The 144,179-nt window shown below is 43.6% G+C and overlaps 7 protein-coding genes and 1 pseudogene across 12 annotated transcripts in view; 4 read left to right on the forward strand and 4 right to left on the reverse strand.

The window, feature by feature from the left end:
- Positions 1-18,257: 18,257 nt before the first annotated feature.
- On the forward strand, positions 18,258-21,422 carry LOC135543043 (claudin-10-like). Its single transcript, XM_064970145.1, has 5 exons — positions 18,258-18,603; positions 19,199-19,360; positions 19,444-19,525; positions 19,657-19,755; positions 20,313-21,422. Exons 1-5 carry the CDS (start codon positions 18,384-18,386, stop codon positions 20,467-20,469), a joined length of 720 nt encoding a protein of 239 aa, XP_064826217.1. The 5' UTR covers positions 18,258-18,383; the 3' UTR covers positions 20,470-21,422.
- A 1,678-nt stretch (positions 21,423-23,100) lies between these two features.
- Positions 23,101-25,602, forward strand: LOC135543044 (claudin-10-like). The gene is made up of 5 exons (XM_064970146.1): positions 23,101-23,786; positions 24,079-24,240; positions 24,346-24,427; positions 24,510-24,620; positions 24,726-25,602. Exons 1-5 carry the CDS (start codon positions 23,555-23,557, stop codon positions 25,114-25,116), a joined length of 978 nt encoding a protein of 325 aa, XP_064826218.1. The 5' UTR covers positions 23,101-23,554; the 3' UTR covers positions 25,117-25,602.
- Positions 25,603-27,968: 2,366 nt separating this feature from the next.
- On the forward strand, positions 27,969-32,038 carry LOC135543459 (claudin-10-like; annotated as a pseudogene).
- An 89-nt stretch (positions 32,039-32,127) lies between these two features.
- Positions 32,128-50,926, reverse strand: LOC135543460 (cilium assembly protein DZIP1-like). Of its 5 annotated transcripts, none has more exons than XM_064970739.1 (19): positions 50,819-50,926; positions 49,698-49,843; positions 48,782-49,384; positions 46,755-46,839; positions 46,287-46,423; positions 46,038-46,184; positions 45,780-45,905; positions 45,631-45,693; positions 45,356-45,484; positions 45,032-45,080; positions 44,777-44,827; positions 44,486-44,545; positions 43,934-44,091; positions 43,506-43,710; positions 35,480-35,633; positions 34,906-35,300; positions 33,067-33,194; positions 32,760-32,922; positions 32,128-32,669 (listed from the first exon to the last, which is right to left on the reverse strand). In XM_064970739.1, exons 2-19 carry the CDS (start codon positions 49,710-49,712, stop codon positions 32,590-32,592), a joined length of 2,748 nt encoding a protein of 915 aa, XP_064826811.1. In that variant the 5' UTR covers positions 49,713-49,843; positions 50,819-50,926; the 3' UTR covers positions 32,128-32,589. The 5 variants fall into 5 exon arrangements, with proteins under 5 accessions (XP_064826811.1, XP_064826812.1, XP_064826810.1 ...); XM_064970740.1 differs by having other exon boundaries at positions 48,782-49,351; positions 50,746-50,926; XM_064970738.1 differs by having other exon boundaries at positions 50,746-50,926.
- A 12,915-nt stretch (positions 50,927-63,841) lies between these two features.
- On the forward strand, positions 63,842-87,016 carry LOC135543461 (heparan-sulfate 6-O-sulfotransferase 3-B-like). Of its 2 annotated transcripts, none has more exons than XM_064970743.1 (3): positions 63,842-64,914; positions 84,886-85,689; positions 86,006-87,016. In XM_064970743.1, the coding sequence occupies exons 1-3, from the start codon at positions 64,346-64,348 to the stop codon at positions 86,010-86,012; spliced, it is 1,380 nt and encodes a 459-aa protein (XP_064826815.1). In that variant the 5' UTR covers positions 63,842-64,345; the 3' UTR covers positions 86,013-87,016. The 2 variants fall into 2 exon arrangements, with proteins under 2 accessions (XP_064826815.1, XP_064826816.1); XM_064970744.1 differs by having other exon boundaries at positions 86,009-87,016.
- Positions 87,017-93,102: 6,086 nt separating this feature from the next.
- Positions 93,103-98,512, reverse strand: LOC135543045 (2-oxoglutarate receptor 1-like). Its single transcript, XM_064970148.1, has 2 exons — positions 98,425-98,512; positions 93,103-94,455 (listed from the first exon to the last, which is right to left on the reverse strand). Exon 2 carries the CDS (start codon positions 94,413-94,415, stop codon positions 93,357-93,359), a length of 1,059 nt encoding a protein of 352 aa, XP_064826220.1. The 5' UTR covers positions 94,416-94,455; positions 98,425-98,512; the 3' UTR covers positions 93,103-93,356.
- A 1,461-nt stretch (positions 98,513-99,973) lies between these two features.
- Positions 99,974-104,196, reverse strand: LOC135543463 (kelch-like protein 41b). Its single transcript, XM_064970747.1, has 6 exons — positions 103,084-104,196; positions 102,668-102,825; positions 102,438-102,545; positions 101,122-101,307; positions 100,793-100,939; positions 99,974-100,440 (listed from the first exon to the last, which is right to left on the reverse strand). The coding sequence occupies exons 1-6, from the start codon at positions 104,191-104,193 to the stop codon at positions 100,329-100,331; spliced, it is 1,821 nt and encodes a 606-aa protein (XP_064826819.1). The 5' UTR covers positions 104,194-104,196; the 3' UTR covers positions 99,974-100,328.
- Positions 104,197-105,331: 1,135 nt separating this feature from the next.
- The window catches only part of LOC135543462 (collagen alpha-1(XXVIII) chain-like), a 42,052-nt gene continuing 3,204 nt past the window's right edge, over positions 105,332-144,179 (reverse strand). The window contains exons 4-36 of the mRNA XM_064970745.1: positions 141,809-141,829; positions 141,619-141,678; positions 138,512-138,565; positions 138,379-138,423; positions 138,167-138,193; positions 138,032-138,076; positions 137,499-137,543; positions 137,242-137,295; positions 120,247-120,315; positions 120,079-120,147; positions 119,865-119,933; positions 116,935-117,003; positions 116,185-116,253; positions 114,597-114,665; positions 114,414-114,482; positions 114,234-114,305; positions 114,051-114,119; positions 113,846-113,917; positions 113,677-113,745; positions 113,518-113,586; positions 113,318-113,386; positions 113,167-113,235; positions 112,970-113,038; positions 112,189-112,257; positions 111,985-112,053; positions 111,818-111,898; positions 111,651-111,686; positions 111,522-111,558; positions 110,829-111,386; positions 110,066-110,328; positions 109,427-109,655; positions 108,934-109,125; positions 105,332-108,833 (exon numbers count right to left, since the gene is read on the reverse strand). Of these exons, the coding sequence (XP_064826817.1) occupies positions 108,829-108,833; positions 108,934-109,125; positions 109,427-109,655; positions 110,066-110,328; positions 110,829-111,386; positions 111,522-111,558; positions 111,651-111,686; positions 111,818-111,898; positions 111,985-112,053; positions 112,189-112,257; positions 112,970-113,038; positions 113,167-113,235; positions 113,318-113,386; positions 113,518-113,586; positions 113,677-113,745; positions 113,846-113,917; positions 114,051-114,119; positions 114,234-114,305; positions 114,414-114,482; positions 114,597-114,665; positions 116,185-116,253; positions 116,935-117,003; positions 119,865-119,933; positions 120,079-120,147; positions 120,247-120,315; positions 137,242-137,295; positions 137,499-137,543; positions 138,032-138,076; positions 138,167-138,193; positions 138,379-138,423; positions 138,512-138,565; positions 141,619-141,678; positions 141,809-141,829 (2,931 nt within the window). The 3' untranslated portion in view covers positions 105,332-108,828. The remainder of the gene's footprint in view (positions 108,834-108,933; positions 109,126-109,426; positions 109,656-110,065; positions 110,329-110,828; positions 111,387-111,521; positions 111,559-111,650; positions 111,687-111,817; positions 111,899-111,984; positions 112,054-112,188; positions 112,258-112,969; positions 113,039-113,166; positions 113,236-113,317; positions 113,387-113,517; positions 113,587-113,676; positions 113,746-113,845; positions 113,918-114,050; positions 114,120-114,233; positions 114,306-114,413; positions 114,483-114,596; positions 114,666-116,184; positions 116,254-116,934; positions 117,004-119,864; positions 119,934-120,078; positions 120,148-120,246; positions 120,316-137,241; positions 137,296-137,498; positions 137,544-138,031; positions 138,077-138,166; positions 138,194-138,378; positions 138,424-138,511; positions 138,566-141,618; positions 141,679-141,808; positions 141,830-144,179) is intronic.

A 144,179-nucleotide genomic window follows, 5' to 3' on the forward strand; every position in this document is an offset into this window, starting at 1 on the left:
AGGCTGCAGGATGGGGCTTAGGCGGGTGTATTAGTGGGGGTTGGGCCTGTTGCTCTGCATACTGCCTTTCTCTTTCTCTCTAACTCTCTCTTTCTCATTATCTTCATTACAGCAAAGAACAGAGATAACACCCTCTGGGTGTGGTGCTTTGGCTGAAACTAAAAACAGCAGAGTCATGCTATCTTGCTGTAGCTTTTTAGCTCCTCTCTGGGGCCAGAGTTCTGGGAGAACAGCCAACAAGGGATTACACTGTTGCCCTGCTCAACCAACTCAGTAAAATTCATCAAGAAAGGATCAAGGCTTTCCCTTATTGAAACCTTGTGATACGATTAATCTTCTACATCAGCGTTTTTCCTTATCCTTTCTTCCGCTCTTCGTTTTCTCTTAAACTACTTGTAAAGGCAAGTGGCCCTAGTCAAAGGACTGGAAAAGGGAAATGTATGTCACCATAAATTGATCTGTGCGAAGTGTGGTGTTCTTGGGATTATGTAAACGGAAAAGACTAGAAAACATGATGCAATACACACCAAAACCAAATGGTTCTATATAGTACCCAATAAGAGTTATTTGGCTTGTAACCATTGTGGATCCCTTTTTGGTTTGAAGGTTCTATAAAGAACCATGCTCATATGGTTCTAAATGGAATCTGAATGGTGCTATAAAGAACCCTTTCCTACAGTTCTATAAAGAACCATTAAAAAAGGTTCTATATAGCACCAAAAAAGGTTATTCTATGGTTACAACCCTTTTTGGGGCTATATAGAACCCTTTTTGTGGTTCTTTGTTTATGTTCCAAAGTTTTCCCCCTTAGAACAGCCTCAATTCGTCAGGGCATGGACTCTACAAGCTGGCCCATGTTGACTCCAATGCTTCCCACAGTTGTCAAGTTGGCTGGATGTCCTTTGGGTGGTGAACCATTTTTGGTACATACAGGAAACTGTTGAGCGTGGAAAACCCAGCAGCGTTACAGTTCTTGACACATACGGGTACGTCTGGCACCTACTACCATCCCTCGTTCAAAGGCACTTAAATCTTTTGTCTTGCCCATTCACCCTCTGAATGGCACATACACAATCCATGCCTCAATTGTCTCAAGGCTTAAAATTCCTTCTTTAACCTGTCTCCTCCTCTTCATCTACACTGGTTGAAGTGGATATCAATAAGGGATCATAGCTTTCACCTGGTCAGTCTATGTCATGGAAAGAATAGGTGTGATTATGTTTTAACAAATGCTCTTATCCAGAGCGACTAGGGTAAAGTTCCTTGCTCAAGAGCACACCAACAGATTTTTCACCTAGTCAGCTCAGGGATTTGAACCAGTGACCAGTGGCCAACGTTCTTAACCGCTAGGCTACCTGCCATCAAATATTATATTGGTTTGCGCTTCTTTTGGTCAATTTGCAGTCAGCAAATTATTTATAATTATGTTCCGGGCCCCTAGCCATCCGCTCATGAAAAAATCAGCCCCCGTGGCTGAATCTAGCTGATGATCCCTGCCATAGGCTTTATTATTGAGTTAATTGACAAGTTGAATCAGGTGTGCTATGTCTGGAAAGGCTGGGGTCCCTGAGGAGAGAATTGAGAACCACTAAGTTGGCCAACAGTTCTCAGTTGACACAAGGCCTTATATGAGTCTTTCACAAGACACAGCATTGGTCATGTATAAAGTGTAATGGCGTAACACAGCAGATTACATACACTGGAATGACACTCTCACTCACGATTGCACAAAAAGAGCTGTGAGCAAACCACGCCCCAATTTTTTTTTTCATGAGCCGTAACCTACATTTTAATGACCACTAAAAAAGCAAATAACCCTTTTGTGAACTGTAAAGAACCATTGAATAGCTCAAAAGGTTCTTTGGGTCATTGTGGTCCCTCATAGAACCATCACCTTTCCCAAAGAACCTTAAAAAATAAAATGTGTTAGTGTGCAGGTAATTCCATTGAATTTTGAATGGGAATAAGCAACCTCTCATATACAAGCTTGTACATGATTGTGTTAAGACATGGTAAAGTAAAATATATATTTATCTGAGGTTGTCACATTTTAACTCTTGGAGTCAAGAATGGACTTCGCTTCACAGCTCAATCACGTTGTCTGCCTAGTTACACATTCAGTCATTCTGTCATTGTTGTTACAGTTTCTTCCTAACAGAAACACATGGATAACCTACCCATGACCCCAGGATTTGGACCCACTATTTAGGGGTCAGAATGTGTGACCTCAATGGAAATTAACTGACCTTTGTAATGTCTAAAACACAGTATACTAATGGTAGGAAAGTGGCATTCTCTCAACTGTAGGATCACACTATTAAAAAACAGATTATGTTCACCTTAGTTTTTATTTGACACTGGCTGGTTTCCCAGCCACAAAAAAAGGGAAATCTCTTTAAGAATGTATTTTTAGTCCTGAACTAAGCTTAATCTAACCCTATATGACCTTTACATGAAAGTCAATCACCAGGCGAAGAACCATGCCTGTGTTCATACGAGAAGGGTGACATATTGTTGTCTTGTCTAAGTCTCTTATGATGCTGTGCCATTGTCATGACAGCACATATTCTGCTTTATCATTGGAGCAGCCCTAGATCAAATCTCTTTGGCAACAGCTGCTCTGGCAACACACCCAGATGACATAAATACTATTGTCAGGGGTTTTTAATGGGTCGCACACCACATCCTCACCTCACCTTGTTTATAGAGGTGCACATGGTCAACGCATAGCCGTCTGTAATAGTGTAGTGTAAATGGTTTTCTTGAGATTTCAGATGTAATTTATTATTCCATTCGACTGGCTCTAGTTACTGACACAAAGAGGGAAATTAGCCCACAATAGTGACTGTTCAGAGGAGCTAGTAACTCTCAAAACAGAAACTGCAGGCTGGCCCAGTCCTCGAAATGACTATTAACCATTGTACTCAAGAGGTTTTATTTATTTCAGGGAGGCATGTAGCCTAGCGATTAGACTAGAGAGGTGAGCCAGCAACTGGAAAGTTGGAAGTTTGAGTCCTGGGTCTGACAGTATAAATCTGGTGGGAAGTGAGCTGGCAACCAGAAGGTTACTTGTATCAATGTCATTGCCTCCTGTTGTGCCCTTGAGCAAGGCACTTAACCCCATACATCAACTGCTCCAGTGTGGCAGCCCCTTGCTCCAATCTCTTCCAGAGGGGTTGGGATAAAATCTTATCTTAATGGTCTTTCTCAAGAATTCTGCCTTATCTGTATATGTTCTTATCCACCCACACACCTCTGTGAAGTAGAGGTGTTGTGTTCACGTTCTGTAGGTCTGGTCATCTGATTGGACGTTCACTTTTAGAGTATGCTATTGGCCAACAACTCAAATAGGTCAGATGGTTATAAAAGGGAATCAGATTCCTTGTATGTTTCTCTTGGTTCCTGCTCTCCTTCGGTGAGGTCAGAGTATGTGAGGGGAGTGGAGCTGGAGCGTACAGAGGTGTCCACCTCTACCACAAAGGGACAAGTAGGATCAGGATTAACAAAAATGTATCCAGAGGTGAAACGTCCCTTGAGAAATGCCTGTCAGACTCAGTAGTCAAGCAAAAACGAATCTGAGACTTGTGGGTTATGACCATGGCAGGCGCTGCAACCACACCAAAGTTGAGTATAAAATGGCTGTAAAAATGGCCAAACCCGAGGAACCAGGTACAACATATCCCTAAGAGTGCCATTGACCAATGCTTGAAAGACTGACGGCGAGTCCGATAATCCGAAGGGCATGACTAAATACTCAGTGACCACTAGGGCTGTTAAAGCCAGTTTTCCACTCATCTCCCTCCCTGATTCTCACCAGATTGTAAGCGTTGCGGAGGTCCAGTTTGGTGAGGAATTGGGCCCCTTGGGCCAGCCCCAAGGCGGCAAACATCAGGGGAAGGGGGTAATGATTACTGATCATAATCCGGTTCAGCCCTCTGTAATTGATGCAAGGACACAGGCCTCCATCCTTCTTACCCACGAAGAAGAAGAAGAAGCCTCCCCTGGCTGGGGATGTAGAGGGGCGAATGAAACCTGCCTCCAGCGACTCCCGGATGTAATTGTCCATGACTGCTGCTTCGGGAGTCGAGATGGAGTACAGACGGCCCCGGGGAGGAGCCGTGGAGGAGTTCTATGGCACAGTTGTATGGACGATGGGGGGGAAAGGTGGTGGCTTGCCTCTTACTGAAAGCCTCCTGGAGGAAGTGGAAGTATTCGAGAGGAGAAGTCTTGGTCTTCAATGGATGCAGGAGGACACGGCAAAGCTCTTGGTGGGGATCTTAGACATTTAGTCTGGCAGTCCCTACCCCAGTCTAGTAGGTGTCCCGTGGACCAGGAGAATGGTGGTTTACATAGCGCTAGCCAGGGGTACCCTAGGATAAGGGCGTTCTCGGGAGCAGTGATCAAAAGAAAACTAAGAGTCTCTGAGTGGTTCACCTCAACTTCCAGTAGAAGGGTCTCTGATATTTGGGAGAGTTTTTCATACTGCCTCCCCAGCAGTGCTCCTTGGTGGGTTACAACATTCTTGATCTAGGTGATCTCTGCTGGGTCCATGTTTGGGCAGAAGCTTGCTGTGATGTGGTGAGGTTGGACCCAGGTGCAGAGAAGAGACCAGACAAGGAATCAGTGGTTCAGGATAAACGTAATACTTTATTGAGAAACGGTTGCCACAGGATAACAGTACACTTGAAAAAAAACAAAAAACAAACTCAACAAAAGTCTCAAACTCACTCAGGAAACGAACGCACATGGTAAACAATTCAAGCTTCTGCAAAGGACAAAAACAACCACATCTCTTTTAACAGGGAAATCATAATGAGTAAATTGGACACACCTGAGTGTTGTTAATGCCTCTAGGATGTCTCTGCCGCTCTCTGGTGACAGGTGGAACCATGACAGAAGGCAAGATAAATCAAAGTGACACATTCATGTAAGAAATGGTCTCATATCAAACTGTTGGTTTAGACCTCTTGGAGACATGGTGCACACACGGTGAATCCAATCCAATTCTCTTCTCAATAACAGATGATCAGTATCCCTCCCTCATGGAGTCTTAACATGCTCGATGCCAATGTGTCTCAAAGAGCTAATGTTGTGACGAGCCTCCATGAAATGCGTAACCACGGGGTTTCTCTGGTCAAGGGTCCTGACATTACTCATGTGTTCTGCTATCCTTGTTTTCAGAGCTCGTTTAGTTTTTCCGACATAGCATAGACCCCCAAAACACTTGATCAGGTATATCCATTTTTTTGTGGAACATGTAATGATGCCCTTAATCTTAATGACCTTGCCCGTAATAGGGTGATTGAACATAGTGCATATTTTCGTAAAGTTACACTGGGTACATCCGCCACGTCTATAGTTACCGTCCGGCACATTGTCTATCTAGAAAAGTACTACATGGCACTGGTGGAATATCACACCTCTCCACCATTTGACTGATGTTGGGGGCGCGTCTGAAAACTACCCGCGGGGGTTCTTTAAACGTCTTGTCCAGTTGTGGAACAGTGCTCAAGATGTACCCGTGTTTCTCATGATGTGGTTGAACTGTTTACCAAGTGGGGAGTATTGAAGGAAGCATTGAACGCGTTGGTCAGGTGCGCGGGGAGGTTTGGGCGTGAGGGTGTCATCAAGGGTCATATTTTTTATAACGTTCCCTTGCGTCATGCAGCCATTCTTCTGCGTAGCTCCGCAGTCTGAAACGCTCATCCAGATAGACGGCTTGTTCACTCGGTGTACTACCAATCCTGCGTATGCAACTGTATTGGCTAATGGGAGGCTCTTTTTTAGGGGTGTGGTGTGGAAGCTGTCTCCGGGTAACAGTGAGTCGGCTTCCTGTATAGATCCGTGCTAAATCCACCCCCTCCCTCTTAAACAAAATGGCAAGAAAACCTGTTTCATGCACATCAAAGGCTAGGGTGCATTTCAAATGTTGACTGCTGGTATTGATGAAGGAGTGGAATCGATGAAGTTCCTCTGCTGTGCCCTGGAATGAAAAGAATATGTCATCAATGAGGCGTTTCCAGAGTCTGATAATGAATTGTTAGGGCTGAAAATCACATTCTTCTCAAACAACCCCACATGCAGATTGGAATGATTCGGTGCCATTTTACGACCCATCGCAGTTCCCTTCTGTTGAATGAACATGCCATTGTCAAACATGAAAAAGTTCTTAGTCAGACAATCTGAGCAAATTGAACCATACGGTTAATGCTAGGGAGTGTGCCAGTGGGTCGTTGACTCAGAGAGTTTGCCATGACTTCTAGGCCTCCCTGACGGAGGATGTTAGTATACAGGGATTCAACATCAAAGCAAGCCATAAGCGTCTCCCCATTGATATTGTGCATTGTCTCGAGGGTGTTAATCATGTCCATAGGATTGCGTACATTTGCAGAGTGACACAACACTGGGTTTTTAGAGAGAAATCTACAAAAGCAGAAATATTTTCAGTCAAGGAACCAATGGAGGCCACAATAGGTCTCCCTGGTGGCTTATCCAATTGTTTGTGGATTTTTTGGTAAGGAATGAATAACGCTCCTGATTAGATAGTCAACTCTCATGAACTCACATTCTCTTTGCATAATGTCTCCACTTTCCACAAGAGACTTCAGCTTGCAGTGAATCTCCTCTTTGAACAGTGGTGTGGGGTCACGTGGCAATTTCTGATAAAGTCATCACGGTTTAACAACACCACAGCTAATTAAGTGTATCATTTTAGCGAAGTATTTGCAAACAAAAAAATCGGATCTCTTAAAAGTTTCCTTAATTTTTCTTCTATTATCTACACAATAGGCCATAGTTGATTTTGGCTTTGTTTTCATTGGGTTATTTTGCCTAAAAACCTTTGCCTACCGATAGAATAGAAACTCTGACAAGAGTGGCCAAAGCGGTGTTTAGCATCCCCAGTGGCTCTGCAAGCATGGTGAGAAGATATTCTCTGCTGCTGGCCTGCTCTCCAGGCACCATCGCATGAGCCTGAAGCCACAGACTCTGGCCAAACTGGTGTATCTGAATATCAATTCAAAGGCACTTTAGACTGAGTCTAATAGTATGTCACACTCACAAATGCTTCACAATGTTTTTCTTTGTAGGCTTTAGCCTTGAAACAGTTGAAATAATATAGCCTAAATAATTCATTTCCGTTCCTTATTAGACTCCCTGTCGGTCTCCTGATGTATTTAGTGTTTATATACTGTTTAATATGACATAAAGTCTATTTGAAATGATGAGCACTTCTTACATTCACCTTTTCATGTTTATTATAATACTTTTCATTCAAATCATATGGATTGGTTTCAATACTTCAAAACCAAAGGGTAGGTCCACATAGTCACAAAAATAATACATTTTTGTTCCTTCTTACTCTTGCCTGGCTCCTGACCTAATTAGAGTGTTTATATGCTGTGTAATATGATATGTAGCCTAAATGGTAGGTCCAGGTTGTCACAAAAATGGATGGCTGCTGGTTAAATTGTGATTTTAATTAATTGAATGAATTTGGATTATATATATATTTTTAGTGATTTTCCGATTGCTCAACTCTGCTCACATACTCTGGGTGAGGTATTCTCATTCACTCACACTCTCTCTCTCTCACACACACACACACACACTCTCTCTCTCTCTCTCTCTCTCTCTCTCTCTCTCTCTCTCTCTCTCTCTCTCTCTCTCTCTCTCTCTCTCTCTCTCTCTCTCTCTCTACCCATAACCTGTTTCTCTGGACCCACTATTTAGGGGTCAGAAAGTGTGACCTCAATGGAAATTCACTGACCTTTGTAATGTCTACAACACAGTATACTAATGGTAGGAAAGTGGAGTGGCATTCTGTCATCCGTAGGATCACACTATTAAAAAACAGATTATGTTCACCTTGTTTAGCCTAAATACTATTATCAGGGGTTCTTAATGAGCCACACACCACATTCTCACCTCACCTTGTTAATAGAGCTCTGCACATGGTCGATGTAATAGTTTATTGTAAATGGTTTTCTTGAGAGACCGATTCACTCTTCCCAGGTTCTACTCACATCTAAATTTCAGCTTTAATTCATTATTCTATTTGACTGGCTCTAGTTACTGACACAAAGAGGGAAATTAGCCCACAATAGTGACTGTTCAGAGGAAAATGCAGTGCCTTGAATTGAATCGACCCCCAACAACATTTATCCTATTTACTGAGTCAACAACAATTGCCGTTCAAGAGTGCAATAGCAGTGGGAGGAGTCATTCAAACAGGTTGCTACTGTAGCTATTCCATCAGGTCCTAGAATAAATAACTTTGTTAGGTGATGTTCATTCTGATGTAAAACTGGATTTATAGCTTCTGGTCAATGTGTAACCAGCCACAGGAAAACACATCCACAATAACAGAACACTTATCTCTCTCTCTCTCTCACTCAATTCAATTTGCTTTATTGGCATGACGTAACAATGTACATATCTTTATCTCTCTGTGATACAGCATTTTTTTTACAGTAGGGCATTTCCATGTAAAAAGCCCCATGAGCACGAACATGTGAAGTTCACAGGAGCACATCAAAGTTGGTAGCAAATTAAATTAAGGCATACACTTTTTCAAACATTTTCCATCCTATAATTTAGGACTAAGCAAAGGCTTTGATTTCTAGCCAAACATATGGAAAAGGGGTCGTAGAAAACTAATTTCAACATTGATATTTAGTTTTGCAGAGATTATTTGCCTTCTGTAAGTGTAATAAATATTGTCTAGTGTCTTGTCACTCTGTTACCAAAAACCCACATATTTTTTCAAATTTCTCTCCCTCATGAGGAGGGAGGAAAATGAAAGTTCACAGTAGTAACAAGGAAAGGTAGACCTTCCAATTAGTTATGTTTTTACTAATAACTTGGTTTAGGATTAATTAAGTAATTAAAAAGCATCATTCTGTTACCAAATTGGTAACGGAATGCCCCCAAAAATCTGTTACAGAATGACTGCAACTGAGTTGTCCACAATGGGAATTCATAGTAGTCACAAACCACAGGTGGGTCACCTGCTACTGTCCTCATTTCCATTGGCATACTGTTATGTTCAGCGCACACCTACCCACAAGGCCCCGCTCTTTCCATTTACTATAACTAGCCCCTTCACCAACTGATCACTGACTGACACCGGACGTCCATGGACGTTGAAAATAGGTTACATTTGGGCAGTCCAAATCTGAAACAATCATATATGTCAGTTTCACAAGTTTGGAAAGTGTAGTACAGTGGATTAAAGTAGAGTTTAATAGAGTACAGTACAGTAGCGCACACTACAGTAGAGTACAGTGTAATCTACTCTACTGTACTTTACTGTAGGCCTACTAAACTCAGCAAAAAAAGAAACGTCCCTTTTTCAGGACCCTGTCTTTCAAAGACGATTAGTAAAAATCCAATGACATCACAGATCTTCATTGTAAAGGGTTTAAACACTGTTTAACATGCTAGTTCAATGAACCATAAACAATTAATGAACATTCACCTGTGGAATGGTTGTTAAGACACTAATAGCTTACAGATGGTAGGCAATTAAGGTCACAGTTATGAAAACGTAGGACACTAAAGAGGACTTTCAACTGACTCTGAAAAACACCAGGGTCCCTGATCATCTGTGTGAACGTGCCTTAGGCATGCTGCAAGGAGGCATGAGGACTGCAGATGTGGCCAGGGCAACAAATTGCAATGTCCGTACTGTGAGATGCCTAAGACAGCGCTACAGGGAGACAGGACGGACAGCTGATTGTCCTCGCAGTGGCAGACCACATGTAACAACACCTGCACAGGACCGGTACATCCGAACATCACACCTGTGGGACAGGTACAGGATGGCAACAACAACTGCCCAAGTTACACCAGGAACACACAATCCCTCCATCAGTGCTCAGACTGTCCGCAATAGGTTGAGAGAGGCTGGACTGAGGACTTGTAGGCCTGTTGTAAGGCAGGTCCTCACCAGACATCACTGGCAACGTCGCCTTTGGGCACAAACCCACCGTCACTGGACCAGACAGGACTGGCAAAAAGTGCTCTTCACTGACGAGTCGCAGTTTTGTCTCAGGGGTGATGGTCGGTTTTGCGTTTATCATTGAAGGAATGAGCTTTACACCAAGGCCTGTACTCTGGAGCGGGATCGATTTGGAGGTGGAGGGTCCGTCATGGTCTGGGGCGTTGTGTCACAGCATCATCAGACTGAGCTTGTCATTGCAGGCAATCTCAACGCTGTGCGTTTACAGGGAAGACATCCTCCTCCCTCATGTGGTACCCTTCCTGCAGGCTCATCCTGACATGACCCTCCAGCATGACAATGCCACCAGCCATAATGCTCGTTCTGTGCGTGATTTCCTGCAAGACAGGAATGTCAGTGTTCTGCCATGGCCAGAGAAGAGTCCGGATCTCAATTCAATTGAGCACGTCTGGGACCTGTTGGATCGGAGTGTGAGAGCTAGGGCCATTCCTACCAACAATGTCTGTGAACTTGCAGGTGCCTTGGTGGAAGAGGGGGGTAACATCTCACAGCAAGAACTGGCAAATCTATTGCAGTCCATGAGGAGGAGATGCACTGCAATACTTATTGCAGCTGGTGGCCACACCAGATACTGACTGTTACTTTTGACCACCCTTTTGTTCAGGGACATATTATTCCATTTCTGTTAGTCACATGTCTGTGGAACTTGTTCAGTTTATGTGTCAGTTGTTGAATCTTGTATTCATACAAATATTTACACAAAATAAAAATAAATGCAGTTGACAGTGAGAGGACGTTTCTTTTTTTGCTGAGTTGATATAGAATTATACTGTACTGAACTCTATTCTACTCCACTGTACTTTACTGTGCTCTACTGTGATGTCAAATGTATGAATCATAGACATCTATGATTGTGTAATGTGTGCTCTGAGAGTCAGGAAGCAAGTTCAGGGAGTGAGTGTTTTAATGAATAAATGTAACACAAACAACACACAGACATGACATTAGAAAAGAAACAATAACGCCTGGGGAAGGAACAATAGGGAGTAACATATATAGGGAAGGTAATCAGGGAGGTGATGGAGTCCAGGTGAGTCTGAAGATGCACAGGTGCACGTAACGAAGGTGGCAGGTGTGCGCCATAACGAGCCGCCTGGTGACCAAGAGGCCGGAGGGGGAGCACACGTGACAGATTGGTACAGATTTGTTCCGGAACAGCCCAACCAAATTTGGTCTTGTTTGGGGGCGGAGCTCATTAGAATAATAGCCAATTTGTAGAATAACACCCAAACATACAAAGGAAGATATGACTTTTTTCTACCTTTGTGTCTGTTCAGGATACATCATCATGAAGAGAATGACAATCATAATTATGGATTTCTGTATAGTACAGATCAGGGACCCATGATGTCATTCTGTTACCATCATTATGTTACCGGGTGTTAATTCACTTCACCTACAGTAATTCAATAACCAAAAGGATTTTTTTCTAAACTTAATGTTTCATGTCAAAGCTGACACCCATTCTGTCTGCAGACATCTTTGAAACTTAAAAGAGTTTTTGGAGAATGTGGCCACATCAAAAACGAAGGGAGATTTTACCATTATTTTGTTACCATACTCTACATCTGCACTGCTCTTTGAGTAAATGTGTTTTTGTCAAATTTGTGGTGGAAATTGTTCTTGTGTATTAAACTGAGTCTCAGAGTCATTCTGTTACCGTGGAATTGCCCCGTATCTATTCTTTCAGGTCCCTAAAATAAATACTTTAGTCTTTGATGGAAAACTGGCCTTACAGTTTCTGGTCAATATGTAACTAGCCATACACATCCATAATAACAGGAAACTAAGGACCATATGTGTGATATCTCTCTCTCGTGATCTCTCCTTGTTTCATTTCTAACAGCCAAACACCCCCTATCCACAGGAATGACCACTTCTGCAGCAAAAATAAACAAACATGACAAGACATGTTGGCCTTTGCTGAAATATCAACTTCCACGTCATTTTCAACATACAGAAACAACTACTTTCCTCCATCTGCTCTGATGTGAAGGAAATAAAGCAGTGAATATGTGCCCTTTCACCAATCCTGTGTTTGTTTGATCTGGATATTGTCAGATGAAACAGAGAGAGGAAACGCCCCTATTGAAGTTTTCGCATCATGGCTCAGGACACCCACACGTGGGTGGATTAATATTGTATATTTTCTCTCCACTGGGTGGGGCTATGAGTCAACAGATAGCCTACTGAATACCGGATAACTGCAACATTTACAGGTTTTTACAATCACTTTGGCACTAATTTCAGAACCTTGGTGTCATTTTTCAAAACTCTAGACACAAAAACTCACAACCGATGATCAAAATGCAAATTTTTCAAAACGAACACGTTTTCCAATTGCTTGGATACAATACACATAAAGGTAAGATCATTTGTTCATTGAACTAAAATCGCCTGTTCAAAATGACACAACTTAACATCAAAGTATTACCATTTCAAAATGCAATTCACACATTTCATCTGAGATGACTGTCTATTCATTTCATTACAATGGTCTAACTATCAATTGATACAACTGCTCAAAATGATAAGTAACTGTTGCAGTCCTCTTAATGCATAGTTTTATGGAAACTGACAAACAATATTCCATGTTTAGATCATGAAAGTTTCAGGATAACGAGATCCATTGACACCAATTTCCGTGGAACATGATCCAATTGGACTACATTATCTATGGATGTAATATTTCATCATCATTCTTTATCAGACACTGTTTCTATGGTCCCATGTACCACTTTACCAGACCATGTTTTCAGATTTCACATTACTGTACACTCACTTTATTAGGTACACCTATCTAGTACTGGGTAGGACCCCCTTTTGCCTCCACAACAGCCTGAATTATTCACGGTGTTGTATGTTACAGTTTTCTACAATCCCTTTGGCACTAATTTCAGAACCTTGTGATCATATTTCAATACACTAGACACAAAACTCAAAACAGTCGTCACTTGCAACACAGGCTGTCCAATGTTCCAAACATTGCGTTGTGCATTCATATCTTTAAAGAAACCTTGCACTTGCAGAATCATTGGTGCAAATATCTAATTTATCATGAAATACCATAGTTTCCCTGTGTAGTTGTTCGTTCAATCATTAAATATTGTAGTACAAAATATGTGACACATGTACTACACCTAAATACATCACTGTAAAATGACTAGTAAAGAGAATACTACAGACACAGTGGAATCATTGAACAAAATCTGAAATGTATTGATGAAATACAATAAAATCGCTACATAGGTTTCTTTGAATCAAAGCTAAAATAATTAGCTACAAAAAAATATACAAAAATACAGCAAAACATCAACTGCAGTGTTCCTCACCTGGCTTACTGTAAAAAGCTAAACACAGGATTGATTACTGTACTTCTATATTTCCATCAACCCTGTCTTGTGGATTTGGCCATAGGTTTTCATCCACGTCACAATGGATGTTTTGATTAGCCAAGCATCTTGGGAAGAATCTTCTGGCATGGCGAATCCAGGCTTGACACTGGTCTGCCGTGATGTCATTGCAGGTGTCATCCATGGCCTGTAGAAGGGTGGCTTGTTCGTGAGGGCGCCTATCATACCTTCCACCTCCATGTGGAGAAAAATTCCTCAATCGGGTTTTAGGAAAGGAGAGTATGGGGGTAAGTACAGGGTGGTAAATTGTGGATGGGCCTGAAACCATGGTTGCACCATTTGAGCTTGGTGGAACCTGACATTATCCCACACAATGACATAGGTCATGCCATCAGCTCTACAGACCTGATTTAGCTCATCAAGGAAGGTTACATTCGAACAGCGAATCATGTGGCTGCCTGCAACTCAATATATAGAGTAGAGGGCTTTAGTTGCTGTTTGACCTAACATTAGAACGGGCTAGATGCGTAATCTAAGCAACTTTGACCGTGGTATGATTGTTGATGCCACACATGGTGATTCCAGCATCTCAGAAACAGCTGCCTTCCTGGGATTTTTACGCACTACAGTCTCTAGAGTTTACAGAGAATGGTGCGATAAACAAAACACATTCAGTGAGCGGCAGATCTGTGGGCAAAAACACCTTGTTAAAACTTCTTAGGGCTGCAATCCCGTTAACGGGATCGATATGACAACAGCCAGTGAAATTGCAGGGCGCCAAATTCAACACAACAGAAATATCATAATTAAAATTCCTCAAACATACATGTATTTTATACCGTTTTAAAGGTAATCTTGTTGTTAAACCCACCACAGTGTCCGATTTCAAATAGGCGTTTACAGCGAAAGCACCACAAACGTTAGGTTAGGTCAGCACCAAGACACCGAAAACACAGCCATTTTTCCAGCTATAGATAGGAGTCACAAAAAAGCATAAATAGAGATCAAATGAATCACTAACTTTTGATGATCTTCATCAGATAACACCCATAGGACTTCATGTTACACAATATATGTATGTTTTGTTTGATAAAGTTCAGATTTATATAAAAAAACTGAGTTTACATTGGCGCGTTATGTTCACTAGTTCCAAAAACATCCAGTGATTTTGCATAGCCACATCAATTTTACAGAAATACTAATCATAAACGTTGATGAAAATACAAGTGTTACACATGGAATTATAAATATACCTCTCCTTAATGCAACCGCTGTGTCAGATTTCAAAAAAACTTTATGGAAAAAGCAAACCATGCAATAATCTGAGAACGGCGCTCAGAATTAGTTTTTAATTATCCGCCATGTTGGGGTCAACAGAAATCAGAAATAACATTATAAATATTCCCTTACCTATGATGATCTCCATCAGAATGTACTCCCAGGAATCCTAGTTACACAATAAATGTTTGATTTGTTCGATAATGTCCATTATTTATGTCCAAGTAGCTACTTTTGTTAGGGCGTTTAGTACACAAATCCAAACGCTCGTGCAGGTCCAGCAGAACGTCGGACGAAAAGTTAAAAAAGTTATATTACAGGTCGTAGAAACATTTCAAACTAAGTATAGAATCAATCTTTAGGATATTTTTATCATAAATCTTCAATAACGTTCCAACCGGAGAACTCCATTGTCTGTAGAAAAGCTATGGAACACAGGTCGCTCTCATGTGAAATGTGCGTGTCCAGGACCTGGCTCTCTTCTGCCAGACCACTGACTCAAAGAGCTCTCATCCGGCCCCACATCACAGTAGAAGCCTTATTCAAGTTTTTAAAGACTGTTGACATCTAGTGGAAGCCCTAGGAAGTGCAAGATAACCAATATCCCACTGTGTATTCGATAGGGCAGAGTTCAAAAACTACAAACCTCAGATTTCCCACTTCCTGGTTGGATTTTTTTCTCAGGTTTTGCCTGCCATATGAGTTCTGTTATACTCACAGACATCATTCAAACAGTTTTAGAAACTTCAGAGTGTTTTATATCCAATACTACTAATAATATGCATAATATGCCTGAGGAGCAGGCCATTTACTCTGGGAACCTCTGGGCACCTTATTCATCCAAGCTACTCAATACTGCCCCTGCAGCCATAAGAAGTTTTAATGAGAAAGGTCAGAGGAGAATGTCCAGACTCATTCAATCTAACAGAAAGGCCACAAATACTCAAATAACAGCTGTTTAAAACAGTGGTGTGCAGAAGTGCATCTCTTAACGTACAACACCATGAATAATTCAGGCTGTTGTGGAGGCAAAAGGGGGTCCTACCCAGTACTAGATAGGTGTACCTAATAAAGTCAGTGTACAGTAATGTCAAATCTGAAAACATGGTCTGGAAAAGTGGTACATGGGACCATAGAAACAGTGTCTGATAAAGAATGATGAAATTTTACATCCATAGATAATGTAGTCCAATTGGTTCATGTTCCATGATAATTGTTGTCAATGGATCTCGTTATCCTGAAACTTTCATGATCTAAACATGGAATATTGTTTGTCAGTTTCCATAAAACTATGCATTAAGAGGACTGCAACAGTTACTTATCATTTTGAGCAGTTGTATCAATTGATAGTTAGACCATTGTAATGAAATGAATAGACAGTCATCTCAGATGTAATGTGTGAATTGCATTTTGAAATGGTAATACTTTGATGTTAAGTTGTGTCATTTTGAACAGGCGATTTTAGTTCAATGAACAAATGATCTTAACTTTATGTGTATTGTATCCAAGCAATTGGAAAACATGTTCCTTTTGAAAAATTTGCATTTTGATCATCGGTTGTGAGTTCTTGTGTCTAGAGTTTTGAAAAATGACACCAAGGTTCTGAAATTAGTGCCAAAGTGATTGTAAAAACCAGTAAATGTTGCAGTCATCTGGTATTCAGTAGGCCTATCTGTTGACTCATAGCCCCACCCAGTGGAGAGAAAATATACAATATTCATGCACCCACGCGAGGGTGTCCTGAGCCATGATGCGAAAACTTCAGTAGGGGCGTTTCCTCTCTCTGTTTCATCTGACAATATCCAGATCAAACAAACACAGGATTGGTGAAAGGGCACATATTCACTGCTTTATGTCCTTCACATCAGTGCAGATGGAAGGAAAGTAGTTGTTTCTGTATGTTGAAAATGACGTGGAAGTTGATATTTCAGCAAAGGCCAACATGTCTTGTCATGTTTGTTTATTTTTGCTGCAGAAGTGGTCATTCCTGTGGATAGGGGGTGTTTGGCTGTTAGAAATGATTCTTCCCAAGATGTTTGGCTGAAAACATACATTGTGATGTGGATGAGAACCTACGGCCAAATCCACAAGACAGGGTTGAGGGAAATATAGAAGTACAGTAATCAAACCTGTGTTTTGCTTTTTACAGTAAGCCAGGTGAGGAGCACTGCAGTGATGTTTTACAGTAAGCCAGGTGAGGAACACTGCAGTGATGTTTTACAGTAAGCCAGGTGAGGAACACTGCAGTGATGTTTTACAGTAATCCAGGTGAGGAACACTGCAGTGATGTTTTACAGTAAGCCAGGTGAGGAACACTGCAGTGATGTTTTACAGTAAGCCAGGTGAGGAACACTGCAGTGATGTTTTACAGTAAGCCAGGTGAGGAACACTGCAGTGATGTTTTACTGTCGTTTTTTTCTTTTTTTGTAGCTAATTATTTTTGCTTTGATTCACAGAAACCTATGTTGCGATTTTATTGTATTTCATCAATAAATTTCAGATTTTGTTCAATGATTCCACTGTGTCTGTAGTATTCTCTCTACTAGTCATTTTACAGTGATGTATTTACATGTAGTACCATAATGAAACATGTATCACATATTTTGTACTACAATATTTAACGATTGAATGAACAACTACACAGTGAAACTATCGGTATCTTGTGTGTGGGTGATTTTAACTGACTGTTCCTATGGTATTTCATTATAAATGAGTTATTTGAACCAATGATTCTGCAAGTGCAAGGTTTCTTTAAAGATATGAATGCAAAATGCAATGTTTTGAACATTGGACAGCCTGTCCTTACAAGTGATGACCGTTTTGAGTTTTGTGTCTAGAGTTTTGAAAAATGACCACACGGTGCTGAAATTAGTGCCAACGTGATTGAAGAAAACTGTAAACACTTGTATGAAACATTTATACCAGGACATTTTATAATCAAATCAATTAATTGTATAATTTCAACTAGTATAATCGTAGGGAAACTATGTGACACTAACCTTTGCAACGAGTGAACAACGGTCTTCCTCTGTCTATCTACATGTTGAACAGTTGCTTATTGTCAATTTTTCTGTCATACACGTCAGTTACTTAGCTCTGTTTCCTGTCCACCAACAAACATTTCAAATCCTTTCAATTAGCCCCATCTCCTACTGATCCACTCACTGACCCCGCTCCTCTCACTCAAATGACTACTGTGGAGTGATGTGTGTGTGTGTATGTGTGTGTGTGTGTGTGTGTGTGTGTGTGTGTGTGTGTGTGTGTGTGTGTGTGTGTGTGTGTGTGTGTGTGTGTGTGTGTGTGTGTGTGTGTGTGTGTGTGTGTGTGTGTGTGTGTGTGTGTGTGTGTGGCTATGTGTGTGAGAGACAGAGAGAGCATGTGTCTGTGTGTGTGTGACTATGTATGTGTGTGTGTGTGTGTCAGTGTTTGTGTGTGTGTGTCTCAGTGTATGTGTGTGTGTGTGTGTCAGTGAGTGATGTGTATCCTTGGGATTGGTCCAGAGGTAGAAGTGCAGAGGCTTGAACACAGAGCCCTCCCTGTTGAGCATAAACCAGGCTACGACATCTTAACCACGGACACACTTCACCTTCTAACCATTCATCCTGGACTGACTCTGCTCTCCATCCACTATCTTCAGCTCCACAGACATACAGTCTCATCTGCCGCAGTTGCTGTTAACCAGCTTACCTGACCCAGCTCTACAACAGACAGGACAGGACTATCCGAGGAGGATGAGCAACATGGCCACGGAGATCGTTGCCTTCATCCTGACCATATCTGGATGGATCCTGGTCTGCTCCACGTTGCCTACTGACTACTGGAAGGTGTCCTCCGTGGATGGGACAGTCATCACCACGGCGACCTTCTGGTCCAACCTGTGGAAGACCTGCGTCACGGATTCTACAGGAGTGTCCAACTGTAAAGATTTCCCCTCCATGCTGGCTCTGGATGGTCAGTCCAAACTTTAGCTGGTTGCTATTTTTGCTGTGATGTTGTATTGTCATTGTAATTGTATGTGATTGTGTGTATTTTTGTGTTTGCGTGTGTGTTTGTGTGTGTGTGCATATGTGTGTCTGTTTGTGACTGTAAAGGAGTGTGTGTGTGTGTGTGTGTGTGTGTGTGTGTGTGTGTGTGTGTGTGTGTGTGTGTGTGTGTGTGTGTGTGTGTGTGTGTGTGTGTGTGTGTGTGTGTTTGTGTGTGTGTGTGATTTCTTTGACCTAATCACAGATGTGTTACATCTTAAGCATCCGTCTCCTGGGATGAATGGCTGGCTTTGAAAAAAGTGGTATTTGGAATTTGATAACCCTATCGGTTTGTTGGCTTAGGCCCAAGAGCCTCTAAAAGATACACTACCAGAGGCCAGAGCAGCATTTGAACCGGGTGTTCAAGCTGCCATTTGAGGATACAATGCTTTTAAAGTGGCAATGAAAGGAAAACTGAGAAAGTCAGAGCACTTTTACAAGTGTGAGATAACTCTGTGTTTGTCTCTTTATCTTTATCTCTCTCTCCCTCACACTCACACACACCCACACCCACACCCACCCAGTGTATATCCAGGTGTGTCGGGGCCTGATGATTGCGTCTGTGTGCCTGGGGTTCTTTGGAGCCACCCTGGCCCTGATGGGAATGAAGTGTACCAGGATCGGTGGCTCAGAGAGCACCAAGGCCAGACTAACAGGCCTCTCAGGCCTTCACTTCATACTCAATGGTGAATATTCATTATATTGTGTGCTTGTTGAACTACTCCTTGCTATTTAGACCAGAGCTGAGTCCTCTCCGTTTTCTCTGCAGGGCTTTGCTCCTTGACTGCATGCTCCCTGTACGCACACAGGATCACATCAGAGTTCTTTGACCCACTCTTTTTTGCTCAAAAGTAAGTGTTCAGCTTAACTGTGCTACTTAATGTCCTACTGCACTGCATGTAGACAAATGAAATGCAGTGAGCACATGTATTTACTAACTGGTCACTGGTTTTGCCGGCTATGCCCGTCCTCTCGTTGCCAGGTTTGAGCTTGGCGCAGCGCTCTTCATCGGCTGGGCTGGCTCGGTGCTCTGCATTTCAGGAGGACTCATATTCTGCCTCTCCTTGTCAGAGGGCTTCAGGCAAGTTTGTACAATTTAATTATACGATGGTCAATTACAGAAAAGTATTACTTTGACAGACGTGTTTCCCCCCCGTCCATTTACTCAGTGTGTTATGTAATCTGTAAGTACGGTACGTATCTCAACATCATGTTGACTGAGACACAGAAATGGAAAGTTATCTATAATAGAGTAGACGGACCGTAAAGCTTGTCATTCAGTAAGTCAATGAAGCAGTTTAATATGAACTGTAATGAAGTTGTTTAAGTACTGGGATATGCAGGGATCACTGTCAACATCTTGTCTCATAGTGATAACAATGTAAGGACATGCACTGTATGTTGATGACTGAATGTTTTCTTTGTGTATAGTGTCAACGTATATATGTGAAAGTCACCTTGGGTGGGGGGCCTAGGGAACGAGTGCATAGGGTGGGATGAGGTAACAGGCTGCTTCAATAACTGTCACTACAATTGGCCTAGATCGTCTTCTGAACTCAGACTTTTTTTGTGTTACCATGGAAATGGAATGAGGACACTGTATATCTCAAAGGAGTAACCCTTAGTGTTTTCCTCTAGTCGAGCAGAGTGCTCCTACAGTGGTGGTACGTCTATGGTAACCAAGCGTCACAAACCCGGCAAGTCTGCCAACAGTTTCTACAAATCGCCAGTTTCCACAGACCCCCGAGACCCAGCAGAACACTCAAGGCAGTTTGGAAAGAACGTCTATGTGTGACAACGGACGGACCACTGACATTGGGCATATGGTCATAATGAGGTGACCGTGGACTGTTTGACCCTTGGGCTAAGCTTGTTGAGGTCATCTTTTCCTTATTGAGACGGATTCCTGTGTGATTACATTACCTAAGGGTGTGATGCATGCTACCTGCTTTTATTTTCCTTGATATCGCACTTCTTTCCAATGCACTGTACATAGAACATTGTTTTTGATGTCTTCTCTGCCAAAGGAGACTCCTTGCTGTCTCTGTGCCTCTGCTGTATAACTGACTTGAACAATGTCACCCCCTGTGGCACAAACAATGCTGGTGGAAATAACCCTTGAAATCAGCAAGAGGAAATAGATTGTTGGCTCCTCTCTAAAACCACATTAGGTAATAGGTCTCTTCTGTCAACGGGCGATAAACAAAAGAAATCAGATAAGCTTGTTTTCTTCACAGGGCAGGAAATTCGGTTTGGCTCGGATCACAGTATGAACTCCCGGGTCACCTTGAAGGGACAAACGAACTGGTGCTCTTCCAAATCCATTGTTGCTCATTAGATATGCCTCAAGAACAAATATCAGGAATATGTGTCCGTTTGAGGTCATCGAAAGACATTACTCGATTGGTTCATTCCTGTACATCTCCCAATATGTTGTAAACAGTGGCAATGTCAATAAATGCTGTTTTTTTTGCATACAAGTAGGAATTCAGTGATCATTTTCTCTGAATGATCTGATGAAAGAGAATTTTATTTTATTTATTTATTTAACTCGGCAAGTCAGTTAAGAACAAATTCTTATTTTCAATGATGGCCTAGGAACAGTGGGTTAACTGCCTGTTCATGACAGATTTGTACCTTGTCAGCTTGGGGATTCGAATTTGCAACCTTTCGGTTACTAGTCCAATGCTCTAACCACTAGGCGACGCTGCTGCCCCAATTAAGTATAAAGAAAAGGGGGATTGAATAAGTGGATATTTTAATTTGGGGGTTTATCACTTTGACATGGACCTCTGTATGAGTGTCTCATGACAACTACCTCCGGAACTCAACTGTGGAGCCAATGCCTGTCTGCCGTATGCTGTCACCCTTTAGCAGACCACAAGTGAAGCCTAGATGAAGGAAGAGTCAATAGAGAGCATTGTGTGCTCTCAAGAACTGTCAAGTTCTTGTATTTTTGCAATATACCTCACACTGAAAGATGGCCTCCTACCAGCCACCACAGACAGAAAGGGGATTCCGTTGTCTCGGCTGATCACAGAGTTACCAATCAACAGCAGTCCTGCCCCAGTTGATCTTTGTTCAGACTCGGATATGGGAATCGGAAGTTTCCCCCCCGCCGCCTGCCATCTATCTCCACCTTCTGATCAATGGAAACCTTAACCCTGTTCCGCGAATCCTCTTGGCCCTCTGAGCCGGGGGACTCTCACCAGCTGGCATGGAGCTACAGCTGGCAGCCGCCCTGTCCTCTCTGCTCCAGTCCTGTGTATCCGTAAACAAGTGTCGGGTGTCCCGCAGCTCTGGTTGGTCAGAGGACCTACTCTGACAACGCTACTATGTTTGGATGATAGCCAGACATCTAGACAAAATCAATAATGGTGAGTGATTTCCCATTTTGATGTCCATATTTTTCAGAATGAATCAAGAGATGAATACACCATACTTTTTTTTTTACAGTTTTATTGTATGCAATAAGTCTAATATTCCTAATTTGTATGGATTGAAGCATCAGAATGGCCACATGATTCACAAGCATCCATAATTCATGTTTATCCTGTCACATCAGATTCTACATTCAACACGAAGAATCCTTGCGCCCCAAAGTTATTTCGGCCAAATTTACAGCAAATAATTTCCGTACACAAGTCGAGTCAGATTCGGACTGTGGTTGAGGCACAGTTTGAGGCACAGTTTGGTTGCCTTTCAACAAGACACCACCAGACCGTATGTCTATACTTTTATTTAGAGGACTGTAGAATCAAACTATTGACAGATAGAAATTCAAACAATGTTCTGTGTATGCATCTTTGGATGTAATCTTACTTATATTTCTTCAATTCTCATTGTATGTAATTCTGCAGCAGGTATTTGTGCTTTATAACCCATAATAACCCTGCCAGTGAACACAACCACTCTTTTGTTCATTCTCTCTTATTAGCCCTTGATTAATGAAAAGCATGAATTACCACCATATAGGTCCATGCATCACAACAGTGGGTCCATTCCAATGTCCCATCTACTTTGCCAATAAGCCGAGGGACTCGGTACAAAGAAGACCCTTCTCATCTTCACTCACCACAAGAAAATCCATTCCCCATGCAACTAATACCATCAGAGAGAGCCGTGGATTTAAGCATAATTATATGAGGTCAAAGACGTTATGTTTTAATTATATAAGTGAAGCAGGCAGCACACCTAGCTAATAACCTACCGCAGCCTGAGGCAATGTCAACGGACAATGGAAGCGCTTCAACGGACTCTGAAGTTGTAATTCCTCAGGTAATGAGTTCTTATTGAACTAGTTAAGGTCAGACCTGCACTGTATTTAAAATAATGATAATCTTGAGATGAGGTCAGGTTTTTCTCATAGCCTTTTGGCCATACTAGGTCTTGTTTATCTATTTCCAATACATTTGATCAGAATTAGTCAAATAAATCAAAAACCCAAGGAATCAGCTTGGGACATAGAGATTGATGTTTTTGAAACGTGAGATAAACGCTTAGGTCAACATCTTTAGCACCCAAACAAGGTTCTGGGAACCTGAGCAGCAACAGACCCATATCCACCCTCATGCAGTATGGGAAAAGTGACAACCAGGTAGAGCGACAAAATGACTGTCTCCTTAGTCGTACTGAGCCCTGCTACCAAGCTGTATGACTGGGATGAGCAGGTTTCTTCTACAGCACAGCAGGAGACTCGGGCTCTACTGGACGGTGGCTCCACCAAGGAGACACACCATCGTATAGACGAGGGGAAAAGGAATTGCCAAGTAAGTCAGATCTCGAAAAAAGAAACGCAACAGAGACGGTCACAATAAGACAACTTGAGGGTTATCTAGATATAGAGCATATAGACTGACTCCACACACCGGAGTATCAGGATGAAAATCCGCGTGATGCAGATCTGGGGCTTCCTGATGACAGTGCTGGGCTGGATCTTTGTGGCATGCACCATGGCCATGGAGGGCTGGAAGGTCACGTCCATCGGGGGCATGGGCGGCTCGGCTGTCATCAAGGTGGCCTGGTACTGGTCTAACCTGTGGAAGGCCTGCTTCACCGACTCCACTTCTGTCACCAACTGCCAAGACTTCCCTGTGCTCTGGTCCGTGGACAGTAAGTACCGTAGAGACATGCATCATATATTGTGTTCTAATTCTATTTCTATGGTGGGCATGAAGTCGTATATCAACAAGAGGGACACATCTGAAGACAACCAGTTAAGTTAATTTACCCAAATGATGTTAATATGTGAGTATTACTGTGCTTTGTCTTTTAAAGCAATGCAGACAAACCTCTGTGAGTTTAGACTGTTTCAGTACAGTGCCATTGGTTATTCCACTGAAGTTATAAAGCCTACTGTAGTGTAAAATGTGACCGTGCGTTCGGTTGTGTTCTAATCAACCAGACCACATCCAGATTGTGAGGGGCCTGCTGATGGGTGCTCTGTCTGTGGGGATGCTGGGGTTCGTACTCAGTCTCATTGGGATGGAGTGCACCTTCCTCGGGGGCAAGGACAAGGCGAAGTACAGGAAGCTCTTCACTGGAGGAGTCTGTCACATCATCAGCGGTAAACATATTCTTTCAGTTGACTTTTCTCTCTGTGAAAGCAACCTGGTAGATGCACACTGTAGCAGATTGAGAGTAGCTGACTGACTTACTTCGTCTTATGCAGGCTTTCTGGCTGCGTCGGGATACGCTGTCTACGCAAAATACGTCTCTGGGGAATACTTCAACCCCTATTTTGACGGATTAAAGTGAGTTGACTTGGATGCAGGTTTTTCCATTCAGTTACAAGATAATATTAATTATCTCTCTCTCTCTCTCACACACACACAGGTTTGACCTGGGGACTCCTCTGTTTCTTGGCTGGGTGGGATCAGCTTTCCATATGACAGGGGGTTGGTTCTACTTGGTCTCTGTGTGCAAACTGCTCTGTGGGGACGAGAGGTGAGTACAAGCATAGCCATGATCATCATGGAACAGTTATTCATTTACTCATAACACACTTGGCATTGATTTGTTCTTTCTCATTTTGTGTATCATCTCTCCCAGCAAAACCATAGTCATCCCTGAACTTCCCGAGGTTGAGAGCGACCAGGCCAAGTCCACCACACCACAGTCCCCAGTATCCCAGATCACTTCAAAGATCAAGGTTTCATCTGCATCTAAGATCTCTTCCAAAGCTGCACACTCAGATGTGTCTGCCATCTCCTCAAAGTCTCGTCAGTCCGGTCGCGCGTCCAACTCAGAGTGGTCTGGGCGGTCCTCAAACTCTGTGCAGTCTGACGGTGGGTCTTTGACGTCTGGTCGTTCATCGAGGTCGAGGTCTCATGGGTCAGTGCACTCCGAGGTGAGCAGCGGCAGCAGTACTACAGTGTCCTCTTTATCCAGTGGGTCAAGGAGGAGCGAGAGAGAATTGTTTATCAAAAACTCTTACATATGACCTGGTTCTGTTCAAGTATGTGTGATTTTGACTGGATTGAACTGAAGTAACAATTGTATATACTGTGTATGATGATTAGGGCTGGCAGAGTTAATCCGTTAACTTCATGGGATTTTAGTGAACTACTGTACTTTAAATCGGGATTCATCTCATTGTCTGAAAGCTTTCAAAATACAGTGAGAATATCCAAAATACATAATTTACACAGCTAAAAAAAACAATTTGATGTCAAAACACGTTAACAATGAGGTTAAATTAAGTGTGCTTTATCAATTTACCTGATTTGCTAACCATTGCTTTGGACAACTCAATTTGAGCAAATTATGAATTTGCGATGAATCACAACAGATCCTTTGATTAACTCGATTAAATGTTTGAATCGTATGACAGCCCAACGATGATCCAATTGTGAATCTGTATGTGGGGGAATGCCTCTGTATCTAATGGCCTTTTATCCTGGGTGTGTTTCACTATCATTAAATAAAACGCTTCATCACATTCATTGTTTAATGTGTTGCTATTGACAATGTCATTCAAGCAGGACTTTTCTGCCTTTCGACCAAGCTCTCTCTGACTCCGTGTTGTTGTTGTTCTCCCTTTTCAAACGATTCAACTGTAGTCCAATCACAATCAAGATATTTTAAGGTCTATAAATAATCACCAACTCTTTTAGATGTTACTTTCCTAATATTGTCAGCACAGTCATACCTGCCAAAGCAGTCAGGGAGGCTGCCTGTAAACAGTCTGTGTTTTTGGTGTTGCCACTCTATTCTGCCCGGACACTGTTCCCTATTTAAACCAAGAGTGATATGCCGCACAGCTGACAGACCGATGCTCCTATCTTGTGCTCTTCTAAATTAATATGGAATACTTTTTAAACAATGCATTTTTGTGAATTCCGTGACTAGATTGAATAAAACCAATAACCTTGAAATAGCTCCATTACGGTAACTTACCCTCGGAGGTCCCTGTGAGCGATCCTCTCCACCTGTCCAGACAGAGGAATGTGGAGAAAGTTGGTTCAGATCCTGGGCCTCGTGGTGTCCATGCTGAACTGGGTGTTTGTGGCCTGCACCCTGGCTATCGACTACTGGAGGGTGGCCCAGGTCAGGGGCCAGGGTGGGTCCTGAATCGTCAGTGTGACCTGGTTCTGGTCCAACCTGTGGAAGGACTGCTCTGAGGACTCTACCGCTGTGGTCAACTGTGTGGACTTTGGGGTTCTGAGGACGGTGAAATGTGGTTTGAGTACTAGAATCTCTCATCTCGTATCTGGTATCTCTGTGTGGAATAATCAGGAGTCTTACGGGTGCCTGTTAATATGAATCTTTCTCTAAACTGAACTTAATTAATTAAAGCATATTGGCAAGCTAACACAGCTATGATACATACTGAACAATACAACGATACATGATATTTGCAATATATTTTATTTGGCTACGCCAGGTTCAATTAATTTTTGCCTCCAAAGCAATGAGATCTGTCTGTGTTACACAGTGTACATCAAGGGAGTGAGAGGGCTTCTGATGACTGGTCTAGCCGTGGAGCTGGTGAGAACGGTTTCCTTTGTTGGAATGGAGTGCCCTTACATTGGATGAAACCAGAGAACCAATGACAAACTGCTATTTACAGCTGCCTCTCCCAGGACACATACCGTACAAATCACCTTAACTTAGAGGGTTTAAACTTCCTCATCCTGACTATATGTTTTTCTTCTTTGTCATTGGTTCCTAATCCCTGACGCATCATCATGCAGGCGTCTCAGACATCAGCAGTTATTGTTTAATAAACACAGTTGCAGCAGCCATTTTTACATGCCAAAGCAGACCCATCAAAACTAAGGCAATGTCGCAAATAGAACAATCTGAGGGAAGATGTTGGAATAACAAACCGTATGGGATTATCAAGCTGTTTTTCTCCTACATTTTCCCCTACTCAGGTATGATATTGGATCTGTTCTTTGGCTTGGCCTAGTGGGATGCTTCCTCATCATATTAGGACCCATACTGCTCTCTGACACTATATTCACAGTAGCCCATTCAAACAGGTTAAATGTACAGGACAGTATAAGTATAAGCATACATGCCTGATTTACATACACCACCACATATGCATGCTTCTCTAAATGAATGGTGTATTTTCAGTCTACAATGCGATTTGCATAAAGCTTGAGTGCATGTTTTCTGAATATATCTTAATACGCTAGCAGGGTGGAATTGGCCCACCCCTCCAGATCTCCCATGGTGCCCCTCACCAGAGAATTTTGAACGAGAGAAAACAGCCAATCAAAACAGTCACAGGAGCCAAAGGGATCCAACAAGTCCCACCTCTACAGTGTGATCGTGTGGCATGTTGCACTGGGATTGATGTTTTTTTTGTTATGTAGCTGTTCCATGTGTATTGGCATGTTCTTTTTCATTTTAAAATGCTATTTTCATTATTGTGGCATAACAAATTGTCCAATAAAGATCTACTTTAGGATACTGCCCTCAGCTCTACTCTATAGGCTATATTACATAGATCATTATCAGTTTGTCCAGAGAATAATTACATGAATCAGTTACATGCACCAGTGTCTTGTGACCTTAGCTGGGAGGGAGCAGTTCATCTACTGTGATTTGAGATAAAGGGCTATGAGAGAAACCTAGTGTCAAACCCCCATACGAGGGGAGGGAGGAAACCAGTTTCATGAATCCCCATCCCTGACGCTATCTCCCCCTGGTTCGTGGGAAAAGAAGACGTTTGCTTACGGAGCAAAACCCTGTGAGATAAGCCAAACGTCCACAATGTTGGTTTGACTGGGAGGCATCAGTGACATAACAATGCAAGTACCTGGCTGCACCTTGACTTCCACACACCGAAGATCTCTGAGCAACATCCATTTCTCTGGTAAATCCTCTTCATAAACATAGCTTTTTTTCCCCTGTAACCACTGCCAAGCTAGAGGAGAGCATCCTCCTTATCGGCCATCATCATGAAGCATAGGACGGTGATGATGTACATGGAGATGGATTCTGGTGAGCTCCACCCTGGCTATAGAGTACTGGACCTGGTCTGAAGTGGGCAGCGTGGTGCTCACCACCGGCAACTACTTCTCTAACCCCTGGAAGGAGTGTGTCTCAGACTCAACGGGGGTGTCCGACTGCAAAGAGTACCCCTCCATGCTGGGACTACCAGGTATGTTCTGGTCAGCTTGTCACAACTTGCATGGATGTGTGATTCTGTCTTAATATGGACACCTGACATCTGATGATACATGATGGGATATTGACTCTTACAACTTGGAGGGTTGTAATCCAGATCTTCAGTGCCGTTTGGTGCAGTTGATTGTCATTCAGCAGATGCTCTTATACTGTACTACATTACAGGCAGATAATGGGGCAGAAGTATGACTATAAATATCATGATCAACATTTTGCAGACGGAAGTAGCGACACCATAGAGTGGAATCCACAAACTCCAATATACACGGAGTACACAACACATTAAAAACACCCGATCTTTCCATGACATAGACTGACCAGGTGAATCCAGGTGAAAGCTATGATCCCTTATTGACGTCACTTGCCACTTCAATCGGTGTAGAGGAAGGGGAGGAGAAAGCTTAAAGGACTGTGGACTGTGTATGTGTGCCATTCAGAATGGGCAAGGCAAAAGCCTTAAGTACCTTTGAATGGGGTATGGTAGTAGCTGCCAGGCACACCGGTTTGTGTCAAGAACTGCAACACTGCTGGCTTTTTTTGACATCCAGCCAACTTCACACAATTGTGGGAAGCATTGGAGCCAACATGGGACAGCATCCCTGTGAAACGCTTTTGACACATTTTTTTTACATTTCAGTCATTTAGCAGACACTCTTATCCAGAGCAACTTACAGTAGTGAGTGCATACATTTTCATACTGGTCCTTCATGGGATTCAAACCCACAAGCCTGGCTTTGCAAGTGCCATGCTCTAACAAGTGAGCCACACAGGACTTGTAGTATATTGTAGAGTCCACACTCTGATGAATTGTAGCTGTTCTGAGGGCAAAAGGGGGTTGGTACAACTCAATGTTAGGAAGTTGTTCCTAATGTTTTGTATACTCAGTGTATAATACATAATTGTAGTCCTGCACTTTGGCTTCCTGTTTAACTGAGTGTTCTACTCTGCATCAGTGTTCCTCCACTCAGTAAGGGCTCTGTCCATCTGTTCTGTCATCCTTGGGTTCTTCGCTGGAGTCCTCACACTGATAGGGGGGGGGGGGGGGTGCACCAAGATTGGAGGATCAGAGCTCACCAATGCACGGGTCACCTTCGCCGGGGGAATCACCTATCTGGCGTCTGGTAAGATATGCTTACGGAGTACCTGATTAGTAACTGAAGTGGCGCGGCGGTCCGGAGTGGCACAACGGTCTAAGGCACTGCATCTCAGTGCTAGAGGCGCGACTACAGACCCTGGTTTGATTCCAGGCGGTATCACAACTGGCTGTGATTGGGAGTACTACAGGGCGGTGCACAATTGGCCCAGTGTCATCGGGGTTAGGGCTTGGCCTGGGTAGGCCATCATTATAAATAAGAATGTGTTCTTAACTGACTTGCCTAGTTACATTTTTGTTTTTTAAATGTGATATGATAATAATAGCTGTTTCCTCCTATGATTTTCTGGCCTGATCCTGTACTCCTGGTGGGGTAACAAAGTAAGATCAGAGTTTGTGGATCCCAATTTCAAGGCACAGAAGTGAGTTTTCAATGAGACTGCTGGAACACACTAGAACAACATTGGTTTCAAGTAGTTAAGTATACAGTATATGCATTCAAATTTTTTCTCTTTGAAATGGGAGCAGCGGTTTTTATTGGCTGGGGAGGCTCGCTCTTGCTCATCACCGGTGGTTTCGTACTCAGTTTCTTCTCTGGAAAGGAGGGTCTACGCTCAACGTAACACTTTCCACAATATTCCTGCTTCACTCGAAAGACAATAGATTGCAACAAAGGAATATTTTTTGTGTCGGATATGTTCATCATCTCACAATTCAAATCTTCCAGTTGAAAGAAAAGGCCCTGCAGACCTAACTCCTATGGCACAGCTCGGACCAGACTGACTCCTATGGCACAGCTCGGACCAGACTGACTCCTATGGCACAGCTCGGACCAGACTGACTCCTATGCCACAGCTCGGACCAGACTGACTCCTATGGCACAGCTCGGACCAGACTGACTCCTATGGCACAGCTCGGACCAGACTGACTCCTATGGCACAGCTCGGACCAGACTGACTCCTATGGCACAGCTCGGACCAGACTGACTCCTATGGCACAGCTCGGACCAGACTGACTCCTATGGCACAGCTCGGACCAGACTGACTCCTATGGCACAGCTCGGACCAGACTGACTCCTATGGCACAGCTCGGACCAGACTGACTCCTATGGCACAGCTCGAACCAGACTGACTCCTATGGCACAGCTCGGACCAGACTGACTCCTATGGCACAGCTCGGACCAGACTGACTCCTATGGCACAGCTTGGACCAGACTGACTCCTATGGCACAGCTCGGACCAGACTGACTCCTATGGCACAGCTCGGACCAGACTGACTCCTATGGCACAGCTCGGACCAGACTGACTCCTATGGCACAGCTCGGACCAGACTGACTCCTATGGCACAGCTCGGACCAGACTGACTCCTATGGCACAGCTCGGACCAGACTGACTCATATGGCACAGCTCGGACCAGACTGACTCCTATGGCACAGCTTGGACCAGACTGACTCCTATGGCACAGCTCGAACCAGACTGACTCCTATGGCACAGCTCGGACCAGACTGACTCCTATGGCACAGCTCGGACCAGACTGACTCCTATGGCACAGCTTGGACCAGACTGACTCCTATGGCACAGCTCGGACCAGACTGACTCCTATGGCACAGCTCGGACCAGACTGACTCCTATGGCACAGCTCGGACCAGACTGACTCCTATGGCACAGCTCGGACCAGACTGACTCCTATGGCACAGCTCGGACCAGACTGACTCCTATGGCACAGCTCGGACCAGACTGACTCATATGGCACAGCTCGGACCAGACTGACTCCTATGGCACAGCTCGGACCAGACTGACTCATATGGCACAGCTCAGACCTGACTGACTCATATGGCACAGCTCGGACCAGACTGACTCCTATGGCACAGCTCGGACCAGACTGACTCATATGCCACAGCTCGGACCAGACTGACTCCTATGGCACAGCTCGGACCAGACTGACTCCTATGGCACAGCTCGGACCAGACTGACTCATATGCCACAGCTCGGACCAGACTGACTCATATGGCACAGCTCGGACCAGACTGACTCATATGGCACGGCTCGGACCAGACTGACTCATATGGCACGGCTCGGACCAGACTGACTCCTATGGCACAGCTCGGACCAGACTGACTCCTATGGCACAGCTCGGACCAGACTGACTCATATGCCACAGCTCGGACCAGACTGACTCATATGGCACAGCTCGGACCAGACTGACTCCTATGGCACAGCTCGGACCAGACTGACTCCTATGGCACAGCTCGGACCAGACTGACTCATATGCCACAGCTCGGACCAGACTGACTCATATGCCACAGCTCGGACCAGACACACATACATGATGCCAAACTCTTCCAGACTGACTCCTATGCCACAGCTCGGACCAGACACACATACATGATGCCAAACTCTTCCAGACTGACTCCAATGCCACAATTGGTCCAAGGGAGCAGAGGTGGCAGAAGGATCAGGACAACAAGGACCACTGGGACGTTTAGCAGGGGCGATTTAGTTTGAGCTGCAGTAGCTCCTGTACTGCAGGAAATACACTGCTTCATATCATTGGTCGTTAGTTACCATGAAAACATTATGGGAACTGACTCAATTTGATTTGGTAACTGTCTCACCACCTACACCTTGTAGATACCTCATGTATGACTGTTTTACTAACATATAACTGTGTTCCTTTAGTGAACTGAATTGACATCAAGGAAAGGGATGAATGTTTTCATTTCATTAAAAAAAACAACGTTTTATTGCTTGTCTAGCGTGTATAAATATTTTATATACAAAAACATTTTTTTTTTTTCATAGGACATTCAAATGTCTTACAAATTTCATGTAAATTGTTTTGACACAAATCATACAAGTACCTCACATGGAGTGCAATATCACATTTCATAAAACCTCTAAGGTGACAATTCCCTGTAGCTAATATATAATCTGTATATAAAATAAAAACACTGAAAACTGCCAGAAGGCAGATGGCTACCACTGTCATAGGTGTATATCTCAAGAGATACACTGTCCTGAACAGAGAGGATCCATTTGTTAAGTCTCTTCTATATGCAACTGTAATTCTAACAGTATCGGTAAATCATGTAGAAATATATTTGCCTTCCAAAGAATTCCTATGGGCGTCATATTGAGTTGTATCATTGTAGAACTGTAAACCTGTATCACCTCCATATGACTATATATCATCGTCACTCCAGTCGCTGACAGAGACCAGGCTGCTCTTCAGAGTGCTGCCGGTTCCTGCTTCATTCAAACCTGGGGAATGGATAAACATCATCAGAGGCTGAAGATGAAGGGTAAAGGGACCTGAATGGAGCTGGGTCTGTGAGAGTGAGTGAGACTGACCTGTTTTCTGCCCCTTCCCGGTGGATGTTCCCCAGACACTGGTAGTGCTGTCTGAGTCCAGGCTCTTCCTCACAGGGGCGGTGGGCTTGCCCACGGGGGCGGGTACCGATAGGTCATCCAACGAGGAGATATCCCAGTCATCCTCATCATCCTCGTTTGTATACTGAAACGCATAACAGTCCAGATTAACACGATTAGGATATGGGAACATTCTGACGTTGACAAATGTTCTGTTTGTTCTCTGTGTCTTATGTTACTCTGGGTTGATGATGACACTGCAGAGAGGAGACTACAGAGGATTTCTCACCTTGAGTTCCCGTACAACATCTTTGTCTTTACTCTCTGGTAAGATGCTCACTCCCCCTAGTGGCTTCTTTGGTCCTCTGTCTGCAAGCTGCTTCTCCAGGCTCTTAGTCAAGTCCCTGACCAAGTTATCTGGAAAGACAAATATGGTCAGCACAACGCATACAAACCTATGGGAAACAGTTTTCAATAAACACACAACTAAAAGAAAAGGTGTGTTGTTATCTGATATTAGCACTTAACTTCTTTGGGACTGGGGGGCAGTATTGAGAAGCTTGGATGAATAAGGTGCCCAGAGTAAACTGCCTGCTACTCAGGCCCAGTTGCTAATATATGCATATTATTAGTAGATTTGGATAGAAAACACTCTGAACACTGAAGTTTTTAAAACTGTTTGAATGATGTCTGTGAATATAACAGAACTCATATGGCAGGCAATTTTTTCTCCAAAAATCCAACCAGGAAGTGGGATATCTGAGGTTTGTAGTTTTTGCCTATCGAATATACAGTGTCTATGGGGTCATATTGCACTTCCTAAGGCTTCCACTAGATGTCAACAGTCTTTAGAACCTTGCTTGATGCTTCTACTGTGAAGGAGGGGGGAATGGGAGCTGAATGAGTCAGAGGTCTGCCAGAGTGCCACGAGCTGATCACACGCACTCACGGGAGAGGTAGCTGCGTCCCATCGCATTTCTACACACAAAGGAATTCTCCAGTTGGAACATTATTGAAGATTTATGTTAAAAACATCCTAAAGATTGATTCTATACTTCATTTGACATGTTTCTAAGAACTGTAATATGACTTTTCATCTGAACTTTCGCCTGGACTTGCCCGCACGCCATGAATTTGAATTGTGTACTAAACGCCCAAACAAAAAGGAAATATTTGGACATAAATGATGGACTTTATCGAACAAATCAAACATTTATTGTGGAACTGGGATTGCTGGGAGTGCATTCTGCTGAAGATTGTCAAAGGTAAGTGGATGTCAGAAGGTGAATTCACCAATTTGTAAGTCGCTCTGGATAAGAGCATCTGCTAAATGACTTAAATGTAAATGTAATATTTATAATGCTATTTCTGACGTTGTTGACTCCACAACATGGCGGATATATGTATGGCTTGTTTTGTTGTCTGAGCGCTGTACTCAGATTATTGCATGGTGTGATTTTTCGGTAAAGCTTTTTTGAAATCTGACACAGCGGTTGCATTAAGGAGAAGTGGATCTAAAATTCCATGCATAACACCTGTATCTTTTAGCAATGTTTATTATTAGTATTTTTATTATGTTTATTATGAGTAAATTGATGTGGCTCTCTGCAAAATCACCAGATGTTTTGGAACTACCGAACGTAACGCGCCAATGTAAACTGAGATTTTTGGATATAAATATGAACTTTATCGAACAAAACATACATGTATTGTGTAACATGAAGTCCTATGAGTGTCATCTGATGAAGATTAGCAATTATTGATTAATTTTATCTATATTTCTGCTTTTTGTGACTCCTCTCTTTGGCTGAAAAAATGGCTGTGTTTTTCTGTGAATAGGCACTCACCTAACATAATCGTTTGGTGTGCTTTCATCGTAAAGCCTTTTTGAAATCGGACACTGTGGCTTTACAACAAGTTTATCTTTAAAATGGTGTGAAATACTTGTATGTTTGAGGAATTTGAATTATGGGATTTCTGTTGTTTTGAATTTGGCGCCCTGCACTTTCACTGGCTGTTGTTGAGGTGGGACGCTACCGTCACGAATATCCCAGAGAGGTTAAAGAAGTAAATCACACAAAGGAGTAAATCAGCCTCGTGGTGTAAAAACAACAAAAGTCCCTCTTACTCTTTGTAGTCTTCTGTACGTTCCCATTCTGATCTTTGTAGTTCTGGAGCTGTTGTGGGTCGACCTCCTCCAACTCACTCCCCTCTGTCCACTCTCCCTCGCTCTCTACCACAGTGACTGCCGTTTTGGTCGTGTTGACCGCAGTGCTTCTGGGCTGCTGGGGTTTATATGGCTGAGCCTGGGTGATAATGGGCTGGACCTGTTTGGGCTGGCTTGATCTGGCCTGGACCGGTTTGGACTGGGTGAGTTTGTGATGGGGGGTTGTCTTGGGTTGTGTTGGTTTGGGCTGGGAGGCTCTGTGATGAGGGACTCTCTGCTCCTGTCTGGGTTTCTGAGGTGGCTCCTCCTCTTCCTCCTCTGATGATGACTCATCGTCTGAGCTGAAGGGAGGGGTCCTACGAGAACCAAGGCAATGTCATAATTTGAAATGAACGTACAATCAATCACTCCCTTATAAGGTAATAATAAACTAATACCACATAAATGAAGCCAGTGGTGAGGTAGTCTCTTTAGACAGGGTGTCTATCTGGCATGCATTGAGACAAACAGCAGGAGATTCTGACTAGGTACGTACTTGGGAGTGGAGGTCTTGGGCAGGGTAGTGGTAAGGGTCCGGGGGGCAGGCTGGGGGGTCGTCTGCAGCTGTTTGGCAGGCGCTGCTGGTGGTCCTGACATCACTTGGGTCACCTTGGAGGAAAGGCTGCTGGACAGCTGTCTGGCCTGGGTCACTGTAGGGAGGGACAGAACAATAACAATCAGCTGATTCGTTCGTTTGAGGACGTCTCGAGGCCTAAGTAGGTTAAAACGGTGACGAACATGACTCCTGTTGCGAGCAGCTTAAGGCTTAAACTGTTACATTGATTAAGGGGGACTTGTTTAATGTCACCAGCAGCAACTATCACAAGAGAATGGAATAGACCCACAAGATGAAACATGAACCCCTCCGCAAAAACCACATGAACATTCTTGAATGCATTAAAAGTTCTAAGTCCTCATACTCCCCACATGCTATAGACCACCAAGTGCTAACAGTCAGTATCTGGATAATATGTGTGAAATATCAACAGAGAAGTATATTTCCTGGGTGATTTAAATATTGACTGGCTCGCATCAAGCTGCTAACTCAAGAACAAACTTCAAACTGTAACCAGTGCCTGCAACCTGTTTCAGGTTGTCAGTCAACCTACCAGGGTAGTTACAAACAACACGGGAATGAAATCATCAACATGTTTTGATCACATCTTTACTAACGCTGCAGAATTGTGCTTTAAAGCAGTATCCAAATCCATTGGATGTAGTGATCTCAATATAATATCCATATCTAGGAAAATCAAAGTTCCAAAGGCTGTGCCTAATATAGTGTATAATAGGTCATACACCAAGTTTTGTAGTGATTCATATGTTGATAATGTAGAGCATATTTGCTGGTCTGTGGTGTGTAATGAGGAGCAACCAGACGCTGCACTTAATAAAATAGCTTATTCCAGTTACTAATAAGCACGCACCCATTAAGAAAATTAATGTAAAAACTGTTAAATCCCCTTGGATTGATGAGGAATTGAATGGTTGAGAGTAGAGGTCGACCGATTATGATTTTTTCAACGCAGAAAAGCTATCAAATTTAATCGTTTACCTTTGATGAGCTTCAGATGTTTTCACTCACGAGATTCCCAGTAAGATAGCAAATGTTCCTTTTTTCCCAAAATATTATTTTTGTAGGCGAAATAGTTCCGTTTGTTCTTCACGTTTGGCTGAGAAATTGACCGGAAATTGTGGTCACGAAAACGCCGAAAAATATTCCAAATTAGCTCCATAATATCGACAGAAATATGGCAAACGTTGTTTATAATCAATCCTCAAGGTGTTTTTCCAAATATCTATTCAATAATATATCAACTGGGACAGTTGGCTTTTCAGTACGACCGAGCGGAAAAATGGCTACCTCTGTATTTTACGCAATAATCACTCTGAGAGCCATCAGGTGACCACTTACGCAATATAGTCGCTTACGCTTATTCTTCAGCATAAATGCGTGAAACTATGCTGTAGACACCTTGGGGAATACGTAGAAAAGGTTGATAGCCCATTCACTGTTCAATAGGGACGCATCGGAACGTAGAGCTTTCAAAACATGAGTCACTTCCGGATTGGATTTTTCTCAGGCTTTCGCCTGCAATATCAGTTCTGTTATACTCACAGACAATATTTTTACAGTTTTGGAAACATTAGAGTGTTTTCTATCCTAAGCTGTCAATGATATGCATATTCTAGCATCTTGTCCTGACAAAATAGCCCGTTTACTCTGGGAACGTTATTTTTTCCAAAAATGAAAATACTGCCCCCTAGTTACAAGAAGTTAATAAAATCCATTAAGCCTCAAGTAAATAATGAAACATGTTCAATTTGGTTTAAATAATGCAAAAACAAAGTGTTGGAGAAGAAAGTAAAAGTGCAACATGTGCTATGTAAGAAAGCTAACGTTTCAGTTCCTTGCTCAGAACATATGAAAGCTGGTGGTTCCTTTTAACATGAGTCTTCAATATTCCCAGGTAAGAAGTTTTAGGTTGTAGTTATTATAGGAATTATAGGACTATTTCCCTCTATACCATTTGTATTTCATTAACCTTTGACTATTGGATGTTCTTATAGGCACTTTAGTATTGCCAGTGTAACAGTATAGCTTCCATCCCTCTCCTCACTCCTCCTTGGGCTCGAACCAGCAACACAACAACATCAGCCACCATCAAAGCAGCGTTACCCATGCTGAGCAAGGGAAACAACCACTTCAAGGCTCAGAGCGAGTGACGTTTGAAACGCTATTAGCGCGCGCTAACTAGCTAGCCATTTCACTTCGGTTACACCAGCCTCATCTCGGGAGTTGATAGGCTTGAAGTCGTAAACAGCGCAATGCTTGACGCACAACGAAGAGCTGCTGGAAAAACGCACGAAAGTCTTCTTTCTTTACTAACGACATGCCACTGGCTTTGAGCAATGGCCAGTGTGTCTACGTATGTGGATGACTCAACACTATACACTTCAGCTTCTACAGCGACTGAAATGACTGCAACACTTTACAAAGAGCAGCAGTTAGTTTTGGAATGGGTAGCAAGGAATAAGTTAGTCCTAAATATTTCCTAAACTAAAAGCATTGTATTTGTGACAAATCATTCACTAAAACCGAAACCTCAACTACATCCCGTAATAAATAATGTGGAAATTGAGCACATTAAGGTAACTAAACTGCTTGGAGTAACGTTGGACTGTAAACTGTCATGGTCAAAACATATTGAAACAACAGTATCTAAGATGGGGAGAAGTTTGTCCATAATAAAGCTCTGCTCTGCCTTCTTAACAACACAATCAATAAGGCAGGTCCTACAGGCACTGGTTTTGTCGCACCTGGACTACTGTTCAGTAGTGTGGTCAGGTGCCACAAAGAGGGACTTGGGAAAATTGCAGTTGCCTCAGAACAGGGCAGCACGGCTGGCCCTTAAAAGTACACGGAGAGCTAACATTAATGACATGCATGTCAATCTCTCATGGCTCAAAGTGGAAGAGAGATTGACTGCAATCATTACTTGTCTTTGTAAGAGGTGTTGACATGCTGAAGGTACCGACACCCATGCGTACCCCACAATACAGGCCACTAGAGTTCTCTTCACAGTCCCCAAGTCCAGAACAGACTATGGGAGGCACACAGTACTACATAGAGCCATGACTACATGGAACTCTATTCCACATCAGGTTAATGATGCAAACAGTAGAATCAGATTTAAAAAGCAGGTAAAAATACACCTTATGGAACAGAGGGGACTGTGAAGTAACAAACCCAGGTTGACACATGCATACACACAAACGATAACATAAGCACTATACACACACGTACATGGATTTTACATTGTAGATATGTGCTTAGGGTTAGTATGTTGTGACTTCCGTAAAGATTGGATTGTAATGTTTTTTAAATTGTATAACGGGGTGTCACGGTCGTCCTCCTCTTCATCTGAAGAGGAGAGGCGAGAAGGATCGGAGGACCAAAGTGCGGCGTGGTAAGTGTTCATGATGAATATTTAATTAAAGAAAGTACTGAACACTGAATACAAAAACAATAAACAAATAACGACCGTGGAGCTATCATAAGGACTGTGCTGACACAAGCAACTAACATAGACAATCACCCACAAACAAACAGTGCACCCAGGCTACCTAAGTATGATTCCGGTTCCGGTTGGAGCGAGCGGTCGCATCTACACTTCGGTCCGCAGGTAGTATAACTTTTCATTACATTTCGTTATAGTACAACGGTTTGATTTGTCTAATCTTAGCAATTTCTTCTTAGCCAGCTACATAGCCGTCTTTGTATCAACGACAATTGCATAATTATCGTATTTCGTCGTCCTAACGTATCTGCCCAGCAGCTAGCTAAGCAGCTAGCTAACATCCACTGTCCACTAGCACTGTAGAAACTATTACACTCTACTGAACGACTCGATTAGCGTAGTGTCAGCTAGCTACATAGTTGTCTTCGTATCCAAGATAATTGTGCAGTTTAGAGTGTGTAGACTTAGAGTGATTATCTTAATTTACCGAGGTTAGCTAGCCAGCTATTTGTCGTCCTTAACGTAGGAAATGCTGCTAGCTAGCTAGCCAACAGCTAGCCAACCTCTACCGAATTGAACTCCAACTACCCGGTCAACATTCCGCGTCGCTCCACAGGTAGTATCACATTTTCATTTCACTTCATTACAGTACAACGGTTTGATTTGTTTGATCGTAGCTACCCAGCTACATAGCCGTCTTTGTATCTAAGACGATTGTGTAGTCTAGAGCGATTTTCTAGGTTAGCTGGCCAGCTATTGTCGTTCTTCTAACGTAGCTAGCCAGCTAGCCCCCGAATAGCAGCACTGTAGTAACTATTACAGTACAACGGTTTGTTTTGTTTGATCGTAGCTAGCTAGCTACATAGCCGTCTTTGTATCTAAGACAATTGTGTAGCCTAGAGCGATTTTCTAGGTTAGCCAGCCAGCTATTGTCGTTCTTTTAAAGTAACGGAACGCAATCAACCTTGCTAGCTAGCCAGCTAGCCCCGAATAGCAGCACTGTAGAAACTATTACACTCGACGGAACGACTTGATTAGTGTAGTGTCAACATCGCAGCCACTACCAGCTAGCCTACTCCAGCAGTACTGTATCATTTCAATCATTTTAGTCAATAAGATTCTTGCTACGTAAGCTTAACTTTCTGAACATTCGAGACGTGTAGTCCACTTGTCATTCCAATCTCCTTTGCATTAGCATAGCCTCTTCTGTACCCTGTTAACTATGTGTCTATCTATCCCTGTTCTCTCCTCTCTGCACAGACCATACAAACGCTCCACACCGCGTGGCCGCGGCCACCCTAATCTGGTGGTCCCAGCGCGCACGACCCACGTGGAGTTCCTGGTCTCCGGTAGCCTCTGGAACTGCCGATCTGCGGCCAACAAGGCAGAGTTCATCTCAGCCTATGCCTCCCTCCAGTCCCTCGACTTCCTGGCACTGACGGAAACATGGATCACCACAGATAACACTGCTACTCCTACTGCTCTCTCTTCGTCCGCCCACGTGTTCTCGCACACCCCGAGAGCTTCTGGTCAGCGGGGTGGTGGCACCGGGATCCTCATCTCTCCCAAGTGGTCATTCTCTCTCTCTCCCCTTACCCATCTATCTATCGCCTCCTTTGAATTCCATGCTGTCACAGTTACAGCCCTTTCAAGCTTAACATTCTTATCATTTATCGCCCTCCAGGTTCCCTCGGAGAGTTCATCAATGAGCTTGATGCCTTGATAAGCTCCTTTCCTGAGGACGGCTCACCTCTCACAGTCCTGGGCGACTTTAACCTCCCCACGTCTACCTTTGACTCATTCCTCTCTGCCTCCTTCTTTCCACTCCTCTCCTCTTTTGACCTCATCCTCTCACCTTCCCCCCCTACTCACAAGGCAGGCAATACGCCCGACCTCATCTTTACTAGATGCTGTTCTTCCACTAACCTCACTGCAACTCCCCTCCAAGTCTCCGACCACTACCTTGTATCCTTTTCCCTCTCGCTCTCATCCAACACTTCCCACACTGCCCCTACTCGGATGGTATCGCGCCGTCCCAACCTTCGCTCTCTCTCCCCGCTACTCTTTCCTCTTCCATCCTATCATCTCTTCCCTCTGCTCATACCTTCTCCAACCTTTCTCCTGACTCTGCCTCCTCAACCCTCCTCTCTTCCCTTTCTGCATCCTTTGACTCTCTATGTCCCCTATCCTCCAGGCCGGCTCGGTCCTCCCCTCCCGCTCCGTGGCTCGATGACTCATTGCGAGCTCACAGAACAGAGCTCCGGGCAGCCGAGCGGAAATGGAGGAAAACTCGCCTCCCTGCGGACCTGGCATCCTTTCACTCCCTCCTCTCTACATTTTCCTCCTCTGTCTCTGCTGCTAAAGCCACTTTCTACCACTCTAAATTCCAAGCATCTGCCTCTAACCCTAGGAAGCTCTTTGCCACCTTCTCCTCCCTCCTGAATCCTCCTCCCCCTCCCCCCCCCCCCTCCTCCCTCTCTGCAGATGACTTCGTCAACCATTTTGAAAAGAAGGTCGACGACATCCGATCCTCATTTGCTAAGTCAAACGACACCGCTGGTTCTGCTCACACTGCCCTACCCTGTGCTCTGACCTCTTTCTCCCCTCTCTCTCCAGATGAAATCTCGCTTCTTGTGACGGCCGGCCGCCCAACAACCTGCCCGCTCGACCCTATCCCCTCCTCTCTCCTCCAGACCATTTCCGGGGACCTTCTCCCTTACCTCACCTCGCTCATCAACTCATCCCTGACCGCTGGCTACGTCCCTTCCGTCTTCAAGAGAGCGAGAGTTGCACCCCTTCTGAAAAAACCTACACTCGATCCCTCCGATGTCAACAACTACAGACCAGTATCCCTTCTTTCTTTTCTCTCCAAAACTCTTGAACGTGCCGTCCTTGGCCAGCTCTCCCGCTATCTCTCTCAGAATGACCTTCTTGATCCAAATCAGTCAGGTTTCAAGACTAGTCATTCAACTGAGACTGCTCTTCTCTGCATCACGGAGGCGCTCCGCACTGCTAAAGCTAACTCTCTCTCCTCTGCTCTCATCCTTCTAGACCTATCGGCTGCCTTCGATACTGTGAACCATCAGATCCTCCTCTCCAACCTCTCCGAGTTGGGCATCTCCGGCGCGGCCCACGCTTGGATTGCGTCCTACCTGACAGGTCGCTCCTACCAGGTGGCGTGGCGAGAATCTGTCTCCTCGCCACGCGCTCTCACCACTGGTGTCCCCCAGGGCTCTGTTCTAGGCCCTCTCCTATTCTCGCTATACACCAAGTCACTTGGCTCTGTCATAACCTCACATGGTCTCTCCTATCATTGCTATGCAGACGACACACAATTAATCTTCTCCTTTCCCCCTTCTGATGACCAGGTGGCGAATCGCATCTCTGCATGTCTGGCAGACATATCAGTGTGGATGACGGATCACCACCTCAAGCTGAACCTCGGCAAGACGGAGCTGCTCTTCCTCCCGGGGAAGGACTGCCCGTTCCATGATCTCGCCATCACGGTTGACAACTCCATTGTGTCCTCCTCCCAGAGCGCTAAGAACCTTGGCGTGATCCTGGACAACACCCTGTCGTTCTCAACCAACATCATGGCGGTGGCCCGTTCCTGTAGGTTCATGCTCTACAACATCCGCAGAGTACGACCCTGCCTCACACAGGAAGCGGCGCAGGTCCTAATCCAGGCACTTGTCATCTCCCGCCTGGATTACTGCAACTCGCTGTTGGCTGGGCTCCCTGCCTGTGCCATTAAACCCCTACAACTCATCCAGAACGCCGCAGCCCGTCTGGTGTTCAACCTTCCCAAGTTCTCTCACGTCACCCCGCTCCTCCGCTCTCTCCACTGGCTTCCAGTTGAAGCTCGCATCCGCTACAAGACCATGGTGCTTGCCTACGGAGCTGTGAGGGGAACGGCACCGCAGTACCTCCAGGCTCTGATCAGGCCCTACACCCAAGCAAGGGCACTGCGTTCATCCACCTCTGGCCTGCTCGCCTCCCTACCATTGAGGAAGTACAGTTCCCGCTCAGCCCAGTCAAAACTGTTCGCTGCTCTGGCCCCCAATGGTGGAACAAACTCCCTCACGACGCCAGGACAGCGGAGTCAATCACCACCTTCCGGAGACACCTGAAACCCCACCTCTTCAAGGAATACCTAGGATAGGATAAGTAATCCTTCTCACCACCCCCCCCCCTTAATGATTTAGATGCACTATTGTAAAGTGGCTGTTCCACTGGATGTCAGAAGGTGAATTCACCAATTTGTAAGTCGCTCTGGATAAGAGCGTCTGCTAAATGACTTAAATGTAATGTAAATGTAATCAGAGACAACTAATGACACCTGCCTCTGAGAACCATACTAGGCCGAAACATACAAATCCCCAAATCATAGAAAAACAAACACCCCAACTCACGCCCTGACCATACTAAATAAATACAAAACAAAGGAAATAAAGGTCAGAACGTGACACGGGGATCCATAATAAATACAAATACATCTACCTTGAGTGGGTTGTTTTGGTTTGACCCGCTGCTCGGGGGCAGAGTCATTCTCCGTCCTCTTGTCCTTCAGTTTCAGACGCAGTGTGAGAGCCACATCCTCACGGTGACGCCAATAGTCCGGAATGTCCTTCGCCGTACTCTCTCTCTCCGAGCGCAACTTAGCCATGAGATCACTGTACTCGCTGCCTCCGAGTCCCCTCAGACCCTACAGAGTTGTGTAGATTAGAAAACGGAAGACGCTTAACTATCATAAGGATTATCTTTAATGGGGAAACAAATGATCCCTCAAGTCTATTAGTGAAGTCAATTTGTTTTATGTTTTTGATGGTGTATCTGTCAGGCTGACTCTTTCACGGCATAGATCTTCCACAGAGTGTGATTTTAAAGATGCCATTGTGTATTTGTACTCATGAAGGTACAGTACATACCGGTTTGACTCCCAGGGACTCAAGCTTCTCTAGGAGTGCCTGCTCCAGGGCGGGACGCAGCTCCCTCTTGATGTTGGGGTTCTTCCTCAGGACACTGGTCACAGAAGACGGCTGCTTCATTACAACAACTGGCTTCTTTTCAGACACACTGGACGAGTCTATGACAAGCACCAGACAAGTACAGTACAGTTACACACATACACTTGATAACACACTCAAAATAACACTGACGCCTTTGTAGTTTCAGAGGACAGGCTGGGCAAGCATGAAAATGATTTGAGAGAGAGAGAGCGGTGCATATGAACTTCCTTTTCTTCTATTTACAAAGGACTTGTGCCATAGATAACTACAGCTAACAGCCACATGATTCTTGAGAGGGACGGGCAGAAGAGAACATCTTGCTGCCTTTTTGGTCCAACGTGGCTTTGACTGACTTGACTTCACAAATGCTCACTGACTACATGGCAGGCATCACAGACCGACTGACACGTCCGTGCAGTATGCATGCATGGAGTAGACAGACAGACGCTGCTGCCGTCTAGACTGTGTTACCTTTGTCCTCCTCAGACAGCTCCTCTATAGGGTCCAGTTTAGGAGCAGAGGGAGGCTGCTCTGATTGGACAACACAGGGGATCAGAGGTCAGACAAGAGAGGGAACTCGGGTAGATGGAACAATAACATTGATCTCTAATGGTGTCTTGTTGGGAGGTCTGATCAACAGGGAGAGATCGCTGACAGAACAGTCTCGTTACATGCTAGCATACCTTTTCTCTGAGCAGAAGGATGCAGATGTCTGGATTGACTGAGCTACATATCGTTGGGAATCTCCTGCTAATAACTTACCCTTCACTACTCTCTTTGGTTTAGGCTCTGGCGCTGTGGCTGTTATGATCACTGAAACATACAAAGTAGGAACAATTGTCAGCAATAACAGGTTCTTTCCAGAACTATAAACACCTAATATCCACGTTCAAGCTAACATTCAGATTAAAGCTAATATGCAAGCTCAAGATATTATCCAGATTCAAGCTAATATCCAAATTTGACAAATATAAACATAGTAATACAAAAAAAAAGTCAAAGAAAAAGTATGCATACCTGGAACTTCAACTAATTTAGTAGGTGGATTTGAGGACATGTGCTTTATCTGTGAAATGAAGAAGTACAATAAGATACATTTCTTAATTATATACATTTTTTTATGTTTTGTAGTCAACCCCTGCTGTTGAACCCCAAGGGCGTAATCTAATTTCATTTCACTTTTTATGAAGTCAGTGGCCCTGACGACTACACTATACGAGTGTGTGGAAACATGACACGTCCATCCGGCGCCATCAATCCAGGATTTCCTGTATGAGGGTCAAGTAGGCGCCCAATTTCCCGGTGGCCGGGTCGCCAGGGGGTGGTGGTGAGTGAACTGACCTGCTCTCGCTGAGAGAGGATGATTAGGTCCCGCTCCTGAAGCCGCTGGTCACTCTCCTCCTTCTGCCTCTGGCTCTGCTGCTGCCACTCCACCACAGACGACTCCAACCTGCTAAACTGATCCTGCCACTGAGAGGAGACATAGGACAGACATAGATGTTAGAGATCCCACTGCGATGGCTGCCTCTTTCAAGGCTCTCCGCTGACCATTAACTATTCAATAGAACTCACAAGTAGTTCTGTTCACCAGTATTCTTCATCAAAACTTAATATACCTGATTCTTTTCACTCTCATGGTTAGCCTTCATTTTTTCAATTTTTGATGTAAACCTTTCTTCCTGTAACAAAATAAATAGTTGATACATTTAAAAAAAAATCACAACTTGAAATATTTAAAGAGAAGAAGTACTGCTTAGCTGCTTACCAGTTTCTTGTGTTTCTGATCCATCTTTTGGACCACAATCTTGTTTTTTTCATCCATGTCTTGGTCAGTCTGCTGGGGAGCAGGACTGGGCCTCCTCTCAGGAGTGGTCATCTTGAGATCCACTTTCTGTACAGGTCACATCAAATCATTCAAACAAAAACCTCCCTGACTTACAGAACCAAATCACCAACGCATCAGTTTGAATTGGACACAGAACTAGGAAAGTCAGTGCTTTGCCAAATGGACTAGTGAACTCACTTGTTGAAGAAGAGCGTTCCTGTTGTGAAGCATCTCTATCTCCCTCCGGAAACCGTCTCTCATCTCCTCTATCTTCCTGTGTTCTTCTTCCTTCCATCTCTCTAGCTTTCTCATCAAATCCTGGTGCATGGACTGCTGGTCTCTTTCCTACAGATAAAAAGAGAATGAAAATGGTCGAAAGCTCTAAACAAATACGCAAGTGCAAACTGATCAATGCCATGGAAACAAGCACGGTTCTTATTGTCCCACCTGAGAGGCTTTGGCCAAGAGGGCTTGCCTCTGTGACTCCAGCTCAGATGTGGTGTAACTCAGCTGCCCTTTCAGCCGACTGATCTCCTCTTCATCTGCAATGCTTTTCACTTTCCTCTGGTTGCCTGTCCTTAACTCTGAGAGAAACATTAACAGAGACAGACTAATGGAGAAAAAGTTAGCCTAAGTAGTGTTTCAGGGCCGGGCTCAAAGATATACACCTCTCTCTTTCTGTGGGAGTGTGTGACATGTCTACTGCTGCTGCAAACTACAGTGGGATGTCATAGGAACTGGTTCTCCAGCATTGTAGACACACTGTGGTGCGCTTGGGGACACCCATACCAGTGGGACTCCCTATAGGAGACAGGGTAGTTGGCTGCAGTGAACCTTCTAACCTGACTGACGGTTACTTTCCCTACCGTTCTCTCTAAACTGATGATCAAACCTTTTAAAGTTCTCTTGACTTACGGCTGTCGTACTCGTCTGCATGGCGACGTTGCATATGATTCTGGAGAAAGGAGGAATTCATGAAGGCTTTATCACAATGTTGACACTAAAGGAAAAGAAAAGGAAACGGAATTATACATTGACAGTACATTCCCATGCAAAGATTGCAACGAATCAATGGTCTGAATACATGTTGTTTGCTACCTTCACTTATAGATCACATGTAAGGCCAATTTTGTAATAGGCAACTTGGGCTGTGTGTAAAAAATTAACACATCTGAACCCAAAGCTCAAGCCGCGACTATACTATCCACCATTAAGCTTTAGAGACTGTTTCCTGGGAGACAGATCGACATAGCGACATTACCATCCACCAATAAGCTTCAGGGCCTGTTTCCTGGGAGACAGATCTACATAGCGTGTGTGACGTGATTCACCCCATATGCCTGGCGTCACCTCGCTCCAGCTCACAGGGGAGGGGGAGTGACAGACGGGGCAGATTAAACGCCAGAGCAACCACATCACACGCCACATTTAACGCCCGACACCAACACAGCACGCATCTGTGCCTTCATTCAAACTGAACCGCACTGCCACCGATACCTTGTTGCCTCGCGTGCTGGTGCTTTACCATGCTGCAGGGGAAGTGGTGGTTTCTACAACAGAGACCCTTGTTGTTGTGTGCTGTAATTGCATTGCTGCTCTGGAATAACTTTGGAAATTGCCAGTGAAATTGAATTAGGTCTGGTCCTTGATCGAATCAAGGCGGTTGTGTGTCTGTTGGCATCCGTTTGCCGTGTCTTGATGTGCGAGACAGTAATAAAAAAGCGGACTAAAACGTTCATTTTCTAGATTGCATTGACAACACACAGGCTGAAATAGGCAGGACGTTTCTTGAATGATACAAGTACTACAATTTATGCAAAATTTCTGCGAATTGCAGACAATTAGGCTAGATACTGTGTATCAGATACACTGTGCATTCTGTATATCTGTTGAAGTTCCTGTATCTGTAAATGTAGCTTGACGTAATACATTTGAGTACCTGTGTGAAACAATCAACACATCTAGGCCTATTTTTGGAAGCACGGTGGCCCATCAATAATTGAGCTGTACAGACGCCTCGGTTATCAACGTGCCTGTTAGCCGGGCAGGGCACTCTCACCTAGCAACAATGCTCAGTCATATGAAACACTAGGTGTTGCCTTGGCAACAGCTGGGCCCTATTCAACAGCAATGCCCTTTAAAAATATAAGGATCCTTCTATTCTACATCTGTACAATAAATGCATACATTTCTGGTGTAACAAATAGAAGAACATCAAAACGACACGTTGACGTGAGACCAATGTCATTATGGAAACATTAATGAGGGTGGGGGAGGTGGTTCAGTCATTTTGGTTCCTTCTCTTACCACCCTTTTGTAAGTGGATTAAAAGAACTAGGTCTAATTATCACCAGCTGACACCATCTGCTCAGAGCACAATCCTATTGTTTAGGTCCCAAAACAAAGCTGATAATGATTACGTCTACCAATCCTTATAAAGTGGCCACATTACAGCTACGGGATGAGGTGAACCTATTTCCAATACTATGTCTCTGATTTAAATGGTATAATTAATTAAACCAAATCAAATTTGATTTGTCACATGCGTTGTAAACAACAGGTAGACTAACAGTGAAATGCTTACTTACGGGCCCTTCCCAACAATGCAGAGAAAGAAAGAAAAAAAATGATGTAAAAATAATAACACAAGGAATAAATTCACATTGAGTAACGATAAATTGGCCATATACACAGGGTACCAGTACTGAGACAATGTGCATGGGTACGAGGTAACTGAGGTAGATATGTACGAAGATGAACCTCCTGTTAGCATTCTCACTCCTCTGACAATGATAATTGAACAAAGCTAAAGCAGCTCTGAATATCACCTGGGGAACAATGGCTAAGAGGGGGACCCAGGAGGAAGGGGGGACTAACTGTTGTACAATACAAATGGAAACCGACACCGAGAAGAAGCAGCAACGTGAGGAGGTGTTCAGTACCTTATGGCAATTGGTCATGTTGATCATAGCCTGCTGGTTGAGGGCAATGATTTTCTTCCTCTGCTTCAGCTCTGTTTTCAGTACCATGGCCTGGTCCGCCTGCTTCTGCTGCTGGGCAAGGAGCTGCTGGTGCTCGTGGGCCTGGGTTTGCAGTCTATCCTCGGCTGCCCCCAGGCTCAGGGTCAAGTACTCCTGGGAGTGCAGCAGGTACTCCACTGTCAGCTGGGCCAGGCGGAAGAGCTTGAGCAGCGCTGGGTCCACGGGGTTCTGGCAGCGGACACAACGCTCCCCCTCCACGTTGCAGAAGGTCACCCCTGTGATGTGCTCCTGCAGGGTCTGGAAGTCCAGCTCGCTGGCCACCAGGTCCACGTCCACCGCGCTGATCCGGCGCCAGTCAACGCTCTCGCGCCGAGGCCGGAATTTGAAAGGCGGGATGGTGGTGGATGTGGAGGCAGACATGGCTGGTGGTGGTGGTGCTGGAGGACACCGGCCGCTGGAGGAGGGCTGGCTCAGGGGGGAGTTTAGGAGGGAGGGGATCCCAGCTGATGAGTGGGTCCCTTGGGTCTCTGGCTGGTATGGGTAATAGACGTTATTGTAAAATGGCTGAAAAAAACAAGACATTTATACTAGGTTATTGTTTTTTGTTTTATTTGTGACAGACAACAACAAATAGATTATTGTGTGCTACAGATTAGAAATGCAGCATCTCAATCAAGGTCAGGGAGAAACAAACCTTCTGCAGGTATCACAGAAATACAACAGCAGTATAGAATATGGAAGAAAAAAGCAAAGATTCTACCTCTCAGCACATGAATGAACCATATGAGATGAAACAAAAATGGCTAAGCATTACAGTCGTATTCGAAGGTAATCTACCCAATTCTTCCGATGTCAAGTTGAGCCGTGTTGTCCTTACCATCGTGGATTTCATGAGCCTTTATGAGATCGAACACAGAGAACGAGTAGTCGTTTCCTATTGGTGCACGCCCCCTTCAGCTGTCTGTAGCGACACCGAGACAGGGCGTCCTCTCGATCACCATGGAGACAGAACAGTGCGTCTCCCTGGGGAGACATATGTTATCAAAATATTGCACCTAATCAATCCTAAATGATTCCACAATGCACGCGACTGCAGCATCAACAGTATCCTCGCAAGCTGAATGTATTCAATGTTTTTTGTGAAGCCACTCATGCCACTGACACTGCAGTAATAACATATGACCATTTTTAATTAATATTCTGTTATTCTACCCACGTGATATCTGTCTGGCTAACATCTGCAACAAAAATGCTTAAACGTCAGTCTTTTTTTCTATTTGTGCAATAAAAGCCACATAACCAATTGAGTCAAGTGAAGTGTCAAGCTCTCAACGTGCATGACATTGCTTGATTGCTATTACCAAATAATGTAAACCAAATTACGCAGCTATTCTCATCGAACTAACGTTAGATACTTTGTGGCCCAATTTTTTTAGAATTAATGACTGTTGACAAATAACCATATTTATATTCTGCAGCATCACCCACTTCTGGTTGCCCCTCTCAAATTACGGGCACTGTGCCTCAAAACAGTTCAAGTTGGGACAAGTTGAGCCCAACAAAAGAACAGAACGCATGTGGAGAAACAGTTTTAGGATTTTTTTTAACGTCAGTTAGCTACCTAGCTATAAATGTAACTAGGCTATATTAGTTAATAGCGTAGTAACTAGCTATTTAGCTAGCTAAGTAACGTTTATTTTGTAGACATGAACAAAATAGCAACCAGTAAATTAGCTAGCTCACACGTCTGTATTTTCAAAAACATCCCTAGCTAAGTAGCGGACTAAACTCCACTCCATGGTGAAGGGAGAGTGGAGTTTAGTCCGTTAGTTACTACCGTCGGCTCGCTAGCTAGCTAAATTGGCTAACGGACATTTAATTTAGCAGCAAACAAATTGATTGAACATGGACTTCATCATACGTGCCTTTTTGAGTGTGTCTCATAAAATAAATAACATTCTGATCGAACTCTAAGTTTTAGTCAGAACTCAAACTTGCCGTCCGCAACGTTTTTAAAGTCCATAAAAACTGTTTTTCCATGGGACTCGGGCTTCTCTGAGATCTTCGGATGGAGTGAGACTTGAGAGACCGCGGTGACGTAGCAGCTGCTGCACACATTCCAAAAACTCTGCTCATCCCGTATCCCCTCTCCAAAGAGGGGGGAGGGGAATTAGGGAACTCAAACTGCAGAGATTTAGGAAAGGGGATTGACAAAAGTGGGTGTTAGTCTGTTATCCCCTGAATACGCAATTGCATATACCATATACACATTTAGAGCCACGGTGCTTTTAACATTTAGTTGGCTGTTGGCCGTTACTTTTTAGCCACCGTCGTTGTTTTTACAGGCAAGAAAAGCAACCGCGCAAAAAGGACAAGGCTGCTGCGCTCAAGGTGGTTTTCGTCCTTAAGCAGTTTTCAGTGGCTAAAGGACTCCCCCTTGTGGTGTAGATTATGAACTTCCCCACAGAGATGTGTGCCTTGTTCTGTCAGAAGATGTCAGTAGTAGGTCCTTTATAAAAATGCTTATGATTATGCATCACTGGCATGAGGCATTTTCAAGATAAGGCTGAGCAGTTAAAGCCTAGTATTTCTGGCAAAACCTATTCCTATTTATTTGTATCATATTATAATACTTTTATCACATTTTCAAGACAAATTATAGTTAATTTGGTCCTTTGGAATCACAGTCCAGATGTCTCATAATAAAATAATACAATTTTGAGATTATTAACATGAGTGCACTGTCAATGACTCAACAATACCCTACACACTATTATTAGCATGACACAGACAATAGGACATCTAACTCACTATTATCAAGGGGAAACATGTCAGCTGTTTTAGTTGAGGTCAGTCAAGCCAAACAGCTGTGGGGGCAGGGAGAGAACACAGCACCTCCTTGTTAAAAGAGACAGAAAGACACTGTGGGGTGCATCGTGCCAGTCAGTGTACACACACACACACACACACACACACACACACACACACACACACACACACACACACACACACACACACACACACACACACACACACACACACACACACACACACACACACACACACACACACACACACACACACACACACACACACACACACACACACACACACACACACACAGTGAACATTACATTTATCATTTAACAAGGGAGTTGAGGTAGTAGGGCAATCCTAAAACTCATACTTTACTTTCCATCTTGAGAGTGCCTTTCGTATCACATCAGCTTAAAGGGGTGGTAGGGAGCCTAGTGGTTAGAGCGTTGAGCCAGTAACCAAAAGGTTGCTGGATCAAATCCCTGAGCTGACAAGGTAAAAAAAATATGTTGTTCTGCCCCTGAACAAGGAAGTTAACCCACTGTTCCCTGGTAGGCTGTCATTGTAAATAAGAATTTGTTATGAACTCACTTGCCTAGTTAAATAAAGGTACAAAATGAGAAAGATAATCTAGTGCTGAACCTGCTGCTGTGGTAGACTGACAGTAGATGAGCAGTGGATGCTGGTTCAGTCCCCAGGCTGTACCACTAGCAGCAGTTAGAGGTCCTGATGAATAGTGGATTTAATTCAGACAGACAGGATAGCCTTGGGCAGACAGACAGAGACTTTTCCCTCAGGGGGCTTTTCCAGGAACAGGCAGGAAGCTCGTACTGGTGTGGTATGTCATCCCAATGAAGCATCCCACAGTTCAGCAAAAGGACAACATGTTGAAGATGATGTGTAGAGGTCCAAGTTTCACCCAAAGGCGTCTGACCACACGCCCATTAGATGCTTACTCCAAAGGTAAAGGTGAAACCATCAGAGCCACTTCTGCAACTATCAAGCTGAGTGACAGGACAATTGCAAGACAATTGAGTTGCTACACTGTCGTCGCAAGGCATCTTATCCTCCACTTTTCTCCATATCTGGAGCCTAGTGAACGCGGTATAACAATTGTGCACTATCTCAGAGCTGAACTTTCTATAGAAATGCTCCTTTTCCTTTCATCCAAGCCACTTTGTTGTCTATTTTTGACAGGCGGGCCGAGGAGTGTTTAGATACAGTGTAGCGAGGTGACTCGGCCTCGTAGGAAGGAAACATGAAAGGAAATAGCGGCGAGGACAGAGGCAACCCATGGATCCTTTTATTGTCTACCCACAAACACGTGTTGCTAAGTTCACTGGGAACCGAGGACTCTGTGTTCACAGGTTGTGCGTGATTCGTTCCTGGAGCTAGGGGCGGAGAAGGCTCTAATAGTGTGAGAGAGAAGGAGATAGAAATAGAGAGATTACCAAGAATCTCAAAAGTAATAAGAGGTAAGAGTCAGGGAGAGATACCTGTTTGCTGCATGTGGACTAGGACTGTGCTTTAGTGCTCTAAAATGGCTGATTCTTCTATCCTTTCCTGGAAGGTGAAAGGTCTACGTTGTTTTCACTCATCTCCAACCTGGTTCTATATCACTGGTCATCAAACCAAAGGTCAAATAGGGGGTGCATATATTTGTTCTGTTTCACACATATACAAATGTGTAACCTGTATACGTGTGTGGTGTGAATTTGAAATGTGTTTTTGCATATCCCACTCCCCCTGAGAAACCCTCGGTGAGTGGGGGCCACGGTCAGGGATCAGCCATTATTGACAGCGACCCTGGAGAAATTAATGCTAAGTGCCTTGATCAAGGGCAACAACAAAAAAAAACAGTTAGAACCAGTGTGCTAGCCACTTTTCGGTTACTGGCCCAACGCTGGTCAGCAATAAGGAAGGGAAGATAGTCCCTAAGAGTCACAGCTTAAGAGTGTAGGTGGGCGCCAACATTCATGGAGGAACTGTGAGACATTAGCACTTCTCACCATCTTCCAAGATAGTGCTATGTGCAACACTGAATAGTATCATTTGTATGTTAGTGAGTAGCACTCACCGGTTCTGATGATGGTTATTTTTTACATCAGTGCAAGATGCATCTCAAGGTTGCTGCTTACAGCCCTGTGTTCACTAGTTGTAGATCTGGGCTGAGGGCATGTCGATAGGTCCCTGTGCTTTATGTCATGTGACATCACATCAAGCTGTGTTTCACTCCCTTTGGCCTGGCTCCAGCACACAAAAAGTCATCATCTCATTATAACACATCCTTTGAAAGCAGTAGTCATGTCTAAATGGCTCCTCCCCACTTGTCTTCCCAGAATATTCAATTGGACAGCTTTTAATCAATGAAACATTAAAGAGCCATCAATCCGGTGAACAAGTCTCCTTGACTTGTGTGATGCAGCGCTTTCAGACTTTCAGTCTCTCTACGTAACTCACTGTGTAACGTCTGTACAGTATCACTCTGGTGTTGGAGGTAGAGAGTTCACACAACTGCAGTGAGCCAAGCATGGCAGGAGGGGAAGTGTTTGAGTACTTGCTATGCAATAGGGAGATGGGAAGTGGACATCACCATGTATTGACATAGATCATACTGTATATTGATGTACCTGGTTAGGAATGTTAGCAAATGAATAGGGTTACGGCTCCACTTTCTACTCAATTGAAATACTTGAGTTCTCTATCTCAGTGTGCAGGTAGAGAGCATCAGTAGCTATCTTAATTTGATAGGTTGAAAGGTGTAGCGGTGTAGATTTGAAAGGGCGATATCCAACATGGTCCCTGGCAATTCTCCAGCCGGATTCTCTCCCAATTCAGAGAAGGGATCTCATTCCTGTCAAGCCAGGACAAGAAAAGCACTTAACTTGACATTTAGAAAGGCTCAGAGATTTTCTCTAGAGGCCAGAGGAAAAAGAAAAGAAAAGAAGAGGATGTTATCGCAGACATGTGTTTAAATGTCAAATGTGCTGGTAGCTCTGTGACCACGGAGATAGCAAAAACCTGTCCTCTGGCCTATTTGGAGTTCACATATGAAGCTTTCTCTACACATTCTCTTTTTTTATCAAACATTATCTTCCAAGGCTTAGTGCTCAGCGAAAGGTCATCATCCCAGAACAATCATCTTATGTAGCATATTAATGCTGCTCTAACCCTTTCAGATACTACTGTAATACAAATTGATTTGAAACTGTCCACACATTTGGGCTGGAATGAGATTTCACTGGTCTTCATGACTCACCTGAAGTCATAGCTGCCTCAATAAATGAACAGACAGTTCTATAATACACACACAATCAAAAACATAATAACAGACATATACCTGAACAAGGTTAGTATTCTCCTGTGTCCTAAATGGCACCCCATGCCCTATATAGTGCACTACATCCCTACCTACTGTAGCGAATAGGGTGCCATCAGGGACGTATCCTACATCTACTTCAGGTGTCCCTTTGAAGCAGTCATCTACGGGTCCCGGTCAAAAGTAGTGCACTACATAGGAAATAGGGTGCCATTTGGGATCTACTTCAGGTGTCCTTTTGAAGCAGTCATGTTTTAAGACCTCTCTAGATATTCAACCACTGCTCTTGAATGATAGAGCACTCGCTGCATCATTCATTCATCGTTCCAACTGCTGCCTGTTGAAAGAATCATTACAATGTTATTTCAAATGGTGTTCCTTTACGTTGATATACAGTACCAGTCCAAAGTTTGGACACACCTACTTCTTCAAGAGTTTTTCTTAATTTTTACTATTTTCAACATTGTAGAAGACATCAAAACTATGAAATAACACATCTGGAATCATGTAGTAACCAAAAAAGTGTTAAACAAATCCAAATATGTGTTAGATTTTCAATTTTTCAAAGTATGACAGCTTTGCACCCTCTTGGCATTCTCTCAACCAGCTTCACCTGGAATGCTTTTCCAACAGTCTTGAAGGAGTTTCCACATATGCTGAGCACTAGTTGCACTCTGTGGTCCAACTGTGGTCCAACTCATCCCCAACCATCTTGATTGGGTTGAGTTCGGGTGATTGTGGAGGCCAGGTCATCTGATGCAGTACTCCATCATTCTCCTCCTTGGTCAAATAGCCCTTATACAGCCTGGAGGTCTGTGGGGCCATTTTCATGTTGAAAAACAAATGACTGTCCCACTAAGCGCAAACAAGATGGGATGGCGTATCGCTGCAGAATGCTGTGTTAGCCATGCTGATTAAATATGCCTTGAATTATAAATTAATCACTGACAGTGTCACCAGCAAAGCACACCCACACCATCACACCTCCTCCTCCATGCTTCACGGTGTTAACTACACACTCGGAGATCATCCGTTCACCTACTCTGCATCTCACAAAGACATGCGGTTGGAACCAAAAATCAAACATTTGGACTCATCAGACCAAAGGACAAATTTCTACCGGTTGAATGTACATTGCTTCTGTCTCCTGGCCCAGGCAAGTCTCTTCTTCTTATTGGTGTCCTTTAGTAGTGGTTTCTTTGCAGCAATTCGACCATGAAGGCCTTATTCACACAGTTGAACAGTTGATGTTGAGATGTGTCTGTTCCTTGAACTCTGTGAAGCATTTATTTGGGCTGCAATTTCTGAGGCTGGTAACTCTAGTGAACTTATCCTCTGCAGCAGAGGTAACTCTGGGTCTTCCTTTCCTGTGGCGGAACTTTAAAAGTTCATGAAATGTTCAGATTGACTGACCTTCATGTCTTAAAGTAATGATGGACTGTTGTTTCTCTTTGCTTATTTGAGCTGTTCTTGCCATAATGTAATTGTCTTTTTCCAAATAGGGCTATCATCTGTACAGCAACCCTACCTTTTCACAACACAACTGATTGGCTCAAACGCATTAAGAAGGAAAGAAATTCCACAATGAACTTTGAAGAAGGCATACCTGTTAATTGAAATTCATTCCAGGTGACTACCTCATGGAGCTGGTTGAAAGAATGCCAAGTGTGCAAAGCTGTCATCAAGGCAAAGGGTGGCTACTTTGAAGAATCTCAAATCTCAAATCTATTTTCATTTGTTTAACATTTCTGTTTACTACATGTTTCCATATGTGTTATTTCATAGTTTTGATGTTTTCACTGTTATTCTACAATGAAGAAAATAGTCAAATAAAGAAAACCCTGGAATGAGTAGGTGTGTCCAAACTTTTGACTGGTACTGTAATTGGCTTCATTAATCATTTAAAGGTCAACAAACATTTGTTTTGAGGTTTTGTTTCAGCTAATCCTACAATCTAGTCTACTAAGGGGTGTTGGGAACACAACATACTCTATTTTCTATTTCTGTCAGCTCTCACAATTGTTCATCCCAAATTGCACCATATTCCCATATAGTGCCCTACTTTTAACCAGAGCCCTATTGGCCCTGTTCAAAAGTAGTGCACTATATGGGGAATAGAGTGCTATTTGGAATGCAGCCCATGTCACTGTGGAACATGTCACTCAGGGAATGTACTATAAAATACTCCCTGTTGGCTGCCTTAAGGAATGTGCCAAGGTGAGATTCACTATATTTACGGCCGGAGGGAGATGCCTAATCCATGAGTATATTTTTCTTACCATTTCTGCTCTGCTCACTGAATATTTTGAGGCTTTGATGTACAGTTGTCTAATGCACTTACCTAAGCAGCCCAGCATAACAAGCTTTCAAAGATTTCCCAGTGCAATTCTCCTAGTTTTGTGCAATGTGACTGCATTCTAATGTTAAGATATCCGTTTGAAGCTTCCTTGCTCCTCCTCTGGGGAAGGTGTTTTCAGTAGATAATGACTTTCTGTGATTCAGACTGGATCCACAGGCTGTTCACCTTGTTTTCTTACCCAAGTTGCCCTGTTAAAAGTCCTGAATATCCACACATATTTCTGCATGAATTACACCATGATTCATTGACATTATTACACATACTGCTTTGGGAAAAACAACAGCAATAAGAGCTGTAATAACAGAAAATCCTTTTAGACAAATACACATTTTGTTTTTATATACTGTATTTGGGATATGACTTTAACATATATAAATATTGTTGACTTTGTGAGATTTGAAGCACTATGGGATGATTTAATGTTGGCCCTAGTCTTTAGTGGTGGAGTAATACATTGGCTGGTGAGGGCTAGTCTGGTGCCAGGGTCTGTGTGGCACAGCTCCCACTTCCTCTTTGACTAAGATGGCACCCTGGGTTAACTCAGCACCCACACACACAGATCAAGGTATTTAGCCCTACCATTACCAAGAAAGGCCAGTGAGTGTAGTCTCTATCCAATTCTGCATCCCATGAATGTCCTTCCCTATAGATGGGTTAGCTGATCGCTAGCTGATTGCTAGCCATCATGACAAGGAACTGCCAATGCAGGAATTGTAAGTGGCTCATTTCATATGGTTTCAATTTGTTCTTCATTACCATGTCTTGTTTTGAGATGTTTTGACTGATTTCATGTCAATTCTAACATGAAAAAATGTGTTAGCTAGCTAACCAACAACTGGAACGAAGTATTTAAGAGACAACTAGTTGTTACGGTTTTCTAGGTGTGAAGGAGTCGGACCAAAATGCGGCGTGTAGATTACGATCCATGTTTAATGAACTGAAGAAACACGAATCAATATACAAACACTACAAAAACCACGAACGCAACGAAACAGCCTAATACTGGTGCAAACTACTACACGACAGACATAAGGACAATCACCCACGAAACACTCAAAGAATATGGCTGCCTAAATATGATTCCCAATCAGAGATAACGATAAACACCTGCCTCTGATTGAGAACCACTTCAGACAGACATAGACTTATCTAGAACACCCCACTAAGCTACAATCCCGATACAAAACACACCACATACAAAAACCCATGCCACACCCTGGCCTGACCAAATAAATGAAGAAAAACACAAAATACTTAGACCAGGGCGTGACACTAGTGCTCATTGTGAAAATGTATTTATGTTTTCAATAAACATATAGTTTACATGTTGTCACGACGCCAGGACAGCAGAGTCAATCACCACCTTCCGGAGACACCTGAAACCCCACCTCTTCAAGGAATACCTAGGATAGGATAAGTAATCCTTCTCACCCCCCCCCCTAAATGATTTAGATGCACTATTGTAAAGTGGCTGTTCCACTGGATGTCAGAAGGTGAATTCACCAATTTGTAAGTCGCTCTGGATAAGAGCGTCTGCTAAATGACTTAAATGTAATGTAAATGTTGTCAAACAATCTAAGCCAACGCGGTCTGTTTTTTCCCCATAGTTAGTTGCATATGCGTTGGTTTTGTTGCTAAACAACCAACCCATCTATGCATCCATCCGATATACCAGACCTGTGTTCAAATGCTATATGAAATCATTCCAAAGACCAAAACTGCAAACCCACCCATTTGGTACTCCAGACAGACTCAAGCAAACCCTTATATTTGAATGATTTAGTATAGTATTTGAACCCAGCTCTGCTATATACATCTATTGGAATCCTATGCTAATCCAAAAATAATTGTATGTATCCCGTTTCACCCATTACTAAGTCATCTATGGTTTGACTTGAGACTTTTTAATGCATCCATTACACAACTATAGTGTGATTTATAATGAACACTGACATATCTTTCAAATTATTTGATCAGGGCCAAGGCAAAAGGACACCTGAGAATTCACTCTCACAGCTTCACACTTTTGACCCACTTTAAATGGATCCTTTGAAATGTGACATACACAGTAATATACAGTACATGCCAGACAATTCTAAAGAATATGTTCAAAATAACTATGTATGTGGTTGAGCTTCTTTACATGTTTTTTTTTTAAATTTTCTTCTTGAAATCTTTCATTATCTCCTTCAATTATGTCTGTAACTCAATCAATGTAACAGCACCACACAGTCAAGGAATTACTTCAATGAACCTTGCTACAACGGATAATTTCCCCTCTGCCCGGAGACTGCCTGCAGAGGAGACTGCCTGCAGAGAGGAGACTACCTGCAGAGAGGAGACCCCAGCACTGAATCACTCCTGTGAAATCAACAGCAGGAGACAGAGGGAGGTAAATCACAGTTGGAAACACTTGATGACACATCTAAGCTCTTTATCTCACACAGCAGCACTTATAATTAACATATTTTAATGTAAAAAACAAAACATGAACGCATGAATTCACAGGAAGGATTCTGATGCTTGTGCATCCATGGATTGCACCATGCAGTATGTCAAAGCTGCCAGTACATGCGTTTCAACTAGTTTAATTCTAGCTTTAAATAGACAGGGAGGACAGCAATTACTTGTGGACCTTTTCACATGTGATTTTCCCCCCGCAGAGCGGTAGAAGGCCTTGCAGTGGTGAGTACTTCCTCCCCCAGCTCTGGCCCGATGGCAACGCGCTGGAAGGCTGAGGTGACAGACTCCGGTCGGAACCCAACAGTCCTCCTCCAACTCCCCAATTTCCTGCCAAATCACAGAGACAGGTTCTGTGTATTTCCTGTTTGGACAGGAAAGTGGGTAATGGCCCTCCTGTCACACAGAGCAATCATAGCTGCCATGGTAACCTTGGTGGGCAGAGCATGAGCGAGAAGGCTTTTATACAGGCCCAAGAGGAAGACATTGGAGCTTTACCATTGTGTAGTTGGACCATGGGGGACAGTGGGGGGCGGAAGCTTGGCACTGGAGCTCCACAGGGCAGGGGGTCTTTACAGAAGCAAAGGGCTTCTATCTAACTCATCTATGTGCTGGCACACACACACACACACACACACACACACACACACACACACACACACACACACACACACACACACACACACACACACACACACACACACACACACACACACACACACACACACACACACACACATATGCACGCACAGTCAGTTATATGCAGCCATGGCGAATGGCACAGTGTGTGATTCATGCACCTATGAAGTTAGATGTCACTTCCTGTCCAGAAAGTGGGTTGATTTGGAGGGCCATCTCAGCTCTCCAATGAGGATTTCTCTTGGATCTCTTCAACCAGAACTACTCAGAACTATTGAAACTGAGAGGACATGTTATGTACCCCCTCAATGTGATCCAGTTCTAGGACAGAAATACAACACATAAACAGAGCATGAATGCAAACAGTCACATGATCTGTCCTCACATCTCAGGACACCAGGGAACTTTAAAAGATGTATATATAAAAAAATATCTAATCTCCTGTAGTCGCCTGTGCCCGTCGGGGCTGTATATCAGCGGTGAGGTGCTGAGTCTGCACTCTGAGGGGTTGTTCCTCATACCGCTGCCTGCTTGTCTGAGTCTCAGGCCCTATAAACATCACAGCCACAGAATTACAAGACTCTTTACCACACCACACTAACTGGGACTGGTGCCAAGCGGGTAGCCAGCTAGCACAGAACATTCCCATAACGATTCTGAGAACCAACATTTGTTAGCCGGGACGGCTGATGCGGATGTTTACAGTCACCAGGACTGGATTTTTAAAATTCTGCTCCTGATGAGACTGAATTCAATTGAATAATAAGACCCCAACCTTTATTGAGTAATGTCCATCAGCTCGATCTTAAGCTGTAATCAATGATTGTGGCATTGGGAATGGCTCCAACTGCCAAACGTCTGTTCAAAGGTGTCCATGTGACCATCAACAGTTGGCAAGTGGGTTAATGTTCAACCAACGAGGAGAGGAAAATGGCGAGAACGTATCTGTCTAGTTTGTTGTGGTGTTCTGTTTGAACTCATTCAACTGCGCGGGGTCCCTTAACAGCGGTGATCTCTGCGCTATAAGAGGACACAGCTGTTGCCTTCAACCCTTTCTACAACACAACTTCTGCTGTATTATCCACAGTCTCTCACCGCTAAAGCCAGGCATGTGTTTATCTAACACTCACAGCTTATGGCTTTGTTCTCCTGGCTGCAGTGACACAAACCACAATGTCACATTTTTTCCGGTGCTGATCAAAGCTGTGATTATGTTACCGCAGGACAGGACGGGGCAGGACAGGACGGGGCAGGACAGGACAGGACAGGATAGGACAGGACAGGACAGGACAGGACAGGGCAGGACAGGACAGGACAGGACAGAACAGGGGCAGGGCAGGACAGAACAGAACAGGACAGGGGAAGGACAGGACAGGACAGGACAGGACAGGGGCAGGACAGGGGCAGGACAGGGCAGGACAGGGCAGGGCAGGGCAGGGGCAGGACAGGGGAAGAACAGGACAGGACAGGACAGGGAAGGACACGACAGGACAGGACAGGACAGGGGCAGAACAGGACAGGACAGGACAGGGGGAGGACAAGACAGGACAGGGGCAGGACAGGACAGGACAGGACAGGGGCAGGACTGGACAGGACAGGACAGGACAGGGCAGGGCAGGGCAGGGCAGGACAGGGGCAGGACAGGACAGGGCAGGACAGGACAGGGGAAGGACAGGACAGGGGCAGGGCAGGGCAGGGCAGGACAGGACAGGGGGCAGGACAGGACAGGACAGGGCAGGACAGGACAGGTAGGACAATGGCAGGACAGGACAGGGGCAGGACAGGACAGAACAGGGACAGGAAAGGACAGGACAGGACAGGACAGGGCAGGACAGGACAGGACAGGACAGGACAGAACAGGGGCAGGACAGGGGCAGGAGCCATGTGCTGGAGCAGTCACGGCAAAAAGACGATGGAATACTAAAGTGCTTCACCACATCGTCATAAAAGCCTTTGATGGTGGGGGTTTCAGGAAAATCTCAACAAAAGCTTGAGATCGGTATAAAAGCTTAAGAAACATGCATTTGTTAAAAAGCTTAGTGGAAGCACTTACAGTCATTATGATGCAGATTGAGAACAGCATGAGAATAGGCTATATTCACGCACACTGTCCTGCACGAGTGGGCTATGCACACTGTCCTGCAAGGCCATGCAGGTTATGGTGTAATTTTGGAAAAGGCGGTAATGTTGGAGGTGCATTGCAAAGAAAATGATCAGGAAATGATTCCACACACGCACAAGGCTGCCGGCCCAGACAGCATCCCTCACCGGGTCCTCAGAACAGGTGCAGACCAGCTGGCTGGAGTGTTTACGGACATATTACATCTCTCACTATCCCAGTCTGCTGTCCCCACTTGCTTCAAGATGAACTGAACTAAATGAATATTGCCCCGTGCCACTCCCTTCTGTCATCATCAAGAGCTTTGTGAGGCTAGTTAAGGATCATATCACCTCCACCTTACCTGGCACCCTAGACCCACTTTAGCAGGGAGAACAGCCACGGCCTGTTCTCCCCGCTACCATCCAGAAGCCGAGGTCAGTACAGGTGCACCAACGCTAGGACTGAGAGACTTAAAAACAGTTTCTATCTCAAGGCCATCAGACTGTTAAATAGCCATCACTAGCCGGCTACCACCCAGTTACTCAACCCTGCACCTTAGAGGAATCACTGGTCATTTTAATAATGTAATTTTAATGTTTACATACTGCTTTACTCATTTCATATCTATATATTGTATTCTATTCTACTGTATTTAGTCAATGCCACTCACATTGCTCATCCTAATATTTATATATTTCTTAACTCCATTCTTTTACTTTAGATTTGTGTATATTGTTGTGAATTGTTAGATACTACTGCACGGTTGGAGCTAGGAATACAAGCATTACACTACACCAGCAATAAAATCTGCTAAATATGTGTATGTGACCAATAACATTTGATTTGACACACGCACGTAGTGGTTGCAAAGGTTCTTTGCTTTCCTTTAGTCTGTCGCTATTGGACCTGTCCAAGGTTCTGGAACGCTATAGCCTAGTATAGACCGTTCAGCTCAGCACAGGGTTCACTTTAAATCCAAGAAGACATACGACATTTGTTTGAAAGTCATGTAGTTACTAATAGGAATTTGATAAACCAGAAGTTTGACATCAGAAACGCCTTTGCAAACTGACAGAAACGGAATTTGATGTCCATTCATGGGGCTGGCCAGTGTAGGCTATAGGCATAATCACGTATCCCCGTTTCGATTGGCTTAAAAAGTAATGTTTTAGTGCGAATATTGTTATGGTGGCCAATGGGTATTTCACGTAGGCTATGTTCATGGATTGGTCGATTTTACAGCAAGTGATGATAAATGATTGGTTCATATGTAGATGGCTCTCTATCCTCCGCTTTCAATGTATTGCCCTGCGCACAGATGAACAATTGTTGTTGAGATGTTGACTTGAAGAGCCAGCCTTAAAGCGACAAAAGTATTATTTAAAAACATTGCCGTGGTGACGCAAAGGTTTAAAATGAACAGTGGACCGGTAGGCTATAGAGATGCATGGGTAGTGCGTGTGCGCCTGGTGGTTATGCTACTAATGACAGCGTGATGCATTTATGCGAGCTTGCAGTCGCCGCCTCCGGACAGAGCCGTTGTCGAAGAAGATGCTGAATCAGCTGCGCACTCGTGAGATAGACTACCCCGGGTAGGCTATGTCTGTTTTTCAAATTTCAGAAATGTCTCATTTGCTTCTGACAATAGAAGACGATACATTGGCATAGCGTTGGGAATAGTTAAAAAAAAAAACATTTTGCTACTGGAAATAAATAGGAGACATCAAGTTTGACAACTGTGACCATCTAGGCTACGATGAAGCAGGGTGCACGAGGAGTTAGAGCATTTGGTTTGGCTGGAGACTTTATGTTACCGCTTATATCAATGGCATGACTATTTCAGCACGCACAATGGAGGATAAATCCAACAAACTCATTTTGATTCCGATACTGGCCGTGGTCTTCTTGATGATAAGCTATCAGTACATTTGTCCAGCCGGCAGTAACTCTTTTCGCTTCCTAACTGGGGACAAGTTGAGTGGAATGTTCCGCCAATATCACTCGGGGGACGACATTTACGCGTACCAAGAAGGGCTGGAGTCGGAGGGTTCCTCAACAACTCTGTCCAAATTCAATTTTACTGACCGAGACCTTGAGCGACACGTGGATTTCAACATCAAAGGAGATGACGTTATAGTGTTCCTTCACATCCAGAAGACCGGTGGGACTACTTTCGGACGGCACCTTGTCCGAAACATTCACCTCGAACAGCCCTGTGATTGTATGCCAGGACAGAAGAAATGTACCTGTCACCGCCCGGGCAAAGCGGAGTCCTGGCTTTTCTCCAGGTTCTCTACTGGCTGGAGTTGTGGTCTACATGCGGACTGGACCGAGCTGACTAACTGCGTGCCTGTAGTGATGAACAAGAAAGACAAGAAGGATGCTCAGAGGGACCGACGGTATGGGGTCTCAATTTGATTCTTGTTCCTGTAGCTAATCAGTAGAGCCTAAACTGTTTGTGGCCAGGAGAAACAGTGTGAGATGCAAGTGTACATTGACAGAATTAAATTCAATGATCAGATAGGTTTGAAAGAATAATGTAGCCTATACTACATTTCTATAACAGGAACAATAGCATGCAACACGGGTGGCAACCTGGCCCTAGGGGGCTGCAGTGGGCAGGCTTTTGTTCCAACCCAGCTTGAACACTGATTAAAATCATTATGGTTTGTATTAAAAGACTATTATGATTAACCTCTCTTTTGAATAGAGCGTGCTAAAAGCTTGATTAAACGCATAGAAGACAAGGCGCTTGACTAAAGATATTTACAATTTCCTCCCTTGCACCCATTTTCCTGTTGAAAATGAATTAGCCCTTTTCTGAAGGCTTTAACAGGCAGTAGTTATCCTCACAGAGGGCTACTGTACACTACCCCTTTATAAATGGTTATAAACACATTATAAACACATTATAAACTGCCTCTATGTCAGGGTTATTCCATTTTGGGGTAGAAGGGCTGAAACACTTCTAGTTAAAAAATAAACAAGGTTTTTACTTTTGGGTTCGGCTTGACATTACAATCATTTAATCTTGTTGTCTTTTTGGTTGGTGCATTTGTCCTCTTGTTGGTCCTGATCCCATACTTCTGACTGTAGCTTTAGGATGTACTGTAACCATAGGGATAATACAAGTAGAGCACTGTAGATTATCCCCATGGTTTTTTATTGATATCAAGAGTTCAAAGATATTTTAACGATAATGAGGGTGTTATAAAATACCATAAAGACTGAGATAGTAAAACCTGAAACAGTAAATCTGGTTCAACGCACGTAAGTATTCCAGAAATATGATCTGCTTGTATAAGAAGAATAAGCATGGAAATGAAACGGGTCAAACCATCAGACCAGAACCATGGCACTGGTTTGTTAAGGGTCCAATGCAGTCATTTTAATCTCACGATCAAATCATTTCTGGGTAGCAATTAATTACCTTCATTTGAGAGAGAAAAATCTCAGATAAAATGGTAAAATATTAACAAAAATAGCTTGTTAGCAAAGAGCAATTTCTCAACAAAGATATTTTCTAAGACTGTCTGGAAGTTGTCTGAGTGGGGAGGGGATAACTGAAAACAAGCTGTTATTGGTAGTGAGGTTTGGAACTCTCTTTCTTATTGGTCTATTAACATATTTGCCTCCTGGTGATGTCACCCCAAAATTCCATCCCACCAAAACAGGCTGAAATTTCAGGCAGCCTTTTCAAACTGCTCTTACAGTAAAGGGCACTATCATCATTTTCACAATTTTACTGTATTATTCCAACCTCATATTGTGGAAATATATATAAAACACATGAAAATCATGTTTTTGACTGCACTGGGACTTTAACATGGGAAATTGAGAGGTTGCCACATGCTAGCCTATAGGCTAGCATGGAGCATCTATGGGGACATGATGGTCTTTAGTGGAGACAGAGCTGCCATCTGTCTATTGTTGCCCTCGGGTCATCTCACAGACACCCCATCATCTGGTCTCCCTGGTCGAGGCTGTGTCAGGGCTGGTGCCAGGGCTCTGACAGCGTTGGCATTTCCAGGCAGTCCCCATGCAACTTCAGAGCATGGGACGCTTCAGTCAGGCTAACGCATGAAAGGTCACATCAGATCCTGTCACATCAGACTACTTTCATTGGAGCGACCAGCGTGGGTGAATGTGGATGTATCTCGTATTCCTAACCAACATAATCAGGATTAGGCTCTGCCCTAATACTAAAATCCATCCATCCATCCATCCATCCATCCATCCAGCCATCCAGCCATCCAGCCATCCCTCCCTCCCTCCCTCCCTCCCTCCCTCCCTCCCTCCCTCCCTCCCTCCCTCCCTCCCTCCCTCCCTCCCTCCCTCCCTCCCTCCCTCCCTCCCTCCCTCCCTCCCTCCCTCCCTCCCTCCCTCCCTCCCTCCCTCCCTCCCTTCTTGACCTCCGTCCTACTTTCCACATAATCTACCTTGACCAACCCCATCAGTGAGTCATGTGAGGTTACTGCCAATCACTAATAAGAGCACCGTGCCACTGAGTCCAGCATGGCGTGCTCCTCACAGCAGCAACACACTACTCCAACCTTAGAATCTGCTTCATTTGTCAGTGGCACTGCCCATTATCTTCGATGACAGTTTATTTTCTTCAATTCATTGAAAATAAATTGAAGTCAAACCCTGAGGCTGATGGACACGGCTTTTACTCAGAGCCTGTGAACATTAGGTAATGTGTTTCTTCCGCAAAGAGACACCACTACTAGAATAGACAGAATAGACAAAAATATGTTATTAACATTTTGCTTTGTGGAGAGATAAAACATCCTACCCAGGACCCACTGCAGTCTAGTAGTCTAATAATATGGGTTTGTGCACATAATCCAGTACACTGATGATTCAGCGTTGTCTTCCTCCTCCACGTTTCACTGGCACTAGGTCCCAAAACAGACCATAAGAAAATTAGAAAAAATCCATCTGGTGGGAAATTTCTGACATTAATCTTGTCCTGCACTTAAGTCAATTTCTCATCCGTTAAATCCCTCAGCTCAAGATTCCCATCTGAAGAGAAGGCTGTTTTATGTAAGCTCCTCTCCCAGTTAGTTCAGAGGGTAGATTGAAATTCAAACAGTATTTACAGTGAATTTCACTTAACTCTGTCACAAGCCATTTCACAGACACATATAGCAAGGAAGTCACATCAGATAGGACAAAAATTAATAAGAATAAGTCATTAACATACAACTGATAATATATGATCAGAAGGTGATTATCAGTGGAGGTGTAGCCCCAGGTGTATTCATGTATAGCAGATGTCTCACACTCCGAGGTGTGTGTGTGTTCCAGACACTCGGTATAGATCAGCAACACACACACATGCACAGAAAACCTCTTCACACATCATTAGACACAGCATCCCGGTTCTCATTCACCCTTTCTTTCTTGCATAAGGCAAGAGAGAGAGAGGTATGATTTCCGACATTAATTAGCCAAGTTGGTATAAGGTAACTCTGTCATTAGTGTGTTCTCTCTGTGTAGTTTCTATAGACCTGGGTTTAACTAGACCAGGCTTCCCAAACTCAGTCCTGGGGTGTACGTTTGGGTTTTTTCTCTAGCAGGACACAGCTGATTCAAATAATCAAAACATGATGATGAGTTGGTTATTTGAATCAGCTGTGTAGTGCTGGAACAAAAACCAAAACATGCACCGGGGGGGGGGCAGGACTGAGTTTTTATTTTACTAGGCAAGTCAGTTAAGAACAAATTCTTATTTTCAATGACAGCCTAGGAACAGTGGGTTAACTGCCTGTTCAGGGGCAGAACGACAGATTTGTACCTTGTCAGCTCGGGGATTCAAACTTGCAACCTTTGGGTTACTAGTCCAATGCTCTAACCACTAGGCTACCCTAGACCAAAGGTCCATTCAGTTATTATTTTCCATAGAAGTTGGTCAATTGATCATATGCCTGAATAAAGTCTTGTGTCAGCAACACTTTCTCCCAGCAATTGACTGGGAAGTCTTTCAAAAAACCAATGTGTCGTTGGTTAGGATCATATTCCAGAAATGTATCAGTCCCTATTCAGAACATGCAAAAACGTCATATGTTCCATTGTAATGTAATATCATGCATTCTGCAGAGGTATTCAGAGGATAGTAGTAATCTCCACACTCCTTTACGGGAGATGAGAGATTACATCGTTTTATCATCTGGAGGTAGATTAAGGAGCAGATCCCGATTTATACACAAACTTGTCGCTCTTCATGTGTATGTATAGCACATCACTAAAGTCCCGAATACAAGCCTGTTGTTCTTCATGTGTATGTATAGCACATCACTAAAGTCCCGAATACAAGCCTGTTTCTACTTGTTCCTTTCCCCTCTCTTTTTCTGCCTTATCATGTGTTTTGAGTACACAGGTTTCACGATAGAGATTCTGTGTGCGTGGTATTACAGTAACAGCTATGTGTGTGCGTGTGTGTGTGTGTGTGTGTGTGTGTGTGTGTGTGTGTGTGTGTAGGTAGGGGTCGACCGATTGTGATTTTTCAACGCCGATACCAATATTTTTTGGAGGGCCAAAAAAAGCCAATACCGATTAATCGGCCAATTTTTTGTATTTTTTTATTTGTAATAATGACAATTCCAACTACTGAATGAACACTTATTTTAACTTAATATAGTACATCATAAAATCAAATTAGCCTCAATTAAATAATGGAACATGTTCAATTTGGTTTAAATAATGCAAAAACAAAGAGAAGATAGTAAAAGTGCAATATGTGCCATGTAAGAAAGCTAATGTTTAAGTTCCTTGCTCAGAACATGAGAACATTTGAAAGCTGATGGTTCCTTTTAACATGAGTCTTCAATATTCCCAGGTAAGACATTTTATGTTGTAGTTATAGGACTATTTCCCTCTATACCATCTGTATTTCATTAACCTTTGACTATTGGATGTTCTTATAGGCACTTTACTATTGCCAGTGTAATAGTATAGCTTCCGTACTTCACCTCGCTCCTCCCTGGGCTTGAATCAGGAACACAACGACAACAGCCACCCTCGAAGCAGTGTTAACCATGCAGAGCAAGGGAAACAACCACTCCAAGGCTCAGAGCGAGTGACGTTTGAAACGCTATTAGCGCGCGCTAACTAGCTAGCCATTTAACTTCGGTTACACCAGCCTCATCTCGGGAGTTGATAGGCTTGAAGTCATAAACAGCGCAATGCTTGACGCACAATGAAGAGCTGCTGGCAAAACGTAAAGTGCTGTTTGAATTAATGTTTACGCGCCTGCTTCTGCCTACCACCACTCAGTCAGATACTTAGATACTTGTATGCTTCTATGCTCAGGCAGATTATATGCAATGCAGGACACGCTAGATAATATCTAGTAATATCATCAACCATGTGTAGTTAACTAGTGATTATGATTGATTGATTGTTTTTATGAGATAAGTTTAATGCTAGCTAGCAACTTACCTCGGCTTACTGCATTCGCGTAACAGGCAGTCAGGCTCCTTGTGGAGTGCAACGAGAGGCAGGTCGTTATAGCATTGGACAAGTTAACTGTAAGGTTGCAAGATTGAAACCCCCGAGCTGACAAGGTGAAAATCTGTCGTTCTGCCCCTGAACGAGGCAGTTAACCCACCGTTCCTAGGCCGTCATTGAAAATAAGAATGTGATCTTAACTGGCTTGCCAAGTTAAATACAGATAAAATAAAGGTGTAAAAAATAAAATTAAAAAATCGTCCAAATCGGTGTCCAAAAAGACAGATTTCCATTTGTTATGAAAACTTGAAATCGGCCCTAATTAATCGGCCATTCCGATTAATCGGTCGACCTCTAGTGTGGGGTGAGTGCTGCGTGTCGCTCACCCAAGACAACCCAAAGGATTGGAAGTGACTTATTTAGAAGAAAGAAACTGCTACGATTAACATGTCGAGCTACTGTAATTACTAACATGTCAGGTTTGAGTATTAGAGTAGTGGCATGCCAATGGCTGTGTCAAAGAAATTCTAAATACTTTTGTCTGACTGAATTTCTGTAATATAAGGTCATTTGAAATAGAGACATAAATTGACTGTTTTCATGTTAGTTGTTTTCTGAGAAGCAATCAGGACATGCTCATAAGTGATATGTGACTGTGTTTTTACCTGTTTGGTCATCTGTGTATGTAGGCCTATGCTGTGGTTCCATCTATTACTGTATGTAGTTTCAAGAGCGCCCTGGCCAAGATGGGCAGCACCAAGTCATTACAAAAACAATTAAAGACAGACAACGTGAAAAACTACAAGTAATCTAGTAAAAAACATTGAATTCACAAGAGTATAAAACAGCAAATTAAGAACATTGACAGGTCAGGGAATCAGCCTCAAAATCCTTCATCAGTGATTTAAAAACACCAATTGGGACAATTATTCTTTGGTGTCTCCCCGCCTACCCTCCGTTCCTCTCACCCTCCTTCTCCTACTCCCCTCTCCCTCTCACCCTCGCCCTCCTTCTCCTACTCCCCTCTCCCTCTCACCCTCGCCCTCCTTCTCCTACTCCCCTCTCTCTCTCACTCTCACCCTCCTACTCCCCTCTCGCTCTCACCCTCACCCTCCTTCTCCTTCTCCTACTCCCCTCTCCCTCTCACCCTCCTTCTCCTACTCCCCCTCTCTCTCAATTTAATTCAATGGGCTTTATTGGCATGGGAAACATGTATACATTGTCAAAGCAAGTGAAATGGATAAACAAAAGTTTCTCTCTCTCACTGTCTCTCTCCCTCTCTCTCTCTCTCTCTCTCTCTCTCTCTCTCTCTCTCTCTCTCTCTCTCTCTCTCTGTCACACACACACTACCCAAGATCTACCTGGTAAATCTTTCATTTTACTCCACTGTCTCCACACCAGTATCCCTGGGGCTTTCCTGTAGCTCCCAAAATAGCATCCCAGATCTGAGACCATCAGAGAGCCACAGTTAGCCCTCTCTCTCTCTCTCTCTCTCTCTCTCTCTCTCTCTCTCGCTCTCGCTCTCGCTCTCTCTCTGTCTCTGCCTCCCCCTCTCTCTATCTGTCTGTCTCTCTCTCTCTCTCTCTCTCTGTGCTGTATCGAGTAACATACCTTCTCTGCCTATTCTTCTGTGGGCTTGTAATGGACTGCACATTGCACTGTGGATGTGCAGTAAGTGTGTGGGCATTTGTGTGTGTGCGCGCGCGTGTGTGTGTGTGTGTTGGCACATGGGCATGTGTGGGTATAGAAAGGTATTCTATTATCACCACAACTGGCAGAGCATTACAGTAGAGGAAGTGATCTGCTCAGTCACGTCCACTAATTGCTCAATTAATATGCACAACTCTATTTAATCCAACAGCATCAGCCGAACGAGTGGTGTTAAGTTATGACAGCGTCTCTAAAGGAAACAAGGATTTCCCACACAGCTGTTCACGCTTGGCTAGCACGTAGCATCTTTCCCTGCTTTAAATGAGTGTTGCATCAGCATTCACTTTTCATCTGTGGAGAGAGACTATACACGCCGTCGAACAGAAGAGAGTGAAGAAGTGATCTGATTGGTCCCTAATACAGTTGAAGTCGGAAGTTTACATACACTTAGGTTGCAGTCATTAAAACTGGTTTTTCAACCACTCCACACATTTCTTGTTAACAAACTATAGGTTTGGCAAGTCGGTTAGGACGTAATTTTTCCAACAATTGTTTACAGACAGATTATTTCACTTATAATTCACTGTATCACAATTCCAGTCGGTCAGAAGTTTACATACACTAAGTTGACTGTGCCTTTAAACAGCTTGGAAAATTCCCAAAAATGATGTCATGGCTTTAGAAGCTTCTGATAGGCTAATTGACATAATTTGAGTCAATTGGAGGTATACCTGTGGATGTATTTCAAGGCCTACCTTCAAACTCAGTGCCTCTTTGCTTGACATCATGGGAAAATAAAAATAAATCAGCCGAGACCTCAGAAAAAACAATTGTACACCTCCACAAGTCTGGTTCATCCTTGGGAGAAATTTCCAAATGCCTAAGGTGTCACTTTCATCTGTACGCCTTGACCTCAACCCTATAGAAAATTTGTGGGCAGAACTGAAAATGTGTGTGCGAGCAAGGAGGCCTACAAACCTGACTCAGTTACACCAGCTCTGTCAGGAGGAAAGGGCCAAAATTCACCCAACTTATTGTGGGAAGCTTGTGGAAGACTCCCAGGAATGTTTGACCCAAGTTAAACCATTTAAAGGCAATGCTACCATATACTAATTGAGTGTGTGTAATCTTCTGACCCACTGGGAATGTGATGAAAGGAATAAAAGCTGAAATAAATCATTCTCTCAACTATTATTGAATAAAAGTGGTGATTCTAACTGACAGGGAATTTTTACTAGGATTAAATGTCAGGAATTGTGAAAAACTGAGTTTGGCTAAGGTGCATGTAAACTTCTGACTTCAACTGTACATGGTGACAGTCATGTACATTCAGGAAGAGAAACATTGTTTCTGTCCCAAATGGAACGCTATTCCCTATTTAGTGCACTACTTTTGACCAGGGCCCATAGTGCTCTGATTAAAACTAGTGACCTTTAGTGAATAGGATGACATTTGGGACTCACAAACTGAGAGAGACACACTAACAGTCCCATTCTGCCAAGTGTGAGCTCTGACGTTACTTGATGCTCTGTATCAAATATTCTCAGTGAGGACTTAGTGAGCTCAGTTGCCATAATTGGGGCTAGTTCGATTTTTTTTACCTGACCATGATAATCTCTGGGCTCCAGTCATTACAAGTGAATTACCCCAACAACACCACACCTTCCAATCCTGGAACTGGCTTGAGCATCAATCAGTCATTTAACAAAATCAATCTCACACTAGAGTGAATGAATCTGTTCAATCCCACACTTGGCTGTACGGGCCGGAGACAGTGCTGAGAGTGTGAATGAACAAGAGTCTGACCCATAGAACTGGAATGAGTTTCATTCTATTTCTAGGATCTGACCTTACTCTACAGACAGCTCAGGCAGGTCTTTCAACTCCCATGGAGTTGTCCTCCCTGCAAGCTCTAAGAAGGGCCTTTGTATATATAGTATCTATGCTCTTTTATCCATCACTTATATCATTCTCTGCCTCTTTTTTATCACTTCTCCCTCTCACCCTCTGTCTGTATTTTTCTTAGACCCTGTGGTGCAGCGAGGGTTTATAATGTAGAGCTCCAGCTCTTTGTTGTGTCTGTTTGTCTCCCTGTCCCTCTTTGCCTCTTCTTCTATAACTTCCTCTCTCTCTCTCTCTCTCTCTCTCTCTCTCTCTCTCTCTCTCTCTCTCTCTCTCTCTCTCTCTCTCTCTCTCTCTCTCTCTCTCTCTCTGTGAGTTTTCATTAAGTAGATCTCTAGACCAGACTGGGGAGGATATCTCCTACAGTCTGACTGCTGGCAGTAGTCACACAGCTCCACATGGCTCTGGCTCAATGGACACACTGATGATCCAACTCCCATCTGATGATTTCCCACATTAATATAACTCCCATACTGACATTCTAATATTCTGAAAGAAATGTTTAGGTGATGTGATTTTAGATGTTATCTTCAGTTCCCTGTTTTGACAATCTTTCAGGCCCTACAGTAAGTATTGAATGAATCTGCCACTAAGTGATCTGCCACTAAGTATGACCACATTACCAAGGACACAACCTCCAATCCCAGCAGCAAATTCCACCTCTTGCAGGGGGGTCGGGGAGCAGGAGGTCACAAACTCACATCCTCTGGGTCTCCTGCAGAGAAGCTAATTCACACACCAGAAAGGGGTGTCGGAGAGTGTTTGAGGGTGTTAAGTTTGGGAATAGGACAACCGATGGGGTTATTGTGAAGATGAAAGTGTATGATAGGAAATGGTACGCCTCGTGTAGCCTATGTGGGTGAATGTAGCTTCAGTGTGGTGTTAGTGACACGTTTGAATTGGATTTGCATTGGTTGTGTGGTACACTCCCCGAGAACCATCATCACCCTAGCTTCAGTGTGAAGTAGAAACATCCACCTCTTTCAAACCGCTTTATCTACCCGTATCACACAATATGGCGGAAGTAAGGGTAGGGTAGGAACGCTAGTACACAAGTACCAGGTCAGGCAACCGTGATTTATTGAAATGTCTGATGGACTTATTCACCTCATTGGATTGGAATCACAGACAGTAGTCTCAGTTTGGCCAAACTTCCTATGGGGGGACAGTGCACAGACTTAAAACAGTCAACACAGCAGAAGAGTAAGAGATGGTGCTGCAGTGGATAGCAGCCATTTTACAGGCTCCTGACCAATTCTTGTTTTTTTTGTGCATAACGTGTTCACCATAATTTCCTATGAACGAAAACAGCTTCTGGACAGAACAGCGACCACTAACCTCGATTTGGATGACAATTTATATTTCAATGATTCGACAGCTCTGGACTTGCTGCTTACTCCAGACCAGGCACTAATCCCCGGGACTCGAAAGAGGAAGCGACAGGGCAAGACAGGCAGACGAGCCGCCATCCTGATGAGATTATGTTGACAAGGAAATAAACCACCTTTACCCTCTGTTCTTTTGGTGAACGTACAGTCACGAGAGAACAAACTGAAGAACTTTAATATTCAATGTTTCTCTGAGTCGTGGCTGAACAAGGACATGGATAATATACAGTGCATTCGGAAAGTATTCCGACCCCTTGACTTTTCCCACAATCATTTCAGCAGCACTCCACCAATCAGGCCTTTGTGGTAGAGTGGCCAAGCGGAAACCACTCCTCAGTAAAAGGCACACGACAGCCCGCTTGGAGTTTGCCAAAAGGCACCTAAAGGACTCTCAGACCATGAGAAACAAGAATCCCTGGTCTGATGAAAGCCAAGATTGAAAATAACTGCGCAGCGATGCTCCCCATTCAACCTGACAGAGCTTGAAAGGATCTGCAGACAAGAATGGGAGAAACTCCCCAAATACAGGTGAGCCAAGCCTGTAGCATCATACCCAAGAAGACTCGAGGCTGTAATCGCTGCCAAAGGTGCTTCAACAAAGTACTGAGTAAAGGGTCCGCACCGCTCTGATTCAGAGGGGTTAAATGCGGAAGACACATTTCAGTTGAATACATTCAGTTGTACAACTGACTAGGTATCCCCCTTTCCATTTTCAGTTTTTTTATCTTTAATGCAGACTATACTATTTACCAAGAGAGTTTTCATCTAAATTTTTCATGGCTATCTATTTGCCACTACAAACCGATGCTGGCACTAAGACTGCACTCAACGAGCTGTACAGGGCAATAAGCAAACAAGAAAATGTACATACAGAGGCGGTGCTTCTATTGGCTGGTGATTTTAAAGCAGGGAAACGGAAATTAGTTTATTTTCATTTTTACCAGCATATCACATGTACAACTAAATGCAACAAAAATGTACATCACATTTACTCCACACATAGAAATTCATACAAGGCTCTTGCCCTCCCTTTAGCCATTCTCTATCCTCCTGATTCATGTTTACAAGAAAAAACTCAAACAGGAAGTACCAGTGATGCCCTCAATACGGAAGTGGTCCGATGAAGCGGACGCTAAGCTACAGAACTGTTTCGCACAGACTGGAATATGTTCTGAATCCTACTATGCCGGCTCTGACACTCGTCGGATGTGGCAGGTTTAGCAAATTATCATGGATTAAAAAGGTAAACCAAGCCGCGAGCTGCCCAGTGACGCGAGCATACCAGATGAGCTAAATGCCTTCTATGTTCACTTCGAGGCAAGCAACACTGAACTAGTGTTGTCACAATACCATCATTTTGACTTCAATACCAGATTTAGTATCACCATCACAATACTCGATACCATCACAATACTCGATACCATCACGACACTCGATACCAAAACGATACCACGGCAAAAAATAAGGCATATTAGACAATGCCACAGAATGGCACCTGATCCAGACAGATAAACTCAGCTGCTGCTCTGTTAAATGTTTGGGCATCTTTTGAGCGCCTTTTTTTAATCAACATATTTCAGAGACAGCCATATATAAGTGAATTAATCAATTATACAATCATACAATCAATTAGATTTTTTTTTTACCAATCTAACTACATAATGGTAATTTATTTGAATGGTAAATCTCTGTTGATACATTTTGTAAATCAACATGTAGCCTTATCCACAAAACAGGTGAATACATATTCAATAGGAGTGTGTTGAGTTATTGAGCTTGTTTTAGCAGATTTCATGGGGCTACAGATGACAAACAATCTGTTTACCTTCCATTTGGGACTTATTTTATTGCACTGATCAACAACATTTGCATAGAAGTAGCTTATTTTATAAAAACGTGCTCTGTCTCTTTAACCAGTAATAACGTCATTCATAATGCAGTTAGTTCGCTAATGAGAGACCTAATAAGTGAATTAATAACATTTTGGCTTTGAAATCAGTATTATTTGCTGATTTCATTTTGCTGATCACAAACAAAGGACTAGGGTAGTGAATTGATGTCAGATTTATCTGTAAGCTAGCAAGGAAAGTTATCCTACAAAGCTGGATGCTACCAGTATTTCATTGCAAAGGGTTCTAGCCTGTATAGACATTGTTTTGTGAACAATAATTAACAGTTTCAACATTTCTACAGGCAGTGTCGCATTATTCAAGTGTGTTAACTTCTGTGCAGTGGGTATCTAACATAATGCCGACCAGAGTCCCAGTGCAGGTTAGCAATGAGTAAGTGGAACAGGCACGCCTATAACAAGGGGTCGGATGTGCTTATAGACAGAATTGATCCGTGAGACACATTTGACAGAAGTACCGAAAGTAACATAAATTCTAGCACCTAGTATCAAAAAAGTACAGAAGTTTTGGTATACTGTGCAACACTACTCTGAACCATGCATGAGTGCACCAGCTGTTCCGGACGACTGTGTGATCTTGCTCTCCATAGCCAATGTAAGTAAGTCCTTTAAACAGGTTAACATTCATAAGGCTGCGTACTCATAGCAGCTGACCAGCTGGCAAGTGTCTTCACTGCTATTTTCAACCTCTCTCTGACTCGGTCTGTAATACCTACATGTTTCAAGCAGACCACCATAGTCCTGTGCCAAAGAACGCCAAGGTAACCTGTTTAAATGACTATCGCCCCGTAGCACTCATCTGTAGCCATGAAATGCTTTGAAAGGCTGGTCATGGCTCACATCAACAGTATCATCCTCAAAAGGTTCAACAGCTGCACCATTGAGAGCATCTTGACTGGCTGCATCACCGCTTGGTATGGCAACTGCTTGGCATCTGACCGCAAAGCACTACAGAGGGATGTGTGTGCAGCCCAGTACATCACTGGGGCCGAGCTCCCTGCCATCCAGGACCTCTATACCAGGCTGTGTCAGAGTAAGGCCCTAAAAATGGTCAAAGACTCCAGCCACCCATAGACTGTTCTCTCTGCTACCACACGGCAAGCGGTACCGATGCACGAAGTCTGGAACCAACAGGACCCCGAATAGCTTCTATCCCCAAGCCATAAGACCGCTAAATAGTTACCCTAATATCTACCCGCACTATCTGCTTTGTCCCTTTTTGAACTAACTCTTTTGACTCATTACATACACTGCTGCTACTAATTATTATATATCCTGTTGCCTAGTCACTTTAACCCAACCTATATGTACAGTTGAAGTCCAAAGTTTACATACACCTTAGCCAAATACATTTAAACTCAGTTTTTCACAATTTCTGACATTTATTCCTAGTAACATTTCCCTGTCTTAGGTCAGTTAGGATCACCACTTTATTTTAAGAATGTGAAATGTCAGAATAATAGAAGAGAGAATTATTTCAGCTTTTAATTCTCTCATTGCATTCCCAGTGGGTCAGAAGATTACATACACTCAAATAGTATTTGGTAGAATTGCTTTAAAATGGTTTAACTTGGGTCAAACATTTCGGGTGGCCTTCCACAAGCTTCCCACAATAAGTTGGGTGAATTCTGGCCCATTCCTCCTGACAGAGCTGGTGTAACTGAGTCAGGTTTGTAGGCCTCCTTGCTCGCACACTCTTTTTCAGTTCTCCCACAAATTTTCTATGGGATTGAGGTTAGGGCTTTGTGATGGCCACTCCAATTCCATGACTTTGTTGTCCTTAAGCCATTTTTGAAGTATGCTTGGGGTCATTGTCCATTTGGAATACCCATTTCTGGAGGATTACAATTGTTTTTCTGAGGTCTTGGCTGATTTCTTTTGATTTTCCCATGATGTCAAGCAAAGAGGCTCTGAGTTAGGTAGGCCTTGAAGGTAGGCCTTGAAATACATCCACAGGTACACCTCCAATTGACTCAAATGTCAATTAGCCTGTCAGAAGCTTCTAAAGCCATGACATCATTTTCTGGAGTTTTCCAAGCTGTTTAAAGGCACAGTCAACTTGGTGTACGTAAACATCTGACCCACTGGAATTGTGATGCAGTGAATTATAAGTGAAATAATCTGTCTGTGAACAATTGTTGGAAACATTACTTGTGTCATGCACAAATTAGATGTCCTAACCGACTTGCCCGAAACTATAGTTTGTTAACAAGAAATTTCGTGGAGTGGTTGAAAAACCAAAAAGTTTTTATTGACTCCAACCTAAGCGTGTGTTAACTTCCGACTTCAACTGTACATATCTACCTCAATTTCCCCTGTACATCGACTGGTACCCCTTGTATATAGCCAAGTTATCGTTACTCATTGTGCATTTATTCCTCTTGCTATTCTTTTTTATTGAGAATCTCTCCATTGCTGGGTAAGTAAGCATTTCACTGTTAGTCTACACCTGTTGTTAATGAAGCATGTGACAAATACAATTGTATTTGATTTGAGCCATTTTCCAGTAAGTGACTCAATTCCACCTCATCAAGCCAGTTTGTGTTCTTAATGGTAATGAATGAGAATTGTCTTGGCTAATATTGATCCCATTTCCTCTATGGAAATGTGAGTTCCTTGAAAGCCTAAGCAAGCGAGGGGGAGGTGAGGGGAGGCAAGGGGGGAGACAGCAAGAGCGTCAAGTTTGCCCCACACACTCAGGTTAATCAATGAGAGGCTGTCTGCGCTGCAGATGAAGGAGACTTGGAGATCAGGCCATAAGAGGGGCATAGAAATAGACATAGAAATAGAATTCTAGGTCTATGGGAATACAAGGTGTTTCAACATCTCTTGCTCCTATTTGAAGTGTCCCATCCATTCATTTACGTTAGTCATTGAGTGCTTTGTCTGATATAGCAGCATACTGTTTTCTTAGAGTTGTATTTTTTTTAAATCATATGAGTTTGTGTCCAAGTATCTTCCTGACTATCATGGGTCCGAGTACCCATAACACCCTCTGTTTCCCTCAGACATTTCTAAACCGGAGAAATGTGTCAAAAAGGTCAGCAGACACTGCAGACACTGTATAGTTTACTAAATGCCAGTGGATACAAGTCCAGCCGTGTTAAATGCCATAAGCCAACTTCGCCCATTTTGTTTCAAAAAAAATATTTGACCAATTATCTTTATTCAACCATCCATCAGACAGACACTGGGAGTCCTGGCAGGGCAGTATTGATTGCTTGTCCAGAGTGCCCAGAGTGTTTCTATGCACTGTTGGAGTGGTCCGTTATGAATGATTGAGAGGCACTCATCTTATTAGGGTGGATAGAGGCCTCTCTCTTCCACTAGGGTCAGATGCATCTGAAATGTCACCCTATTCCCTATACAATCCACTACTTTTGTCAAAATAAGTGCACTACATAGAATAGGGTGCCATTTTAGCCACAGCCTTTGCATTGACCAGAATATGAGGAGGAGTGTTCTTCTGAATGAAAAGGATTATCTAGTAGTGAATTACGTTCTTGCTCATTTACATGCTTTCCCTAAATTGCTTGGTTTACTATTTTATTTCAATAAATATTAGTGACTATTAGTAAATTATATCGGCTTCTTACAGTGCATGTTCATATTCCTTGTTGCAACACAATTTGAATTGAAGCGACACAGGGATTTTGTGAGATCAACACAGAGAGGAGCTGGGCTCATTTGCCTGCACTTCTCTGACTGAGCTCTGTGGAAATAGTTGTTTGTTTCTCAAGGAAGTCATCAGGCAGGATCAGTCCTCCAGTCGCGCTTATAGAATCCGATCTGTCTCATTCCACTATGGAAACCCAGTAGAAATCACAGGTCTTCATTAGAGGAGTAGCAACCCGCTACAGCTGTTGAAACAGTGGGAGGCAGTTGTAGTGTAGACGGTCATCTAAGGTCAGGGTTAATGTACCGGTTTGAGGATGGTAAGCTAGATCTGTCCACGTACCTGCAGCGTTGAACCTTTTTCTGCAGTGGGCTGAATAAGGGTCACACAGAGTGCTTCTTGGTAGTCTTAAAACAAGAAGTCACCTGCACCATGTCAGATATAGAGTTGAAATGTATTACATTTTGAGTTTGCATCCCAATATAACACTTTATATACATAATGGAATAAGGAAAAATATAAAAACCGTTTGACATAAACCCACACTATTTTTATGTGTTAAAAAAAGAAGAATGTTTATCCCTAGCTGTGTGTTGCCGCTTTCCATGTTGTCTGTTGTCTGTAGCTTGTGAGGTGTGGAAACACTTTGTTGCTTTTATGAATTTTGTCTTGCTGCTTTTTGTTCTATGTTGCTCTGTCTATATGCTACGTCTTGCTTGTCCTATGTTGCTCTGTCTGTATGCTATATCTTGCTTGTTCTATGTTGCTATTGTCTATATTGTAATTGTTTTTAATAACCTGCCCAGGGACTGCGGTTGAAAATTAGCCGGCTGGCTAAAACCGGCACTTTTACTGAAACGTTGATTAATGTGCACTGTCCCTGTAAAAAAATAAAAATAAACTCAAACTAAACTAAATTAGGAAAAAATATGAATAACATTCCACCCATGAGGCCACTAGGTAATTTGACTGCAGGAAAGGTCTACACAGAAGAAATGGAGAAGATTCCCCATGTAATGAGGTTGTTCAGTTGGCACGATGTCCCATTTTAGTTAGGTCGAAATGATTGGGAACAAAGTGGCTGCCAGCTTAACTCTCTTTTTTTGTCACCATATACAGATGCAAGCATGGTTCGACTCTCATTTATAAGGGATCATAATATATGTCTATAAGCACACAGAGTATATAGGATTCGGCGTTAAATAGTTTTGGACTTTCACATTTTCAGCTTGTTTTATTTAGATTCCATCCCCTTTTAAAGATGACTGGCACTACCACGGTAAAGCAAGCCACTGAGGCTGCAGGGTAGCCTAGTGGTTAGAGTGTTGGACTAGTAACCAAAAGGTTGCATGTTCAAATCCTCCCAGCTGAATGACATCTGTCATTTTTCCCCTGAACAGGCAGTTCACCAACTCTTCCTAGGCTGTCATTGAAAATAAGGAATTGTTCTTACCTGACTTGCCTAGTAAAATATATATATATATTTTTAAAGCAAGCCCTTAGGCTCTGGTCAGCTTCAAGTGACTGGAGTTTCTTCTGTGCTGTAGAAATGAAACAAGTATACTGAACAAAAATATAAATGCAACACATAGCAATTTCAACTAGTTCGCAGTTCGCATAAGGAAATCAGTCAATTGAAATTAATTCGTTAGGCAACAGCTCTGGTGGACAATCCTACGGTCAGCAGGCCAATTGTACACCTGCAAAACTTGAGACATCTGTGGCATTGTGTTGTGTTACAAAACTTAACATTTTAGAGTGGCCTTTTATTGTCCCCAGCACAAGTTGCACCTGTGTAATGATCATGCTGTTTAATTAGCTTCTTGATATCCCACACCTGTCAGATGGATGGATTATCTTGGCAAAGGCTCACTATGTAAACAAATTTGTGCACAACATCTGAGAGAAATAAGCTTTTTGTGGGTATGGAAAATGTCTGAGATCTTTTATTTCAGCTCATGAAACATGGGACCAACACCTTACATGTTGCGTTTATATTTTTTTGTACAGTATATATGTAAATGCATGGAGTGTAGCCCGTCTGTAAGTCAACATCCATCCTGTTACAGAATATGCTGTTCGCCCAGGTCAATTACATGCCAAACGTGTGCATGTTGAAACAACGTGTGTGTGCACTGTTGTTTGCACAGTAAGATAAGCGGAACACTCAATTGTTTGATGACAGACTCTATTAACTGTTTACTGATACCCCGACCTTCCCAACCACTCTGTCCCTCGAACACGCACACACACACATGCACACGCACGCACGCGCACACACACACACACACACACGCGCACATACACACTGACGAGTAATCGGAGCACTTTGACATTCGCCCATTCATGTCAATAGGTCACTATGGAAGAATAGAAGGATGGAGCTAGAATGTCTGGATTGTGCGGAGACATATTGATGGGCCTGTCCTGTGGTTATGTAGAATCTTAATTGGACCAGTATTGTCACAGCAAAATAATCCTGCAGCAACAGGATTTGAACGGTTAGTCCATAATGTTGCTTGAACAGTGGTTAGGCTATTAGCTGGTCAAAATGGAGTAACATGAAAAGTGAAATACTCTTAATATAACTGTGTGTTAGTGCGGGTTTTCTGTGAATGTATGCATATCCAGCGGTGCAGGACAATTCTCAGCAACAAAAGAGTGATCAAATAAAGATCCTACATCTGTAATGGGGGTCTAAAATGCCCTCTTCCCAGAAAGACTGTGTAGGCAGCAGCTCTGGGAGTGTGTGTCCATCTCTCTGTACAGCTCTGGGAGTGTGTGTCCATCTCTCTGTACAGCTCTGGGAGTGTGTGTCCATCTCTCTGTACAGCTCTGGGAGTGTGTGTCCATCTCTCTGTACAGCTCTGGGAGTGTGTGTCCATCTCTCTGTACAGCTCTGAGAGTGTGTGTCCATCTCTCTGTACAGCTCTGAGAGTGTGTGTCCATCTCTCTGTACAGCTCTGGGTGTGTATCCATTTCTCCCCACACTCTCAGTGCCAGTTTAATTCATTTACAGCCTGTGCTGTGGTCTAATATCCATTACGGCTTGGAGTGTGTGTGTGTGTGAGTGCGTGTGTGTGAGTCTGTGTGAGTGCGTGTGCTCTCACGCTCGCGCGTGTGTCATGAAAAAAAACTTTGTTAGGATCTATTTCTGCTGACACATTAAAATATCGGTCGATGGTAGTCTGCCACCCGACAATAATCTCCTAATTACCTTTGAGGGTGGTGTGTGTGTCCCCTGCACCAAAAGGTCAACAGTCAGATGGTTCTTTAAATGGCAGTCACAGAGCCATTATTACCACTTCAGTGGTGCAGACTGACATTTCCCTTTCCTTAATTACCCCTAAGAGTTTTGGTCGAAATCAATATTTGTTGATCAGTATAGAGACAACATCTGACATACTCTGACTACTCAACGCCATTGCTCACCGTTGAGAAAATCCTGTTCAAGCAATTCAGTTTCTGTTCAGGCAAAATGTTAGCGGCTCAGTGTTGACTATGATATCTATCGTATAAAGTGTCTGTTCCCTTCTCCATCAGAATGTACAAGTGAATGATGCTTTGTGAAGCTTCATCTCCTCTGGCAGGCTCAACTCTTTTGCTACCCGCTCCTCATGAATCTCTAGCAGCTCGCCGTCAGGAATCTCTAAGTGAAAACAAGCAGCGCTCTGCATTTGACACATACAAGATGTTTACTTTGCCGTGTAGCTGCAGTTTTCAAGGTTTTAGTCTTGATCTCAATTCTCAAACTCCCCGTTGTACCTGTCGGGTGCCCAAAACGGTTCCCCTACTTTATTTGACTACGGGATAATGTAAAAAATACTGCAGTGCGGTGTGATCTGTATTAGAAAAAAAGTGATTCTATACACTACACTCTCATCTTTAGCCTATATTCCCTTTTTTGATTGGATGTTCGATAAGTTCATCTTTTTCAGAAAAAGAAACATACTACTTAAATGTAGCTATTTGTTACGTAGTGAAAGGAAGATACCGAGGTACGCATATTCAGGAGCTAGGGAGGCAATAGGATGAAAAATGTCTCTTATTCAGTACTAAAAATGAGATAGCCCACTGTGCTCTCAGCTCATTAGGATCACTGTTGAGAGAGAGCGTTATTAGAGTTTCCTATCTTCTAATGCTATTTTTAAATGTGAGAAATATGGTATTTTCTTCATTCTTTTCATCGCCCCATTTCCACCTTTTTCTCTCTCTCACATGGTCAAATAATTATAGCTCATTGCCACCTCCTAGCTCATCAGCGAGTGTTACATAGAGGGAGGGAAAGTGAAAGACGTGTGCCAGTCTCACTCTCTCTAACGCTCCCACTTCTCCCACTTCCCAGTTCTGTCATTACGGATTGGAGAGCACGGAGGAAAGGAGACAAGGAAAGGAGACATGGAAAGGAAGGAAGTATTGAAACGAATGTCTTTTTCTGTCTTTGCTGCTGCAGGAACTTCTACTACATCACCATGCTAAGGGACCCTGTCTCCCGCTACCTGAGCGAGTGGAAGCACGTGCAGCGGGGCGCCACCTGGAAGACAGCCCTGCACATGTGTGACGGCCGCTCTCCCACCCAGGACGAACTGCCCGCCTGCTACAGTGGCGACGACTGGACCGGGGTCACGCTGACCAACTTCATGGACTGCCCTTCCAACCTGGCCAACAACCGGCAGGTCCGCATGCTGGCCGACCTCAGCCTGGTGGGCTGCTACAACGTCTCCACCATCGGCACCGAACGGGACCGCGGCCGTGTCCTACTAGCCAGTGCCAAGAACAACCTCCGCAACATGGCCTTCTACGGCCTGACCGAGTTCCAGCGCAAGACGCAGTACCTGTTTGAGCGGACGTTCGGTCTGCGCTTCATCCAGGCTTTCACGCAGATTAACAGCACGCGGGCGGCCAGCGTGGGGGTGGGGGAGGGGGCTCTGCGGCGGCGCATCGAGGGGCTCAACGCCCTGGACGTGGAGCTGTACGAGTACGCCAAGGAGCTGTTCCTCCGGAGGTATCAGTACAGCCGCCAGACACAGCACCAGGAGCAGAGGCTGAGGAGGAGGCAGGAGAGGCAGGAGGAGAGGCAGGAGAGGCAGGAGGAGAGGCAGGAGAGGCAGGAGGAGAGGCAGCGGCTACACCAGCACACAGCCCCCATCTCCAAAGCCAGGAGGGAGGAGGAGGAGAGGGAGATAGAGGGGGTGGAAGGGGAGGAGGTGGGAGGTGTAGCCACCACAGAGGACTACAGCAGCCAGGTGGTGAGATGGTGAGGCCGCAACATCCATGAAAGGACTAGTACTTCCTGTCAGTCTCTCTCTCTCTCTCTCTCTCTCTCTCTCTCTCTCTCTCTCTCTCTCTCTCTCTCTCTCTCTCTCTCTCTCTCTCTCTCTCTCTCTCTCTCTCTCTCTCTCTCTCTCTCTCTCTCTCTCTCTCTCTGCCTTGGGCTGCCCAATGGTGTCTTAATCTTTCAAATAGATGTATTTATTATTACTATTTATCATTATGTTGTCAACTTTTGTTTCTCCTCTCATGCAGAGTTTATTGTGTGTGTTCATTTTCTAATGCTTGTCTGTTCTTCAAAGTAGGTGAACAACTCTAGTGTCAAATGGACATTCTACAAGATTTGATCAGAATCTCCATGGGACTGTACGTAAACAAAATAAGCGCCTCAGGATTCTTGAAAATAATGTGGTTCGCTTAGGGTTGCAAAGGGTGGGTATATTACTGGAAACTTTCGAAGTTTACCAGTAAACTACCAGGATTTTGGTAGCTTTCTTTTTATATTTTATCAGATGACATCTACTGGCCATTTTGGGTACTTCAGATTATCACAGGTGTCAGTAATTATCTGTGGCCCTCTATGTGGCCTTATCACATGTAAAATGTATAAAATAATCAAGTAAGATGATTTTAAAATAAGAAATTAAATGTAAAACTTGTAAAATATTATCCTAATATAAACCATCAATCAAAACCATTGGTGTTTAATATGAGGGTTTCAGCATTAAACACCTTTATATTTTTTTCACACGCTTTTATTTATTTGACTATGTCTTTGTTGTATTTTTTTTGGCGCCAATGTGGTGGTAGTTGTGAAAAAAAGTCAATAGTTGGAAGAGTTGCAGAGTTAGATGAAAATAATGCCATTCTTAATTAGATGCTTTTTTCATTAATTAGCCAATTTTCTCTTGAACCATATGATCTATCCACGAGAAACTCATGGACAATATGGACACAGATATTTAAAAAAAAATGTATTAATATATGAATTTAAACATTTTCAAAGTTATTTGATTAAATGACCAAAGTTACCAAAGATTACATTTTAATTACCAAAATTGCTGAAGATTCCATTAGCCTAGCTTTACAACATAGGACTTGCTCATGATTTCTAAAGTAAGATATGTAAGTAAATAACACAATCAATTATTCATTAACCACCCTCCCATACTTTGGTTATTTAAGACAGGACTTGTATTAGTTTACCTTGTAAGTTTACTTTCCAACTATGAGTTAGTATGTACAGTATGATGGTATTCAAGACATTCACCTGTAGGAAAGTTGTGCATTAAATGTACGCAGCATACCACTGATTTCCAAGCTTTCCAAAAGCTGTCCTTTTTTCTGCTTCCGTTCACATTGTGTGTTATTCATGACAAAGAGAAGTCTTGATGACATCCACTTCTCTTTGCACGCTTTCTCTGTCAAATTCACGAACGCACACACGCACACACACACACAGACACACACACAGACACACAGACACACAGACACACAGACACACACACACACTGTGTGATGGAACTCTGTTTAAGATGTTAGAAATAAATACCGGGGGGCACAATAGGCTGGCTGTCTGAACCAATTAGAACCTTCTTACATCATAGTGGTGTAGAGCAGCCGTTAACCATTAGTTGTGGTTACAGGCAGTTCAGGGTGAAATGAAGCGTTTAAAGTGCGATTGAGCTTGACTCCAACGCAGCACAATAAAGAGTAGGCTATCTGAATATCTTTCTCCTTCATCGGGGTACATAGTCACTTTGGGGATTTCTACATAATAGAGAGGCTGGTGTGATGTGATGAAGAGAGAACAGAACCAGTGATGTATGGAGGAGGAGGAGGAGGAGGGAGGGAGGGAAGGAGGAGAAAGTCAGTGTGTTCTTACCCCAAAATAGCCTCTCGTCAGCCCAGCTGCAGTTCTAATTGCTATCGCAGTAGGAGAGAGAAAGAGAGACTTATTGAGGTCAATAAATCTACAACCATCATTACTTCTTATCAAGTCAACCCAGTAACAGTGAGAGAAGTTGTTTTTCTCCATAACTACTACCATGCACTACTCTGAATAACACTGAATAAAGCAGTGTGATCCCAGTAGAAATCCATTGTTGCAAGAATTCAGACCAAAATGAACCTGTGTCAAGTCCACCGCTTCTCCAAATGGCACTTGTTCTAACCAGAGGAGCTCTTTCACGTTTACAATCATTAACATGAGCTGTGAAATGGTTTGTGAAGCATGGAGGGATATGACATATGGCATTCAGTAGAATCGTTTGGTGACATCATTTCTACAGAACAAGCTATCCAGTCACTCCTCTTATTTTCTGAAGATCTCTCACTGTTGATTGAAATGGGTCATTCCGGTGGTTCGGGGTTGACTAATTCACCTTCAATATACATTGAAATGAAATGCAGCCAGCCCCGAACCACACGGAGTCCTTATACGCAGTACACTTCTGTCATATTCAACATATTATGTAAAATTGATGTTTGGGAATCCAACTTTTTACATTTTTTTTATAGTAAAGTATCTGTGGTCTGTAGAGACGCCTGTAAAAACAAAAGATTTGTCGATTTACATTCCAGTTGAGTTATATGGGAAGGGCGGGTGCTGATCAAAAGACAAGCGGTTAATCGAGAAACGTGAAAATATGTGGATAGAAAGGGAGGTGTGCAGGAAGGAAGAGACAAACACTGTAAAGGGTTTTTACCAGACAGAAACGGTTCCTTCCTGGTTCCCAGTCAGTGTGAAACACAGCACCAATCTCTGTATGCCCCCCAAATGGTACACGATTCTCTATATGTGCACTACTTTTGATCCGGCTCTGGTCTAAAGTGGTGCACTATAGGGAATAGGGTGCCATTTGGGACACAGGCCCTGAGTAGCCTGGGAGGACACTGACTACAGAATAAACCACTGAGTTGGAATCGCATGCAGTGACCGTATACGTCCATGTGTACAAAAGTACATGCACATCTACGTTACACCATGTTGAGAGTAGTGAAGTATGATGTCATTGTCAAAAATCTGTACATCTGAACACTGCTGAATGACAGTAGATACTATGATAGGAGACCGCAGGCTCCTGTTGGCATACACCTGCACATTCTCAAAGGGGTCAAATGCATAACACAGATTCCAATGATTTGGGGAATTCATCAAAGGAGCTTCTCAACCATGTTTACTGGAAAGGTAGAGGAAGAGATTGAAAGGTTGACAAGAAACAATATCTAACAATCAATTGCAACAAGAGACAGGAGGAACTTGTTGCACGCATAGATAGCCCAACTCATTTATATTCATATTCAAGTTTCCATCCTAGCCTATCACTCCTCTTTATTGTTCTCATTGTGTTATGGTAGCAAGATACTATACTGAGGTATTTTTTTGCTGTCAGAGTTCACTCAAGTGTTTCTTTGCATTAGATACTTGCTTTCAGCTTTGAATCTGAAGTGAGATCTGGGCTCCCACAAGGTAGGGTGGACAGTGGACATTACCCCCCTTTGATGTGGGACTCAAATAGTACAGCCTCAAATAAACATTTAAGCACCACGAATCTGACACTAGTTTGTTGGCTATTTGATACTATCAAATGATGAAATGTGTTGAAATAATTCAATTGGATGAATAATGTATCACAGCAAAATAGCCTCCAGACGAAAAGCAGGATGATACAGTTTACTATCAGTTTCCTTATTAGGAAGTGGTTCTGTGATTCTCCATAATGTAAGATGTAAAACAGACAGAACATTAACAGCAGGACGTCTTTCCCCCAGCTGCTCCTTTCCCCCCAGCCGCTCCTTTTCCCCCCAGCCGCTCCTTTTCCCCAGCCGCTCCTTTTCCCCAGCCGCTCCTTTCCCCCCCAGCCGCTCCTTTCCCCCCAGCCGCTCCTTTTCCCCCAGCCGCTCCTTTTCCCCCCAGCCGCTCCTTTTCCCCCCAGCTGCTCCTTTTCCCCCAGCCGCTCCTTTTCCCCAGCCGCTCCTTTTCCCCAGCCGCTCCTTTTCCCCAGCCGCTCCTTTTCCCCAGCCGCTCCTTTTCCCCCAGCCGCTCCTTTTCCCCAGCCGCTCCTTTTCCCCAGCCGCTCCTTTTCCCCCGCCTTTTTCCCCCAGCCGCTCCTTTTCCCCCAGCCGCTCCTTTTCCCCCAGCCGCTCCTTTTCCCCCAGCCGCTCCTTTCCCCCCCAGCCGCTCCTTTCCCCCCCAGCCGCTCCTTTTCCCCCAGCCGCTCCTTTCCCCCCCCAGCCGCTCCTTTCCCCCCAGCCGCTCCTTTCCCCCCAGCCGCTCCTTTCCCCCCCCAGCCCTTTCCCCCAGCCAATCCTTTCCCCCCAGCCACTCCTTTCCCCCAGCCGCTCCTTTCCCCCCCAGCTCCTTTCCCCCCAGCCACTCCTTTCCCCCCAGCCACTCCTTTCCCCCCAGCCACTCCTTTTCCCCCCAGCCGCTCCTTTTCCCCCCCAGCCGCTCCTTTTCCCCCCAGCCGCTCCTTTCCCCCAGCCGCTCCTTTTCCCCCAGCCGCTCCTTTTCCCCCAGCCGCTCCTTTTCCCCCAGCCGCTCCTTTTCCCCCAGCTCCTTTTTCCTCCCCCCAGCCACTCCTTTTCCCCCAGCCGCTCCTTTTCCCCCTCCCACTCCTTTTCCCCCAGCCACTCCTTTTCCCCTCAGCCACTCCTTTCCCCCCAGCCGCTCCTTTCCCCCAGACGCTCCTTTTCCCCCGACGCTCCTTTTCCCCCAGCCGCTCCTTTCCCCCCCCCACTCCTTTCCCCCCCAGCTCCTTTCCCCCCAGCCACTCCTTTCCCCCCAGCCACTCCTTTCCCCCCCAGCCACTCCTTTTCCCCCAGCCGCTCCTTTTCCCCCAGCCGCTCCTTTCCCCCCAGCCGCTCCTTTCCCCCCAGCCGCTCCTTTTCCCCCAGCCGCTCCTTTCCCCCCAGCCGCTCCTTTTCCCCCAGCCGCTCCTTTCCCCCCCAGCTCCTTTCCCCCAGCCAATCCTTTCCCCCAGCCACTCCTTTCCCCCCAGCCGCTCCTTTTCCCCCCCAGCCGCTCCTTTTCCCCCCAGCCGCTCCTTTCCCCCAGCTCCTTTCCCCCAGCCAATCCTTTCCCCCCCCAGCTCCTTTCCCCCCAGCCACTCCTTTTCCCCCTCCCACTCCTTTTCCCCCAGCCACTCCTTTTCCCCCTCAGCCACTCCTTTCCCCCAGCCACTCCTTTCCCCCAGCCGCTCCTTTTCCCCCCAGCCGCTCCTTTTCCCCCCAGACGCTCCTTTCCCCCCCCCACTCCTTTCCCCCCAGCCGCTCCTTTTCCCCCCCCAGCCGCTCCTTTCCCCCCAGCCCACTCCTTTCCCCCCCCCCCAGCCACTCCTTTCCCCCCCCAGCCGCTCCTTTTCCCCCTCCCACTCCTTTTCCCCCAGCCACTCCTTTTCCCCCAGCCACTCCTTTCCCCCCCAGCCACTCCTTTCCCCCCAGCCGCTCCTTTCCCCCCAGCCGCTCCTTTTCCCCCCCAGCTCCTTTCCCCCAGCCAATCCTTTCCCCCCCCAGCCACTCCTTCCCCCCAGCCGCTCCTTTTCCCCCAGCCGCTCCTTTCCCCCTCCCACTCCTTTCCCCCCAGCCGCTCCTTTCCCCCTCCCACTCCCCCCCAGCCACTCCTTTTCCCCCAGCCACTCCTTTCCCCCAGCCGCTCCTTTTCCCCCCAGACGCTCCTTTTCCCCCGACGCTCCTTTCCCCCCAGCCGCTCCTTTCCCCCCCCGCTCCTTTCCCCCCAGCCGCTCCTTTTCCCCCCCCCACTCCTTTCCCCCCCAGCTCCTTTCCCCCCAGCCAATCCTTTCCCCCCCAGCCGCCTTTTCCCCCAGCCGCTCCTTTCCCCCCCAGCCGCTCCTTTCCCCCCCCCAGCCGCTCCTTTTCCCCCCAGCCGCTCCTTTTCCCCCTCCCACTCCTTTTCCCCCAGCCGCTCCTTTTCCCCCCAGCCGCTCCTTTTCCCCCCAGCCACTCCTTTTCCCTCAGCCACTCCTTTCCCCCCCAGCCACTCCTTTCCCCCAGCCGCTCCTTTCCCCCCAGACGCTCCTTTCCCCCCTCCCACTCCTTTCCCCCCAGCCGCTCCTTTTCCCCCTCCCACTCCTTTCCCCCCAGCCGCTCCTTTCCCCCAGCCAATCCTTTCCCCCCTTTCCCCCAGCCGCTCCTTTCCCCCCCCCCCAGCCGCTCCTTTCCCCCCCCAGCCGCTCCTTTTCCCCCAGCCGCTCCTTTTCCCCCAGCTGCTCCTTTTCCCCCCAGCCGCTCCTTTCCCCCTCCCACTCCTTTTCCCCCAGCCACTCCTTTTCCTCTCAGCCACCCTTTCCCCCAGCCACTCCTTTCCCCCCAGCCGCTCCTTTCCCCCCAGACGCTCCTTTTCCCCCTCCCACTCCTTTTCCCCCAGCCGCTCCTTTTCCCCCTCCCACTCCTTTTCCCCCAGCTCCTTTCCCCCAGCCAATCCTTTCCCCCCCCCGCTCCTTTCCCCCCCCAGCCGCTCCTTTCCCCCAGCCGCTCCTTTTCCCCCCAGCCGCTCCTTTTCCCCCAGCTGCTCCTTTTCCCCCAGCTGCTCCTTTCCCCCAGCCGCTCCTTTTCCCCCAGCCGCTCCTTTTCCCCCAGCCGCTCCTTTTCCCCCCCAGCCGCTCCTTTTCCCCCAGCCGCTCCTTTCCCCCAGCCGCTCCTTTCCCCCAGCCGCTCCTTTCCCCCCCCGCTCCTTTCCCCCAGCCAATCCTTCCCCCCCAGCCGCTCCTTTCCCCCAGCCGCTCCTTTTCCCCCAGCCGCTCCTTTCCCCCCAGCCGCTCCTTTTCCCCCAGCCGCTCCTTTTCCCCCAGACGCTCCTTTTCCCCCGACGCTCCTTTTCCCCCCAGACGCTCCTTTTCCCCCAGCCGCTCCTTTTCCCCCAGCCGCTCCTTTTCCCCCAGCCGCTCCTTTTCCCCCAGCCGCTCCTTTCCCCCCAGCTCCTTTCCCCCAGCCAATCCTTCCCCCCCCAGCCACTCCTTTCCCCCAGCCGCTCCTTTTCCCCCAGCCGCTCCTTTTCCCCCTCCCGCTCCTTTTCCCCCTCCCACTCCTTTCCCCCCCAGCCACTCCTTTTCCCCCAGACGCTCCTTTTCCCCCGACGCTCCTTTTCCTCCCAGACGCTCCTTTTCCCCCGACGCTCCTTTTCCCCAGACGCTCCTTTTCCCCCCAGCCAATGAGTTCCTTATTCCTTGACTCTCATCTCATTGTTGCTTGTGTTAAGTAGGGGAGAAATAAATACCTGACAACACTGGGTATAGAAGTGAAAACATTTGGTTTCGGAATCATATTGGCATGTTTCTGGTCCTGGGCCAAATGTATCATGTTCTTGTTTCTCTCAAGTCATACCAGAACAATGCATCAAATACCCACTGAACTCTGAGACAGATATTGGATGGTTAAATGTTGATTGTTAAATGTTTATTTATAATGAAGTGATATGGAAATATCAATTAGAGTATACAGTATATATAAAGTCACCCTTTATAGGTATCTAATATTTTTATAGAAACCACATCAATGTTGTAAACCTCATACTGGCATATAATAAAATCTGATAAAAGGTTTTCTATTTACAGGATCACAGTACAGTATACACAGTATTGTAGGACAATATATTGCCATGGTAGTAATGTCAGAATGAAGTAGAACACTGTATTATATTTCCTGTCTATGGATGTCCATATCCGTGGCTACTGTCCTTTCGGCGGAAGCTGTGTTACTGGGCTTACTGACGACAGCCTGGCTGAGTTTGAGGTGAGTCCTGAACCTGGTCCACCAGGGGCCCCAGTGGAACACACTGAGGAAGGCCTGCTTGAACTTGTCCCCGGCCAGGGTGTACAGAGCCAGGTTAAAGAAGGTGTTGAGTCCCGCTATGGGCCTGGATATGATATAAGCGGCGTGGACCCAGTGCTCCACCATACATGACAACCCAGGCTTCATCCTGGTGTCTATTCTTAGGATCCTCAGGACGTGGTACGGCAGGAAGCATACCACGAACACCACCAGGATCAGTATGGTAAGGCGGCGTGCCCGCACCCGGCAAGGGCTGTGGGTGTGGGGCCCCTTGGCTAGTTCCCGGGCGATACCGGCGTAACACAACACAACCACCACCAGGGGCAGCAGGTAGCCCAGCACGGTCAGCAGCCAGCCGTACCACCCCACTAAAGCCGGGTCGCCGCTAGCAAAGTCCAAACACTGGGTCTTGTTGTTTTTATTCTCCATGGTGATCATGGTGAGCATGGGCACAATCTCCGCCCCGGCTATAGCCCAGACTGCGGCGCACGCCAAGATACCCCACCTCTTCTGCTGCACCTGCGCCGTCCTCAGAGGTTTCGTCAAGACTACATATCGAAACACAGCCAAACAGGTGAGAAACAGTATACTACCATATAGGTTAAAGTGGAACCCGAAACGCACAAAGCGACACATGAAGTTGCCCAGGGTCCAGGATTCACCGTTGGTGTAGTAGTAGACCAGGAAAGGCAGACTCAGAACATACAGAAGATCCGTCAATGCCAGGTTGACCATGATGATACAGCTAGACTTCCAGGGTCGTAGCTTGGCCAAGTAGATGGCGATGGAGGTGATGTTACCCAGCAGTCCCACAGCGAAAATTACACTGTACATGATAGGCAGGTAGTAGAGTTTCATCAGGCTGTCCACGTTGGTGCAGTTATGGTCGGATTTGTTCCTGCTGTAGATGACGCTAGACATGACCGTGCTGTGAGTGTTGTTATCGGCCTAGAAGAGGAACCTAAACAGAGACAGTGTTATATAATTATATACGTATATAATGAGCTCCAAAAGTAATGGGACAGTGACAAATTTGTTGTTGCTTTAGCTCTGTACTCCAGCACTTTGGATTTGAAATTATGCAATGACTACAAGGTTAAAGTGCAGACTGTCAGCTTTAGTTTGAGGGTATTTTCATCCATATCGGGTGAACCGTTTTGAAATGAGCTTTTTGTACATATAGTGGGGCAAAAAAAGTATTTAGTCAGCCACCAATTGTGCAAGTTCTCCCACTTAAAAAGATGAAAGAGGCCTGTAATTTTCATCATAGGTACAAAATGAGAAAAAAAATCCAGAAAATCACATTGTAGGATTTTTAATTAATTTATTTGCAAATTATGGTGGAAAATAAGTATTTGACCCCACTGGGTGAGTGTCCATAACCATATCCAGTCCCTAAAGTTGGTCCTGTTAAAGGAAACATTAACAAGACCCTCTTGCATGATGCTAGTCTAGTTACGGTTAATGTGTCCTACAGCATATCTAATGTTCTGGCAGCATTCCAGGCTCATTGGAGCAGTAATGGTAGAACATACACATGGTTGCAGACACTTATTGAGGATTTCATTTCTGGTTACAAGGGCAGACTTGCTATCCAAGCCACACACACGTACAAAGCGAGACTTAATCGTGGCTTTGACCAGCCTTTTTGGGGTTGGTAACTCCATGTCTAACACATATCAGCTGGCTAAACAAACACAATATACTGCATGATCTCCACCTGGGTAAGGCGCCGCACCATGCGCTGAACGACCTCATTGTTTCACTTGAACTAGAGAAATGGTTCAAGTCAGACAATATTCAGAATATTTAATATGCAGAACTGTTAGCCACCATTGATGCACAATTCTAGAGGATATTTTGGCTGTATTTGTTTTTATATGACCTTCCCTTTTATTTTTCTGGACCCAACATTTCCAACTCGAGCTCCATCCGCCCTTCGTGAGTGGTTGTTAGAGACCAATTCATAAAAATGGGATCACTTTGCTGGCTATTGTTGTGTGAAGGGTACTGATCCGTTCTTAACAACTCGGTCTTGTTGTCATGCGACTGTAATAAATATGTCATTTGCACCTGTAATACATTACCACCGGTAACTTTTGATGATACTAAACTGATGAGAGTGCGATCATCGCACGCTATTCTGATGCTATCCAAGTGTCTCATACCCAGTGGCGTGTGATAAGTGAGATGAATTCTTTCTCCTACGGGGGGCTGACCTGTCCAGCTAACCACACTTTCTGCTTGAAAATGACTGAAGATTTCACAATGGGACAGCTGAATATTCTCGGACGGGTATCCATGTACACTGACATTGCACCCTGGTGGGAGGATACCTTCTATGAGAAGAGCACCAGGTCTCTGATGGAACCCACGGCCATGGTACAGGAGCTTCTGTAGGATACCTGCTGCCATCTTGCACGCTCCCAGGTCGAAGTCAACCTGGTCAAGAAGACGTCAACTATCCCGACTAGTGTCTCCATTGCCTCAGCCAAATACGCATACACAGGGTGGGACTGGGTGTACCGCGCGTTCCGTCTTGGCAAACCTGCTTGTGGTAACTATAACTTTAACACAGGGTTGCTTTTGCAGATATTGGATCACCTATCTTCGTGAGACCACTTCTCCTTCTTTCGTTATGGCACCTCTGGTTCTTTCCTGGCCCAGAGGTGCCAAACAGGAGATTATTGTAGTCGAAAATAGAGAGAGTAAACTAATGTGAACGATGATGAAGGCCAGTGATGAAGACGCGTCTAGCGACTTGCTGGCGCCGAGGACCAGGATGATGACTCAATCACGATTTATGCCATTGTTTGAATGGCAGACCATCAGTGGGCTATCACATGGGTCAAACACCTTATCTGTGGTAATCTCGAGGAAGAGACATTACCACAGAAATCCTAGGGTCGCTGAAGGCAGGAGAGGTGAAGACTGATTAAACTTGAAATGAATGTTATTGTGTGAATTAAATGATCATGTTTGGATTGTTTCAAGAGTTCACAAAGAGCTATGAATTATGATTTATTTTATTGTACTGTAAGTGCTACGGATTTGTTGTTACAGAGACACTGTGTTATTCTGTTGGTTGGACGGCGGATAGTTCAAAAAGCACCGACACGGGCGTGCTCTTATCACACAGTGTTGAGATGTGGTGATTAGAGAAGTGTCATACCTTTTGTTTAGATTTTTTGGGGCCTTGCAAAGTGATGTTAATTAGATGATGGGAGATACTGGGATTTGCCATTTTTGGAAGAAAAAAGATGGGGTTAAACGTTGATCATGGAGTCATCTGTAAACTGATCTCCTGATGTACGTTTGTATGTCATAGTAGTGAATTTTCTATGCCGTTAAAGACTTAGGATATTTTGTATTATTTTTATTGTGAAGATTTCTGGTATGTACCATTTACTAATTGTAATCCTATTGCGTAACTGGAATAAATCGGATTACTTTTAAATGGATACAATCCGTAGTCCTCACATTTCTGAGTAATATTCCTTGAATTATTATTATTATACTACTACTATAACTATTACTATTCCTGCTACTACTGCTACTACTACTGCTACTGCTACTACTACTGCTACTGCTGATGATGCTGCTGCTACTACTACTACTACTACTACTACTACTACTGCTACTACTACTACTCCTGCAACTGCTACTACTACTACTCCTGCTACTGCTACTACTACTGCTACTGCTGATGATGCTACTACTACTACTACTACTACTACTACTGCTGCTGCTACTACTACTACTGCTACTACTACTACTCCTGCTACTGCTACTACTACTGCTACTGCTACTACTACTACTACTGTTACTACTACTGCTGATGCTACTACTACTGCTACCACTACTGCTACTGCTGATGCTACTACTACTGCTGCTGCTACTACTCCTGCTGCTGCTACTACTACTACTGCTACTACTACTACTACTACTGCTACTACTCCTGCTACTACTACTACTACTACTACTACTGCTACTACTACTGTTACTCCTGCTACTACTACTGATACTACTACTACTACTACTACTACTACAGTACTATTACTATTTCTAATACAGTCACTTACCCTCAATTTTCAACACTAGCCTCTAACAATTTCAACTTCTAAACATCTTCTATTAACATAAAAAATTACCCTTTCTACTTCCCTCTGCTCTCATTATCACAAAACGTGTGAGACAGTCTCAGGTTTTCTGGCAGCATAAATAAACAACAAAAAATCCACACCATGACATTGCAAATTTTACACCTCAGGTCTAATTATTTTTTTCTCATCTTGTTCCTTACTTTTCACTCTGCACTTCATGTATTCTTCATTTTAGAAAATACTGTAACAGGTGAAGCCACCTAGTAGGTATGATCAACGCTATACTAGAATTAAAAAAATTATACTTAGAGTTTCTTTGTACTGAACACATTGAGTCAGAAGCCCCGTTGATAACTGGTTATAAAATGTGTCCTTTGTCCTGGTCTTGTCCACATTCTGATTGTGCCCACATTTTTAGACAGGTGTAGATGATTAAAATACGCATTGTGATCTGTCCGTGATCAGATCTTCCTGACCACCTCCGGAGGTAGACAGGGACCCAGTGTGTTTGGATATTATCAATCAAGTATAAACCGATTTTCATTTAAATCATCACTATACCGGTCTCTAAATTTGACAGGAAACACCATGTCTTAAAATAAATACATTCATATTATTTTGAAAGAATATCTGTCAAATAATCTGCATACTGGGAGGCACAAGGGAATCTAGTCACAATGCAGGCAAAATACACATTTTAATACCATTTGTAGATGCCATGGCTACAATGTGGGCACAATACGTGTGGCAAATATCAGGACAGAAGTCACATGTTAGCATCAGGTATAAGCAAGGCTAGAGATACAGTCAGTGATATGGCAACTTACAGTTAGTCAGTCAGTCAGACAGTGCTGCTCCCTCAGTCATCGGTATCCTCTCTGAGATTTACCTCCTCCTCTCTCTTATACATCAACCACCTCTGGTCCCTCCTTTCAGCTACATTAACCTCCTACAGCACTGTCTGGCCCCCACCATGGGAAAACACAAGCATGTCACGCACTGTGCCTTTGTTGGGTGTTACCTCATTGACTTCTGCATCGAAACCCTTATTCACAAAGAATTCCGATCCTATTTCTGTATTTGACATGAATGTATTGAAAATATACGAGAAGTACAGTACTACTTCCTCTTCACTATGGGTACAGTACCACATTCCTGTGCAGCAGTTAAATAAAGGGAGGAATAACATGGAGTACATTAAGCAGCGTTATTCCCCCTCAGTGCTGGGGGTTTAGTGGCTTAGTATTGCTGTGCTATGATGTCACATGTCCTACATTTAGCATCAGCCGGCAGGTTGACACAATGAGGGAAAAAAGTATTTGATCCGCTGCTGACTTCGTACGTTTGCCCACTGACAAAGAAATTATCAGTCTATAATTTTAATGGTAGGTTTATTTGAACAGTGAGAAACAGAATAACAACAAAGAAATCCAGAATAACGCATGTCAAAAATGTTACCTAAATGTACATAGTTCACCTACATTTCATCTCTAGGACAGACATAGAGATTTCCAATTCTGCGTTACCAGGGGTGTAAAGTACATCAGTAAAAATACTTAAAAGTACAATTTAAGTAGTTTTTGGGGTATCTGTACTTTACTATTTATATTTTTGATAACTTTTACTTCACTACATTCCTAAAGAAAATAATATACTTTTTACTCCATACATTTTCCCTGACACCCGAAATTACTCATTACATTTTGAATGCTTAGCATGACAGGAAAATGGTCCAGTTCATGCACTTATCAGGAGAACATCCCTGGTCATCCCTACTGTCTCTGATCTGGCGGACTCACAAAACACAAATGCTTTGTTTGTAAATTATTTCTGAGTGTTGGAGAGTGCCACTGGCTATCCCTAAATAAAACAAAGAGAATTGTGCGGTCTGGATTGCTTAATATAAGGAATTTGAAAGGATTTATACTTTTGATACAGAAGTGTATTTTAGCAATTACATTTAATTTTTGATACTTAAGTATATTTAAATCCAAATACTTTTAGACTTTTTCTCAAGTATTATTTTACTGGGTGACTTTCACTTTTATTTTAGTCATTTTCTATTAAGGTATGACAATTGGGTACCTTTTCCACCATTGTGGGTTAATGAGATTAACCTACTGTATGTCAAACCTACTGTGGAAATCTACTGGGACCTACAGCGTTGGCATGACACATACTGTAGTGTACATAGTGTATGCATAATGCAGGGCAGTTGTTTAAACCTGCCAATGAGTAGGTTTGTTTTTACTACACCAACTGGCTCACACCTCGATTTAATTTCCTGATATACCATATCTTCGACCTGAATCTAGTTCTAGTAAAACACGCGTGCTATGCACAGACAAATGTTTAAACTAAACCAGCCATAAAAATGGCGACAACTGTTTCTCCAAATTCAAAACAACGATAACAGGAGTTTTTGAACAAATGTTTATTTTACAAAAAAGCTAGCTAAATACACGTTGTGGGTTACTCTATAATGAGGGAAACTAACATACTGATGTGGTCTTCACTGAAGCAAAGTAGATGTTTTTATTGTACAGAAAATCACCTGAGATCAGAAAGAGGCAAAAAGAAACTCACAACACAATCAACCAATAAGAGTCCACATTTGAGTTGTCATGTGACACCCCCTCTATTCCTGAAATGGAACGACTACCCAGAGGAGATGGTGGTAGTCCGGGCAGACAGAGGGCATCATGGGGAATCATGACTGGGCAGCGAGGGTCTAGAGTTTGGGCATCTTGGCAGCATTGAGGCGCATGGATACGCAGGAGGAGCCAGCGGCGTAACGCATCTCCCTCAGCATCCCGCTCCATTCCTTCTTGTCCTCCTCGTACCTAACACAGGGAACAGGAAGATACAGTGATGAGGAACAGAACAAAGCAAGACGTAGTTGACTGTTTGTACAGTACCACTGACCAAGTAGGGCGCTCTCATTTTTTTTTTCATTTAGCTTCAACTTTATTTCTTATCCTACATTTATATAACAAATTATTATGGAAATGTAAGCCATCTAAAATAATGAACCCACAACTAAACTAACAGGGCGGAACAATGCAAACTTCTGTTAGCTCACTGAGTTAATGCCTAGGCTTTAGCACAATGGGCTAACACAGTCCTGTTGAATGCATGAAGAAGACCTGGGTTTGAAACCCAGTTGATTACATAACATTCAAAGAGGGTACTTACTGCCAAACATCAGTAATCTCTGCGGGGACCACCTCCTTGTTGTCATTCTGGATGAAGGTGAAGCCCCCCACGGCGTACAGGGCCCCCTCATTGCTCAGCAGGTTCACTGAGCTCCTCTCCTGGGGAAAGTCTGTGAACGCCTCCCATCTGCAAAACAAGGTGATTCGGGATAGCGTCAGGGGGACTCTTTCCAATTAAGGCCATCCTGACTCAAGATGACTAATAACGTTCAACATCCAGAACCAGCAAATGGTATTGTTATGGTGAATGATATTAAAAGGTGTAACAAGTTCTTAAACTGATTTATCACCAAAGTAAATGCTACATACTTGTTTGTTCCAAAGTCGTAGACTTCAGATGCAGCAGTGAGGCCTTCCTCGTTGACTCCACCAGCCACCACGATCTTTCCATTGTGAACGACGGCTCCGAACATGGCTCTGGCTGTCTTCATGGCAGCCAGCTCCCTCCACTCTGACTGCTTGTGGTTGTATACAAACATCTTGTTCAGGGCTTTGCTGTGCGGGAGAATGATAGACAGGGTTGTCAGATCTCAGGAAATGCCCTTCTGGCAGCAGTATAGAAAGACTGTGATGGATTTGCAGTTACGGTTTGGATTCTATAAATCAGACAACATGTATTACAATACAGGCTCACATGCAGTGGAGGGTGGTGAGAGGAGGACGGCTCATAGTAACGGCTGGAATGGAGTCAATGGAATAGTATCAAACACATTTTTATTTATTTATTTATTTTACCTTTATTTTACTAGGCAAGTCAGTTAAAGAACAAATTCTTAACTGAATTCTTATTTTTCAATGACAGCCTAGGAACAGTGGGTTAACTGCCTGAACAGGGGCAGAATGACAGATTTGTACCTTGTCAGCTCTGGGATTTGAACTTGCAACCATCCGGTTACTAGTCCAACGCTCTAACCACTAGGCTACCCTGCCGCCCCAGACATGGCTTCCATGTGTTTGATACCATTGCATTCACTCCATTCCAGGCATTATTATGAGCCGTCCTCCCCTCAGCAACCTCCACTGCTCACATGTAACCCAAAGAATACATTATTTTCACTACGGTCACGTAATCTAAGATCTAACATGAACAGTTCTTAGAATGATAGACTACAAACAGCTGCAGCTTACACCATATCTTTAGCACGACTCACGCACGCACGCACGCACGCACGCACGCACACACACACACACACACACACACACACACACACACACACACACACACACACACACACACACACACACACACTTGATTTTCAATTGTTGTGGGGACCTGAAATTGATTTTCATTCAAACTTATATTTTCCCTAACCTAACTCCTAAACCTAACCCTATCGCCTAACCCTAATTGTAAACCCAAACCCTAAACATAACCCCTAAGCTTAAAATAGCCATTATCTTCGTGGAGACATGGGAAATGTCTCCACAAGAGAGAATTTTCCTTGTTTTACTATCCTTGTGGGGACCTGAATTCCCCCAAAGAACAAGAACAAGACCACACACACACACACACACACACACACACACACACACACACACACACACACACACACACACACACACACACACACACACACACACACACACACACACACACACACACACACACACACACACACACATACTTGTCATCAGTCTTTCCTCCAATGCAGTACACCAGACCCTTATGGGAGACCACAGAATGTCCGTGGATCTTCAGGGGAAGCTTTTTGGTCTCACTCCACTTCATCTTCCTGGGGAAAGCCATTACAGAACAGGAGGGTCAAAACACACACTTCAAATGGTAAAGAGCTGAGTCGTCCTATATGTTTCTACTGTACTGTGTGAATGAGACGTTGAATGCTATTCCACTCACTGGACATCATAGCACATCACAGAGTCCAAACATTCGTTGCTCTGGAGGTCTTTTCCAGCAATAGCGAACAGCAGGTTCTCACACTCTCCCATGTTGAAAAGGGCTCTAGGGGAAGGCATGGGGGGCAGAGCTACCCAGTCAGCTGCAAGAGTGTCCAACTGAAATACACAGGGTTGAATAAATTAATGAATGATTGATTGATGGAATGACTGCATTAATCTATTACAAATAAGTATTGTGAATAAAGAGAGTGTTTTGTGCTATTGACATCATCAGTTATTCTAACATCAAACAAAGACTTTTGTCGATGTAACTTAGTGAGCTAACGTAGATTCCGAAAGGGAAATATTACCAATAGAAGATTTGAAACCATAAATAGAAGTGACCCAAACTCTAAATGAACAATGATTGGTTACCTGATAGAAGTAGCACTGTAGGGGAGCGTCCTTGTCCTCCTCGTCCACAAACAGTCCTCCGATGAGGTAGAGCTGGTTCTTCTGTGACGCCAGGCTGACATGGTTCCGGGGGATCTGTTCCGACATGGCCGCCAGGAAACACTCGTTCTCGTTGACGTCGTACGCCACCGCTGCCGTGTCGTTGATCATCAGGATCAGGTCGCGGACGTACATGCCGTGGCGACGGTTATCGTTCAGGAAACCTGGGAAAACCTCCTCTGTCTCGCCACCCTCAGCATCCGCCCCCTTATCCCCAGCTACCTTCTCCTTCTTCTCTGGGAGTTTCCCCTGGAACGCGTCTTTGATCATCTGGACCTTCTTCAGGAGTTCTGGGTCGGCCTTGATGATCTCGTCTGTCTCCACTTTGTCGTGGAAGTATTTCTCGGGCATGAGGCGGAAGCGGATGCACTCAAAGGCGTCACCCAGTACCTGGACACGTTTGTCTTTGTCGTTGTGGACCCATTTCATGAGGGCTTCGAACACCATCTCCTCCTTCTCCACATTGAGCGAGTCGCCACCGATGACAGCGAACAGTTCATGAGCGGCCAGCTGGAGGAACTCCTCGTCTTTAGAGAGGATATCGAAGCGGTCTGCGATGTAGTCACGGGCGGACACCGCCAACCTGGGCACGTTGAGGACCAGACCCATCCTGAAGATTGCCAGACAGTTGGTCACGGAGAGCTTCTTCTGAAGATAGTTAACACACACGGTGAAGACTGAAGGTATCTGGAAACGATTGGCTACGGCAAATATGTCCTGCACATTTTCGTCAGTGAGGTCGATCTCGGCCGAGTACAGATACATGATTATCATGTCCAAGATTGCGGGATTGACATCGTCCAGGATCACCTCCTTGTTGGCCTTCACCTCCTTGCCATCCTCGGAAAAGAATATCTCTCTGAAGTATGGGCTGCAGGCAGCCATGATGAGTTTATGGCAGGGGAAGCTCCGATCGCCCACTTTCAGAGTGCAGTCCACAAACTTGTTCTCGTTCAGCAGCTCCTTGAGGCCATCCTGGAGCAAGGTGCTCTGGAAGAGGCGCAGCTCCTCCTTCATGGCTTTGGGGTCCATGGTGTTGGGAAATCGGTGGCTTGCAGAGGGGAAGAAATGGTGGCCACAGGTCCTCTTGGCACCCAGTCCAGGCTAGAAAAGGCTGAGCAGAGAAAAGGATCCCAGCTTGAAGCCCCCACTGCCTACTGCAATTTAATACTTTCCCCTCTAAATATAGCTGCCTGCCTGCCTCAGTCAGTAGGAATCTCAGCTCTGCCAAATCTGAATGCGGAGACCGACTCATACAGCTGTCACAGACTGAAAGAAGCAACTGGGGTGTTCCGGGCTATAGTCCACTACCATGATTCAGCCTCAACACTGTCATTGGTTTAGTAGTGGCTAAAGAGGGATAATGCTGTCAAAGCTACTGGTTATTAACCCAATATTGGTAGTTTAGACTAGTGTCTCCACCCTGTATCTCATTCCCATTCATTCATTTCCAAACAACCATTCAAGCTAGGGTAATACCTCTCAATTAAACTATTTAAAGTGGATTCTAGGATATTATGTCCCTATGCCACTGTGGAAAATATAATGTACTATCGTTTTAATTGAATTTAGCCCTAAGACTGACTAGGATTGGATTCTAATGAGCACGGTTGAGAAAAGTTGAGGAGGGCTGAGCAGCAGCAGCTGATAGACAGGCCTCTCCACCTATCAACATTCCTCCTAATTTTCTCTTCATTGTTCTGGGGGGGGGGGTCATAGGACTGCTGACACGGGCGAGGCATTCAACTTCAAGCCCTGAAAATAGACACTTTTTCCTGAATTATACTGTACTCTCAGAGTAGGCTTTCATCTCTGTTTAAACTGAGGTGGCTAAAGATAAAATATTTGGCAGGTAAACTTAGCTTGATTATATGTCAAAGTGTTTGGAGATGGGTGGCAATGTGGACACTGTAGTTGAGGACACTAAAGATAGACCATTTGGACAGGAGTGGAGTGTCTCACACGTAATATAAATATAGTATAGTGCACAGACAGCAGTGTCACCTCGCCAATATCAGAAATGGATACCTAATCGATTGCGGTGGCTACAGGAAGAGGTTCCTAAATTCATAGAAAGTGAGATTTAGAGAAGACTTTCAAAGTACATTAATCTCGTTTGTACTGATGAAAATATTAAGTTCAATTTAGTTGAGTTAAATTCACAGACGTTTATTTACTCTCTAAGCAAAGTCATTTTCTCAGAGCATGATACATCTCAAAACGATCCTCTATCTATCAAATAGATTGTCAGAACAAATGGTCATAGTGAAAACAAAATAAGTAGCAACATGTAGTAGTAGCAACTGTAGTAGCAACATGTGCACATATTATATTATTAAAGTTATATAGGCATTATATTTGTGTTAAGTTACAATCTGAATCAAGTGAGCTACCAATGGAACAGCTGGGGGTTCCTGATGAGAGAATTGAGAACCACTGACTGATTTAGTCAACCGTTCTTAATGGACACAAGGCCATATGTGAGTCTTTCACAAGACACTACACTGGCCATAGACATATAAATGACTTAACAGCATAACACAACAGATTACATAAACTGGAATGATGACACTCACTCACGGCTGCACAAAAAGAGCTAAGAGCAAAACACGCCAAAAAATACTCTAATGAGCCGGCAAACCTACATTTTAATTATCACTAAAAGAGCAATTACCGCTTTTTGTGAACTGTAGAGAAAAATTGAAGAACTCAAAGGGTTCTTTGAGTCATCATGGTTCCACAGAGAACCATCACCTTTCCCAAAGAACCCTTGACGAACCCTAGCTTCTAGTGTGCATCAGGCAAGGCAACTTTTCACCAGTAGAGGACACCATACATCTACAGTATAATCCACATGAACCAAATAAAAGGCAACAATTGTCATGTAGAAAACTGTACGGTAATGTACTTGTATGATAAACATAGCAAATTCAGACAAACATAAAACAAAATCACATTTTTATTCATAAAAATCTTTGTAAAAAAACCACATTCAAATGCACAAAACTATCCCTAGACATGAACGGTAGGGCACCGTTGTCATTTCCTAGCATGGTTTGGTGACAGCACAGTGAGTTGATACAGGGTTGGTTCTTCTTGGAAATAAAATGAGTTGCTCATAGTTTCTGTAAACGTGTTAATACTGGGTCACAAGCTAGATGAATAGCATTATTGCAGGAACACGTTATGACACCAATGTTGTTATTTCACAGTTTGAACAATGCAGATATTACAATTCCGTTAGCAATATAAAATCAGTGATCAGCATAAAAGAGTTATGATATGATGCGGGATATGTACATTACATACTGATGCTGTCAAAAAATGCTGTCAAAAAATCTATAGACCATACTGATTTGCCACTTGAAGCACGTACAGTTAAAGTCGGAAGTTTAGGTTGGAGTCATTAAAACTTGTTTTTCAACCACTCCACACATTTCTTGTTCACAAACTATAGTTTTGGCAAGTTGGTTAGGACATCTACTTTGTGCATAACAAAAGTCATTTTTCCAACAATTGTTTACAGACAGATTATTTCACTTATAATTCGCTGCATCACAATTCCAGTGGGTCAGAGGTTTACATACACTAAGTTGACTGTGCCTTTAAACAGAATTGTGTCATGGCTTTAGAAGCTTCCAATAGGCTAATTGACATAAGTTGAGTCAATTTGAGGTGTACCTGTGGATGTATTTCAAGGCCTACCTTCAAACTAAGTGCCTCTTTGCTTGACATCATGGGAAAATCAAAAGAAATCAGCCAAGACCTCAGAAAAACAATTGTAGACCTCCACAAGTCTGGATCATCCTTGGGAGCAATTTCCAAATGCCTGAAGGTACGTTCATCTGTACAAACAATGGTACGTAAGTATAAACACCATGGGACCACACAGCCGTCAACACACTCATCTCCTAGAGATGAACGTACTTTGATGCAAAAGGTGCAAATCAATTCCAGAACAACAGCAAAGGACCTTGTGAAGATGCTGGAGGAAACAGGTATCGATATCCACAGTAAAACGAGTCCTATATTGACATAACTAGAAAGGCCGCTCAGCAAGAAAGAAGCCACTGCTCCAAAACCGCCATAAAAAAGCCAGACTACGGTTTGCAACTGCACATGGGGACAAAGATCGTACTTTTTGGAGAAATGCCCTCTGGGCTGATGAAACCAAAACAGAACTGTTTGGCCATAATGACCATCGTTATGTTTGGAGGAAAAAGGGGGAGGCTTGTAAGCCGAAGAACACCATCCCAACAGTGAAGCACGGGGTGGCAGCATCATGTTGTGGGGGTGCTTTGCTGCCGGAGGGACTGGTGCACTTCACTAAATATATAGCATCATGAGGTAGGAAAATGGTGTGGATATATTGAAGCAACATCTCACGACACCAGCCAGGAAGTTAAAGCTTGGTCGCAAATGGGTCTTCCAAATGGACAATGACCCAAAGCATACATCCAAAGTTGTGGCAAAATGGTTTAAGGACAACAACGTCAAGGTATTGGAGAGGCCATCACAAAGCCCTGACCTCAATCCCATAGAAAATTTGTGGGCAGAACTGAAAAAGCATGTGCGAGCAAGCAGGCCTACAAACCTGACTCAGTTATACCAGCTCTGTCAGGAGGAATGGGCCAAAATTCACCCAACTTATTGTGGGAAGCTTGTGGAAGGCTACCCGAAGAGTTTGACCCAAGTTAAACAATTTAAAGGCAATTCTACCAAATACGAATTGAGTGTATGTACATTTCTGATCCACTGGGAATGTGATGAAAGAAATAAAAGCTGAAAGAAATAATTCTCTCTACTATTATTCTGACATTTCACATTCTTAAAATAAAAAGTGGTGATCCTAACTGACCTAAGACCTTCTAGGAGTAAATGTGAAAAACTGGAATTGTGAAAAAAGTATTTGAATTTGGTTAAATGTATTTGGTAAGGTGCATATTAACTTCCAATTTCAACTGTATGTATTAATTAATCAGTGTCTAATACTAAGTGGTATTTTCTACTATTTCTTGACTACATACCTGAGTGAGATTGACTGAATTGTGCAATAAAATGATGTTATATGATGAGCTATCCATTCATTTGGAATGAAAATGGTGATATTAAATTAAAGGCCCAGTGCAGTCAAAAACTAGATTTGCCTGTGTTTTATATGTTTCCACATTATGAGGCTGAAAGATTACTGTGAAATTGTGAAAATATTGATAATGCCCCTTTAGGGTAAGAGTTGTTTGAAAGAGTCCCTGAAATTTCAGCCTGTTTTGGTGGGATGGAGTTTTGGCCTTCCATGGTGAAATCACCAGGTGGTAAATTAGTTAATAGACCAATAAGAAAGAGTTCCAAACCACAGTAAGCTACTTAATTGTCATCCAGAAATGATTTGATATTGAGATAAAAACAGCTGCATTGGACCTTTAATGAAACATTTTCCAGAGATTGGCGGTAAAATTAAAGTTAAAATCAGACACTGGAATTAGTATATGAATATTTATAATAAGTGCGTAGAGTTTTAGTTTAAGGGTAGGGGGGGGGGGACTAGGGAGTGTCAAACAAGCATTTATCCAATAGTACAACATACTGTCATGACTTGACCTCCTTCCATCGTGAAGTACATGGTGCCATGGAACATCCGTTTAAAGACTGAATTGAGTGAGATGTCGCTCAGCCTGTTTTGAAGAAAACACACAAAAACATTCATACAAAATCCCATACTTGATGAATATTCAACGGAAACCAAAGATCATTGAAAGATGAGCTATACAGTACCTGCTCTGCCTTGCACGCATGTCCTCTTACACTCCTCCTCTGTGTCGAAGCGGTTCTGGTTCCCCTCACAGGCACCGTACCAGAACTGGGCGCATGCGTTGGCCTGCTTGTCGTAGTACCAGCGCATTTTGTAGTCCCGACAGGGGCCCTGGTCCAGGACCAGTGCACAGCGAGGGTCCAGAGGAACAAACTCTGACCGGGCAGAACACAGAGAGAAGACCGTTAGTGAAGGCCCACTAAATAAATAGATGTTATATCAGGATGTAGGGGCCATGGCACACTAGTATACTGATTCTGTTCATTGGCAGATAAAGCTAAAGCATCAACAAAATGTGGGTCAATTTCAGTTGGAATCATTCAGTAACTGATTTTGACAGGCTTTGTAGTAATCTGAACAGCTCATATGATTCAATCCGTTAGCTTAATGAACAGACACAGGGTAGACTTCTATGACTACATAGACATGGCACTTCTCCCAGCTGTTGCAACATACCTTTGGGAAGTGCGGGTCGTGATGCAGGCATTAACTGGACAGAGCCTGAGGACCCTGAGGATGAAGATGACGTTCCTGATGATGATGAGGAAGAGGACCCTCCTGTATTGGAAGATGAGGAATCCCTGGAGGAGGATGTGTTGCGGTTCAACGTGGGAACGTCCCCGCGACCAGTCCCCCAATCTGGGGTGTAAACACCTCCAACCTGGCCTCCCTCACGCTGCCCTTTCTGGACCCAGAGGAATTCAAACACACAAGGAAAAATGAGGACAAACAAAGTCCTTACCCTATTGTCAATTAGTAGCAAAACACAAATACACAGTTTTAAAGCCTGACACAGAGTAACAAGCCCAGTGTTACTATAGTGAGATAATGTACAGTAGACTAAGAAGAGACAGTGTTACTATAGTGAGATAATGTACAGTAGACTAAGAAGAGACAGTGTTACTATAGTGAGATAATGTACAGTAGACTAAGAGGAGACAGTGTTACTATAGTGAGATAATGTACAGTAGACTAAGAGGAGACAGTGTTGTCATTAGTTCAATGGAGCATGCAAGTCATGTCAACTATACATTGAGAGTAGGTTGTTTTCTGGCCAGTGCCTCTGCTAAATGTCTGTTAATGTGCTGTAAAGACCTGTACTGTGGCAGTGCCAGGGTTGATAGGCTGGGTCAGGTCTACCCTGCCACCCTGACTTTGAGTGCCGGTAGTGGTGACTGTTCGCCTCCTGTTGTTGAAGTCCTCCTGGTTGGTGGTTCCATAGCCATTGCCCCCGTTGCCATAGTTCCCATTGTTCCCGTTCCTGTATCCATTGTTGCCGTAGCCGTTGGTGACACGGTTGTATATCAGACCACCGTTCTCGTCTTCACAGAACTTGCTGACGAGCTTGGACTCCAGAGCTGAGAGAGAGCCACAGAGCAACAGAAGTTGTGATGACTTGGAACAGGTGATGAATCACATTGTACTGGTATTAGCCTTGGAGACTTCGCGGCAACTTGATGCAGTTAACTTGGTACATTAGGTAAATTTACAGACCACACCGTATAATAACAGTAGACCTACTGCTAACATAGGGGCAGAAGTTTTTCTTCACTATGTCAGCTGACCAGGGCCATTCAACAATCAGCTAACATTGTAACGACCTAAAGCTTCACATGACGCCATCTACAGATGAAACACTATGGTGTCTTAAAAGGAGGCCTGGGTAGGATCAAAATGTCATAAATGTTTATGTATTTATGTTATTAGATAGAAATGTTAATTATTTGTCAACAATCCTGAAAAGGACTATTCTATGGATTACATTGAGTGATAATCCCAAAAATCATGGTCTTTTTTGTTTGGGTTTTGTGAGGAAACACTCTGATATGACTACACCAACACGATAAACCAGCCTTACCTGGCAGCGTGTTGAAGTCATCAATGAGGTACATGTGTTCACTATCAGGGTCCGACGCGATCAGGTTGAGCTCCCTCAGGAACTCGGGCTGCGTGGGGTCTGACGTGTTCACGATCCCCAATGCGTACATCTCGATGTTGGCTGCATGTGCCTCCCGAACCGCAATATCCAGCTTCACCGGCTCCCGCTTATCCGTCTGTCCGTCCGTAATAACTATAGCCACTTTACTGACCCCCTTGCGCGAGCTGTAGAAGGCACCCTGGGTGGCCTTGCGGATGGCGGTGCCCGTGTGGGTGCCCTCACCTATATAAGGGATTTTTCGTATGGCCTGTTTGACGTCCTGCTTGGTCATGTGGCGCGCCAGGTTGAACTCTAGCTTGACCTCCAGGCTGTAGAGGACCAGGCCGATGCGGGTGGCGTTGCGGCCCACCGTCACGCGGTCCACCAGGGCCGCCACAAAGTCCTTGATGATCTCAAAGTTCTCCGGCCCCACGCTCTCCGAGCTGTCAATGACGAACACCAGCTCCATGGGCCGCTCCTTGCATTTGATTCCGCAACCTGGAAACAACGCAGAGGTATACGATTCGGACGGAGAAAGGATGTTTTCCTGTGCACTCTCGACAAGGCCTGCCGTATGTTGCAATCGATGTTAAATGATACTACACAAAGCACAACAAATAATGTTTTATTCACCACAAATCTCCTTGATCATTTTAATGATGTCTTCTCTCTGTGGGTCAAAATCCAGATTGACATGGTGACTAAATGGAATGAAAAAAAGACTATGTGAAATCAAAAGACAGCTAAAGACTGAGAACTTACTGTGAGGCCCATGTCGCCTTTGAACCCTGGTCTGCCCTAAAAGGAAACAGTAAAACATTGGTCTGATCAGTTTCTCCTCTGATTGCAGTTAATTGTTTATGAAAGCATGTATCCATGTTATCAAATGAATAGCCATGATTATAAAAGCGACCCATGACATGACTCACTGATTGGCCAGGAACTCCAGGGTCACCCAAATCACCTTTGACCCCCTTCAGGCCCCTCTCCCCTCCGGAGCCGCGGTCACCCTGTCATAGAGCCAGATAACACAAGGTCAGAGGTCACGAAAGTTCAAATTCACTGCCGTATGCTTCAAATCACTGTCTGTCGTCACCTTGGCCCCTGTGAATCCTTCCCCTGGTGACCCCCGAGGGCCCGTCATGCCCTGAGACCCTGCCTCGCCCTGAAAGGGTCCACAAAATAGAGAGAAGATTTGCCGTGCTCAACTCAACATTTTAAAGATACAAGAACATTTTTGTTTGCTTGCTTAGTTCGAATTACTATAGAAGTACCACTTGAAAACAAGAGCGAGGCCTACCTTTGGCCCCTGAATACCCTGCCCAGGGGGCCCCGTTGGCCCTGGGGGGCCCAGTCGTCCAATGCCACCCTAGAAATGAGCAGAAGTTATATGTGTACAACATCAATCAAAAAGTGTCAGCACAACACAACCCAACCACACTGCACTACCTGTGTCAGACCTAGCTAGCCATGCAAAATAAGTTAATTTCACAGGGCATCCGTGTCACGAGCAGGTAACTTCACAACTCGAGTGTCTCTGGCTTTACTGTTCATAGTCTGACACATATAAGCACGCTTACTGTATGAGACCAGACCTACTGATGTGACGGACAGGGGTACCTCAACCCCCAGGTCTGCCCGCTCCCTAGGGCTTCAGGGGCTACAGAAGATGAAAAGCCTGAAGAGAAACCTGGACGTAATATTATAAGCTAGACTGCCGGCTCTGGGTATTGTGTTGGTTATAGGCACCCTGGTCCCAATGGTTCTCATTATACCCTTATGTTGGGATATATTCACACGTTCTTGGAAGTGTGTGAAAATTATATATGTTTCGTGAGAATGAAACGCTGATTATCGCAGCCTTTGAATACAAGGTCCCTGGGGACATGTGTTCACACGTACAAGGTGGCTCTGAAATGTGGAGTCTGCCAGCATGAGGTAATACTAGTATCAATCACCATGACTCAGTGGTTTTATGATGGCGCTGAACAAGGCTAAATGGGTTTCGCATCAGAACTGGGATTGATTCTTTGCCAACTGTTTAGCAGGTTAGCTTCTTCATGTCAGACTACAATACATACCGGTAGACCTTGTAGCCCCTCGCCTGGGGGGCCTGCTAAACCTGGAAAGCCCCTGAAGCCAATATCGCCCTAAATGGGAGAAAGCACACAGCTATCATGATGTCCTCTGCTAATTGAGGTCTTCTGTTCACCCAGGGCTGTTGTCACTATCCAAAATAACCCAGATCCGAAACCCTCACACAGAACCATATCTTTACCTTCGGTCCAGGGATGCCCAGCCCCTCCAGGCCTGGTTCACCAGGAAGCCCCGGGAGACCAGGAGTTCCCTACAAACCCCAGGTAAACACTAGTCAACACTGGTACAACTCATGCAATAGCAACACGTTAATAAGCAGCAGTGTTGCTCACCGTAGTGCCAGGATAACCGTCGCCTTTGGGCCCAAATGGACCAGACGGACCAGGACCTCCACGATCACCCTAAAGGTTTATGTGATTAAATACAAGTACAGCAAGATTCAAGTAAAGAAATATCAGTAAATCAATGAATTACGCTGATTATTCCGATAAAAAAGTATCCCTATTATTCTAATAGTGTGGCAGAGTGTGACCTTAGGACCAGGCAGCCCGTAGCCCGTCTCTCCTATTGGTCCAGATGGACCAGGTGGGCCAAGATTGCCCTGAGACAGACAGTGACAATATGGTTATGATATGGCATAAACCTCATCTACACGGTGAATTGCAGGCATTTTGGGACAGAGGGCTGTTACCTTAGGTCCTATGATGCCCCGCCCTGGAAGTCCTGGCATACCCAGTCGACCTGGCGTCCCAGGCTCGCCCTAGAAGAGGTCAGAGGTTAGAAGTCAAAGCTCGCAGTGTGACCACATTACACTACAGTACAGAGTGTAGACTGATGATAATTGAGGATTATGTCCTCACCTTTGCTCCAGAGGGACCGGCGATTCCAGGAGGCCCACCCAAGCCCCGAATGCCCCTCTGGCCCTGGTCCCCCTATGTTGAGAGACATCATTCGTCAAAAAAACAGCACAGAAAAGCAACCTCGGAATACCACAGCTGTCCAGATTAATGAAGATGAAAATCTTGAAGCAGCGATGTGAGGAGAAAAACCTGGGAATTTTCTTACCTTCTCACCCTGGGTGCCAATTCCCGCAGCTCCCTCTGGCCCTCTCAGACCACCAACACCTGGTTCACCCTATATAGACAAACACAAACAGACACACAAGCAAAGAATATGAATCCAATGGTCACATTCAAAGAGGTACAGTATCAACCTATGGTGCCGGAGAGATGGCAGAAGGTGAAATACCTTCTGTCCCGGGGCCCCATCCTCTCCTGGGAGGCCAGGAAAACCAGCCAATCCTGACGCTCCTGGCTCACCCTGAAGAGAGATCGTTGGTCGTCTGTCTCACATAGCATCGACTACATATCCAAATGTGACACCACACCGAGGACAAACAACACATTGCATTTCCATTGGAGGACTCACCTTAGCCCCAGGTTCGCCAGCCCCTCTCTCTCCTGTTGAACCAAGCTCCCCTGGTAAGCCCTGGTCACCCTGTGGATGAGAGGAGCACCCATACACAGCCACTAGTATTAGCGATAGCCTAAACATGCCATAACCACAATTGATACAAATGTAAAGTCAAGGAAGAAGCATTCAAACACAGACCTTGGGCCCTGGATATCCATCTCCTTGTGGGCCCCTGCCCCCTGGTGGCCCCCGTGGCCCCTCTATACCCTGGTAGGACAGGAAGCACAGGGCAGTCACATTAGGACAGTAATCCATAAACTATATTTTATTCTTTTTTTTTAAATTTCACCTTTATTTAACCAGGCAGGCCAGTTGAGAACAAGTTCGCAGTGTGACACAAACAACAACATAGAGTTACACATGGAATAAACAAACGTATAGTCAATAACACAATAGAAAAAAGTCTATATACAGTGTGTGCAAATGGCGTGAGGTGGTAAGGCAATAAATAGGCCATAGTAGCGAAGTAATTTCAATTCAGCAAATTAACATTGGAGTGATAGATGTGCAGATGATGATGCGCAAGTAGAAATACTGGTGAACAAAAGAGTAAAAAAGTATATAAAAACATTATGGGGATGAGGTAGGTAGATTGGATGGGCTATTTTCGATGAAGCGATCCGTTAGCTGCTCAGATAGCTGATGTTTAAAGTTAGTGAGGGAGATATAAGCCTCCAACTTCAGCGATTTTTGCAATTCGTTCCAGTCATTGGCAGCAGAGAACTGGAAGGAAAGGCGGCCAAAGGAGGCGTTGGCTTTGGGGATGACCAGTGAGATATACCTGCTTGAGCGCATGCTACGGGTGGGTGTTGTTATTGTCACCAGTGAGCTGAGATAAGGCGGAGCTTTAACTAGCAAAGATTTATAGATGACTTGGAGCCAGTAGGTCTGGTGACGAATATGTAGCAATGGCCAGCTGACGAGCGCATGCAGGTCGCAGTGGTGGGCGGTATATGGGGCTTTGGTGACAAAACGGGCGGCACTGTGATATACTGCATCCAGTTTGCTGAGTAGAGTGTTGGAGGCAATTTTGTAAATGACATCGCTGAAGTCGAGGATCGGTAGGATAGTGGGTTTTACGAGGGCGGAGTGACTGAAAGAGGCTTTGCCGTGAAATAGGAAGCTGATTCTAGATTTAATTTTGGATTGCAGATGTTTAATATGAGTCTGGAAGGAGAGTTTACTGTCTAGCCAGACACCTAGGTATTTGTACATGTCCACATATTCTATGTCAGAACCGTCCAGAGAAGTGATGCTAGTCGGGCGGGCGGGTGCGGGCAGTGATCGGTTGAAAAGCATGCATTTTGTTTTACTAGCGTTTAAGAGCAGTTGGAGGCCACGGAAGAAGTGTTGTATGGCATTGATGCTCGCTTGAAGGTTTGTTAACACAGTGTCCAAAGAAGGGCCAGGTGTATACAGAATGGTGTCGTCTGCGTAGAGGTGGGTCAGGGAATCACCCGCAGCAAGAGCAACATTGTTGATATATACAGAGAAAAGAGTCGGCCCGAGAATTGAACCCTGTGGTAGCCTATAGAGACTGCCAGAGGTCCGGACAACAGGTCCTCCGATTTGACACACTGAACTCTATCTGAGAAGTAGTTGATGAACCAGGCGAGGTAGTCATTTGAGAAACCAAGGCTGTTGAGTCTGCCGATAAGAATACGGTGATTGATGTATGGGTGATACTTGGTGAAACCTGTAATAATGAATAGGTGGGCCTACGTACCTTCTCCCCCTGAATGCCCAGGCCTGGCAGGCCGACAGGCCCTGGAAAACCTGGAGGGCCAAAGCCACCCTGAGGGTCACAAAGAGAGTCGTTGTTGGCAACATAGCTAATATTACACCAACACCAGCTCGCGGATGTTTTACAGGAAAAGTTAATGAAATAAATATACAAAAAGTACATGTACATTTATATACATTGGTCTGGATAATCACCCTTTCATTATCTGTTATAAAATGAAGGGAAAGTTGTCAACATAACACAATTACTGTGTTAAAAATCCTCCTGCTAGTCCCCTTGCTATTAAATATTGAGAATGTTCACACAATTGACTATTTTCAATAAAGTAAACAAACTCCAGATCCAACGACCCAGTAATACATGCATGCCTCAGCTATAAAATGCCAGCATGATTCACTTTATAGTGTCAACAGAGCGGTTACACAGAATGTTAGCCAACTGCAACATTCATCCAAACCGTTAGCAGCATTCTTGCTGAAGGATTGGCCTCATATAATGAAAGCACTGCCAATTTCCCAAGAATGAATTTCACCACAAGGCTAACCTTGCCAAGACCTTGCCAAGAGAGTGAGAGCTGTGTATGTGTGTCATATATAACCTCAGTCTGAATGAGACCTAGATGCCAGTGCTTCTGGCCACTCCCTAAGGCTCTTAATGTGTTCCTGGGGAACACTGCGTGTTTGTGTGAAGGCCATTCACCCAGATTTAGTTTATATACAGTCTATACTGTACCTTGTCCCCTTTCTGTCCAGCGCCGGGCTGTCCTCTGGGTCCCCTCGGCCCCTCCAGGCCCCGGTCCCCCTGCAGAGAGACAAACACAGCTCTTTATAATTCTCTTCAACTCTTCAGTCTCTCTCTCTCTCTGGCTGGTGTGGCTTTTGAGAGAGAAACTCACACCAGCCATACAGTGAAGGCAGAATCCCAATTTGAGATCTGTGCCCATAACTCAGAATTTCATCTACTAATGTCAATGAGAGATTTAGATTTCAAATTTAGATTTCAAATTAGGATTCTGCCCTAAGACAGCTAACAGCAACACAGATAGTTATTAATTGACGGGAAAACAATCGTGATACCGCGAACGAAAAACCACAAAGCTGATAGGAACAATGGAACATTCTGAAAACGTTAAACTGAGTTTTTCCTTCCGCCTTGGCAAAAGGTTCAAGCATTCTGTTGTAATTTGTGTTAACGTCTATCTATGTGCCACGCCGAGGCTGGTTCGCAAGGTGACAACGGACGTCCGTTTGCTGTGTCTGTTCCTGCGTGAGAGACAGGAAGTCTAAACAGGAACGTGAAAGGGGTTCTGGAAACTTCTTCAGATATCTTCCCAGCCTCGCATGCATCCACTCTGGACCTCCAGGGAACGTTCCAGGGAGATCACATGGTCGAGGCGGGTTGTTGAGATGCCGGAGGAGATGTTTAGTGTTACTCTCATTTTTTCAACAAAGGGGTTTGGCACCGAGCGAGAGTCGATCAGCACTGGTGGAGATGGAAACCACAGCGACCAGCTGAATGTCGTTGAAGGTTCTTTGTACTTAATTACTGCAAGAGTCACGCGCCAACTAAAATTTAAAAAACTATGAAGTAAATTACACAATAATCAAAGTTGAAGCCAAGAGAGAGAGAGAGAGAGAGAGAGAGAGAGAGAGAGAGAGAGAGAGAGAGAGAGAGAGAGAGTGTGTGAGAGAGAGTGAGAGCTGTGTATGTGTGCAAAACATATCCATTACCTCAGAGTTTACCTCAGGTCTAAGGAGAATACACTCTGCAGCTACATCATTAGCATTAGCAATACCTGAGGACAAACCAGCAACAGAATATACCTGCAACGGAGCTTAGATAAAGTGTACACATTAATCCCCCATAATCTTCAATTTCTTCACCCCAGCAGGTGCTGATGACAAGGGTAGCAGTAAAAAAAAGAAAACTCTTCAGCTCTCGTGAATCTGGAACTTGTCAGAACTTGTGACTAGCAACAGAGCACTGCTGCTCATAACCAGAGCTGTGTGTCTGGGCTCAGTCTCAATGCAGGAAAGTAAAAGCCTTGAGGCCATCTCTAATAGTAGAAGCTTCTAGATGACTGGTGGAAACTCACACCGTCACTCTCTCCAGAGTAAACTGCCAGATAAATATCTCTGATGATAGGAGTTTCAATGAAATAATGCAATAAACGAAGTGTCTCCTCAGTCAGTTGACTGGACTATTATGAGTTGAAGTTGCAACTTTGCCAAACAGAGATTACATTTGGCGTGATATTACTTAAGTGCGTTCCCAAAACGTAATCAAGCGTTGTTTTCCCAGACCGTTCAGGAATGATCAAAACAATTGTTGATCTGTGTTCCCTCACCTGCCACTGGAAGCGTAATATTATCCTCGTCGCTAAGTAGGCAATATTAACCCCGGGGCGGAGAACAAGTATTTGATACACTGCCGATTTTTGGCCAACAACCTCCTTCCCTCAGTAAGAGCATTGAAGATGGGTCGTAGCTGGGTCTTCCAGCATGACAACGACCCGAAACACACAGGCAGGGCAACTAAGGAGGGGCTCCGTAAGAAGCATCTCAAGGTCCTGGAGTGGCCCAGCCAGTCTCCAGACCTGAACCTAATAGAAAATCTTTGGAGAGAGCTGAAAGTCTGTATTTCCCAGCGACAGCCCTGAAACCTGAAGGATCTGGAGAAGGTCTGTATGGAGGAGTGGGCCAAAATCCCTGCTGCAGTGTGTGCAAACCTGGTCAAGAACTATAGGAAACGTATGATCTCTGTAATTGCAAACAAAGGGTTCTGTACCAAATATTAAGTTCTGCTTTTCTGATGTATCAAATACTTATGTCATGCAATAAAATGCAAATGAATTACTTAAAAATCATACAATGTGATTTTCTGGATTTTTGTTTTAGATTCCATCTCTCACAGTTGAAGTGTACCTATGATAAAAATTACAGACCTCTACATGCTTTGTAAGTTGGAAAACCTGCAAAATTGGCAGTGTATCAAATACTTGTTCTCCCCACTGTATGTAATACTGTCAATACCGTAACATAGATCTCTTTCTAAAGGAATGGCATGTTTGCATTGATGCTTTTACGACCATTCTCTTACAAGTCACAACAAGGGTGTAGGCTACAGTAGAGCATGATATCTTTTTGAAGGCAAGACACGCACTGCAATGCAAATAGCATAGCCGTTTTCTGGTAAAACTTGAGTTCAGAGGATATGTAAGAGCAGGGAGAAAGAGAGAGGTCTGGTTTGGGCAGATGGAGCCCATGTGTGCCTAAGCAACCCAGTGAAAAGGAAAAGCAGATGGACTCATTCCTTCCTTCTGGTCTCGGTTGAGTGACTCACTCCTTTCATGTTCTACAGGGGTTCTGGATAGCTTCTGGGGGTTTCCCAGCCCAGGGCCTGTATGGGTTCACCTGACGTCCTTTTGAACTATGAACTTTGCCTACCTGCATGCTGGAAGTTACTCCGTAGTAGAAAAATAGATCACTGATCGATAGATCCATTGCATGTGACACTGTGATACCAAATAGAGGTGTAATTCAGATGGACTTTTATGGCGCTGCGTCTTCTCCTATAACCATCATCCGTGTGATGTTCCTGGTTTTACAGCGACAGATCTGGAGCCCAGACCGGGACACATCTCTGCAGATGCTCAGTCATACCTTTGGCCCGGCAAAGCCTTCTCCTATAGGACCCTTCTCTCCTTGGACGCCCTGTGGCCCTTGAGGCCCCTGTGAAACACAAACAAACAAATCAACCAATGATGAACAGACTTGAATAACCATAGACTCCATACAGCTACATGAACACCCATTTCACTGAGTCATTTATGAGTATTCATAAACGCATGGGTACATTGTGGTAGCGCTAACTCACCGGTAGTCCAGGTTCCCCTAAGCCAGGTGGTCCCGGAGGCCCCAGTCGCCCCTGGAACCCCACATCACCCTGCAGAGAGAGTTGAACACCCGCGAGGTGAGATACAACAGGTGGTTGGGGGAAAATGTAATTCTCATTTTTCAAAACAATGGGGTGATGGAGTGATACCTTGTGTCCAGGAAGCCCGATCCCAGTTTCTCCTTGTATTCCAGGTGGCCCAGAAAGTCCCCGCTCACCCTACAAAACACACATGCAACCATGCAGACACACACACACACACACACACACACACACACACACACACACACACACACACACACACACACACACACACACACACACACACACACACACACACACACACACACACACACACACACACACACTTCAGTATACAGGAAATTCATATTTAAATGTGTTTGGCACAACAACAAGTCTCTCTCCCTCCTTCTCCTCCACTATAGGCCAACAAGAGCAGAACTCTTTGAACGAGGTGACATCATTTCCATTGAATTCCTCTTAGCTTTAACCTCACACCACCATCACTAACCCAGCCATTACCTCACCACATAAACCAATATACACGCACACACACCACCAAACACTGACCTCAAATGTTAACATTTTTCCTTTGACACATCTTCCATCAATCAAATTCTACCAGGGGTTCAGGCTAGCACTAGGTGTTCTGAAACTCCCCGAGAATTCAAATCACTATTGTTAAAAGCCATTAATCAAACACAGTGCCCTCCGTAATTATTGGGACAGTGAATCACATTTTCCTCTTATGTCGCTATTGTCCAAAAGTTTGGATTTTACATCAAACAATGACTATGAGGTAAAAGTGCACTGTCAGCTTTAATTTGAGGGTATTTTCATCCATATCGGGTGAACTGTTTATAAATTACAGCACTTTTTGTATATAGTCTCACACACAAATATCATACCCCCCCAAAAAACGCTAACCTTCCCTGTAATTGTTATGGTGAGAGGTCTTGGGGGTATGATACTTGTGCGTCTTTCTCACTCATCATTATTGATGATTCACTCAGGATTATCCGTAATCATGGTAGCATCCACATTAATGTAGAGATGTTTAGAAACATATTCTATTCTTAATTACAATAAAAGTGACTCCAAGATGACAAAATACATTATTTCACATTTATTTCTATTGGGCACAAAATAATCTGAAACACAAGCAAAACAAAGAGCAAATGCATCCAACACATTTGTAGAGCTACCAGCTTGATGTAGTCATTATATGCTATTAATATGGGACAAAATACTTAACATTTTACTACTTAAATACACATAAGTGAAAAAGTCCCAATACTTTTGCTCCTCTAAAATAGGGGGACTATGTACATGGCTTTAGAAGCTTCTGATAGGCTAATTGACATCCTTTGAGTCAATTGGAGGTGTACCTGTGGATATATTTCAAGGCCAGCCTTCAAACTCAGTGCCACTTTGCTTGACATCATGGGGAAATCAAAAATCACCCAACTTATTATGGGAAGCTTGTGGAAGGCTACCCGGAACATTTGACCCAGGTTAAACCATTTAAAGGCATTGCTACCAAATACTAATAGAGTCTATGGTAACTTCTGACCCACTGGGAATGTGATGAAAAAAATACAAGCTGAAATACATAATTCACTACTATTATTCTAACATTTCACATTCTTAAAATAAAGTGGTGATCCTAACTGATCTAAGACAGGGAGTTTTTACAAGGATTAAATGTCAGGAATTGTGAAACTGAGTTTAAATGTATTTGGCTAAGGTGTATGTAAACTTCCGACTTCAACTGTATATCACCTGCAGCATGGTCAAGCAAGTTTATGTTTTCGACAGTTTACTAAACAGCTACTGATTTAGAACCATGGAGCAAGACAGCACAAGGACAACAGCGGCACTGCCTCCGCTATACCAGCACCATTTCAACATAAACATTTAAACATCATCAAATCAACAACAACATGCTTAGTTTAATATACTGAAAACAAATGTAAAAATTCCAAAAACAATTTAGTCCAATCAATGCTGATAAATATCATGTGGCTGTCCCTGGTTCTGATTTCTGTGTGTGTGTATGTGTGTGCGTGCGTAAGTAAAAATATTTGTTTTTGCACTCACACTAGTTGAAAGCCAATGCCTTCCTCCTCTCTTTCATGTTGGCAAAATGGTCTATTCTCTGTCATACAGTGCACTTTTAGCTTTTGTTGTCATATGCTACCTAGCTAAAATGCTTGCTAGCCTGACCTCCTTGCATGGACAACAATAAACCAGCTAAATTATCGAGCTAGCTAGTTAATGTGAGACTACTAGTCTACACATTGAACTGTAATCATCTCAGGCCAGTGGCACAACATATTAATTTATGGTTAGATCAGAATCCCCGCCATAATCATTGGCCTGTACAGACAACTAATTCAAAACCACAAGTCCAAATCCCAATCTCCATCCATGGTTTGCCAAAGGGCCGATTTAGCAATCTAGCTACTGCAGGACATCAACACAAACAACACAGAAACAGACATGTTTTTCTGAAAATGATGATTGCAGAGGAAGTGATTTAATTGGTCTGAAGCCAAATCCAAACGGGCCTCTTTATGGGTGCATTTTGCTGCACCGGGACAACCCGCAGTTTGTTGGCTAATTATTTTATGTATTTGTTTTATCAAGGGAGTCCAAACGCTTGCTGGCATTAATGAAATGGTATGGCGGCAACATGTTATACTCTTTTGGTCTTGACAGAATCATATACATGGGCTACACATACTGAGATGGAGGGGCGCTGGTTCCCTCACTCGGATGATTTCTCCGGTGAGATTCAGCCACTTGTGAATTGACTTAAAATTATGACAACACAGAGAGAGACGAAAGATACATGATTTTATCATTGAAATGTTTTTATTGGTCAAATATTTGGGGAAGCCTGACTTCCCTTGGCATACATGATTAAACACCACTGGGCCTGGCAGGTCCTGGCTCCCCAGCGGGTGGGACTGTGTCCGTCCATGCTTACCCCCTGATGCAAACAGCACATGATGACAATTGCGCCTCACAAATAGCCTATTAACCAACACTTTGGACCAAACCTTTTCAATACCTGGTTTGCAAACCCAACGTTGCCTTAGTTAGCATTTACTGGTAGATATCATGAGTTGAAATGTCTTTCCTACCCTACCGATGTCATTCTTCTGTGAGCTGTTCCATGTGACATCCAGTTAAGCGCCTCTTGCTGCCTGCAGATGATATTCCACTGAAACTAGGCTGTGTGCAGCGCGCATGTGAATATATTTCACGTGCTTTGTGATTGTGTAGACTACTGTGTGTATGATTTCTCTTTTGTATAACATAATTGAAAAGTCGTATACTTCTACTACACTACTTTGGTACGCATCAGTGTGGATTAAGAAGTGCGTATACCTCTACTACACTACTTTGGTACGCATCAGTGTGGATTAAGAAGTGCGTATACCTCTACTACACTACTTTGGTACGCATCAGTGTGGATTAAGAAGTGCGTATACCTCTACTACACTACTTTGGTACGCATCAGTGTGGATTAAGAAGTGCGTATACCTCTACTACACTACTTTGGTACGCATCAGTGTGGATTAAGAAGTGCGTATACCTCTACTACACTACTTTGGTACGCATCAGTGTGGATTAAGAAGTGCGTATACCTCTACTACACTACTTTGGTACGCATCAGTGTGGATTAAGAAGTGCGTATACCTCTACTACACTACTTTGGTATGCATCAGTGTGGATTAAGAAGTGCGTATACCTCTACTACACAATGCAAACTGAAAAAATAAATAGAAATGAAGTGGCTTGTACGGCTTATACTGTACCTGCATATACCCTCCACTACACCACTGGCCCTTCCTGGTTTACAAAAGTGCATCTCCTCCATGAGTGCTCTGGTGTTATGGTTGCTGTACATTCAGAATCACCAACCTGTCACACACTGGCCTGGGTCCAATAGGTTTGCGACTGCACACAAATGTCTATAATAGATATAAAGACTATTAAGATATGAATGTTTCAAGAAAGGACTGTATATATTTTGCCCGTTGAAGTGGTTTTATGGCTGACTGAATGGAAGCTGATAATTCTATAATTCAAGACCAAGTACACATATATCCAACACCGAGACAAGACCGAGATACTCAATATGTGGTCTTACAACACTGGTATCGGTCCCACTGAGTAGACTGACTAGATCTGGTCCAGGATGTTCCGTGCGGCCCTGGACCAGAGCTACTGACAGACAGATTCAAGTGGGGCCCAAAAGCAGACGGCAGATGGTTGACCAAGTATGTGTGCATTAATGTTTTGAATGGATACATTACTTGCTAAGTATCATCAGTCATTGCATGAACGCCACAGACCCGTTGAGGGATTCTAATCATGTTATTGTCTTGTCAGTTTGTTCTCTCAGCAACACTACTGCCAAGTCTGACATATGCCCACATTCCCAGTCAAGCATTCAGAGGCTTAATTGTTTTGAAAGAATGTTTATGTTGCTTGTTTGACTGTCATCCAAGATAAAAAATGAATGGCAGACTAATGTCTTACAAAGAGAACAGTATGTATACTAGCCTACGCACTGAGATATCTCTGCCGTCTCCTCGCACTGTTCTTGTTATCGTAGAACTAATGTCTGACAAAGAGAACAGTATGTAGACTAGCCTACGCACTGAGATATCTCTGCCGTTGTAATGATCGAGGGTCAAGGATCAGACCAAAACGCAGCGTGGTAAGTGTCCATGTTAATTTTAATAAATAAACTGAACACTGCAATAACCAAAAAACAACAAAGAGAGAGTGAACGAAACGAAACAGTTCTGTGATGTGAAGACACACAAAACAGAAAACAACTACCCACAACCCATAGTGGGAAAACAGGCTGCCTCAGTATGGTTCTCAATCAGAGACAACGATTGACAGCTGCCTCTGATTGGGAACCATACCAGGCCATACACATAGAAATCTAACACACAGAACAAAACATAGAATGCCAACCCCAAATCACGCCCTGACCAAACTAAAATAGAGACATAAAAACTAAGGTCAGGACGTGACAGCCGTCTTCTCACACTGTTCTTGTTAGAACAGCATGTTGATTTACTTCTATTATAATGCCATACGTCATTATTGGAACAGTGAAGCATGTTTTCTTCTTTTGGCTCTATACTCCAAAAGTTTGGATTTGAAATCAAACAATGACTAGGAGGTTAGAGTGCAGACTGTCAGCTTTAAATGTAGGGTATCTTCACCCATATCGGATTAACCGTTTAGAAATTACAGCACTTTTTGTACATAGTCCCCCTATTTTAGAGGAGCAAAAGTATTGGGACAATACTGGCTGGACTACATCAATTATGTCTGGGTGTATGGAATCTGGTTTGGATCAGGTCTTTGGTTTCTTGGGTTCATGGTTGAGGAAAATTGGTAGTCCGACACCAAGTCCAGACCGTAACCAGAAAAATGCCAAGTCCCATTGAAGGCCATGATAGTAATTTTGTATATCACCACCATAATAAGAGTATTTCTGTGTTCATATTTCAGAACAACATATGGATTCTTTAGACATACAGAATAGTGAAAACAAATGCATGCAGAGAGAAAATAGAGCCACTCTCAGAGCCACTCTACAACTTATAACAGCGGGGAAAATGGGCCTTCTATGACTTCAAAGAAGTGCTAAGGATTTATAAAATTATTATTATAATAATTATGATTATATTGTGCTTTTCAATGATGTTCTTATTTAATCTCTCCAGTTTTTGTTGGAAAGGAAAGGGTTAACAGTGAAGTGAAAAAAAGATCCAATCAGGATTTTCCATGGTCTAGTTAGCTTTTGTTGTAGGCTAGTTTGCAGCAGCAGCAGGAGTTGTTGTCGCTAATTTGTTAGCTTCCCCCTTTTCAAAAATAACTTCAACAATAAGTTAAGTTTCAAAGTATCCTCATCTGGTGAGTGGATTTTTTTATTTTTTATTGCAGCACACTTGCTGTTGTAAGCCATCTCTTTGTTGCATTTAAACTTTAGGTGATCAGTTACTTTGTGTGATAAACTTGAAATGATTTTTTAAATGGGAAGTAATACACATGTACATTTCGATTGGGAAATGCTTAATGGTTGTGTTTTTGTATTCTTATGATTGGGACCTACTGGCTTATTATGTCCGAGTGAATGGACTACTTATCCTTTAACATCGTGCTGTGTGTGACTGTTGTCTTTCCATCGGCCCTATGCAGTGGTGTAGTGGTGACTGAAGAAGCGGGTATACTCTAATTTTGCCAAAAAGTTCCCAAACAGTATGAAGGAAAGGCACCCGGTGTGAAAAATACTATGTTTTTATATGTTTTTAATGATTTTTCCGATAGATTTTTCAGTTTTTCACTCTCAAAATCACACGCTAACGGGATCGATATGAGAACAGCCAGTGAAAGTGCAGGGCTCCAAATTCAAAACAACAGAAATCTCAATTATAATTCCTCAAACATAGAAGTATTTTACACCATTTTAAATATACAATTGTTGTTAATTCCACCACAGTGTCCGATTTCAAAAAGGCTTTACAGCGTAAGCACACCATATGATTATGTTAGGTCAGAGCCTCGTCACAAAAACACACACAGCCATTTTCCAGCCAAAGAGAGGAGTCACAAAAAGCAGAAATAGAGAGAAAATTAATCACTAACCTTAGATGATCTTCATCAGATGACACTCATAGGACTTCATGTTACACAATACATGAATGTTTTGTTCGATAAAGTTCATATTTATACACAAAAATCTGAGTTTACATTGGCGCGTTATCTTTAGTAGTTCCAAAACATCCGGTGATTTTGCAGAGAGCCACATCAATTTACAGAAATACTCACAATAAACATTGATAAAAGATACAACTATTATGCATGGAATTATAGATACACTTCTCCGTTAAAACCTCTTGATACTCCCCATCCCGGATCCGGGATCGTGAATAAAGCCTCAGGCTCATTAGCATAACGCAACGTTAACGATTTCTGAAAATCGCAAATAAAATGAAAATAATGCGCCTGCTCTCAAGCTTAGCCTTTTCTTAACAACACTGTCATCTCAGATTTTCAAAATATACTTTTGAACCATAGCAAATCACTAATTTGTGTAAGAGTATGCTAAGCTAGCTTAGCATTTTGAGTAGCATTTAGCACGCAACATTTTCACAAAAACCAGATAACCAAATAAATAAAATAATTTACCTTTGAAGAGCTTCGGATGTTTTCAATGAGGAGACTCTCAGTTACATAGCAAATGTTCAGTTTTTCCTGAAAGAATCTTTGTGTAGGAGAAATCTCTCCGTTTTGTACATCACATTTGGCTACCGAAACGAACCGAAAATTCAGTCACCAAAACGTCAAACTTTTTCCGAATTAACTCCATAATATCGACCAAAACATGGCAAACGTTGTTTGGAATCAATCCTCAAGGTGTTTTTTCACATATCTCTTCATTGATATGCAGTTCGTGGAAGCCTGCTTTCCCCTCAGAATCTCATGGAAAAATACCAGCAGCTGAAAAAGACGCACCAATTTCGACGGAGGACACCGGGCGGACACCTGGAAAATGTAGTCTCTTATGGTCAATCTTCCAATGATATGCCTACAAATACGTCACAATGCTGCAGACACCTTGGGGAAACGACAGAAAGGGCAGGCTCATTCCTCTCGCATTCACAGCCATATAAGGAGACAATGGAAAACGGAGCCTCAAAAATCCTGCTGGTTTCCTGGTTGCCGTTTCATCTTGGTTTTGCCTGTAGCTCCCGTTCTAGGGCACCCACAGAGAATATCTTTGCAGTTCTGGAAAATGTGTTTTCTTTCCAAAGCTATCAATTATATGCATAGTCGAGCATCTTTTTGTGACAAAATATCTTGTTTAAAACGGGAACGTTTTTCATCCAAAAATGAAATTGCGCCCCTAGAGTTTCAAGAGGTTAATACAACCGCTGTGTCAGATTTAAAAAAATCTTTACCCTGAAAAAGCACACCATGCAATAATCTGAGTACAGCGCTCAGACAACAAATCAAGCCATACAGATATCCGCCATGTTGTGGAGTCAACAGAAGTTAGAAATACCATTATAAATATTAACTTACCTTTGATGATCTTCATCAGAATGCACTCCCAGGAATCCCAGTTCCACAATAAATGTTTGATTTGTTCGATAAAGTCCATCATTTATGTCCAAATACCTCCTTTTTGTTTGCGCGTTTAGCCCAGTAATCCAAATTCATGACGCGCGAGCGGACGAAAAGTAAAAAAAAGTTCTGTTACAGTCCGTAGAAACATGTCAAACGAAGTATAGAATCAATCTTTAGGATGTTTTTATCATAAATCTTTAATAGTATTCCATTCCTTTGTCTTCAGAAATGCAATGGAACTCAAGCTAACTCTCAGGTGAACGCGTGTGGTCAGCTCATGCCACTCTGCCAGACCTCTGACTCAATCCCTTCTCATTCCCCCCTCCTTCACAGTAGAAGCATCAAACAAGGTTCTAAAGACTGTTGACATCTATTGGAAGCCTTAGGAAGTGCAATCTGACCCCACAGACACTGTATATTCGATAGGCAAGAGTTGAACAACTACAAACCTCAGATTTCCCACTTCCTGGTTGGATGTTTTCTCAGGTTTTTGCCTGCCATATGAGTTCTGTTATACTCACAGACATCATTCAATCAGTTTTAGAAACTTCAGAGTGTTTTCTATTGTCGTGACGTTGTACCGGTTAATGTGGCGACTGTTGCTCATCGAATGATTATAAGTTTTAATTACGTGATTAACTGAATCAAGCAATTATTAACTCATTAACCTGGGGCACCATGGGAAAACTAGTTTTATTGAGTTTCTATTTCCCAAATTAACATAAAGAATATCAGAATATCGATTTTACAACAGCCGCTAATTAACAAGTTGCCTCTATTAGTCTCATAATCTGAACGTTGTTACCCACAATGGGAATTTCAAAAGAGAGAGAAAAAGAAGTACACGAGAAATATACATTTGGGTGAATTTGTCAGCTATGCTAATCTAACCCTAGCCTTGCCTCAAACCGCCGCCCTCATGGGTCAGAATATCTAATGATGTAATTACGTGGGAGTTGATCTCTGGGGATTCTCTGCATGGACTGTTCCGCTGTTCGATGATGCACTTCTCCTGCACCTCCTTGTTGTCCTCACAGTGTCCGTATCCTTTGTGACTTAGGAGTCTGTTACCTCACCCCTTTCTCTGGAAGGGGTCTTCTGAGGACAGACAGCTCTGTAACTCAAAGCTCACAGCATAGGAATGAAACCCCTTTAGATACCACGATTCGATGGGAGATGGAGGCTAGTTGGTTCGACGTGAATTCACCCGCTTAGACACAGCTACTCATCCGTAGCTTGGGTAGAAAATGATTTCTTTGTCCTCAAACTTGCGTTGCGTTCTGGGTTGTTTGACTTTTCAGACCCTGCTGCAGCTGGGGTCACATAGTCTTGGTTGTAAATTCTATACTCACAGGTTTTGTACCCTTGGGTCAGAAGTGGGCGTAACCGCCTTTAGGGCAATTCTCTGGGCGTACCAAGTTAATGAAATAAGGGTTAGGTTTTTCTCAAATCCCATTTTAGACAACTAACTTAACATTTCATCTTCCCCAAAACATTCTCTTTGATTTGGATATTTTCCATACAACGTACAAATGTATAAACATCAAATGTTAGGAAAACCCTTCATGTTACAATGTTTTCGTAATAACGTCATCTATTAACCTTTAATAACAAAACAAAATGACATACATTTTTATAGTCCCTCCATCATCATGACCACCATGTTTAATGCTCTCAGGTTGGTTCTCCATAGTAAAAGGACAAAGGAATTTGTCTGTGGCCTGAGATTTACAAGGGGCGTGGGCTATAACCCCCCCCCCCACACACACACACGTTTTCAGACCCACAGCTCTCTCCTCTTGTGGTTGAGGGATAATCTGTAGGGTTGGGGTCTCTTGTAACCTGACCTGATCAAGAGAGTCATGACATTATCCACATATACTAATAATATGCATGTATTAGCAACTGGGCCTGAGTAGCAGGCAGTTTACTCTGGGCACCTTATTCATCCAAGCTACTCAATACTGCTCCCAGCCATAAGAAGTTAACATTTTTCTATACCAAAACAATATTCAAGTCCTCAATAATGCTTGAACCAGATCAATCTGATTGGGTGAACCTGGGCAGTAGCGGTGCTACTGGGCAAAATCACTGAGGAAGCCAAGACAGTAAAAAAGCCAAATTACAACCCATGTTGTGATAATTGCGTTGTTTGCTCTCTAACCCATTCATTCATACGACACAAGATATATAATAAGGCCGTGACAACAAAAAGACAAGTCGCACAGTGGCGGCATAAATTCAACTACACATAGACTTGTTTCATCACAAAACCGAAGAGCAACATCTGTCTGGTGAAGTCCACAAAGCTAATATTGCATATCAACAGTTACAGTTGAAGTCAGTAGTTTACATACACTTAGTTTGGAGACATTAAAACTCGTTTTCCAACCACTCCACCAATTTCTTGGGAACAAACTATAGTTTTGGCAAGTCAGTTAGGACATCTACTTTCTGCATGACACAAATAATTTTTCCAACAATTGTTTACAGACAGATTATTTAACTTATAATTCACTGTATCACAATTCCAGTGGGTCAGAAGTTTACATACACCAAGTTGACTTTACCTTTAAACAGATTGGAAAATTCCAGAAAATTCCAGAACTGTTACGTTTCGTTCACTCTCTCTCTTTGTTGTTTTTTGGTTATTGCAGTGTTCAATTTATTTATGAAAATTGACATGGACACTTACCACGCTGCGTTTTCTTCTGATCCTTCCTATTCCTCATCCGAGGAGGACAAAGATCGTTACAAAGGCAGAGATATTTCAGTGCGTAGGCTAGTCTACATACTGTTCTCTTTGTAAGACATTAGTCTGCCATTCATTTGATCTTGGATGACAGTCAAACAAGCAACATAAACATTCTTTCAAAACAATTAAGCCTCTGAATGCTTGACTGGGAATGTGGGCATATGTCAGACTTGGCAGTAGTGTTGCTGAGAGAACAAACTGACAAGATAATAACATGATTAGAATCCCTCAACGGGTCTGTGGCGTTCATGCAATGACTGATGATACTTAGCAAGTAATGTATCCATTCAAAACATTAATGCACACATACTTGGTCAACCATCTGCCGTCTGCTTTTGGGCCCCACTTGAATCTGTCTGTCAGTAGCTCTGGTCCAGGGCCGCACGGAACATCCTGGACCAGATCTAGTCAGTCTACTCAGTGGGACCGATACCAGTGTTGTAAGACCACATATTGAGTATCTCGGTCTTGTCTCGGTGTTGGATACATGTGTACTTGGTCTTGAATTATAGAATTATCAGCTTCCATTCAGTCAGCCATAAAACCACTTCAACGGGCAAAATATATACAGTCCTTTCTTGAAACATTCATATCTTAATAGTCTTTATATCTATAATAGACATTTGTGTGCAGTCGCAAACCTATTGGACCCATGTCAGTGTGTGACAGGTTGGTGATTCTGAATGTGCAGCAACCATAACACCAGAGAACTCATGGAGGAGATGCACTTTTGTAAACCAGGAAGGGCCAGTGGTGTAGTGGAGGGTATATGCAGGTACAGTATAAGCCGTACAAGCCACTTCATTTCTATTTATTTTTTCAGTTTGCATTGTGTAGTAGAGGTATACGCACTTCTTAATCCACACTGATGCGTACCAAAGTAGTGTAGTAGAGGTATACGCACTTCTTAATCCACACTGATGCGTACCAAAGTAGTGTAGTAGAGGTATACGCACTTCTTAATCCACACTGATGCGTACCAAAGTAGTGTAGTAGAGGTATACGCACTTCTTAATCCACACTGATGCGTACCAAAGTAGTGTAGTAGAGGTATACGCACTTCTTAATCCACACTGATGCGTACCAAAGTAGTGTAGTAGAGGTATATGCACTTCTTAATCCACACTGATGCGTACCAAAGTAGTGTAGTAGAGGTATACGCACTTCTTAATCCACACTGATGCGTACCAAAGTAGTGTAGTAGAGGTATACGCACTTCTTAATCCACACTGATGCGTACCAAAGTAGTGTAGTAGAGGTATACGCACTTCTTAATACACACTGATGCGTACCAAAGTAGTGTAGTAGAGGTATACGCACTTCTTAATCCACACTGATGCGTACCAAAGTAGTGTAGTAGAGGTATACGCACTTCTTAATCCACACTGATGCGTACCAAAGTAGTGTAGTAGAGGTATACGCACTTCTTAATCCACACTGATGCGTACCAAAGTAGTGTAGTAGAGGTATATGCACTTCTTAATCCACACTGATGCGTACCAAAGTAGTGTAGTAGAGGTATATGCACTTCTTAATCCACACTGATGCGTACCAAAGTAGTGTAGTAGAGGTATACGCACTTCTTAATCCACACTGATGCGTACCAAAGTAGTGTAGTAGAGGTATACGCACTTTTTAATCCACACTGATGCGTACCAAAGTAGTGTAGTAGAGGTATATGCACTTCTTAATCCACACTGATGCGTACCAAAGTAGTGTAGTAGAGGTATACACACTTCTTAATCCACACTGATGCGTACCAAAGTAGTGTAGTAGAGGTATATGCACTTCTTAATCCACACTGATGCGTACCAAAGTAGTGTAGTAGAGGTATATGCACTTCTTAATCCACACTGATGCGTACCAAAGTAGTGTAGTAGAGGTATATGCACTTCTTAATCCACACTGATGCGTACCAAAGTAGTGTAGTAGAGGTATACACACTTCTTAATCCACACTGATGCGTACCAAAGTAGTGTAGTAGAGGTATACGCACTTCTTAATCCACACTGATGCATACCAAAGTAGTGTAGTAGAGGTATACGACTTTTAAATTATGTTATACAAATCATCATACACACAGTAGTCTACACAATCACAAAGCACGTGAAATATATTCACATGCGCGCTGCACACAGCCTAGTTTCAGTGGAATATCATCTGCAGGCAGCAAGAGGCTCTTAACTGGATGTCACATGGAACAGCTCACAGAAGAATGACATCGGTAGCCGGTAGGGTAGGAAAGACATTTCAACTCATGATATCTACCAGTAAATGCTAACTAAGGCAACGTTGGGTTTGCAAACCAGGTATTGAAAAGGTTTGGTCCAAAGTGTTGGTTAGTAGGCTATTTGTGAGGCGCAATTGTCATCATATATGGACACAGTCCCACCCGCTGGGGAGCCAGGACCTGCCAGGCCCAGTGGTGTTTAATCATGTATGCCAAGGGAAGTCAGGATTCCCCAAATATTTGATCAATAAAAACATTTCAATGATAAAATCATGTATCTTTCGTCTCTCTCTGTGTTGTCATAATTTTAAGTCAATTCACAAGTGGCTGAATCTCACCGGAGAAATCATCCGAGTGAGGGAACCAGTGCCCCTCCATCTCAGTATGTGTAGCCCATGTATATGATTCTGTCAAGACCAAAAGAGTATAACATGTTGCCGCCATACCATTTCATTAATGCCAGCAAGCGTTTGGACTCCCTTGATAAAACAAGTACATAAAATAATTAGCCAACAAACTGCGGGTTGTCCCGGTGCATGTTTATGTTGAAATGGTGCTGGTATAGCGGAGGCAGTGCCGCTGTTGTCCTTGTGCTGACTTGCTCCATGGTTCTAAATCAGTAGCTGTTTAGTAAACTGTCGAAAACATAAACTTGCTTGACCATGCTGCAGGTGATATACAGTTGAAGTCGGAAGTTTACATACACCTTAGCCAAATACATTTAAACTCAGTTTCACAATTCCTGACATTTAATCCTTGTAAAAATTCCCTGTCTTAGGTCAGTTAGGATCACCACTTTATTTTAAGAATGTGAAATGTTAGAAAAATAGTAGTGAATTATGTATTTCAGCTTGTATTTTTTTCATCACATTCCCAGTGGGTCAGAAGTTACCATAGACTCTATTAGTATTTGGTAGCAATGCCTTTAAATGGTTTAACCTGGGTCAAATGTTCCGGGTAGCCTTCCACAAGCTTCCCATAATAAGTTGGGTGATTTTTGATTTCCCCATGATGTCAAGCAAAGTGGCACTGAGTTTGAAGGCTGGCCTTGAAATATATCCACAGCTACACCTCCAATTGACTCAAATGATGTCAATTAGCCTATCAGAAGCTTCTAAAGCCATGACATCATTTTCTGGAATTTTCCAATCTGTTTAAAGGTAAAGTCAACTTGGTGTATGTAAACTTCTGACCCACTGGAATTGTGATACAGTGAATTATAAGTTAAATAATCTGTCTGTAAACAATTGTTGGAAAAATTATTTGTGTCATATATCTTGTGGCGTATGAATGAATGGGTTAGGGAGCAAACAACGCAATTATCACAACATGGGTTGTAATTTGGCTTTTTTACTGTCTTGGCTTCCTCAGTGATTTTGCCCAGTAGCACCGCTATTGCCCATGTCCACCCAATCAGATTGATCTGGTTTAAGCATTATTGAGGACTTGAATACTGTTTTGGTATAGAAAAAATACAAAAATCTTAACTTCATATGGCTGGGGGCAGTATTGAGTAGCTTGGATGAATAAGGTGCCCAGAGTAAACTTCCTGCTACTCAGGCCCAGTTGCTAATATATGCATATTATTAGTAGATTTGGATTGAAAACACTCTGAAGTTTCTAAAACTGTTTGAATGATGTCTGGGTATAACAGAACTCATATGGCAGGCAAAAACCTGAGAAAAAAATCCAACTAGGAAGTGGGAAATCTGAGGTTTATAGTTTTTCAACTCTTTGCCCATTGAATATACAGTGTCTATGAGGTCAAATTGCACTTCCCAAGGCTTCCAATAGATGTCAACAGTCTTTAGAACCTTGTTTGATGCTTCTACTGTGAAGGAGGGGGGAATGAGAAGGGATTGAGTCAGAGGTCTGGCAGAGTGGCATGAGCTGACCACGCTCGTTCACGTGAGAGTTAGCTTGAGTTCCATTGCATTTCTGAAAACAAAGGAATTCTCCGGTTGGAATATTATTGAAGATTTATGATAAAAACATCCTAAAGATTGATTCTATACTTCGTTTCACATGTTTCTAAGGAATGTAACAGAACTTTTTTACTTTTTGTCTGCTCACCCGTCATGAATTTGAATTACTGGGCTAAACGCGCAAACAAAAAGGAGGTATTTGGACAAATTGTGGACTTTATCGGATAAATCAAACATATATTGTGGAACTGGGATTCCTGGGAGTGCATTCTGATGAAGATCATCAAAGGTAAGTGAATATTTATAATGTTATTTCTGACATATCTTTTATCAATATTTATTATGAGTATTTCTGTAAATTGATGTGGCTCTCTGCAAAATCACCGTATGTTTTCGAACTACTAAACATAACGTGCCAATGTAAACTCCGATTTTTGTATACAATTATGAACTTTATCGAACAAATAGTATTGTATAACATGAAGTCCTCTGAGTGTCATCTGATGTAGATCATCAAAGGTTAGTGATTAATTTTATCTCCATTTCTTCTTTGGCTGGAAAATGGCTGTGTGTGTTTTTGTGACTAGGCTCCTTCATACTGTTTGGGAACTTTTTGGCAAAATTAGAGTATACCCGCTTCTTCAGTCACCACTACACCACTGCATAGGGCCGATGGAAAGACAACAGTCACACACAGCATGATGTTAAAGGATAAGTAGTCCATTCACTCGGACATAATAATCCAGTAGGTCCCAATCATAAGAATACAAAAACACAACCATTAAGCATTTCCCAATCGAAATGTACATGTATTACTTCCCATTGAAAACATCATTTCAAGTTTATCACACAAAGTAACTGATCACCTAAAGTTTAAATGCAACAAAGAGATGGCTTACAACAGCAAGCGTGCTGCAATAAAAAAACAAACACAATTCCACTCACCAGATGAGGATCATTTGAAACTTAACTTATTGTTGAAGTTATTTTTGAAAAGGGGGAAGCTAACAAATTAGCGACAAAAACTCATGCTGCTGCTGCTGAAAACTAGCCTACAACAAAAGCTAACTAGACCATGGAAAAACTACAGCTCGATAATGCATAGTGAACAGTTAGCCTTCGAGTAGTTTCCATAGGCTTTTGTAAAAACGGTCCCACCCATTAAGTCAAAATGCGATTGGTTGATTCCACTGTCATTCCAAAATGTTGCACTAATACAGTTGAATGGCAAAATCCTTCTATCTCGCTTCTGATGGCCTAGCCAATGGCTGACTTAGCTAGCTAGATTGATCCTCCACGAGAGACCAGCAAAAGAAAAATCCTGATTGGATCTTTTTTTCACTTCAGTGTTAACCCTTTCCTTTCCAACAAAAACTGGAGAGATTAAATCAGAACATCATTGAAAAGCATTATATAATATAATTATAATAATAATAATTTTATAAATCATTAGCCCTTCTTTGCAGACATAGAAGGCCCATTTTTCCCACTGTAATAAGTTGTAGAGTGGCTTTAAGAGTGGCTCTATTTTCTCTCGGCATGCATTTTTTTCACTATTCTGTATGTCTAAAGAATCCACATGTTGTTCAGAAATATGAACACAGAAACACTCTTATTATGGTGGTGATCTGACAAAATTTCTATCGTGGCCTTGAATGGGACTTGGCAGTTTTCTGGTTACGGTCTGGACTTGGTGTCTGACTGCCAATTTTCTTCAACCATGAACCCAAGAAACCAAAGACTTGATCCAAACCAGATTCCATACACCCAGACATAATTGATGTTGTCCAGCCAATAAACTATCATCTAGTTATCTGTATGGATTTGAGATAGAAGGTTACCTTTGATCAATGGGTTGAAGCTAAGTGGGGGAAATTCTGGCCCTGACTTAGTGAATAGACACGTAAGACAGACCAGTCAGTCAGTCACAAAGTAGTTGCTTTCTCTTCCATCTTAAGGGCAGATATGGTTCCTCTAACTAATGGCTTTCTGTGAATGACACTCTCTTAATGAAAAGGTATTAGGTTTTATGAAATAAAACTCACTTTTTTCCCTATGAGACCCTCAGGCCCGGCATCGCCATTTGGACCAGGTAACCCCTGTGTGAAGACAGAATAAAGTAGTCTACAAATGGCCAAGTATACAAACACAATTTAATTTGAAACTTAGAGGATAGCTTGAAGGACATTTTTTACTTAGATAGTAAACTGGGGTCTGTCAGTGACTAACCATTGAAACTACCTAGCTTGTGACAGTCTTAACAAAGATGGGCGACACAGAGGATTCTAGAACAGAGGCTTACCTGTAGCCCTCTGTTTCCCCTGGTGCCAACTGGACCCTCAGGCCCCTGGAGAAGGAGGGGGTCAATCAGTTAATGTCAAAACATGACAAACAATCATAGGAGGCACAGTCAACACATAGTAGTATGGGTTTCACACTGTGTGCATTCATCAGTGCAACATCATAGCCCAGACAAACAAAAACTAGCCAACAACACTATTGGTTGGCTAAAGTATAAACAGAGTGGTATGTAGTGGCACTAAAGCTAAACACATAAAATACAATTAAACAAAAAAATCACTTCTGCTCGCATTTATGGAGCTAAAGAAGACACTTTGACCCAATGGTCCCTTAGGTCAGGGGTGTCAAACTCACTTAGTTAATTAAAAATAAAACGTTTTTAAATTACTCTAACCACTCAAGGGCGGGATTGGCCCCCCTCGTGGGCCATATCCAGCCCGCGTGCCATATGTTTTACACCCCTGCCTTAGGTCCTTGGTAAAGGTGGGATTAAAAAAACATTTGATGACAAAACAAAAGAAAAAGACACTGTACCCTGTCTCCTTTGATTCCAGGTGTGCCACATTCTCCACTCTCCCCCTACAAGAAAAATGAGGTAGGTACATTGTGTCATATTTACTAAATACTAGGAAACCCAGAGGGATATTGATCTGGAGATTCATACTCTACCTGCTCTCCTTTGTAGCCCGGCTTGCCCTGAGTAGAAACAACACACTCTTGATTAGCAAGGAGACAGTGATCAAAACATTGTCACCGACCACAAAACAGAATCCTTGTCTTTATAGTTAGCAATGCTGAGTTGTTGAAGTCTGTGCCAATAGCTGTGTACATTCATCTAATAATATAACAGCAGGTGTTTAGGGTATGCCCTCTGTACTGACCTCTTCCCCATTTCGACCAGGAAGTCCACTGAGCCCGCCCTCACCCTGTAAGAAAGAGAGAATTAAGGTTTTGAACACAGAATGACAGACTAATTGGAAGAAGACACACACAGGCAAAGCAAATCACCAGTACCTTCGATCCTTTAACACCTGGGTTACCATCATCTCCAGAATTCCCCTTCTTGCCCTGTGGAGGGAAGTGAAATCACATCAGCATGGTATGGAGAGAAAAACCTCATTTGTGGTGTAGTAGCATCTGATCAGTGTGTGGCAGCTGCATCTGGTTTGACAAACTGCATTTTTTTGGGCTGTTATAGGATAATGGCAGTGATTACTGTGCACAGGCCCTAATATTAAAGTACAGTGGGGCAAAAAAGTATTTAGTCAGCCACCAATTGTGCAAGTTCTCCCACTTAAAAAGATGAGAGAGGCCTGTAATTGTCACTGCTTTAGAGGAGATCTGCATGGAGGAATGGGCCAAAATACCAGCAACAGTGTGTGAAAACCTTGTGAAGACTTACAGAAAACATTTGACCTCTGTCATTGCCAACAAAGGCTATATAACAAAGTATTGAGATAAACTTTTGTTATTGACCAAATACTTATTTTCCACCATAATTTGCAAATAAATTCATTAAAAATCCTACAATGTGATTATCTGGATTTTTTTTCTCATTTTGTCTGTCATAGTTGAAGTGTACTACATATGATGAAAATTACAGGCCTCCCTCATTTTTTAAGTGGGAGAACTTGCACAATTGGTGGCTGACAAAATACTTTTTTGCCCCACTGTACATCATGTACATCCAGTGGGGATAGACTATAATATTCTACAATGTCTGGTCACCAAGTGAACAGTCTACAGTAGAAATTGACAGTTAGGTGAAAGACTACAATGACCTACAGTTGAAGTCGGAAGTTTACATACACTTAGGTTGGAGTCATTAAAACTCATTTTTCAACCACTCCACAAATTTCTTGTTAACAAACTATAGTTTTGGCAAGTCAGTTAGGACATCTACTTTGTGCATGACAAAAGTAATTTTTTCAACAATTGATTACAGACAGATTATTTCACTTATAATTCACTGTATCACAATTCCAGTGGGTCAGACGTTTACAAACACCAAGTTGACTGTGCCTTTAAACAGCTTGGAATACTGCAGAAAATGATGTCATGGCTTTATCAAATCAAATCAAATGTATTTATATAGCCCTTCTTACATCAGCTGATATCTCAAAGTGCTGTACAGAAACCCAGCCTAAAACCCCAATTAGCAAGCAATGCAGGTGTAGAAGCACGGTGGCTAGGAAAAACTCCCTAGAAAGGCCAAAACCTAGGAAGAAACCTAGAGAGGAACCAGGCTATGAGGGGTGGCCAGTCCTCTTTTGGCTGTGCCGGGTGGAGATTATGACAGAACATGGCCAAGATTTTCAAATGTTCATAAATGACCAGCATGGTCAAATAATAATAATCACAGTAGTTGTCGAGGGTGCAGCAAGTCAGCACCTCAGGAGTAAATGGCTTTTCATAGCCAATCAAGCTTTAGAAGCTTCTGATAGGCTAATTGACATAATTTGAGTAAATTGGAGGTGTAACTATGGATGTATTTCAAGGCTGACCTTCCAACTCAGTGCCTCTTTGCTTGACATCATGGAGAAATCAAAAGAAATCAGCCAAGACCTCAGAAAAAAATGTAGACCTCCACAAGTCTGGTTCATCTATGGGAGCAATTTCCAAATGCCTGAAGGTACCACGTCCATCTGTACAAACAATAGTACACAAGTATAATCACAATGGGACCACGCAGCCATCATACCGCTCAAGAAGGAGACACATTCTTTCTCCTACAGATGAACGGACTTTGGTGCGAAAAGTGCAAATCAATCCCAGAACAACAGCAAAGGACCTTGTGAAGATGCTGGAGGAAACAGGTACAAAAGTGTCTATATCCACAAAACCGCCAATAGAAAGCCAGACTACAGTTTACAGCTGCACATGGGGACAAAGATCGTACTTTTTGGAGAAATGTCCTCTGGTCTGATGAGACAAAAATAGAACTGTTTGGCCATAATGACCATCGCTATGTTTGGAGGAAAAAGGGGGATGTTTACAAGCCGAGGAACAGCATCCCAACTGTGAAGCACGGGGTGGCAGCATCATGTTGTGGGGGTGCTTTGCTGCAGGAGGGACTGGTGCACATCACAAAATAGATGGCATCATGAGGCGGTACAATTATGTGGATATATTGAAGCAACATCTCAAGACATCAGTCAGGAAGTTAAAGCTTGGTCGCAAATGGGTCTTCCAAATGGACAATGACCCCAAGCATACTTCCAAAGTTGTGGCAAAATGGTTTAAGAACAACAACGTCAAGGTATTGGAGAGGCCATCACAAAGCCCTGACCTCAATCCTACAGGAAATTTGTGGGCAGAACTGAAAAAGCATGTGCGAGCAAGGAGGCCTACAAACCTGACTCAGTTACACCAGCTCTGTCAGGAGAAATGGGCCAAAATTAACCCAACTTATTGTGGGAAGCTTGTGGAAGGCTACCCAAAAAGTTTGACCCAAGTTAAACAATTTAAAGGCAATGCTACCAAATACTAATTGAGTGTATGTAAACTTCTGACCCACTGGCAATGTGATGAAATAAATAAAAGCTGAAATAAATCATTCACTCTAGCATTATTCTGACATTTCACATTCTTAAAATAAAGTGGTGATCCTAACTGACCTAAGACAGGGAATTTTTACTAAATGTCAGGAATTGTGAAAAACTGAGTTTAAATGTATTTGGCTAAGGTGTATGTAAACTTCCGACTTCAACTGTATGTACTTATGCGGATATTGTGACTGCCTATGACTAAAAAACAAACAAATGCATCCTTATTAGATCAACCGGAAACATACTTTTTTATGTAACCTATAACAGCAGAATTCTGCAGATTTTCCCAAGCCGATATCTGTCCCAGCTTGCTGATCATAAAGTGAAGCAGGAATGTTAAGCATTTGCCACACTATCACTGCTTCAGGGAAGCAGATATGAATCGCCTCCAAAGCCCCTCAATTATCTCACGTGTAAGCATCAAGACAGTCTTTGTGTGTTGGTACTGTACTGTCCTTCAGTTTTGAAGTAATCGTCCACTACAGGATGTTCAATTCGAAAGGGGGCTGTGATCTCAATGTATTGATGTCGAGGGAAGCTTGACGGTGATGTTGGTCATGTTCAGAAACTTACCTGGAGGCCAATGGGTCCCCTCTCTCCCTTGTCACACGCACACTTCTGGGCCAGAGGACACTAAAACCACAAGGACATAACATAGGGGGTCAGACAGGAGTTCAGACTCCTAAAGAGGAGAGTTCATTGCATACTGTGTGAAAAGGCTGCAGTATATCAAGATTAGTAGGCCTAGATAACTAGGACTTACCCCCTCATCAGCCAACTCTGTCTGTGAAATGAGAAAAACAAATAATTGGTCAAAATTGAGTGCACTTCATGTTTATTCGACACATATCTCATGGCGAGACAGTGACTGTTGAACAAAGTCAGGACTTTCCTCTCCCACTCGGCACAGACGTTAATTCAACGTCTAGTTTTGATTTGAATTTGGTTGAGGTGTCAACTAGCGTGAATTCAACGTGAAATCGACAAAAAAATGTCACCATGTCATTGGATTTAGGTTCAAAGTTGGGTGTAGAAAATGCAATTCCCTCACTTCGATGACGTTTTTGCAAATCCAATCAGTTTTCCATGTTAATTCAACGTCATCAAATTGAATTTTATTGTTGAAATTATGTGGAAACAACTTTGATTCAACCAACTTTTGCCCAGTGGTTCCTTTCCCTATATTTTGGCGACAAACAGAGATTGCTAATGTTTGCTTATTTGCTTATTCATGTTGCTTGCGATTTCAATCAGATTCCTACTTCTATTGTTGTACAAAAGATTAAACACGAACAGCCTAGCTTTAAAGTTTAACAAGATTTATTCAAGTTTAAAGTTACATTGTATCACCGACGTGTAGGCTACACCACCGGGGAATGTTTTGTGGACTGGTTATTTTAATGTTGATTGATGAAATACCTGTTTAGGTGCATTTTGGATTATCCCAGTGATATGGGGTTGGGCATCTAACCTGTTCAAGTTACTCATTTCAGGAGAGTTTAAGCTGGAGTTGTAAGGTCTGCTTCCAACTCACACTCTCAAACACGTAGATCCCTTGAACGTAGCTCACTTTCCAGCCCACTTTCCAGCTCACACTCTCAAGCACACATATATCCCCTGAACTCAGCTCACTCTCCAGATCCCAATCACCGGAATTCTGATCACCTGTTCACACACCTGTTTGTCATTATTACACACTATTTAGTTCAGTTCTTTGCACCCCATCATTGTGAGATATTGTTTGTTTTGTGACAGTTGGAGTTGGAGTGTTGAGAGTCCTGTGATTGAATCTGCCTGTCTATGATAGTTTGTCTGCCTCACTAACAACGCCTATTCCCTGCCTGTACTTTAGCCTATCGGATTTCCTGTTATCAACCTATTGCCTGATCTCCCTGACAATGTTACTATCCTTTTCCCTGCCTGTACTGTTGCCCTTTTGGACCCCCTGTGTATGACCCTCTGCCTGCCCCTGGACCCAGCTACCTGCCGCCTCCTGTGGTCCTTTACAAATAAACACCTGCTGGGCTCTGTGCTCCCATCGTGTTCATTACAGGAGTGACAAGTTTTCCCAGGGCTCTCTAGACTCAGCTGTGTGACTAATTCTTAGTCTATCTCAATCTCTGCCTTCATCTCACTGTACAAGTCTACTACAACCTCCAGCACCTGATCCTGTCAGCTGGAGGCCTAATCCTAAAAAACTGGTATAAGAATGATTCTGTTGCCCAAAATCTGTTTTTTTCCAAACACTTTTGTTTGGTCTGGACATGAAAGCCAGCCACATTTTATATGGAGGGGGAATGGTCGAAATTCAACAGAAACAAACACAAACCACATGCAATGGTCTCAGAGCATCCAAAGTATATTTCTGAAGCCGCCACAGAAGGTCTGTTTATTTTTACCGTGAGAGGATTGGAGCTGATCCCGCCGGAGACTGAAGCATACAAGAGATAAAAAGACAAGCTAATGGGACAGACAGCCTTATGACATACAGATGCCGCTTGAAACAGGATGTAGCCGCTGTGTTGACTGGGTGCTATTGGGTACCCGAACGCAACTCGAACCAGTCCATATGGATCTAGCAGTAGAGCGCGTAGCTAATGCAAGTGCTGCTGGTTAATATGGATTTCATGACCCGATGTTCTTGATCGTGTTATGTCTAACACCTGCGTCAACAATTGGTTGAGAAGTCGAGGGGCGTGCGTGAGACTCGTTGAGCTATTCAGCCGTGCGCCATCTTGCTGAGCTTCCTTTCTACTGCACACAGCAGTTTTCCACAAAGAGTTTTAACGTAGAACCAATGGTATAGCTAAACAGGTCCTGAACTCATATTGTGTTTCTAGACCTACTGTACTGTTTCATGCCCGAATCCGTCTTATTGGACAGACATCAAAGGGTTCATTTCCATGACTACTTTTACCTGAGGTTTCAGTTCAAAAAGAATGTTGTTAAAATAGTTTGAAACACCGGAATGGTTTCCAACAAAACGCCTCAGAAACACCAGCCAGGGGCCACAGTCAACAATATTGATGTCTGCATTTCCCCATGTCAAGTGAGGACTAAACAAGGTGCTGGAGCGATAACAGTATGAATATAACGGTACTGTGTTTGTAATGACAGAGGGGACCAAATCACCA

The sequence above is a fragment of the Oncorhynchus masou genome, chromosome 7 (genome assembly GCF_036934945.1).
Source record: "Oncorhynchus masou masou isolate Uvic2021 chromosome 7, UVic_Omas_1.1, whole genome shotgun sequence".
In the NCBI taxonomy this organism is placed as follows: domain Eukaryota; kingdom Metazoa; phylum Chordata; class Actinopteri; order Salmoniformes; family Salmonidae; genus Oncorhynchus; species Oncorhynchus masou.

Excerpts from the sequence above, each read along its gene's own strand:
- LOC135543043 (XM_064970145.1), top strand. The coding sequence starts at position 18,384 with ATGAGCAACATGGCCACGGAGATCGTTGCCTTCATCCTGACCATATCT. Across the intron at positions 18,604-19,198 it reads CTCCATGCTGGCTCTGGATG|TGTATATCCAGGTGTGTCGG; the intron begins GTCAGTCCAAAC and ends ACACCCACCCAG. Across the intron at positions 19,756-20,312 it reads TCCTTGTCAGAGGGCTTCAG|TCGAGCAGAGTGCTCCTACA; the intron begins GCAAGTTTGTAC and ends GTTTTCCTCTAG.
- LOC135543044 (XM_064970146.1), top strand. The coding sequence starts at position 23,555 with ATGAAAATCCGCGTGATGCAGATCTGGGGCTTCCTGATGACAGTGCTG. Across the intron at positions 24,241-24,345 it reads AGTCTGTCACATCATCAGCG|GCTTTCTGGCTGCGTCGGGA; the intron begins GTAAACATATTC and ends CGTCTTATGCAG. Across the intron at positions 24,428-24,509 it reads CCCTATTTTGACGGATTAAA|GTTTGACCTGGGGACTCCTC; the intron begins GTGAGTTGACTT and ends ACACACACACAG.
- LOC135543460 (XM_064970739.1), bottom strand. Across the intron at positions 45,081-45,355 it reads TCCTCTCTCAGCGAGAGCAG|ATAAAGCACATGTCCTCAAA; the intron begins GTCAGTTCACTC and ends TTCATTTCACAG. Across the intron at positions 35,634-43,505 it reads ACCAAAACAACCCACTCAAG|TGACCCAGGCCAGACAGCTG; the intron begins GTAGATGTATTT and ends CCCTCCCTACAG.
- LOC135543461 (XM_064970743.1), top strand. The coding sequence starts at position 64,346 with ATGACTATTTCAGCACGCACAATGGAGGATAAATCCAACAAACTCATT. Across the intron at positions 64,915-84,885 it reads GATGCTCAGAGGGACCGACG|GAACTTCTACTACATCACCA; the intron begins GTATGGGGTCTC and ends TTGCTGCTGCAG.
- LOC135543045 (XM_064970148.1), bottom strand. The coding sequence starts at position 94,415 with ATGTCTAGCGTCATCTACAGCAGGAACAAATCCGACCATAACTGCACC.
- LOC135543463 (XM_064970747.1), bottom strand. The coding sequence starts at position 104,193 with ATGGACCCCAAAGCCATGAAGGAGGAGCTGCGCCTCTTCCAGAGCACC. Across the intron at positions 102,826-103,083 it reads TACAGTGCTACTTCTATCAG|TTGGACACTCTTGCAGCTGA; the intron begins GTAACCAATCAT and ends TGTGTATTTCAG. Across the intron at positions 101,308-102,437 it reads GGAGGAAAGACTGATGACAA|CAAAGCCCTGAACAAGATGT; the intron begins GTATGTGTGTGT and ends TCTCCCGCACAG.